At 39.0% G+C, this 144,179-nt stretch overlaps 1 protein-coding gene across 2 annotated transcripts; it reads left to right on the forward strand.

Moving 5' to 3' along the window:
• The first annotated feature begins 1,904 nt into the window (after window positions 1–1,904).
• On the forward strand, window positions 1,905–117,544 carry polrmt (polymerase (RNA) mitochondrial (DNA directed)). Of its 2 annotated transcripts, none has more exons than XM_072594187.1 (21): window positions 1,905–2,071; window positions 8,589–8,687; window positions 15,358–16,142; window positions 18,305–18,438; window positions 48,616–48,802; window positions 50,683–50,850; window positions 51,735–51,902; window positions 54,808–54,978; window positions 56,765–57,004; window positions 64,933–65,721; window positions 66,916–67,038; window positions 75,357–75,479; window positions 76,109–76,288; window positions 83,129–83,215; window positions 85,561–85,674; window positions 102,519–102,571; window positions 107,827–107,925; window positions 111,092–111,164; window positions 114,096–114,187; window positions 114,339–114,412; window positions 116,274–117,544. In XM_072594187.1, exons 1-21 carry the CDS (start codon window positions 1,948–1,950, stop codon window positions 116,321–116,323), a joined length of 3,933 nt encoding a protein of 1,310 aa, XP_072450288.1. In that variant the 5' UTR covers window positions 1,905–1,947; the 3' UTR covers window positions 116,324–117,544. The 2 variants fall into 2 exon arrangements, with proteins under 2 accessions (XP_072450288.1, XP_072450289.1); XM_072594188.1 differs by having other exon boundaries at window positions 50,683–50,832.
• The last annotated feature ends 26,635 nt before the right edge of the window (window positions 117,545–144,179 follow it).

The following is a 144,179-nucleotide window of genomic DNA, read 5'->3' on the forward strand; positions in this document are numbered from 1 at the left end:
TTAGGTGAGTTATTTTTCTCTCAGAGGGTCATGAATCTTTGGAATTCTCTTCCTGAGAAACCAGTGCAAGAAGAGTCCTTTAATATTTTTAAAGTTAAAACTCAAACGACACCAGGCTATAGTCCAACAGATTTATTTGAAAGTATAAGCTGCTCCAAAATTTGTACTTTCAAATAAACCTGTTGGGACTGTAACCTGGTATTGTGTGATTTTACACCTTGTTCACCCCAGTCCAACACCGGCACCGCCACATCATGAATATTTTTAAGACAGAGTTAGGTAGATCATTGCTCAGCAAGGGTGAAAAGGTTATGGGAGGTGGCCAGAAATGTGGATTTGACTTTCATGAATTATACGGCTATCCAACAATCATTGCCGGCTGATGAGAAAATTAAGTTTGAGGTTGTCATTTCTAAAAATCACTGCCTTCAGTGTCAGCTGTCATTCAGTTTGTAGCTCTCTTACTTGAATCAGAAGGTTATAAAATCAAATTCCATTCCAGAGTTTTAAACACAAAACTTGGGCTGACATACCCATTGCAGTGCTGTACTAGTAGAGGTGTTGCTTTTGATTTGAGATGTTAAACTGAAGACCTGTCTGACCTGTGCATACAAAAGATCTCGTAAAACATTTTCTCAGCCATTATAGCTTGACAAGTAAAACTGAAAATGAGCTGTTCATTATCTCATTGCTTATTGTATTGTGCAAATTGGTTGTTGTATTTCCTGCATTGTAACAGTCACTATCCAAGGTTCTTTCAGTTCTATGATTGTAATTTATCCCAGCACAGTATCCTTGGCTGATATTCATCCTTAAGCATCACATAAATTAGATTCAAAACCATGAAATTATGATGCTGGAATGAAAACCGAAAAATGTTGAAAACACTTAGCAGGTAAGCCAGCATTTCTAGAGACAGAAGCAGAGTTATAACTTTTTAGATCGATGACTTTTCAGCACATCTTCCTAACTCAGAATCCTTATTATTGTTTCTTAGTCCTGAAACATTAATTCTGTTTCTTTCTGCGCTGATGCTGCTAAACCTGCTGAGCATTACCAACATCTTCTGCTTGATCTGAAAATAAATGATCAGCTCATTATCTTATTGGTGAGATTGTTAGTGTAAGTTAATTAACTGTCTTGGTTCCCTACATTACAACAGACACTACAACTGACTGTTGCACGCTTTAAAATCATCCTGGAAGGTGCTGTATAAAATGCAAGTACTTCTTCCTTTTCAGGAGGGAAGAGGCTGAAAACAAAATGTAATCTGATAGCGGTATTTCAGTTGTAGTATTTTATTCAAGAAATATATTCATAGCCCAAAGGCCAAAGTTGAGTGTAATTTATATGTAAAATTCATTAATGAATGAACCAAATTAAAAATATGGAAACATTATAATCAGGTACTGACAAAATTAGATATTGTGCAGTTAACAGGAATGTTAATATTAATAGGCAGAATGTTTCAGGAAAGAATGTTAAATGAAAATTAGATTAAATGCACTATTTGTCTGATTTATATCATATTGAATATAATGCATTATCTTTGTCCCTCTTTCCACAGATGCTGCCAGACGCATCACTTTCTGTTTTTGTTTCAAATGTCCGGCATCTACAGTAATTTGCTTATGGTTTAGTTGACTCTGGGCACTAAAATACATGCATGGTTCATTGTTCAATACACCATTTATCTTTATTACAAACATATTAAACAAATACAGGTCTTTATCTGCAAATGGATTTGGGATCTTCAATGCAACTGCTCACACACGCGATTCCTGATATCACGTGGTTTGTCCGGAGCCAGGCCTTCTGGGAGTTGTAGTTCGCTCCGCAGACCGGCCTCAGTTCCCGTGGGGCTATGCGAGAGTCGCGCGTCTGCGCACTGGCTCCGGCGGGCCGCCTGACCTGAACAACCAAGATGGCGCCGTAGGCGAGAGGGCGATGTCGTTTCTGAGGCTCTGTTCTTCTCGGAGTTCCCGTCCCGAGACTTTACGGGAATTGCTGCTCCTCCCCTCCGGTTGTCACCGTTGTCTGCAGCTCAGGAGACATTCCGTTAGGAGCTCAGGTCAGTAAAAGTGTAGCAGCTGGACTGAGCCCTTCCTGGAGACTGAGGCTCCATGTGCCCCAGGCGCTTCCCTTCACTGAGTCTGAGACATTACAGTCGTTATAAGCTCCCCCCAAAAAACACTCATAAAGTAATCTTATGGAGAAGAATCGTTCTGGACTCGAAATATTAACTATGTTTATCTCTCCACGGATGCTGTCAGTTTCTCCAGCATTTTCTGTTTGGTTCAGGTTTGCAGCATCCACGTTATTATACTTTTACACGTTATGATCCCACCTTGTTTGTCAAACCTCGTCTGCACTTGAAGGCAAAAGCATTTTCTTTTATACTCTGCTGCTGACAACATGGAAATGTCACAACCCTTTGTAAACAGGGTAAATTGTCAGACACATATGGTACTGGATGACCAAAAATGACCTCTAGTGGGAATGACTTGGAGGTGGACAAAGTTAAAAATCACACAACACCAAGTTATAGTCCAACAGGTTATACCAACAAATAAACCTGTAGGACTATAACTTGGTGTTGTGTGATTTTTAACTTTCTCCTGTGAAAACTGGCCCAGATGTTGCAGAGAAATTATATTTTAAAAATGTACGTTTACCATTCTCTGTTTTCTGTGCTGGAATTTCCTGGACAAGAGCCCCCTGTTGTGAACTTGATCCATGACTTCAGCAGCAAGGATTTTTAATGAAACAACACTCCTTTTTTGCAACAGTCACTGCATTGTTGTGTAATTTAAATGCACAGCTGGCACTTGACAGCTGCTGTGATAGGATAAGAGTTAGGTATGGTTCGGGTGCCAAGTAAATGATCAAGTACATAGGTGGTTGTCAGGACTGACAGGTAGGGGGTGGGGTGCGATTCTGGGAGATACCGGATCCAATATGCTTCAGGCTTGCTGGAATGGGTGTCAGGCTTGTAAGTGTTCGTTCAGTGGTGCGTTTGATCCAACAGGTAAGAGGAGTTATTGGGGCAGATGCTGTCAGATGAGCAGGGATGTGTGTGGGGTGTGGGGGGAAGAATCAGGCCAGCAGTGTTTTAGTATGCAGTCTGTCTAGAAGATGGAAGGAATTGTCGCGGGGGGTGGGGGAGGGGGTGTTTGGGTTCTAGCTGGAGGGTAAGTTCAGGGTTTCAGGTGGTCTGTTTGATTTCAGTCTGGGAATGGGGTCTCTGGTCTAGCAGGGTCAGGTCAGGGGTAATGGAGACTGATTCTGGTGGAAGTGGGAGGTAGGAGGTGTCGGTGTGTTTTGAGAGAAAGTGAAGTCTGCAGATGCTGGAGATCAGAGTTGAAAAGTGTGGTGCTGGAAAACAGGTGAAGCAGCATCTGAGGAGTAGGCAAATTGCTGTTTCGGGCATAAGTCCTTCAGGCATGTTGGGGGAAGGTAGGATGTAAATGGGTGAGTGTTGCATCTTTGAGGATTGCAGGGGAAGATATTTGTGTGTGTGTGGAAGTGGGGTGTGAAGAGGAACCAGCTGAAGCCTGCAAACTAGAAATTCCATAACTGGCATAAAGCGTCAGAGGAATTGAAGATGTAAGTGGCCACGGACTGGACCAGTGGAGAAAAGACCAGGTCAAGTTAGGATGAGATGAGTTCTGTTGGGCAGGAGCAGGCAGAAATAATGCCTGGGCAGTCCTGCTTGTGGATTTTCAGAAGGAGGTAGAAGCAAGCTGTACAGGGTTGGGATGCGATCAGCTTGGAAGCGATTGGGGGAGGGGGGCAATCACCAGTTGAAATTAGGTTCATGACTGGAGTTGATATAGTCGCCTGATATTCCATGGTGGGGTCATGGTATGGGGGAGATAAGAGGAGATTTCTGTGCATCTGCAATGTATAGAGGTAAGTATGCCAGACTACAACAGTACAATCCTTATTGGCAGGCTTAATAACAAAGTCAGGGTTGGATCTGAGTGCAGTGGAAATTGAAATTTGGGGTGAGATAGGTTGAATTGGGTAAGGGGAGGGGGAGCAGTGAAATTGAGGATACCAGTGGTGTCATGTTGGCAGTTCTTAATGAACAGATCAAGTGCAGTTAGAAGGTCTGAGGGAGGGGTCCAAGTGGAGGGAGAGTATTGGGAGGTGGGTGAAGGGATCTGAGAGACAGGTAGAAGACTCTTGTCGAACGAAATAGATATGGAGGCAAAGACAACGGAACAAGAGTTTGACATTCTGATCTCTGCTGCTCCAGCAACTCTTTGGCCACCAGAAACCTGGGCCATTGTCTTTAGTCCCTGACTTCAAACTTTACCTTGCACAATCACTCTCCCAAGCCATTATCTTTGGCTGTATCAAGTCTCACACTTCTTTGATTATTTACTTATGATACTGCTAAGACAGCCTATTTCACCACTGGAAAGATCAGCCTGCACTGCTCACAGCTAAGCTCGTTTGCTGGTTAAAGCCTTGTCCTTACCTTTGTTAGTTTACTTCTTCAGAACTCTTGATTATTCCAAAACCCTGATGGTCATTTTTGCATTCTTCCATGATCCACAGTTTGAGTTCAACAAAAGCTCTGCTGAGTGTGTTCTACTAGTGTACTATACAACCAGTCCCACTTATCAGCTCTGTTCACAGACAGGCATTTCCTGATTTAACAATGCCTCAATTTTGAAATTCTCTTTCACATTTTTGAACCATTCTGTGGCCTCACTTCCTCTATTTTTGATATTCCAGCCCAATAAACTGCGACCTTTGTGCTCCTTCAGTTTTGACACCTCAAACATCTCTGGCTTCAATTACTCCTAGACTGATGGCTGTGTTTATAGTTTAAACTTAGGCAGCTCTAGGAAATCGTCTTTAAGCATTTCTACCCTCCTGTCCTCTTTATTATACTCTTGAAACCCAGCTGTGTTAATCATCTGTTAATATTCTATCAAGTAGTTCAGTGTTAAATTTTGATTAGATTAGATTAGATTGGATTCCCTACAGTGTGGAAATAGGCCCTTCGGCGCAACAAGTCCACACCGACCTTTCGAAGAGCAACCCAACCAGACCCATTCCCCTACATTCACCCCTGACTAATGCATCTAACGCTATGGGTAATTTAGCATGGCCAATTCACCTGATCTGCACATCTTTGGACTGTGGGAGGAAACCGGAGCACGCAAAGGAAACCCTTGCCGACACAGGGAGAATGTGCAAACTCCATGTAGACAGTTGCCCGAAGGGGAAATTGAACCCAGGTCTCTGGCACTGTGAGGCAGCAGTGCTAACCACTAATCTTCCAGCAAAGTGCCTTGGAGTGCATTTTTGGTTCTTGTCTCAATTGGAATACAATTTGGTGTAAGAGGATCAGTTTTTATTCTAACCGAAGTGGTGTTGACGGAAATTTTTTTGTATTTAGTTAATAGTCTGTTTTACTCTATTCAATAGGTTTCTTTAAATTCATGATTTTCTGTGGACTGGCTTGACTGATTCTGTAGATTTTATTGCAAGGTTTTTGTGGCTCAATTTATTGGGTTAGTTTTGAAATTCATAGAATGCTAGATATTAAAAACACAGAAGACCATTTGTCATCTGCTCTCACTCAGTTATTCATATTCTCTACTTTCCCTGTTTATTTTCCAAACTTTTATCAGTCATTTGAAGAAGTCTTAAGGCTTCAATTTAAAAAAAAAATTTGCAACGGTGTTGTCAGCAAAGTATTGGCTGTTTTTGAGAAAATGTTTGATTTCCTTGTTGGAGGTCATGTGATTGTGTTTTTGGGAGCTATCAAATTTGCAGTCATTCTTTGATAATTCTGATCTCCACTGTACAATTTGTTCTGACTTATTCAATCACTCTCTAGTGGATATATTTCATGCTTTTATTTGTAAATCCTTTAAAGTACTAATGTTTCCACTTTCCTAAAATGTAAAAGCAAAATCACTCTCCATTAATATTGTCCACACTGGGAGAAATAAAAAAAAGTGCATTGATCTCAGAGTAGAGGTTTCAGTGCATGTGTGGGACTTTGACACCAGACTTCCCATTTTTGATTCATTCACAGGACTTTGCTGGTTAGGCCAGCAAAGTAATTGCGCAAAAGTAATTACCCTTGTGAAGGTGGTGATGATCCATCCTACCTTGCAGCCAATAAAATTCTTGTGGTGCAGATGCACCCACCGTACTATTAATACCAAGTTCCAGAAATTTGGCTCAAAAACGGTAAGGAAACACAATGTGGTTCCCAGTCAGCACATCCTGCAGGTGATGGTGTTCGTATCCAACTAATCCATTAGATGTCATATTATGCTTTCAGTTTTCTTTCCCAGATGTTAGAAAGGAGGACTTTGTAGGGTTTGGTGCTAGGGTTGCAGTAGTCACTTTCTGGATCCTCAGCCCGAGGTTGACTAGTGGGCCATCTGATTTCAGTCCTTCTTTGGATCTCATAGCAGTTTAATACAGCTGTGGCTGTTTAGGATGTTTAGGAAATAACCACATTGCTGTGGGTCTTGAGTCATCTGTGGACCAAACTAAGTAAGGACAATGGATTTCTCTCCCTAAGTATACCAGTGAACCAGATGGGGTTTTACGACAATCAACAGTGGTTTTGCAGGCTATTTTTTTTAATTCTGCATTTATTTATTTAGTTGAATTTAAATTTCACCATCTACCTTGATGGAATTTAAAGCCATGACCCTGGGCTTTTGAATTACTGGTCCCGTGGTATTACCATTAATCACCACCATTCCTGGGATGTGATCATTCAGCTTTATTGATGAGATTATTTAGTATAAAATGGCACTTTCTATTCATAAATTAAATTAAAAATATTGATGTTGTGGTCCCAGGTGATCCAATTTCATGGTAGAGTAGAAATAATTTTTATTTAATTGTTTGCTGGTAAATGTATCAGCTAATCTGATAAATTGTTCATAACTGCATACTACATGTTCAACCCATTGAAATAATGGCAGCCAGGTATTATTTCCAAATACGTCCACAGCTTGTGTGTCTCAATTTTTAACTGGTCTCATCAGTGCATCTTCCACAGAATGTCATGTAACCAAAAATGGCAGATGTCAAGTTGCAGCTTTTTTCTTAGAATTACATTATTTATTTTAATATCATTCTGAGGTTTTGGCATTTGTGTATTATCCAGTTATGCTGGCCTTTTTAATTCATTCATTGAATGTGGACATTGCTGATGAGGCGAGCATTTATTGCTCACCTCTAATTGACTATGAGAAGATGATAAGCTGCCTCTTGAACTGCTGCAGTCCGAGGGATGTCAGTACATCCATTGTTAGGAAGGGAATTTAAGGACCCAGTGACGGGAAGAGATTGACAATAAAGTTCAGAGTCAGGATTTAGTATGGCCTGGAGGGGAGCATGTAACAGGTGACATCTGCTAACCTTGTTCTCCCGGTAGTAGGGATCATGAGTTCAGAAGGTGGTGTTGAAGTATCAATCATAGCCAGTTCCCAAAATCAGAAAAGCCATGTTTGCACACATGATTCAGTTTGTTTTCAATCATTTGTGCTCATGAGGTTAGAGCCCTTGTCTCTGGATCAGAAGTTGTAGCTTCAACTCTCATTTGAGGACCTTAAGCACAAATACCTAAGGCTGACATTAAATTGCAATGTTGAAGGATAGCTACACCCTTCAACTGCCATCTTTTGGATAAGATGTTAATTTGAGCTCCTCTCTGTTGCTCTTCAAATTAAATGTACAAGATTTTGTAGGATGATTATGAAGAAAAGGGAGTTATCTCTGGTGTTTTGATCAATATTTATCCCTTACCAAGATAAAAAAAATCCAGTCATTAATACATTGTTGTTTATGGGAGTTTGTACTTAAACCAGCTGCCGCATTTCCTGTATTGCAACAGTAACTACACTTGGAAAGAACCTCACTGACTGTGTGCTACTTTGTGGTGCTCTATTGTCATGAAAGGCACATGAATATGTGTCGTTTTCTCCCTGTGTCTGCGTGGGTTTCCTCCGGGTGGTCCGGTTTCCTCCCACAGTCCAAAGATGTGCAGGTCAGGTGAATTGACCATGCTAAATTGCCCGTAGTGTTAGGTAAAGGGTAAATGTAGGGGAATGGGTGGGTTGCGCTTTGGCAGGTCGGTGTGGACTTGTTGGGTCGAAGGGCCTGTTTCCACACTGTAAGTAATCTAATCTAATTTAATCGAGACTTGTAGATATGAACTCCTTTTTTTATTGAGGAAGCGCAGACAGTATTTATCTGAAAAGCAAAATGCTGTGGATGTTGAAAATCTGAAACAAGCACAATGTTGAGAAGCTCACCATCTGTGGTGAGAGAAAAATTTAGTCTGGTAACGCTTTTCAGAACTATTATTTCTATCAAATGGGTGGCTAATTGGGTTTGTGAATACCAAGCACTTGTCTACCAGCCCAGTGGCAATATCAGTTACATAAGAAAACTGAAACAATGTCACGAATGAGAGCTTCATATTAGGTTTGTACATGTTCCAGAAAATTCTAACCAACAGAAAAATATGATTATTGGTTAACTATTCTTGTTGGATGGACAACATAACTAAAAATACTTGCAATTTTTTCTATCAGAGCTGCCTTGGGGTTTCTTCAGAAGAAATTACTCTTCTATTATTCCTAAGAAGGATGTTGGAAAGGATCAACCCTGTGAGAAAACTCGTTTGTTACAGGGTATGTAACAATATAAGAAAATTTAAGTGACAAAGAAATGAATATTTTTCAGTTTATTTTGATTTTGAGGAACTAGTTTGCATGCATCAATGCCAAAGTCAAAATTTTTACTTGCAAAACACTTCAACTGTTTGACTGGATCTATTGTATGTTTTTTTTTAAATATCCATAGTAGTTAGCAAGATTTTGTAACTAGACATTTTATTACAAACAGAATAAAGCTTTGTGAATTCTCAGGCTTTTGTGCTTCTGTTTGTGAAATAAACAGAAAGAGCTGCTTATGGTAGGACCATATATAAGAACGTAGGAATTAGAAGCAGGAGTAGGCAATTCAGCCCTTTAAGCCTGCTTCACCATTTACAGAGGAACCTCGATTATCTGAATATCAATTATCCAAAGGGGATCTCAAGGTCCCAATAGAAACATTACGTCAAAGAGCTGTTTCAACCCTGATCATGTCTTTTGTTTACGAGTACAGCGATTAAAAACAAACTGAAATGCTCCCGAGAGCAGTCCTGGACAGTCCAGGCACGTCTCCAAATGACTGACTTCCCGCCCTCCCTCTCTGCCCCCACACTTTCCCTGGAATTCTACACAGGGCTGTACCCTAAACCCCCCCTTCCCCAGATAATCTCTCCAGCATTGTCCTGTACAGGACAGAGGTGGAACCTGTCAAAGAGTTGTGTCCGTGCGCTTTGGAGACTTAGCCCCCAAAGACAAGAGCAGTCTTACTGTTGATGTACAGTCTGGCTGCCTGGGGTGGGGGGGAAGATGGGGAATGGATGGGGGTGCAGAGCTGGAGCTGTGGTGTTGGGGGCAGACGGGGTTAGGGTGGGAGCAGATAGGGTTGGGGATGGGGGCAGGCGGTGGGGGGACAGGGTGGGAGCAGATGGGGCAGGGGCAGCCAGGTTGGGGTGGGAGCGGATGGGGTCTTGCGCGCAGTGTGCTGCTGCCGAGTCTCCTGAACAGGGAGCAGACTTCACAGAAAACTCCGAGCCCCAGAGGAAACCAAATAATCAATTATCTGAATGAAATAGTGCCTGCCCATCTCATTCAGATAATCAAGGTTCCTCTGGAACATGATCATGGCTGATCATATCCTGATTTCAACTTCACTTTCCTGCCTGCTCCCCATAGCCCTTTATGTTGCTTTTTTAGATTAGATGAGATTCCTTACAGTAAGGAAAAAAGGCCCTTTGGCCCAACTAGTTCACACCGACACTCTGAAGAGTAACCCACCCAGAACCATTCCCCTAGCCCATATTTACCCCAACTAACACACCTATCACTATGGGCAATTTAGCATGGCCAATTCACCTGACCTGCACATCTTTAGTGTGTGAGAGGAAACCCATGCAGACACAGGGAGAATGTGCAAGCTCCACACAGGCAGTCGCCCAAGGTGGGAATTGAACCCGGGTCCCTGGCGCTGTGAGGCAGCAGTGCTAACCACTGAGCCACCATGCCTCCCCGTCAGAACCACATCTGTTTTTTTTCTTGAATCTGTTGATTGATTCTGCCTACACTGAACTTTGGGGCAGTGAGTTCCACAGATTCACAACCCTCTGAAAGAAGTAGTTTCTGCTTATCTCAGTTTTGAATCTCCCTCCTCTCATTCTATACCTATGACCTCTTGTTTGAGACTGTCCTGCAAGGGGGAACAAATATTCAAAGTCCACCTCATGAATTGTGTTTAATATTTTATATACCTCAGTCACATTCCCCTCGTTCTTCCGAACTCCAGCGAGTACAAATCCAAGCTTTTCAACCACTCCTTACATGACAGCCCTTTTCATCCCTGGAATCAACCTTGTGAACATCCTCTGAACTATCTCCAGTGCTACCACATCCTTCCTCAAATAAGGAGACCAAAACTGAACACTATTCCAGTTGCCATCTCACCAATACCTTTATATAATTGTGTCAACACTTCTTTACTTTTCATAATCCAGTCCTTTTGCAATCAATATGAGGATTCCATTCAATTTTATTATTATGTGCTGCACCTACACACCGTTTCCTGCGATTCATGTATAAAGATGCCCAGATCCTTCTGGATTCATTGAAACAATAATTTGCCCTTTTATTTTTCCAGCCTAACTGAACAACCTCGCACTTATCTTCGTGAAACTAGATCTTCCAGATTCTGGCTCATTGTCCTCACCTATCAATATCTATCTGTAAGCTCTTTATCACCTCATCACAGCCTGCTTTCCCACCTATTTTAGCATCATCTGCAAACTTTGCTATGTTACACTCTGTCCCTGTTTACATAGGTTGTAAATAGTTGAGGCCCAAGAACTGCAACACCCCACTAGTTACAGTTCGCATCCAGAGAACGAGCCATTTATCCCAATTCTCTTCTTTCTATCAGTCAGCCAATCCTCTACCCTTAGCCCCCTGTAATTTAACCTTCTGGATCAATCTTTTATGCAGCAGTTTATCAAATGCCACCTGGAAGTCTATATATGCCACATCTATTGGATCCCAATTGTCCACCACCTTGCTGGTTACATCCTCAAAGACGTTTGTCAATCACAACTTGTACATCATGAAATTGTGCTAACACTGATATTTTTCTTTAAACGCAGATGTGAGGTAAAACTTATCTCTGTCAATAGTTTATATAAGAGTAGGTGTTTAAGAAGTAACTGGGGCACCTACTGCTTAGAAGGGAAGGGGGAAGAGGAGCAGAGCAGTAGTCATTGGGGACTCAATAGTTAGGGGGACAGATAGGATGTTCTGTGTGGATGAGAGAGAGTCACCGTTGGTGTGTTGCCACCCAGGTGCCAGGGTCCGTAATGTCTCTGATCGTGTATTTGGGATATTTCGGGGGGAGAGAGAGCAGCCCCAAGTTGTTGGCACCAACAACATAGGTCGGAAGAGAGATGGGGACTTGAGGCGGAAATTCAGGGAGCTAGGATGGAAGCTTAGAACTAGGACAAACAGAGTTGTTTTCTCTGCTTTGGTGCCCGTGTCACGTGCTAGTGAGGTAAGGAATAGGGAGAGAAAGGAGTTGAACACGTGGCTACAGGGATGGTGCAGGAGGGAGGGTTTTGGGTTTTTGGATAATTGGAGCTCTTTCTGGGGTAGGTGGGACCTCTACAAGCAGGATGGTTTTCATCTAAACCAGAGGGGTACCAATATCCTGGGTGGGAAATTCGCTAAAGCTATTAAGGTGGATTTAAAATAATACAGCAGGGGGATGGGAGCCAAAATTGTAGGACAGGTACAGAAGAGGATGAGAGTAGGGAGTTTCCAAATCAAATATCTGATACTGGCAAGCGAGAACCTGGTTTGAAGTGCTTCAATGCGAGGAGCATCCGAAATAAAGTGAGTGAACTGGCAGCGTGGGTTGGTACTTGGGACTTCGATGTTGTGGCCATTACGGAGACATGGATAGAGCAGGGGCAGGAATGGCTGTTGCAGCTTCCGGGATTCAGATGTTTCAGTAAGAACAGAGAAAATGGTAAAAGAGGGGGAGGTGTGGCATTGTTGATCAGGGACAATATTACAGTTGTAGAAAGGATGTTTGGTGATTCGTGGGCTGAGGTTCGAAACAGGAAGGGAGAAGTCACCATGCTGGGAGTTTTCTATAGGCCTCCGAATAGTCCCAGAGATGTAGAGGAAAGGATAGCAAAGATGATTCTCGATAGGAGTGAGACATGCAGGGTAGTTGTCATGGGGGACTTCAACTATCCAAATATTGACTGGGATCACTACAGTACGAGTACTATAGATGGGTCAGTTTTTGTCCAGTGTATGCAGGAGGGCTTCCTGACACAGTATGTAGACAGGGCCTACAAGGGGCGAAGCCACTTTAGATTTAGTACTGGGTAACGAGCCTGGCCAGGTGTTAGATTTGGAAGTAGATGAGCACTTTGGAGACAGCGATCACAATTCTGTCAGGTTTACTTTAGGGATGGAAAGGTGTACGTGTACTCCACTGAGCAAGAGTTACAGCTGGGGGAAGGGAAATTATGGTGCAATTAGGAAAGATTTAGGAAGCGTAGAATAGGGAAGGAAACTGCAAGGGATGAGCACATTAAAAATGTGGAGCTTATTCAAGGAAAAGCTACTGTGTGTCCTAGATAAGTATGTACCTATCAGGCAGGGAGGAAGATATAGAACGCGTGAGCCGTGGTTTACTAAGGAAGTGGAATCCCTGGTCAAGAAGAAGAAGAAGAAGGCTTATGTTAGGACAAAATGTGAAAACTCAGGGCGCTTGAGGGTTATAAGGAAGTCAGGAAAGACCTAAAAAGAGAGCTCAGAAGAGCCAGGAGGAGACATGAGAAGTTGTTGGCGGATAGGATCAGGATTAACCCTAAGTCTTTCCATAGGTATGTCAGGAATAAAAGAATGACGAGAGTTAAATTAGGGCCAATCAAGGATAATAGTGGGAAGTTGTGTGTGGAGTCAGAGGAGATAGGGGAAGCACTAAATAAATATTTTTTGTCAGTGTTCACTATAGAAAATGTAAATGTTGGCGAAGAAGGTACAGAGATACTTGCATCTAGACTAGAAGAGATTGAGGTTCACAAGGAAGAGGTATTAGAAATACTGCTGAGTGTGAAAATAGACAAGTCCCTTGGGCCGGATGGGATCTCTCCTAGGATCCTCTGGGAAGCAAGGGAAGAGATTGCCGAGCCTTTGGCATTGATCTTCAAATCATCATTGTCTGCAGGAATAGTGCCTGAGGACTGGAGGATAGCAAATGTGGTTCCCTTGTTCAAAAAGGGTAGTAGAGACAACTCTGGTAATTACAGACCAGTGAGTCTCACTTCAGTTGTTGGTAAAGTGTTGGAAAAGGTTATAAGAGATAGGATTTATAACCATCTAGAAAAGAATAATCTGATCAGGGACAGTCAGCACAGCTTTGTGAAGGGTAGGTTGTGCCTAACGAATCTTATTGAGTTTTTTGACAAAGTGACTAAACACATAGATGAGAGTAAACCGGTTGATGTGGTGTATATGGATTTCAGCAAGGCGTTCGATAAGGTTCCCCACAGTAGGCTATTATACAAAATGCGGAGGAATGGAATTGTGGGAGGCATAACAGTGTGGATGAGTAATTGGCTTGCTGAAAGAAAACAGAGGGTTGTAGTTGATGGAACATGTTCATCTTGGTGTCCAGTTACTAGCGGCGTACCGCAAGGGTCGGTGTTGGATCCACTGCTGTTCGTCATTTTTATAAATGACCTGGATGAGGGCTTAGAAGGGTGGGTTAGTAAATTTGCAGACGACACTAAGGTCGGTGGAGTTGTGGATAGTGACGAAGGATGTAGTAAGTTGCAAAGAGATGTAGATAGGATGCAGAGCTGGGCTGAGAGGTGGCAAATGGAGTTTAATGTGGACAAGTGTGAGGTGATACACTTTGGACTGAGTAATCAGAATGCAAAGTACTGGGCTAATGGTAAGATTCTTGGGAGTGCAGGTGAGCAGAGAGATCTCGGTGTTCATGTACACAGATCCCTGAAAGGTGCCACCCAGATTGACAGGGTTGTTAAGAAGGCATACAGTGTTTTGGCCTTTATTAATAGAGGGAACCAAGAAGTTATGCTGCAGCTGTACAAAGCTCTGCTACGGCCACACTTGGAGTATTGTGTACAGTTCTGGTCACCACATTATAAGAAGGATGTGGAAGCTTTGGAAAGGGTGCAGAGGAGATTTACTGGGATGTTGCCTAGTTTGGAAGGAATGTCTTACGAGGAAAGGCTGAGGGCCTTGAAGCTGTTCTCGTTAGAGAGAAGAAGGTTGAGAGGTGACTTAATAGAGACATACAAGATAATCAGAGGGATAGATAGGATGGACAGGGAAAGCCTTTTTCCAAGTATGGGGACGGCAAACATGAGGGGACACAACTTTAAATTGAGGGGAGATAGGTATAAGACAGATGTCAGAGGTAGTTTCTTTACTCAGAGTAGTAAGGGTATGGAATGCTTTGCCTGCAACAGTAGTAGATTTGCCAAGTTTAAGTGCATTTAAGTCATCATTGGATAGGCATATGGACATACATGGAATAGTGTAGGTGGAATGGGCTTCAGATTAGTATGACAGGGTGACGTAACATCGAGGGCCAAAGGACCTGTACTGTGCTGTTATGTTCTATGATTTTGTGAAGGTTTTTTGTAAGTTTTCAGTTGCGCTGTATTTAACTGTAACTCTGAAAAGACACCCACCTCCCTGGATAGTCTTTCTTACCTAATTCTTTTGGGCTCCCCTGCATAAGTTGATCCTCTGACTACCAGTCCCTTACTCTTTCTCCTGATCCTCTGCTTTCTTCTACTCCTGCTACCTTTCATCTTCTCCCTTTTCTCCTGAAGCAGGTCTCCTCCTCCCATCTTAGGTTCCAGTCTCTTGTCCCCCCTTCTCATATTACAAGTTTCTTTGTCCTTGTACAGAATAGTGTGCCAGAATAGTTTGTGTTGGAAATACAATTCCTCCTTGCAAGCTGAGCTATTGATTAGGACATTCTGCTTATGGATCAAGGTGATGTTTGGTTGGCAAGTCTAGGAATTGTCACCATTTTGAATGTGTTATGTAGTTTTTCTGTTCAATCATGCAAACTGTTTATTTGCTTGCTTTCTCTTCTTGTTACTATTTCTATATTGTTTGATTAAAGTTTGTAGTTAGATGTTTAAACTTTTAATTTCTTTGCTTCGCATGGCAGTTCTCGAAGCCCGAATGCAACAACTTCAGGCAGATAACATCACTGAAGTGAAATGTACAGAGGTGCAGTTTGTCAACCGAATAAATGTAACTCATGATGAAAATCAAAGCAGTACAAATAATCTTACTTTTCTGCCAGATCAAGAATTTAAAAAATCTCTTAACCTGAGCACGGAAGCATTTGTAGAAGAAAAGATAGCTAAAGAACAGATGGGAAAGAAATGTCACACAGAACCAGTAATTCCAAAAACTGCCTCAGCTCCAAGGAAATGGATAGAAAAATTAGACAAAGAGAAACGTAACAAGACCAGGAGACAACTTAATATTGTGAAAAAAATTAAAGAATCAAAAGAATCTCTACAATTGTCAAGCACAAAAAGTGTTACTGGTGCTAAGACCACTGAGATGGGCAGTAAAAGTACATCAAAAGGCAATGTTGCAAAGGCACCAGTTACACACAGAGCCAGACCTTCAGTAATGAGTAATCGGGAAGCAAAGTCCGATGCATTACATGATTTTTCTGTGGAAGCTATACTTGCTGAAGTGGAAAACCTTGACCAACAGCTCATTAATTGGGAGCCTTCTGCTAAACTACTTGAAGATGAAGAAGGCAACAAATATGGTGATGCCCAGCGGAATATTTTATCCTATGTTGAGGCTTGTGCATTCATTAATGATCTGGACAGAGCTCATCAATGTGTCATGTTCCATCATCGGATTCTTACTCGCCGGAAGCAGTTGAATATAAAGATTTATAGTGTTTTAATGCAGCTGTGGGCTAAAAAGGTTAGTAAATTTATAAGTACAGCTTTAAAAAAAAAAGTTGTGTTATTTACAACATTTGTTCTGAAGTGCTCTTCCTGTGCTTTTTAAATGAAGTTAAATTTTATTAACAACATTGCTTCTTGCGCAAAAGCATGCTTGATTCCTCTGAAAGGAAGTAGCTAAAGAGATAGTGGGTGCATTGGTAGTAACCTTCAGGAAATCCTAGATTCTGGAAAAGCCCCAGAGGGTTGGAAAACTGCTAACATCTTGATTTTAAAAGGGATGGAGTCAATAAACATACTAATACAGGCCAGTTAGCTTAAAATCTGTTATTTTAAAAATGTTATCAATGATGTAATAGCAGAGCATTAAAAATCACCTAATATGATCAATCATAATCAGTATGCTTTCATGAAGGGAACTAATGCATGACAAATGTTATTGTTCTTTGAGGAGGTGACGAGCAGAATAGATAAGGGGGAAGCAGTGAATGTAATATATTTGGATTTTCAGAAGGTGTTTGAGTAGGCGCACAATAGGTTACTTAATAAGATAAAAGCCCATGTATTGGAATTAGTATATTAGCATGTTTAGAGGGTTGGCTAACTAGTAGAAGACAGAGTTGGGATAAAGGGGGCACTTTCAGGATGGCAACCTGTGACTGGTGGAGTTATGCACTTTGCAGGAAGAATAAGCCAAATATTATTTAAATGGAAATAGATTGTAGAAAACTATGGAAGAGAGAGATTTGGGAGTCCCCATCCATGAATCAGATAAAGTTAGCTTCCAAGTTCAGCAGCTAATAGGGAAGGCTAATTGATTGTTGTCCCTTATTTCGAAGGGAATGGAGTATAAAAGTAGAGCGATATTGCTAAAACTAGATAAGGCACTATTTAGGCCACAGCTGGAATGCTTATCTAAGGAGAGATATTCTGACATTGAAGGCAGTCCAGGAAATGTTCACTTGACTGCTAGCAGGTATGGAGGGACTGTCGTACAAAGTGAGGTTGAGTAGGTTGGGCTTGTATTTGTTGGTTATTAGAAAAATATGAGGTAATCTGATTGAAACATACACGATTCTTTGGGTGTTTAACAGGGTAGACATGGAATGGTTATTTTCTCTTGTAGCAGAGTCTCGAGCAGAGGGATTAATCCCTGAATAAGGAGTCGCACATTTAAGACAGTTGGAATGGTAATGAATCTGCAGCTGTATACATTGCAGACACCTGCTTAGGCTCTGTCATTAAGTATGGTCAGAGCTGAGATAGAGATGTCTAATCAGTAAGGGAATCAAGGGTTATGGGGAAAAGGAAAGACAGTGGAGTTAATGGTTACCAGATCAGCAATGATCTCATTGAATGGTTGAGCAGACTCAATGAGTTGAATGGCCCACTTCTGCTCCTACATCTTATGGTCATATAAAGTGTTTTCCAGACTGCTCCAGTTTTTAATGGGCATTTCAGTTTGTTAACTAAAATCTAGGTCCTTGTACCCAAGATTTCACATAGTGCCCTTATTTTTCCATTAATCAATTATTTTACCAACAGGCCACAGTATGACTGATATTGAAAATGGAACTGCCCTGCAGAAAGATTTTGGGACACCTTGTCAGAGCAGAGTACAGTACAATTGTGCTGAATTTTGCCATAACTGACCTTTGGGTTCATTGTACTGACACCAGACGTTGTAAGGAAAAATTGTCCCATTTTTGCAACACCAACATTCCTTGATTTCATTTGTGCAACATTTCATGACGAGGAGAGGATAATCAGGATCTTTTTGTCAGGGTAATCAATTGTGCTTTCTATAATGCATCAAGTATTTGGCAAGTTTAGGGTTAGAGGTTAAGAGCTCTAGCATCACTGAGGGAAAACTGCAATTTGCTCCATCGACAGCTCAACAACCCACATTCCAAGTCTATTTTTAGCAGTTGGAAGCTCCTCCGAATTAATACTTTGTTCTGTTAATTTGAAGGAAACTGCTATTTTTTTCTTGGAAATTGCATCTGCTTATTTTTTGCCCTTTTTGTTATACTTCATTATTTTCTTTCTAATTTTGTCTTTTGGCATTTTGCTTCTCTTCCTCTATTTCCCAACTAGTTAACCTACATTGGCGATATTCCTGCTGTTTTTCTCCCCCTGAAGATTAGCAGTTAAAAAAATAACCTCATGCTTTATTTGCAGGGTTCATTAAGTCAAATTGGCAACCTTTTCAGTCTGGTGGAAGAGGCTGGGTTGAAGCCAAATTTGGGATGTTATATGGCAGCATTGGAATGTATGGGGCGCATGGAAAACTGCTCCCCCCATGTGATTGAGAGGTAAGCAGTGATGGTAAAAATTGGAGAAAAATGTCACAAAGACACAGATTCAATTGTTCAAACTCTATCTATTAGCACATTTGGAGCAAATTATAACTATATGAAAAATGCACATTGACTGCAGCAGAATTGATGACATTAGTGTCATTCATCTGTTCCTCTGAAAATATTGAGGCCTTTAATAACCTGGTTGATTTTCTCTCAGTACTTGAACATAGCAAAACAACATTGATGAGATTCACTCAATAGATTATTGGGTTTACAAGCTCATTTGGGTATATTTTTGTTACTTTTTCACTTTGTCATAAGAATCTTAAACACCTGTGCAAGAGCGGAGTGCGTGGATAGACAATTTCCTTCTAGAAATTGTGTTGAAAATGCAGTGTGGTGTATCTTGAAGAATGCAATTAGAATGGAATTTAAGCATAGCTGTTGCTATCTTGATGTTTCATCTTTTTCCCAGCTAAAACATTTTTGGTTTGGTAATATTATATTGAATATCTCACATTCAACAGAGATTTTAGCTGCTGCTTAATATAGGAAACATTAATTTAAGCATATGAATCATTTGTTTGATAACATTAAAAAGAAAAAGAAAAGTTTTATATTAAAATAATTAGGCATGTTTATTTATCAACTTTGAGAGCAAGTTGAGTGTAAATATGTCAAGGTAGTTAGTTTATGTTGGCATCTGCATATGACAACCTGAAACCAGCCTTGAAATCTATTTATGTAAATTCTGTGCATACTATGTATCACTGAGTACTGGCAGGAAAGTTTAATGCATTTCTTGGAGCTGTGTATTTTTCCGTCAATTGTGTAACCGGCCAGGATTTTCAGTGTGAGTGATGCATGTTCACTTTTTTGTTCACAGATTGACTTCCTGGCATACGCCATACTCTAAAGTTGGCTCCTTCATGTGCATAATTACATTGTCTCGCTTGACATCTATCTTGGTAGAAAATATAATGTTTCTGGATCTTTAAAATTCCTTCACAGAAAGTGTGCATCTTTGGCAAAACCAACATTTGATGCTACCCCTAATTCTGTTTGAGGTGATGACCAGCCTTCTTGAATCACTCACACTTTGTTGTTTTGATACATTCATAGTGCTATAAGGAATGCCATTACAGGGTTTTGACTCAGCAGCAGAAAAAAAAAATGAGAATTTGGTTCCAAGTCAGGATGGTGTATTGCTTGAAGGGGAATATGCATGTAGTGGTGTTCCTTTGTATCTAGTGCCCTTATTCTAGCTGGTGGAAGTCTTAGGTTTGCCAGGTACTATAAAAGGAATCTTGATGAGTTGCTGCAGTGCAGGTGTACAAAGCTGTCATTCTGTACTAGTGTTGGGGGATAGTGTGAATATTTAAAGTGTGCTGATCAAGGTGGACTGTGGTGTCCTCGATACTGTTGAGCTTTCAAGTGTTGTTGGAGTTGCATCCCTCTTGGTCGTTGGAGCGTATTCCTTTACACTGCTGACTGAAAGATGGTGGACAGGCTCTGGGGAGTAGAGAGGAGCGTTATTCACTGCAGGATTCCCACTGTCTGACCTGCTCTTGTAGCCACAGTATTTATGTGACTGCTGCAGTTATGTTTCTTCTCAGTGGTAACAGCAGGATGGTGATAGCAGGGAATTTAGTGATGGTAATGCTGTACAATGTCTAAGGGACATGCTTAAGTTACTGTTTGTTGCAGGTAGTCATTGCCAGTCACTTGTGCAGCTTGAATTACAAGCCACTTACCAGTCCAAGTTTGAATGTTGACTGTGCCCTTCTTCATAAGGGTATGGACTATTTCAGTAGCTGAGAAGTTGCAAATTGTACAGAACAGAGTAGAAATCATGCCAGTAACACCTTGTGTTTCTTTATTCTCCATTAATTCAAAGGCTGGTGCACTCTGTGATTGCTTTATTGACATGCGGGTGGAGAAGCTAAATTTTATCATAACAGACCTTCTGGGCTCCTGCAGCATCTTGACTTTAGCAACCTCCCCAACTGCCATCTGAGATGAAATGGAAGATATGGAATTTCATTGTACTCCTTGCATGCTGAGCTGGGGTCTTGCATCCACTCCATTAATAAGATTATTTCCTTTAACCTTTGCAATGTTATAATTTATCCTGTTTTTCTGTCGACGATTATAGAAGCTTGAATCTATTGCTTCTCTATTATTCTTCTCAATCTACCATCAGCTCAGCAGCTCACCAATTAAAGCTTATTTCTCTTTGTATTTATGTTCTTATCTGCAGCAAAGTCTGGTATGCTGATCACCCTTCCACTCTCCCAAATCTCACTGACTTCACACTGCAGTGAGTTAACTTCAGAGTTCTTGCCTTAATTTAAAATTCCTACACAGCCTCCACTAACCTTTGTTGAGGACCTGGTCCAGTCTTCTATGTCTGCACAGTCCCAGTTCCTTAGCTGCTTCATCTGCTCATTGAGGCAGTTTACTTCCTGCCACTGGCTCTCACTGGATAATGCTGCTTGTCACACTCTTTATATGGTTTCAGAAAATGTTGAGGAAAAAATGTTGTTTTGCTTTGATTTTTTACAATGTAAATACAACAAGCTGCTGAATCTCCGGCAGAAAAACAAATTGCTGGAAAGGCTCACGTCTGGCTGTGTCTCTCAAGTTATAACAAAGAGAGACTCGTACTTTCAAGATAATTTTACTAAAAATGATGTAAATTGTTAAACTGATTTACAACACTTTTAATAAAATTATCCCTAATCCACCAAGCTGTGAAACATTGTATATTTAAATGTGGAACAGTTTGAATCTATGTAAGAGTTGCAGTAGCAATGCAAAGTGATGCTAAAATTGTAATAGTAATCTGGGTTCAGAAAACGACCTGCTCCAGAATGGTAATTCTTGATAATGCTGTAAGAATCTCTCCTTGCTGCAACTTGAGTGAGGCTCTGTTTCCATATTTACACTATAATGCCATTGGCCTCACTCAACTGTGGCTGCTGATTGCAGCTGATGTAGAAATAGATACAAAGTTAAAAATCATACAACATCAGGTTATAGTCCAACAGGTTTATTTGGAAGCACTAGCTTTCAGAGCGCTTCTCCTTCAGGTGGTTGTGGAGTATAAGATCGTAAGACGCAGAATTTATATCAAAAGTGTACGGTGTGCTGTAACTAAGATTATATCTTGAAAATGACCTGAATTGTTTAAGTGTCTTGTAAGGTACAAAATACTTATTTCATCCACTAGATGGCTCCTGTGGTCTTTACACAGATGAACAATGAGTAAGTGTTGTAGTATCAGGTGTAATAATTGTCCTGTTTTTAACTAATGCTTATAGACGATCGCTCTAAAGCAAAGTTTCATCAACCATGGGTCGCAACTCGCAGTAGAGATGCAAGATGAAATTTTGTGGTCACAAGCTCTCAGCCAACAATGGTTACATGGAGCTCCAGCTGATTTCTGACACTGGGCGACACTTTAAATTCTCACTTTTTTGTTGGTGAGCAGAACCTAATGGTCTGCTCTCTCAGACCTCATAATTGCTGCGAAAGAATTGAGGTTTAATGTATAAGATGTACTTCTTCAATAAAGAGGATTGTCTTGTGTGAATAATCAGGATCAAAATGCATTAATAATTTTAATCCTGTTGCATCAATGATAAAGATCCTTTTACATCAATGCTGAGTCATATTACGCTAATATCTTGTTTCCATTACATTCATATCAGAACCCCATTAATTTTAATTGTTACAATAGTACTATAACATCCCAGTCTGACTTTAGGTTGAAAGGGCCATTGAACAGCTGACGATCAACAAGGCTGCTGGCCCAGGAAGGTTGTCTGCCAAGATACTAAATTATGATGGAGGGTCACTCTTGCCTCATATGCACAAGCTCATCTCCCCTATCTGGAGGGAGGACAGCATGCCACTGATCTTTGAGATTAGATAATCATGAATATCTTTAAAAAAGAGGATGAGATTAATAATGTTAACTGCAGAGGGGTGTCTACGCTGTCTGCCAGAGGTAAGATCATTGCAAACATTTTCCTCAGTTGCTTCCCTTAACTGGCTGAAGAGTTTCTCCCTGAGTCGTAGAGCAGATTCCATCCATCGACAGACATAATCTTCAAAGATAATAGCTACAGGAAAAGCGCAGATAGCAGCAACAACATGTCTCAGAGACATTTGATTCTCTCAGGACAGACTGGCGCATGCTTCTCAAATTTAGTTTCCAGAAGAAATTCATTACCATACTCCACCTGCATAATGCGGTCTTGCAAGCTGTGATCCTCACCAATAGCTTCACCGAAGAACCATTGTGTGTGCAAGCTAGGGTTGAGCAAGACTGCCTCATCATACCAAGATTCGTTTTCATCATCTCTGTTGCAACACTCCACTTCCTTATCTAGTGTGGAGCTACCAACTCCACGATAAGCAGGGAACTTGCATTGTCCTCAGTCTGGAAGCAAGTCCACCCCAACCTCTATCATTAGGCTGTAGTTTTGAGGTCTATGATAAGCCACTAGACAATGTGGATCACTTCCCACCTCTTGGGACCCTCCATAGTGAGAACATAAGTGAAGAAAATCAGTGTTTCTTCCAGTGTGCTGGTGCAGTCTTTAGCCATCTGAGGAACAGTGTTTGCAGAGGCAATAGTGTTATCAGTCCTCCTGTATGTGTCTGACATGGACAATGTGCAGTCTTGAGAAATATCATTAGTGATGATTCTGCAAAATCCTACAAATCCAGTAGCAGTGCAGATGCTCCGATATCAGCATCCTTGCTTAGGCCAACACCCTCAGTATCAAGACAACTGGTACTGGGGCAAAGGAAATGCTTCAAGGATGTCTATAATTTCTCCCTGATAAATGCAATATTTCTATATTGTACTCTTATCAACTCATGGGAGCCTCAATCCTAAGATTGCCCAATTTGACAAGAAAGTACTTGCAAAGGACCCAACTTGACAGACTCAAATGGAGAACAAGTACAGCAGTGAATGGGGGGTGCAATACCATCCACCTATCTCAGCAAAGACCATCTGCTCTACTTATGGCAGGTTTTGTTGATCCAGCATTAGAATATTTAATTCCCTCAGGTTCCACCACATTAGATTGGGAGAAAGGAACTCTCCATCCCAGGGATTGCCTCGGAAGAAAGAGAAGTGAGATGAAAGTGACTGCCCTTGACATGAAAGCTGCATTTGACCAAGTGTATCAACAAGGAGCACCCTGTATTAGCAAAAATAGAGTAAGAGGGAGTATTGCTGGTTGGAGTCAAACCTGGCACAAAAGAAGCTGATCGTGGTTGTTGGAGGTCAGTGTTCTGCATTATTCATAACCCTTCAGGTATGAAACATTCCATGTCCAAATGGAGCCAGAACTAGTTAATACCCACGCTTTGGCTGACAAGTAGCAAGTAACATTCATGCCACACAAATGCCAAGTGGTAACCATCGCCCCTTGGCATTCAATGGCATTACCATTCCTGAATCACTCACTATTACTATCCTGGACATTGCTGTTGCCCACAAATTGAACTGGACTAGCCATCAGGAAAGTAGCACAGCACCACTTTCTCAAGGATGACGAGGAACTGGTAATAAATGCTGACCCAGCTAATATCATATTAGTGAATTTTTAAGAATGATGTTAAGTTTCTTAGTGCATAAATGTTCAGTATATTTGACATTAATAATCGGGACCTGATAACAACAATTGAGTTGTTCCTTGGCATTTTAAAACAGCTGCTCATTGCTTTAACAATCAGGAAAATGTTGCATCAATAATTGGAATTCTGTTAATGTCACTTGCCTATTGTGCCAATAATTGATTCTGTAAGATTAATGTGGTCTGGCCTAGTCCATAACAGATCCCAGTCTGAAATTTGACTTGATAGTTCAGATTTTAAAAAATTTAACAAGGTGGTCTTTTACTGAAACACAAGCATACAATGTTGCAGATTGGTTTGAACAATAAAAATAAGAGTATATTGCATAATGTGTTTCACAAATTGTATTATACCAGATGACTTACTCTAGTTAGTTTGTAGTTAGTTGTAATGTTGAAAGCCAACTGGGTGTTGTCCTTTTGAACATCTTGCAAGAACCGCACAGATTGATAATTTGCAGATGACTCAACAGACTTCCTATCTTAGACCACTGAAGTATAATTTTTCAGCCCAGCACTGAAATAGTGGGGTTAGCATGCACCAAACTTTGTTCACTGTCAGTTTATTTTGTTGGTATAGGAAGTTCTCAATCCATGATCTTAGTGTAAGCTTACTGTCTATTGATAATTGTGGTTTAAAAGCTAGGGGTGGAACATTGACTGACTTGTTAACTATGCAGAATCATAAAAAGATTGATTTTAAGACATTTGGCATCTCTGTTTCAGTCGCCTTGGACATGTAGCTATAAGAAATTCTGGCAAAAAGGATGACCTGTTTAGCACACCAGCAGATCCTGTTAGCAGGAGAATTGTACACAATTTAAAAGGAGCATATGGTTAGATTTTAGACCGCATAAAGTTTACATCTTTGCCATGTGACAGTAAGGGCCCACAAGACATTAGTCACATCTGTAATTCACTAACAGAATATTTATGTTAATTATACTTTTGTTCAATTGTTCCAAAATACATTCATAGTAAAGGTGGTATTAGCTAATATAAATACTGGAATTCATAGATGAATATATATATATTGCTAAAGGTCTATTTTACTGCATTATGCACAAAAAGGCCCCTTACAAACATTGTCAAACAAAATCTGACTGCACCATGTAGTGAGATATTAGGACAGGTAATCAAATGCTTGGTCAAGGCCCAGGCTTTAAGAAATTCTAATAAAGAAGAGAGAATGAGAGAAGTAGAACGCAAGCAATAAACTTGAGAAGGAGAGATGCCATGAAACAGAGTGAGACAAAGATGCTGATTATTTGGACTAGTTGCTACATCTTCATGCCAATTATGGCTCAACCAGTCAGCACCTTCCTCATTCTGTTCAGTAGGGTATCTCTTTTTCAAGTCTGTTTCTCGTGTCCTGGTTCTGATAAGTGCAAGATAATAAGCTTCTATTTCTAGTCTCCTTTTAGCAATGTTCAAATTCTGTATCACTGGACGTTTATTGTTCTCTACAATGGAGGCATTTTTCAGATTGAGTGATGTCTTAACATTTTTTAACAAACTATATACTTGTAAATGTGCACGTAGTTCTCCTAACGCCATAGTTGTATTCCAGTGTAACCTCACTTAGTAGAAAATCGCTTAATAGAAATAACGGGGTTTATAGGAAAAATGGGGTTAGGGGCCGACAAGTTAACAAAAAAATCACACTGAATCAGTGAAAAATCACCCAAAAGTCTAATGCAATGAAAGTTGAAATCATATTTATTAACAATAGTAAGTTTAACACAGTATATTAAAAAAAATTAAGATAGCTGCTCCCTGTACAGTACCTCTTTCTGAAAGCTGCTGTATCAGCAGCCGACATTGGCACATGCACAGGATGGTACAGAGGAATCAGTGCTGATATCACGTGCACATAGACTTCACATGCACAGATTGGCACGAAGACCGACACTTAACATCGTCCTTATGCAGATTCCGGGGTGTGTGGAGATTTCAGCGTACACATTGGCACATGCACAGAATGCAGTGCACGAACCAATCCTCCCTGGAATCACGCTATTGCCAACTGAGATAAGTGCTCTCCAGCATACTGTTCCCTAATTCTTCAGCGTTATAGCCGAATCGCACTGCCTATACATACATTACCCCAGAACTACCTGTGCTATCATTCTTTCTCCTGGACAGTGTCCCTGCACACCTTTAAAGTTGTCTTTTGATTGATGCAGCTGTCATAATAATTTGTTTTATCTTTCCAAAAGCTGAAATCTTCTTTCGTCATGTTACACTCCATATAACATTTCAGTTGGAAAACTCAAAACTCAAGTACCACTGGTGCTGGATGCGGCTGCAAGACAGGCATCTTCTAAGATTTCATTTTTGTCTTTATATGTTTGAGGCAGAGTTATTTTGTCTTCACTTCACCAGGTTTCAGATACTTTCGGTCAAAGTTCACTTTTCGAAAAGGAATCGAGAAGCAGGACTACAAGATCTTGAACTGTGGCATTCAATTTATTGATGGCTGAAATGTATTGTATGAACAGGGAAATAGTGGTAGGAGAATTCATGAGATTTAAGGCTGATAAATCCCTAGACCCCAATAATATGCATTCCAGAGTACATCAGGAAGCGGCCCTGGAAATAGTGGATGCATTAATGGTCATCTTCCAAGATTCTATAGACTCTGGAGCAACTCCCTACAGACCGGAGGGTAGCTAATGTAACCCTTTGATTTAAAAAGGGAAGCAGAGAGAAAACCGGGAATTATAGATCAGTCAGCCTGACATCAGTCATGGAGAAATGCTAGAGTCCATTATAAAAGATTTAATAGTTAAGTACTTAGAAAAGATGGGTAAACTGGACAGAGTCAGCATGGATTTATGAAAGGGCAATTATACTTGACATATAAGCTGAAATTCTTCACAAGTTGATGAGGGGGATCCAATGCATGTGATTTATTTGGACTTTGAGAAGGTTTTTGATTAAGATAAGAAATACACGTGTAACATTAAAGCACATAGGATTGGAAATAATGTATTGAAATGGACAGAAAACTGGTTGGCAAACAGGATACAAAGAATAGGAATAAAACTGTCTTTTTAGGAAAGGCAGGTGATAACTAATGATGTTAGGACACCAGCAATTCACAATATGTGTTTATGATTTGTGTCACAACGCTAGTCCCTTTCTTTTCTAAAAGCTGTTCCTTGACTCAAGGATACTCTGTCCTTGATTTTTCTTAGAGGGGTAATAGGCCAGGCTCCGATCAGTCTGGTCTGATACAGAGATGAAAAGGATTTTGAGAGGCTTTTTGTTTATATATAAACAGATGAAACTTCAGGCCAAAGTGATCATGTTTTAGAAGTGACCTGTATAATGAAAGCAGAGTGGTCAGCTCTCTAGCTGAGTAGTTTAATTCAGTCTTGAACTGGTAGGCAGTTTAACAGTGAGCTGTATGGAAACCTTCTCTCTTTCTGCCCTTCAACTTCAACCTGAAAGCACATGTACCATTTGTACTAGTTTTTAAAGGGAGTTTGTTTATTGGGACTGTTGTATATATTTGGAACAGCATAATTTAATCTGAGTTCCATAGGGGTTCTTTGTGTTTCATTGTGTACTTTTGTGAATAAATTTTCATCTGTTTTAACAACTAAATTACTCTGGGTAATTTTCACTCTACACTTACTGAAGCAAATTACAAAGTTATGGTCTAGGCTGCCTGCTTAAGAATGTTTTGAGTGGTCTGGCCTAGTCCATAATACTTGGATAAGCTATTTAATTGCAATATTTCCAAATTTGCAAATGACATAAAGCTGGATAGAATTGTGAGCTGTGAGGAGGATGCAAAGATGCTTCAGTGTGATCGGGCAAGCTGAGTACGTGGGTAAAAGCATGGCATTTGCAGTGTAATGTGGATATATTTGAGTTTATTCATTTTAGGAGTAAAAACAGGAAGATGGATTATTATCTGATTGCCCATAAATTGAGAAAGAATATGCAAGGAGACTTGCATACCTGTACACCAGTAACTGACAGTAAGCATGCATGTGCAGCAAAAGGTAAAGAAGGCAAATGATGTTTACTTTTATAATGAGAAGATTTGAGTACAGGAACAAGGATGTCTTGTTCCAATGTACAAGGTGTTGGTGAGCCCACACCCAGAATATTGTATGCAGTTTTGCTTTCTTGCTGCATAGGGAGTGTAGGTAACGAATATCAGACTGATTCAGTGAGGTGATGGCCTATGGTATTGCTAGTCTATTAATCCTGAAGTTCAGCAAATGTTCTGGGGTCTAGGATTTGAATCCCACCATGACAGATGTTGGAATTGAATTCAATTAAAAATATCTGGAATTAAGAATCTACTGGTAATCATGAAAAACATAGTCAACTGTCAGAAAAAAACCCCATCTGTTTCACTAATATCCTTCAGGGAAGGAAATCTGTCATCCTCACCTGGGCTGGCCTACATGTAGATGCAGACCCACGGCAATATGGTTGACTCTCATTTACCCTCAGAAATGATCAAGAATGCCATCATTTGTATCATTTGCTGTGAAGTCTCAAAGAAATAAAACTGGACAAACCACCTGGCATTAATCTACGCACTGCAAAAGACGATGGCAGAAACAGCCCTGTTTCTTCCTCACTAACATCTGGGGACTAGTGGCAAAATTGGGAGAGCTGACTCACAGGCTAGTCAAGCAACAGCCTGACATAGTCATTCTCACGGAATTAAGCCTTGCAGACAATGACATCGCCATCACATCCCTGGACGTGTCCTGTCCCATCAGCAATACAGGCCAAGCAGAGGTGGCAGTGCAGTAGTATACAGTTGAGAGGGAGTTGCCCTGGGAGTCCTCAACATTGGCTCTGGACTCCATGGAATCTTATGGCTTCAGGTTAAACATGGGAAAGAAAATATCTTGCTGGTTACCACATACGACCCTCTCTCTGCTGATGAATCCGTACTCTTCCGCGTTGAACAGCATTTGGAGGAAACACCAAGAGGCTAGGGCACAAAATGTATTAGGAATGGGGGGGGGGATTAATGTCCATCACCAAGAATGGCTCAACTGCAGCACTACTGATCAAGCTGGCTGGATCCGAAAGGACATAACTGCCAGACTTGTCCAGACTTCCTTACCAGTCTATTTTCATCTTGGTACCTTTCACCTACTTCAATGCTGAAAGCCAATGATAGCTTTTATCCAAAACTGTGCTTCATAATTGACCCATTACATATTAATTTTCACTTCATACATCATGAAGGAGATGTCAATATAGATACCTATTGTTTGCTGCATAATTAGAATTCTTATAAATCGATAATGATAGGTTAGATTAAAATGAAATTTAAAGCCAATCAAAGAAGAAATCATTCTTTATCCGGTTTAATTTCTTGGAATGGTGAGTAAATCAGTATCTTTTTGAATTTTTTGTTCACGGTCATACAGCAGATTATGTGCCTTATTGATCATGAATTTATGTAGTGAGCAGTGAACATTGTAATATTTTATTTTCAGATACTAGAAAGTTGTTATTCACATTCAAGATTAAGTACATAGTGATACAGTGGGGAGTCAGTGATCAATGTTAGTAAACTTGTATGCATAGTTAACACTAAAGATCATTGTGTCATCAGTTTTGATGGTTAAATAAAGAATGATTGCTGATTGGAATGCCCATGATTAAAGTATTGTCTTTCTAAAAGAGCCATTTTAAGAGCTGAAAGCATTCTGAATGATTCCAGTGTGTGTCAACAAAGCAACCTGTTCCATATGGGTTGATTATTATGTTTTACTTGCAGGATGTTTGAGTGACATTGTATGTCATAGTTTCAACAGATTATTTAAATAGATTGGGTTTAGGTACTCCTGGAATATAGCTGAATCAGAGGTGTTTTTATTGATGCATAGAAAATTCTGAAATGGTTTGACAGAGTTGATAATGAGAAGCTGCTTCCTATAGCTGGGTGGTCGAGAACGCGAGGGTAATAGCCTTTAGGATGTTGCCTAAGATGAGTAGGTTTTTCACTCAGAGGGTTGAAAATCTTTATGATCTTCCACCTCAGAAGATTGTGGATGCTTAGTTGATCTGTAATCATGGCTGGTCTTTTGGATAATAAGGGAATTGAAGGATATAATGATCAGGAATGCAGGCGCAAGTTGCGGGTAGACGATCAGCCTTATCATCTTGAATGACAGAGCAGGCTGGAGGGGTTGTATGATCTATACCTGTCCTTATTTCATGTGTTCTTACAACTTGACACTTAGCATTGTCATGTAGTCAGGCTTAAGTAAAATCTTTTGATCGAGCAGGTATAGATATTAAAAAGAAAGGGTTATGTCGGGATTGTGCTGCGGGAACTTAGGAGAGGAACATACTGATGGAGCAACAGCATGGAACTTGCAGGAGGTAGAGAAAGATTCTGAGTTGGAACAGGAGGGTGGAGCATAGTTGTACATTTGAATAGAGAAAGGAATTGCTGGGTTAATGTGCAAAGTGAGCTGATTGGGGAAAGAAGGGATGAAATGGAATGCAGAAATTGAGAGAGATTTGTAAGTGAAAGAGAAATGGGTGAAGGGCATTGTTTAACATTTAACTGAAGATACAACTTTGAATGTATTCTCATTTCATGTCTATCAAGGAGTGAAGTTTGAAGAAAGCAATACAAATAATTAATGAAAGCTTATGGTGGTGATTAGATAATGTTATAAGGTCTGGAACTATATAATTTAGAAGCACTAAAATGGTTAACATAATGAAATAACTGCAGTACCAAATTTGGAACTAGAATTAATAAAGGGCAGCTGCGGTTTTGCCAGGGCTACCCAGCTCCTGACCTCATTACAGCCTTGACTCAAACATGGACAAAAGAACTGAATTCCAGAGGTGAGGTGAGAGTGACTGTTCATTAATGTGAAGGCCACATTTGATCAAGTGTAGCATCAATATGTTCTAACAAAACTGGAGTCAATAGAAATCAAAGGAAAAGCGCTTTGCTGGCACATGGCAACATGGTTGTCGTGTTGGAGATCAATCATCTCAGCTCAGGACATCACTGCAGGAGTTCTTCAGGGTAATGACCTAGACCTAACCATCTTCAGCTGCTTCATTAATGACATTACCTTCATCATTAAGTCAGAGGTGGGGATGTTCCACAACATTTGTGACCTTTCAGATACTGAAGCTGTCCATGTCCTAATGCAGCAAGACTTAGAAAATATCCAGTCTTGGGCTGACAATGACAAGTAATATTTACACCAGCCAAATGCCTGACGATGGTGGCATCAGCATCACTGAATGCCCCATGATCAGTAGTAATCCTGGGTGTTAGTTTTGACCAGAAACAGAACTGAATCAGCTATCTAAATACAGTCTTTACAAGAGCGGGTTAAAAGCTAGGAAAACTGCAGTCAGTAACCCATGTCCTGACTCCTCAAAGTATGTTCACATCTACAAAGCATAAGTCAAGAATGTGCAGAAATACTTCCCATTTGCCTGGATGGGTAAAGCTCTATCAACAGTTAAGTTTGACATCATCCAATACAAACCATTCTGTACAATCTACAAGATGCACTGCAGCAATTCACAAGATCCTGAGACAGCACCTTTTCAAATGACCACAACCATCTCAAGAGGCAAGGACAGCAGATACATGGAAACATCGGCACCTACGAGTTTCCCACCAAGTCACTCACCATCTTGACTTGGAAATATATAACCATTCCTGCAAAATCCTGGAACTCCCTCCCAGTGGCATTGTGAGTCTGCCTACAGCACATAGATTACAGTGATCAAGGGAGTGGCTCACCACCACCTTTTCAAGGACAGCAACAGTTGGACAATAAATGCTGGCCCAGCCAGTGACACTCATGTTCCATGAGTGAATGAAATAAAACTGGTGCTTAGGAATGCTGACCCAACGCACAAGATTGCCTTCAAGGAAATGAAAAGTGGAGAATTTTTTTAAAAATGAGTGATCCACCTTAAATTTGGTTTGTTAAATGCATTACTTAGAACTTGAAGGAAGATGTTCATTTTCAATATGATGTAAACCACTGCTACATTTTATATTTTTCAAGACACTTTGCTGGATGTGCAGATGTAGCTGTGAAGTAGAATGGCTTCTTGATGTTGGGTGTTTGATTAAGTTAAGCAAATGTCCTACCAGGTGAACTTTGTTGTGCGAATCTTGTTATGTTTCTCTTAATCACATTGGGGTGCAAGACCGCAAACCCTGGTTGACATCTAATTATTAACCAAAACGACCATTAAATGATTAGCAGCCAATTTGATTATAAATGACATCAAATTTAGCCACATCCTAACCACCCACATATACCTTCCCAGTATGAGTAGCTGCATAATAATTGAGAGCTCTTCGGGTATTGTGCACAGTTTTGGGCCCCATATCTTAGGCAGGGTGTACTGGCCCTGGAGTGGGTTCAGAAGAGGTTCACAAGAATGGTCCCAGGAATGAAAAGCTTAACATATTAGAAACATTTGAGGATTCTTGGTCTATACTTGATAGAGTTCAGAAAGATGAGGGGGGAATCTAACTGCAACTTACAGAATACTGTATGGCATGGACAGAATGGATGTTAGGGAGATGTTCCCATTGGTAGGAGAGACTAGGACTCAAGTGCACAACCTTCAAGTAAAGGGAAGACCTTTTGGAACGGAGATAAGGAGAGAGTGATGGGTCTATGAAATTCACTACCTCAGAACACTGTGGAGGCCAGGTCATTGAGTATATTTAAGATGGATATAGATAGGTTCTTGATTGACACAGGGATCAAGGGTTACGGAGAGAAAGCGGGAGAATAGGGTTGAGAAATGTATGGCAGAACGGACTTAATGGGCTGAATGGCCTAATTTCTGCTCCTGTGTCTTATGATCTGTTGCACTCCAGCCAAGGAGTTCGAAACTCAGCTGAAGTTCCTATACTGACTTGCAAGTCCAACGAACACTAGGAATTGAATTTGGAATTTGTGATATTATACCCATTGAAGACTCACACCCAGAGTATATTTCACACCTTCAATACATGATAAAAAAACAATATTATGTGATTATAAAATGTCAACATCAATTGTTACCTTTATTTCCTCCTTTTAGCAGACCTTCGCAGCTCAAGAGCTTCAACTGTCGAATCCTTCTCCATTACAGATTGGATCCTGTCTGAATGATGCCATCACTGGATCCATTCTTCAGTACAGCATTGAATAATTCATCAATTAAAAGCATTTATTAGACTTGAAGACAGTGCAGCATGGCTTTACTAGAAAGTTACCTGAAATCAAAGGGTTAAATTGCAAGAAGAACTTTCTCAAACCAGGGATGTATTCCATAGAATTTAGAAGATGAAGGAATAATTTGCTCATCATTTTCCTTAATAATTTGAAAACTGATAGGATAAGTAGAATGTTTTTACTCCTAGTTGAGGACTCGAGACTGGGTATACAGACTAAGTGTTAGAGTCAGACTGTTCAGGTGTGAAATAAAGAAACAATTCTATGTTTGAAGAGTGGTAGAAGTCTGAAATTCTGTTTCGCAATCAGCAAATGATACTAGCACGATTGGAAATTTTAGATTTGAGGTAGGTACACTTGGAACTTTCAAGCAAGGTGTATTGAATTATGTCTCAGATCAGCTGTGATCTCTGAATAACTACATAGATCCAAAGGCAAATGGCCTGCTTCTGTTAATTAGATTCATACTATGTCATTAATGTGACAATGTCCCATGATGCTATGGGTAGCCCATGAGATATTGATCCTACTTAGTTTTCTAGAGATGTTTCAAATCTGACAGTTAAAATATTGGGTACCATAATTTCTTTGTGGGTTGATTTGCAGCATAAGCAATTGTGAATGTATTAACTGAGTTGAAGAGTGCAGAACAGATGAAGGTTTGCACTCTTGATGCTTGGATCTTTTTAAATAATACAGATATCTAATCTGTAGCTGAGCACAACATTTTTTCCAACACTTTATGATGGACTGTTGCTGTTGGATTTCAACACGCCACCAACAATTAAAACTCATGCACAGTATATCCTGAAGAGTTAATTCCTTTATCATTCTATTTCCTTATTTTTAGTTCAAGGATAACTCACGATTATAACTTGCCGATCAGATGGATAGAAATTTATATTTTTGAAATGTTATTATTTAAAGTAGATTGATTTTATGATAGGCTTTAATTGCATAAAATGTCATCATTATTAGCCCCTGAGCCACAATTTTAAAATGATAGCTTTAAAGCTAAATTCATCTTGAGCTTGATTCAAAGGCTTCATCACAACTGTCATCAGTTTACTGTACCCCCTAGAGCCTTGACACCTTTGTGCTCTGACTCATTGGCACAGCATATTGGTATACCAGCTGGATGGCAAACATTGTTCAACTCTCTCAAAAGGCTAATTTCAACTTTGACAACCTGCATTTATGTTCCCCCTTTAATGGAGTAAAATATTTCAAGGAGTGTTATTCATCAAAACTTGACAATGGAATTGATTGCACATGAAGGTGAATCAAGCTTAATAGAATGGATGCTGTGGTTTTTGTTCTGATAAGGTAACAGATTAGAATTTAGATCTGTTACTAATTTTGAACACATCCATAGCCTTTTATATAATTGTGAAATGTTCAGCCAAATTATTTTAGATTTAACCATCTGTGGCTGCTCCTGCACAACAAATAGAGTGCATACATAGCAACAACAATTGGATGTTTGTGAGGAACATGCTGGTCAGTGAGTCAGAAAATTAATTGATTGTTTAAATTTCTTTGATAATGGGTATTATGTAAATTGTGAAACAGAAATTGTTTTAATTTCCTAATAATTACTCATGAGTGCAAAATTGAGTATGTTGTGCAATTCAAAGATTATGTTGATACTTAAAAGTTTAAATCCATACATCTTGCTGCAGAATTAATTTCATTAAACTTACTTTGTGCATTAGTGCTAAAGTGTGGGGGACAATGTTTTCAATCTTTCCTTAGATGATTTTTACCAGAGTGATAACAAGCACAGTAAAGTGGTGCTTGGCATATTTTGACTAAGGCAGTGGAAGTGTGGTTCAGAAGTTCCTTCACTGACTGGAATACAAGGTACCTGCTAAAAAGGATGTGTAGGACAAGATAGCATTCCGTTTGGATTAGTTGAGAAACTTCATGGCTTCAGATAAAGAATGAAAAGAAAACCTGCTGGTGAGCAAGTATCATATTTTCTCTACTGTTATACCATTTGACAAAACATTTCTGTTTGTGAAGGTTTGAAATGTACTCTGGGTATGAGTCTGCAGTGTCTACTTTCAAGCATGTCTTACACCAGTGTTGACTGAGCCAGTCAATGCTGATACAACTGGGCTTGTGGCAGGTGGTGAGAGAACCTGAAGTTAATCACAGAACTGTCCACTAGTAAGTCCTAGCATCTTCACCAGAAAGTTGCAAGATAGTGTCAAGAAAATAAATCGAAATAAGTAATTTCCTAATAAACAGAGCAGAGTAGAATATGTGGAATTAAAGTATTTGTGTCTCGTATCATGATTGCACTGTAACTTGTATTTAGGAATTTACTTGGGAACAGTTGCAATATGTTTCCTATTGGGTGAACAAACAACCTGGCAGAAGGGAAATATTTTTTAAGTCAGTCAATTAAAACAGAATTCTATCTGTTTCCCAACAAATTTGTTATGTTTCTACTTTCAAGAAAAGGCAATAGACCATAACTATTGCATCTATTTTAATGGGTTTAGTCAGTACTGAAGTGAGGGAGTAGCTACTGTGTCCACTGAAATGTTTTGTTCCATTATGGACAATAGACAATAGGTGCAGGAGTAGGCCATTCTGTCCTTTGAGCCAGCACCACCATTCATTATGATCATGGCTGATCATCCTCAATCAGTATCCTGTTCCTGCCTTATCCCCATAACCCTTGATTCCACTATCCTTAAGAGCTCTATCCAACTCTTTCTTGAAAGTATCCAGAGACTTGGCCTCCACAGCCTTCTGGGGCAGAACATTCCACACACTCCCCACTCTCTGCATGAAGAAGTTTCTCCTCAACTCTGTTCTAAATGGCCTACCCCTTATTTTTAAACTGTGTCCTCTGGTTCGGGACTCCTCCATCAGCAGAAACATGCTTCCTGCCTCCAGAGTGTCCAATCCTTTAATAATGTTATATGTTTCAATCAGATCCCCTCTCATCCTTCTAAACTCAAGGGTATACAAGCCCAGTCGCTCCAATCTTTCAACGTAAGATAGTCCCACCATTCCTGGAATTGACCTCGTGAACCTACGCTACACTCCCTCAATATCCAGAATGTCTTTCCTCAAATTTGGAGACCAAAACTGCACCCAATATTCCAGGTGCGGTCTCACCAGGGCTCTGTACAGCTGCAGAAGAACCTCTTTGCTTCTATACTCAATTCAATACTATATTACTCTAAAAATGAGCATAGGAATGCTACTGGTTGAGGATATCTTAACTGGTGAGAGCAACATAAAATATATGTTGCGGCACGGTGGCACAGTGGTTAGCACTGCTGCCTCACAGCGCCAGAGACCCGGGTTCAATTCCCGTCTCAGGCGACTGACTGTGTGGAGTTTGCACGTTCTCCCCGTGTCTGCGTGGGTTTCCTCCGGGTGCTCCGGTTTCCTCCCACAGTCAAAAAGATGTGCAGGTCAGGTGAATTGGTCATGCTAAATTGCCCATAGTGTTAGGTAAGGGGTAAATGTAGGGGTATGGGTGGGTTGCGCTTCGGCGGGTCGGTGTGGACTTGTTGGGCCGAAGGGCCTGTTTCCTCACTGTAAGTAATCTAATCTAATCTAATCTAATCTAATATTTCTTAATGTAGATAGTGCCTTTTATATTTACTTTGTGTAAAATTGATGGCTTTTGAAGAGATAGCATGGTAGCTCAGTGGTTATTACTGCTGCCTCTGGGTTTGATTCCAGACTTGGGCAACTGTCCCGTGTGGAGTTAGGCACTCTCCCCATGTCTGTGTGGATTTCCTCCAGGTGCACTGGTTTCCTCCCAGATTAGGCGGCTTGGCCATGCTAAATTGCCCATAGTGTCTAGGGATCTTCTGGCTAGGTTGATTAGCCATGAGAAATGCAGGGTTACAAGAATAGGGTAGGGGGTAGGTTTGGGTGGGATGCTGTTGGGTGGGTCAGTGTGGACTCGGGCCAAATGGCTTGCTTCCACACTGGGGATTCTGTGATTCTATGAACAATGACGCTAATGTAGCAGAACTGTGGTAACTGGTATACAACAACTAAATGAACCAGAGGGACAGTGAGCACTACAGATGCTGGAGATCAGAGTCAAAAAGTGTGGTGCTGGAAAAGCGCAGCAGGTCAGGCAACATCCAAGGAGTCGGAGAGTCAAAGTTTTGGGCATAAACCCTTCATCAGGAATGTGGAGGCTGGGAATGGGGCTAAGAGACAAATAGGAGGGTAGGGGAAGGTAGCTTGGAAGGTGATAGATAGATGCAAGTGGGAATTGATAGTGATAGGTCAGAGGGGAGGGTGGAGCAGATAGGTGGGAAGGAAGATGGAGAGGTAGGACCATTCAGGAGGGTGGTGCCACCTATCCTTCCCACCTTCTCCAAACTATCAGTATCACCCCCCTCCCCCCCCGATTCTACCTGTCACCTCCCCTCCACCCCACCCCATTCCTGATGAAGGGCTTATGCCTGAAATGTCGACTCTCCCACTCCTCAGATGCTGCCTGACCTGCTGTGCTTTTCCAGTGCCACACTTTTCAACTAAATAAATCATGCAATACCTGAGTTTCCTGTCCAGTGTCAAAGAGTTTATTGATGTTTGTAATGATGCCATGACTTTAAGGGGTGTGTTTTGGGGATCCAAGATGGCGGCGATCTAACAAATCTGCCTTGTTGAGCTCTGCACCACAACTAAGGCAAAGTGGTGATTTCCCACCCCCCTGTTAGATATTCTCCTGCAGCATCAGACATACCTGCAACCTCCGCTGCGGCCTCCTCTGAAACCCTGATTGACTCACCTAGTCAACAAGGCTTGGCTACAGAGTTCCTGAAGCTCTGGGAGAAGATTGAAGTGTTGATCGAAGAAAATCGCACAAGGCTAGAACCAAACTTGGCCATGCTACAGAAGCACAAGCAGGACCTGGAAGGACTTGGGAAGCAAGTGGAGGAGGTCAAGAAACAGACAGCAATGTTGGAGACTGTAGTGGAGTCCTCAGTGGGGCGGGTCCAGGCCCTTAAGAAGGAGGTATGGGCCTTAGTGGAGCAAATTGACAACCTCTGAAATAGAGGATGAAGAAAGAACATCCATGTTATCAGGCTGCTGGAGGGAGAGGAAGGCGAGCAACCAGCCAGTTTCTTTTGAAGACTTGCTGCCACAGTTTCTTGGTTGGTAGGCTGAGGCAGGCCAGGTGCAGATTGATAGATCTCACTGGACTGCAGTGCACAGGCCTGGTTCGGACCAGCACCCCTACCCAGTCCTAGTGTGATTCCAGTGTTTTGGAGACAAACAGAAGGTAATAGAAGCTTCCAGATCACTAAGGAAGGATCCACTGGCTCTGATCTACAAAGGATCCAAGATTGTTTTTTCCAGGACTTTTCTGTGGTTGTGATCCACAATAGGAAATTCTTTGAGGTGTGAAAGAGATTGAGGGATCTTGATATTCAGTACACTGTAAAGTACCCGGCGGTGCTCCGTTTAAACAATGAGGGCCTGTGCATTTGTTTGATTTATCGGAAAAAGCGAGAAATGTTCTGGATGCTTGAAAATAGACCAGATGGTCTATATATCATAAACAATAGTGTTTTTAAAATTTTCTTTCCCTTTATTTACATGTCTACTTCTCTTTTATTAGAGAAAGTGTTGTTGAATTTTTTTCCAGTGTGAATTGAGGTCAGTGCATGGTTGGGGATGGGTGGAATGCCCACTTTCAACTTAATTGTTCATAATACTTTTTTTTATCCTTTGCCAGAGTTTGGGGTGTGACTCAAGCTAGAAGAAGCTATGGAGGTGTATTTGGCTGAAATAAGAAACAGGAAAGGAGAGGTCACCCTGATGGGAGTTTTCTACAGGCCTCCAAATAGTTCCAGAGATGGAGGAGAAAGGATAGTAAAGATGATTCTGGATAACAGCAAAAGTAACAGGGTAGTTGTTATGGGGGACTTAAAGTTGTGCCTCACAAACCTTATTGAGTTCGTTGAGGTGGTGACTAAACAGATGGATGAGGGTAAAGCAGTTGATGTGTATATGGATTTCAGTAAGGCGTTTGATAAGGTTCTGCACGGTAGACTATTGCACAAAATATGGAGGCATGGGATTGAGGGTGATTTTATCCAGCTTCTATCCAGAATCATCTTTGCTATCCTTTCCTCTACATCTCTAGAACTATTCGGAGGCCTAGAGAAAACTCCCAACAGGGTGACTTCTCCTTTCCTGTTTCTTACATCAGCCAAGTACACCTCCATAGCTCCTTCTAGCTTGGATCAGAAATTGGCTAGCTGAAAGAAGACAGAGGGTGGTGGTTGATGTTCATCGTGAAGTTCAGTTACTAGTGGTGTACCGCAAGGATGTGTTTTGGGGCCACTGCTGTAGGTCATTTTATAAATGACCTGGATGAGGGCGTAGAAGGCTGGATTAGTAAATTTGTGGATAACACTAATGTCGGTGGAGTTGTGGATAGTGCGGAAGGATGTTGCAGGTTACAGAGGAACATAGGCTGTAGAGCTGGGCTGAGAAGTGGCAGAAAAGTGAGGTGAATCCCTTTGGAAGGTGCAACAGGAATAAAGAGTACTAGGCAAATGGTAAGATGCTTAAAAATAACACAACACCCCAGTCCAACACTGGCATCTCCAAATCAGGTAAGATGCTTGGTAGTGTGGATGAGCAGAGATATCTCTGTGTCCATGTACATAGACCCCTGAAAGATGCCACCTCAGATGATAGGGTTGTTAAGAAGGCATATGGTGTGTTAGCTTTTATTGGTAGAGGGATTGAGTTTTTGGACCAGAAGGTCATGCTCCATCTGTACAGAACTCTGGTGTGGCCGCACTTGGAATATTGCATACAGTTCTGTTCACCGCATTATAGGAAGGATGTGGAAGCATTGGAAAGGTTTAGAGGATATTTACTAAGATGTTACCTGGTATGGAGGAAAGGTCTTATGAGGAAAGGTTGAGGGACCTGAGGCAGTATTCATTAGAAGAAGGTTGAGAGGTGACTTAATTGAGACATATAAGATAATTAGAGGGTTAAATAGGGTGGATAGTGAGAGCCTTGGTAATGGCTAGCAGGAGGGGACATAGCTATAATTTGAGGGGTAATAGATATAGGACAGATGTCAGAGGTAGTTTCTTTACTCAGAGTAGTCGGGGCATGGAATGCACTGCCTGCGACAGTAGTAGACTCACCAACTTTAATGGCATTTAACTTGTCCTTGGATAAACATATGGATGAAAATGGAATAGCGTAGGATAGATAGGCTTCAGATTGGTTCCACAGATCAGCATAACATTGAGGGCCGAAGGACCTGTACTACACTGTTATGTTCTTTGTGGACGGGGATAGACTCCTCCATCAGGTTTTTTTTTCTATTTTGTATTCTGTTTAGTTTGTTGGTTTTTAGTAGATGTAGTTTTTGATTTTAGTTAATGGAGTTTTAGTATGTGTACTTTCTAGGCTGTATGAGTCTATTTATTTAGTGCATTGTATGTAGGGTCTTCCTCTCTGGGATTCAAGGTTGTTTCGGGGGATATGACTAATTGTCTTTTTGAATGGAATGCACCATGGAATTAAGGGGAGTCACTCGCTGGTCCAGAGGAAAAAAAGTATTCTCAAGTTTCAGGAGAGAGAGGGTTGATGTTGTCCTATAGCAGGAAACACACCTTGACGATAAGGAACATCTAAAGTTACAGCCGGGTGAGTTTGATCGGGTGTTCTTTTCGTCCTTTAACACTAAGAGCAGGGGAGTGGCTGTGCTTGTTTGGAAGAATCTCTCATTTAAGTTATTAGGTCACATTAAAGATGAGTATGGGCAGTTCGTAATTCTTAAAGCCTTAATACATGGTGAAGAGTATGGCATTCTAAATGTCTACTGTCACCCGGGCACATGCCCTTAAATTCCTGACCGATGCATTCTCCAATTTTATTGCCCTTGGAACGCGGAATTCTGTCATGGGGGAGATTTTAACTACCTCATGGACCCCAAAGTGGATAGAATGCTCAAAGGCCTCCCAAACATCCCTCCACAATCTAAACAACTGGTTGACCTATGCGTGGAATTGGGACTGATGGATGTTTGGAGCTGTCTCTATCGCACAGGTACAGAATTTACTTTTTTTTTTCTAATCCGCACAAATGTATACTGGGGTTGACCTTTGTTTTTAGCCCCCTCGGTTTTTCTGGATTCAGTGATGTCCTGTATAGTTGGAGATATTGTGATTTCCGATCATGCAGCAGTATATTTGGAGGTCAAGATTACGGGCAGAGGGACAGGTTCACAGCATTGACAAATGGATCCTTTTATTCTCAAGGACAGTAAGTTTATTCAGTACTTGGCCATTAATTGGGTACAGTTAGCAACCCGTCTGTACTCTGGGAGACTGCTAAGGCCAATGCTAGGGGGATAATTATCTCTTATTCGAGAGAGCAACGGGGTGTGCTCGAGACACGGTTGAAGGCAGCTGAGATGACATATTTTGGTAGGCCATCGGTGACTAAACTACAGCGAGTCAAAGTTCTCGGGGTTGCTTTGAATTCTATGCTCACACAGATAGCGAAGAGAAAACTCTCTTTTGAGCAGAGTGATAGGCCGGGCAAATAACTAGCATATCTGGCCAGGATAAAGAACAGTCCCCAATCTTCTACTGTAATCAGAGAAGGCTCTGGAATTCCTACTTGTGACTCTAAAAAGATCAATGCTGCATTTTGGAGATTTTACACTGAACTATACCAGTTGGAACGCTGTGAGAATAGGTTGGCTAAGATGAAATCATCTTTTTTTAAGAACCTAGACCTTCCAGGTTTGACTTCGGAACAGGCGTCTCTTCTTAATGTCCCCTTAATAGGGCAAGAGATACAGGAGGCAGTAAAACAACTCCAGAGTGGGATGGCGCCCAGCCCTGATGGTCTCCCTAGTGAATTCTACAAAGAATTTATAAATATATTCTCCGGGCCTACGCTGGCCATGTAAAGCAATTCGTACGGTTATGACTGTCTCCTGCCATCCCTGAGAGAGGCTAATATCTGTCTCATCCTCAAGAAAGGAAGATCCTGGAGGACTGCACTTTGTATAGGCTTAGCTCGCTACTAAATTCGGACTTCAAAATTTGAACAAGACTTTTGTGTTAAGATTAGAGATAGTGTTGCCCTCTGTTGTTAAGGAGGACCAGACGGGTTTTATAAAAGGCTGCAGATCCTCCAACAATATTAGAAGATGGCTGAATATGGTCCAAGTGTGTCAACATTGATCAGTTCAGGGATTAGTGATCTCTTTTGATCGGGTGGAGTGGCCGTATCTTTGAAAGGTTTGGTCTAGGTGAGGTCTTTGTCAGATGGGTGGAGGTCCTGTTTAGTGATCCTAATGGCTGTGCTCTCACCAATGGTGTAAGATCCAGTAATTTCAGTATCAGTAGAGGCAATCTGCAAGGTTGTCGCCTCTCACCTCTACTCTTTACATTGTGATTGTGCTTCTGCCAGCGACTCAGTCTGTAAGGACCCTAACATAGCTGCCCCAGATGTGGGATCAAGGACATATAAGATCACATTATATGCAGATGATGTTCTTTTCTTATCAAACCCGGCAGTTTCTGTACCCTGTTTAATAAAATGTATAAATTTATTTGATTCTTTTTCGGAATATAAGATAAATTTTGCAAAGTCAGAGACTATGCCCATGGGAGGGTCTTAGGGGAATACCTGACATTGAAGGTAAATCACAATTTCCTTTTAAATGGTTGCAGGGGTTTTCTTTACTTCATTATTTTTGTTACTCCCAACTTTGATCAGTTATTTAGGCTAATTTTGTTCACTTGCTTGACAAGAGTAAACAAGATCTTCAAAGATGGGAGGTCACCCAATATCCTGGCTAGGTTGAGTAGCCCTTATTAAATTTAATATCCTTTCTCATTTGCTATATTCCATGCGAATGCTCCCTCTGATGTTTCACAGGCAAACATTGTGGAGACCTACTGGCTGGTTTAGTTCTTTTATTTGGCATCACAGGGGCCCTTATTAAACTCGCCAAATTGCAATTACCCCAAGAGCTGGGGGGGGGGAGTAGACTTCCTGGATATTAAGAGATACCAACAAAGCTCCCTTCTGTCTTTTGTAAGTGACTGGGCTTGTGAGCATCCGATGCCAATATGGTTTGATATCGAGGCCTCCCAGGCAAAGTGCCCTCTTAGTAGTCTGCTGTTTATGGATAAGATGAGGACAGTTACAGAATACTGTCGGCATCCAATTATTAATACCATCAAAGCATGGAGGGCAATGTGGCAGAGTGAGGGCAATTTACCTAAAACCTCTTTTCTCACCCCAGTAGTTGAATGCTGGGATTCCGGCCAGGGATAATGGACCCTGGATTTAAACTTTGGGCAACTAGGGGAGTCTCTTGTCTGGCTGACTTATTTGAGGGTGAGATCATGATGTACTTCGACTGAATGAGCCGCAAGTATGGATTGTCTAGCAGAGGCATTTTTCATTTTTCCAGGTTAGGGACTTTATTCAAAAAAGAACTATGCTGTTGACCAACCCCTGCAGATCCAATACAGAGAAGAGGGTGCTTCTTGCCTAGAGCACTCTCTTGGTTAGTTCTGCCTACTGCCTCCTGTGGGTAGTTCCTCAGATAGTATTGAATGACTATGTGAGGTCTGGGAGAAAGAGTTGGGAGTTGAGAATTCCTCCGAGACATGGGAGGACATTTGTGAGAACATGAGAAAGGTCTCGATCTGTAACAGGACGCATGCCATGCAGTTGAATGGGGTTCATTTAGCGAAAGATCATCTTGCAAAATTTAAAAAGGGAGCATCTCCAATGTACCCGAAGTGTAAATTAAGCATAGATACCCTCACTCTTTGTTAGTGGTCATGCCACAAACTTTGTAGGTATTGGAATGCTGTGACATGAGTGATAGAGGGTGTCTTGGGGATTGAGGTTAAGGTAGACCCGATCTCCCTTCTCCTCTGGTTGCTGAACTTTGCTTCCTTAGGTGTACATGGGAAAAAGCTTATTAACATCCTAACTTTTGTGCAAGGAAGAGCATTCTGATGTGCTGGGCGTCTGATCTCCCGCGCCAGGCTGGTCGAAGTGACGCAAGTTAATTATTGAACACAACCCTTTTGATTGTCTTGCAAATATGGTGTACCAAAAGATGGAATATTTTATATAAGACCTGACAGCCCTTGTTGAATTACCTGGAAGCAGATATGTCTGCCGTTTTAATTCGGGCCTTTGGTTAGCCATGATGATTAGGTTTAGTAAACCTGATGTCCTGAGAGGAGGACTTTCAAATAAATGTGGGTGTAATAATTAATACTGTCGATATTTGGGAGCTTCGGTTTTGTTGCTCCGAGTGGCACTATTTATTTATTGATCTGTAGTGAGTATAGTTTTCATTTGTTGTGTTGTGTAGAGTAGGGTAGTAGTTAGTTTATTATAATTTTATATGATATTTTTGTAATGTTATAATTTTGTAAAGAAACGTTTATCGATAAAAATACTTTTTTAAAAAAAAGGGTGTGTTTTGCCCTGCTTTTGAAAAGAAATTTCGGGGGGTGGGGGGCAGGTGTTCTGACAATCTGAGAAGATAAACAATTTATAAAGCCTAAGATTTTTTTAAAATATTGGAACAATAGAAGCAGCCTGAATGGCTGTGGTCAAGCTCCCAACCACAGAACCAGGGATTTTAGTTTAGCTTTCTGCAACTGCTGTTAGGGTCTCGAAGAAGTGAAAGCTCTTCTTTCCCCTCTCGGTTACAGCCATAAGCTGGAGATTCTCTGCCTGCTACTGGAGAACTGCATGAGAGACAACCTGTTTTCTGAATTTGCCTTTTTCCAAGGCTGTGTTTATGGGATGTTGCAATATTGGAACTGTTAATTAGCAATAATTACTGTATTTATTTATTCTGTTAACCTTTCCAATAGAGTTGTTATTCCAATTCCTTCCTTCCTTTTTTGTTGTATTTTAGCTATAATGTTTGAATAAATTGTTTTGCTTAACATTGAATAGTTTGACCAATCAAATTGAATCTGCAACACAGTATCTCACATTTACCTTTAATATAAGAAAAAGTTGGGGTCCAGGCTACCTTCTTAATATATTTTAAGGGGGTCTGGTCTGGTCCAAAACATGTTACGCCAGTGGGAAGAAAACTTCTGGGGGTTCAGAAGCTTCTTCACTGAACAAAGGAAAGATGCAAACTTTTATACATTTGTTTTCAGCACACTTCTGATTACTACAAACCAATTGTATTATTAATTGATTACATACACATCCAATCAGGGTAATTATGTGATTGCATGGTCAATAATAGACAACTCCAGGTCTTCCAGTGATCCCACGATGTTTCCCAAAAATTCTTATGATGTATCCTTGGGCTTTCACAATATCTTATTCAACCATGCTCCAGTACTGCTGATTTCTGCCTCTGTTATTCAGTTCCCCCTGCTAGCAGATGGAGGCTTTCTCCCTACTGTCTCAGGCTGTCTGCCCATAGGAATTCCACTAAATTCTTTCATGCTAGTTGCATTTAGAACTTGTGTGCCTATATAGGTACATATATAATATGTAGTGGCAATTTCCTAAAGAGTCTTAATTATTGTGGGATTAGGCTTTTTCTTGTAATCTTTACTAAATAACAATCTTTGAATTAGCTGGTTAAAGGGGTCACTGTTCCTTGTTAAACAGTCTCTGTCTCAAAGCAGACTCCACAGGAATATAGTTAATTCCTTAAAGTCAGATGTATTAAAACTACCCTTTTTTATCATATGTGTGTGAATACATATAAGTGATTACAATCCCTGAAAGAGTCTGAACTTCTGTAAATCAAGCTTTTCTCCTTCTATTCCATATTCAATACCAAACTTTAAATTAGCTTGCAAGAAGGGCTTCTTTCAGTGCTTCCCTTATCAAAGCTATCTCTGTAAACAGTGGTTACATTTTTGCTGCTTCTTAATAAGATCCTATTCTGTGATTTCTATGAGACACTTTATCTGGTTGTTATGAGTATGAAGACTACAATTCTGACTGTTAAAATTACTGTTTCAGCTGGCAATTATGGCCATTTTTGTCAACTGAAAGCCACAGCCAACCATTTAATGTTAGCTAAGAACCATGGGCAGCTCTAACACTTAGAAAGGGAAGAGAAGAATAAGAGTGTCAGTATGAAGGAAATGTTTACGTCTGGGGAGGAATGTAACTTGGCTATTATAAACTTTCAGCTTGACAGAAGTCTCCTTATTTAAATTTATTCCTCTGTTTTTATTTGGTCTTTGCTTCAACGCTACAAATAACTATAAAATGATTATTTATTTGATTGTACTAGCAATGGGAGGACTCTTGCCAGGGCAACAAGCAAATGTCTTCCTGTTTATATTGGACAACATTTTGTGGTCACCAGCAAAGTGATTGCCACTCATCACAGAAAGAAAGTTCTGGCGTGGGCTTCATTATTTCAATGATGATTTGATTATTTTCCTGCCAACAATTGGTATTTGTACAATCATCAAGCAGATTAAGCAGCCAATCACATTAAAATGTTCTAAAAGCTAGCAAACAAGCAAACACTGATTATCCTTCACATTTTAATTTCATAGGGAGTGAAATAAAGCTTTGGACCTACACACAGGCTTAAGGCAGATGTCAAAATAATCAAACTATTTTTTAAATGATGACATCTGTGGATAAGAGGAACTGTCATCAACTTGCACTCTGTTTCTCAATTCTGTTTAAATTTCAGGTTTCTAGGATCTGCAGCAGTTAAGTATTTTTAAAAGTGATTCTATTGCATTAAAAGGAAAGATTTTTTTTCAAAATGCCAAAAGTTTCCATTCCCTAATTACTAAATTTGCTACTTTTAGCCAGAAAGGCTGTCAAAAGTAATTAGGGCTTAATGCATCATTTAAAAAAAATGTTTTCTGAACAGACCACAACCTTTTCTGAGGGTTTTTACCCCTGAGGTTAGAGCATAATATTAAAAAATGGAAGTGCATGTCAATTCAAGTGACTTTAGTGTCTTTCATCTGCAGTGAGTTTGACAGCACACCATGTAGATGAGCATTGAATCACTGACAATAGCTTAGATTTTATGTTTAACTGCATATTTGTGAATACTTAGCAGGTCAGTTGTAGCAGTGGTAAATGCTGGTGATTTATGCAAAATATGAACCTTAAACTTTGTCATTCCCAAAGGAGAGGAACTGTAACGATGCAGCATTCCATCAGTATTGCAATGTATTGGCAGTCCACATTATGAATAAAACCCTTTGCATTTCAATTCACAAGCTATCAATCTAGATGCAACAGTGTTAAGAAGCGAAACAAGATAGCAAGATTAGATTACTTACAAGTCTACACCGACCCTCCGAAGAGTAACCCACCCAGACCCATTCCCCTACATTTACCCCTTCACCTAACACTACGGGCAATTTAGCATGGCCAATTCGTTTAACCTGCACATTTTTGGACTTGAGAGGAAACCCATGCAGAAATTGGGGGAAAGTGCAAACTCCACACAGACAGTTGCCTGAAACGGGAATTGAACCCGGGTCTCTGGCACTGTGAGGCAGCAGTGCTAACCACTGTGCCACCGTGCCGCCCATAAAGTATATAATTTAAAGTTGCATTTACATGTGGGTGACTTTCCTAGATTTGTATGGCACCACAGATTGTTGCTTTGGTCAGTGCAAAGTCATGGCTCTGAATTATTTCAATTGAATGTGTTCAATTCAGTGACTTTAGAGCATAATAGAGTCAATGATTTTGACCATTCCCAAAAAAACAGGGATCTTTTATAGAATCCCTACAGTGTGGAAGCAGACCATTCGGCCCATCAAGCCCACACCGACACTCCAAAGAGCATCCTCCCCAGCCCCACCTGCATTTCCCATGGCTAACCCACCTAACCTGCACATCCTTGGAAAGTATGGACAATTCAGTCTGTCCAGTTCACCTAATCTGTATATTTTTGGATTGTGAGGGGAAACAGAGGCACCTAGTGGAAACCCACACAGACACAAGGAGAATGTGCAAACTCCATGCAGGTAGTCACCCAAGGCTGGAATCGAACCTGGATCTCTTAGTGCTGTGAGGCACCAGTGCAAACCACTGTGCCACCATGCCACCCTTGTTTGAATAGAAATGATTAAGTGTTTATGTTTTCTGAATTATTTTTCTCCCTACAGGGAAGGAGGTTTTTTGTAAATTATGAAGAGAGAGTAATTACTATATTATCTCCAGGGTATGATGCGTTGGACAGCATTGTACATGCAAGGAAAATCTCCTATTGTTTGAGAAGATTAAACATTTGTGCAACATATTTTAACATTTCCAATGTATTTTCCTAGATGCTTTCAACAGTTAAAAGAAGATGGCTTCACAATACAAGACTTGTTTAAGAATTGTGTGTTCCATAAAGATGAAAGAGAGATGATAATGAAAGCCATTTGGGCTGTAGATCCTGAATTCCAGCTCCAACCTGAACCTGAAGTGGAGATTTGCCAATCTCCATTAGTGAAGCACTTTTATTCAAAGGTATGAGGGACAGCATTGCATTTATGTACAGTACTTCATGGAAGATAATTTACAAGAATCAAGACAAACCTGTCCCTTGAATAGATTTATTATTTCATGAGTACTTGAATGTTTTGTTCACATTTACTGATGAACAGAGCAAATTGAAGCGAGCAATTGGTGACTCCTCTGCATTCTCAGATTTGAAATTTGTTCTATGAAGTCAGTCTTTTGTTAACTTTTTTCAGTTCAAGTCAGGGGCATCAGTCACCTCAGCAACAACGTTTTATAGACAGTGAAGCTTCCAAGCTAGGAGAAGTTGGGTACAAGTCTTCAAATTATTAAAAATGAGAAAGTTTAAAGCCCTTTGAATTGTGAAATGTCCAGAGATTCAAAAAGGAATCAAAAAATTGTCTCTCTTTCCATGGAAAAGAAACTGGACCATGTCATTTAAGTAGAAATTTGTAGTTGAGACAGGAGTGTAATTTAATTGGATTTGGGTCTCTATTGTGGAAAATATTAAGAAACAAGATGTAATTTTGCCATTTGAGATCTTCCTGAACTCTTCTTTATCCACATCATTTGGTTTATTTAATATATTTTGTGTGTAAACATATGTTCTGTTGTAAAGGAAGCATCTGCAGTCTTGTGTGAATATGTTTGTGGCTAATCACCACATTGACAACTTAAAATAAGAATTAAACACGTGATCTATCAAGTCGAATTTCATTCTGAGATCTGACTTTTGACATACAAAGATGTCAGTTTACAGTACTGGACTGTATAATATAATAGTAGGTTCAATTGTTGTATAAGTTATTTGCAAGGCTGTTGCAAGGTGTGAACTATATCTACAATTTATAATTATAGAGATAGTATTGGTCGCATTAAAAAATATCATTGCCAAAATATAGTAATGTAGAGGTGCTGGTGTTGGACTGGGGTGGACAAAGTTAAAAATCACACGACACTGGGTTATAGTCCCAACAGGTTTATTTGGAAGTACTAGCTTTCATAGCGCCACTGCTGCTTCAAGTAACTAGTACGGCAGGATCATAAGACACAGAATTTATAACAAATGATCACAGTGTCATGCAATTAAAATGATATATTGAACAACCTGGTGTTAAATGATTTTTAACTTTAGCCAGAGTAGAAGATAGCTGATTAACTTTACAAATTTAGAGCTCCCAATACTTAAACAGTGGTGATGGTGATGTTTAGACTCTGAGAATGGTATTCCAGTTAAATAATAATCAAATCAGCAATCCAGAGGAATGCTAATCTTCTATCATAGTTGCACAGGAATGTTGTTGACTTTTGTCTAGAGTGCCCTCATTTCTGTGGATGAGACAGTAGCCTCACAGCCTCAGAGCCTCAGTGAAAAAGTTGGAGATTGTCTATTAGTTTTTAGAAGAGGAAGAGGACAAGACTATTCTTTTGAAGAACTTGGGTAATTATGAAAGGCTTGAAAGAGGACACAGTGCTCAAGTGGGCGGTTCAGTATGTTGATTAGCATTAAGTCATCAAATACTTGTATGTGTATTTAAGCCCAGGAGTTTTGGACGTGCTCAAAGTCTGGTGAGACTGTATTTATTCTCCAACTGCACATGGCTTGAGAATACTGAGAGTCACTCACCTAGTATGGAACCATATGTAGCTCAGATTTCATTCCTCAAGTGCATTATAGCACTAGTTGGGTTTTTACAATTCTGCTACTTTGATGGTAAGTTTCTGTTCCACCCTATAGGTTGTCAGGTTTTTTGAATTCCGATTAACAAATTAACCTTGAGGGATTTGAACTTAACTACCTCTGAGTAAGTACTGCAATAATCACTAGGCTATCACTATCTGACAAATTACTAGTAGTTATGTACATGAAGCATCTTGTTTCATTTCAGATTGAGCCTATTAAATATCCCAAATTGCATCTGTGTTTGGAACAACTAAAGGAGAGATTTGATCGACAACTGAGCAGGGAGCAAGAGGATACCATTTCTATTAGCTCTGTTGAAGCAACAAAACCCATTACAGAGAAAATGAAAAGGATGGTACTTATCTTCTACTATGTATGCACATATTATAAAGCAATAAAATTGAAGTTATTTTGTGTATCTTTTTAACTCTGATCATGGTCTCTTCTGCTAAGGTCAAGAGAAGATGTCTGAAGTGCCTTTGCTGGTTGTTATTAATGATAGTCATAAATATTTATTCTGTCTGGTACTGTTAGCTGCGATTGACAAAGATGCTGTACCTGGTTTTCCAGTTCTGATTTCTTTTGGTACTTGTGTTAAGGATGGCATGGGGTCACAAAATATTAAGTGAAGAAATCTCAGATATCCGTTAATGTTTCCCACATTTTAAAAAGCCATGTTTGTATTATGTGTGATCTAATCTTCTATATTACCTTGTACAGTCTATCATAGTGACTTGTAATTCTTTCTTCATTAGATAATTATTTTAATTATTCTAATTAATAGTTTATAGTCTTAGATAATCTTTTAAATTGTATTTTATAGGCTTTTAAATAGTATTCTGTCTACTTTGTGACTTGGGAAAGAATAGTGAAATTTTCCTAAAGGCTTTAAATCTGTGTGGTATCTAATGCAATTGTGTCAGAAGGATACTGCTTTAAATAAAGTGACAATTGAAATAAACCATTATTTATTATCGGGAAGAAAGTGAGCACTGCAGATGCTGCAGGCCAGAGTTGAAGAATGTGGTGCTGGAAAAGCATAGCCAGTCAGGCAGCATCCAAGGAGCAGGAGAATTGACATTTCAAACATTAAACTCTTCATCAGGAATCCCTAATGAAGAACTTGTGCTCGAAACGTCGATTCTCCTGCTTCACGGATGCTGCCTGACCGGCTGAGCTTTATCAGCACCACACTCTCCAAATCATTATTTATTATATTTGATTATCACTAACAGAATGTATTTTGTTTCGATTCAGCGTAACCGTGTGGCAGATTTACGTGCCAAGTGGCATAAGTCTCTACTGCAGGCATTTCGTGAGTTCAAGTTTCACTTGGCTGGTGACCGAAGTTGTTCCTGGAAAATGAATCTCTATCCTTATCTCTGCCTGCTGGATGATAAGGAATATGTAGATATAATGATACAGGTATGGATGACAGAGCTGTGACCACTTTCATAAACCATTAATGCATTGAATTCATTTTAGCACTTTGAAGGTTAGTTAATAGCTTTGACGTATCTATGTTCCAAATCAGAATTAATTTTAAATATTGAGTGTCAAGTGTTTCCTGGCTTTTTCTTTATCCTTGTTTTTAAAAAGATAGAAGTTAGTTTGAAATACGTTAGTTGGAATTGAAAGTAAGTTTTGGTATAGATCTGGCTGTGAAGCCAAAGATTCACATTGATGTTTAAATTGACTATTTAAGTTGAGTGAACATTTCCAGGCATTTAAAGCTCCTGCATGAATTGATTTGAGACAAAGGTGAGGACTGCAGATGCTGGAAATCAGAGCCTAGTTTAGAGTGGTACTGGAAAAGCACAACAGGTCAGGCAACATCCGAGGAGCAGGAAAATCGACATGCCTGACGAAGGGCTTTTTCCCGAAATGTTGATTTTCCTGCTCCTCGGATGTTGCCTGACCTACTGTGCTTTTCCAGTACCACTCTAAACTAGGCTCTGATTTCCAGCTGCCCTGCCCTGACCTGCTGTGCTTTTCCAGTACCACTCTGACCTGAATTGATTTGAGATCTAACGTAACTGAGCAAACTGTATTGTTAGACAACAAAACAGGTGGTCAGGAAGGGAGAAGTTGGTAGAACGATGGAACTATGTATCACCACTGAAAGGCGAGTCAACATTTATTGATTATCACCAAGTGGGAGCAAGGAATTAGCGGATGCCTTGGGTAGATGAGTTGCTCTGAAAGTAACCAAATGGAAACAGAAGGTATTAATTAAGGACAGGTAAGAAATCTATCAAGAGAAAGTGGTACTGTGGAGAAAATACGATGCACTCGAGAAAATGCGATTCACCTTCATGCAGAATGTCATTGGCTACTTGAACACCTATCAGCAGTTCAGAAACTAGAATCATATATTCAAAGTTGGGGGACCAACTACATGTTTACAAATCTTGTAACACAGAAGTTCAAGCTTGACAAAGGGTTAGATGGAATCCAAAGTTAAAACAGGTGAATAAGTTGGAGCTATACACATTGGCATTCAGAAGAATGAGAGCGCTATAAAATGGATATTGGGAGGATGTTCCTTTTTGAGTTGGAGACTTGAACTAAGGGACACATTTTAAGAATAAGTGCTGTCCCTTCTCAGACAGAGCTGATAAGTTGGGGCATTAGTATGTGGTTAGTTTGCTCCTAGATATTAGTGGAAACTGGGTCACCAAATTTATTCAAGACTGAGTTACATATATTTTTGATAGACAAGGAAGCTAAAGGTTATCAGGTTGATAGGAATATGGAATTGAGACCACAGCCAGATTAGTCATGGTCTTTTCAAATGGTAGAGCAAGCACAAAAGGACAAATGGCAAACTCCTGCTCCTAAGACCTGTGTTCCCACAACCCATTTCTTTTGTTCCAATGTGCTACTTTTAGGATAATAAGTTGTGATCTGAATGTTCACAGTACAAATGTTTCTGTGTCGAGCAGCAAAAATGGTTTGTAGACAATCATTTTAAATTTGGCGTTAAACTTTTCCCTTGATATGGGTTCAAGTAACCAATGACATTCTGCATGAAACTGAATCACATTTTCTCGAGTGCATCTTGAGCTCTCAGCAATCCAATGTGGATGGTAAATATATCTTCCTACATACACCATCTCCACAGTACAACCTTCTCTTGATAGATGTCTTATCTGTCTTAATTAGATCTGTCTTCCACATGGTCACTTTCAGAGCAACTCAATCTACCCAAGGTCTCCTCCAATTCCTTGCTCCCTCTTGGTGACATAATCAGTAAATATAAACTTACCTTCCAGTGGTGACACATAGTTCCATCTTTCTTCCAGCATTCGTACCCTTCCTATCAACTTCTCCATTCTTGATCCCTCTATTGCAGACCATCTGTTTTGTCACTAAACAGGGCTACACTGCTTCCAGAAGGTGGTTTTTATTTGTTCATGAGCCATTTTATGACACCACCTTGTGGCCATCGCATCCTGAGGTGGAATTGGAGTCTAGACCTTCTGACTCGGGCATAGGGATGCTGCGATTGCACCACAAGATCTTTCCTTTTTGATGAACTTGTGAATTCAACAGACTGATCTGACTCCTGAGTTCACCAGTTTCTCATTAACGCACATCCAAAACTGCTTCACATTGATGCAAAAGAGCTGTTTGTTTTACAGTCGGTTCTGCTATAACATGCTAGCTCCATTCTCATGCAATCCCATTGTATAAGAAAATCGCATAATAGCAGCACCATTTAAACTGATAGGGCCTGAATCACATTATAACCAGTTCGTACTTTAGAAACAGTATCCCCAACTCGTCAATTGTATTATAGTGGATTTGCGTTATCGAAATATGCGTTATAACAGAACAATCTGTATTGTTACGTTGCTTTCCTCCACGTAATTTCTATGTTATGTTCTGGAAATGTATCAGGTAGTCCCTTAAGCTAACCTCTCACCATGTTAACTGTACAGGCATGGCTAAAATATGATGGAACTGTGTAGGCACAGGTGATGAGGAATCTCCTAAGGGTTACAGATTTTTCTATTATTTACAAATGTTATGAATAAAATGTTTGCAATATTATGAATGAATGCAACACAAATAGCATTGTTTAAGGCAGTCATTTTGCCCTTTAAGCAAAATGCAGCAGATGCTGGTATAAATCTGACATAAAAACAAAGTGCTGGGTTCTGATGACCTGAAACAGTAATTCTTCCTTTACGTGCAGATGCTGCCACACCTGGAGAGTATTCCCATCATTTGCTGTTTATATTTTGGACTTTACTGTATGAAATAATGATTCTTGATCAATGTGTAATATTAAAACTGATTTAATATTTTACGTTCCACCTCTCAGTCTATTGCAAATATCCCGCCAAATGGTGAAGCATTACTGACAATTGCTAAGGAATTGGGTAACAGAATCTACAACAAGTATTCCATACGGAAGAAGATCAAAAATGAAATGGTAGATAAGATTAAGCAAATTTACTATGCCTACATCGAACTGTTGGCAAAGGATACGGAGGTAATGCCAAATTAATGTTTTGTTTCTAGTTTAATTATTTTAAATAAGAATAAATAAAAGTCTTACTTTTCTAATTTTGTTAACAACTTTTAAGTTGGCGTCAAGCTGGTTTATTTATGATTATACATTAGTAACATTCATCCATATGACATTGGCTTTGGTTTGCAGATCCGAATGCAAAAGATGTTTTGAAATACTTGTGTCGATGCTGTCACTTCAAGAAGGTTATTTTTGCCCTTGGTTATTTTGAAGCAAGGTTGTAAAGGCAGAGATGCCGAAGTGTCTAGTTAGCAATGGAAAGGGAATGGCCAGTTCTCCCAGTTCAAGTTTTGTTTAGTCTGTTTTAGCTGTAGCATTCACAAGATGTGAGAGTCAAGGGGAGTTGCAAGCTTCAGTAAAGAACTGTTCCGACTATTCTGAAATCTCTCTGGAAGTTGTTCCCTCCTGCCTGTAAGAATCTGTGTTTGAATTTACCTTTTTACCAAGGGGTGTTTATGGGATGTTACGATATTGGAACAGTTAATTAGTTAAATTGCTGTATCGAGTTGAAGTTTTCCAATAATTAAGTTATTCCAAATTCTGCTTTTTCTTGTTTGTGTTTCAACTGTAGTGTTCAAATAAATTCTGTTTTGCTTAAAGCTGATTGGTTTGACCAGTTGCATCATATTTGGAACACGCAGTTCACATTTGCCTTTAAAATAAGAAAATGTTAGTGCCTAAACAATGTTCTTAAAATATTTTCAGGGAGTCTGGCCTGATCTCTAGCATACTGTCTGGATATTTTCCACAATTATGAAATTGAAAGCACAGCTTAAAAATGTCACCCGAGTTTATAACTCATTACATTGAGATTTTGTCCAGCACTTCTGCTCGTAGATTTCTCAATAATCCTAATTAAGAATGGATTTAATATTTGCATCAGTATGATCTATAACGATTTAGATTTCTTATCATCTTTTAGTAACATTCAAGCATTTATCAGTTTTGAGTCTTGCTGTTGCATATGGTGACAATCTGAATATTTTAAAAGATTTTTAAAAGATTTTGAAAAGCTAAGTGGGAACAACAGAACTTACAAACTGGCCCATAACAGCAATGGAAAAATAATCCACTCTGGGGTAATGAAAACAATACTGGTTTTATTTGTGTGAGTAAACCTAAAGTGTAAATAGTCCTATCATATTACAAAGGTTTAGAAACATAAGAGAAAATGCATGACTAGTAAGTTGGTTGATAAACGTGAGACAAATGATCAAGGCTAATGAATGTTCCTTGAATTAGAAAAGGTTTGCTCTGCACTTCGGGGCCAGTGGTAGGACCATTTTTTCCCTTGAGGTATTTCAACAATATCAGTGCTGGATCAAACAGACTTTTTTTCTTTCTGGTAACAAAAGTAGTGATATGGAAAAGTGTAAGGCAGACTGTAAAAGACTTCAAACGAACACAGATTGGTGGCAGACGTAATTTAATGCAGAAGTGTATGAAATGTTGTTCTTTGGGAAGGAAAACAAAGAATAGAGAATCTGATCTCAAATCAAGATGCTAAACTACAGTGGAGGAACGGAGAGAGTAACATATAAGTTAATAATTTCTTGAAATTTCAAGGATGTATAAACAGTTAATTGTGAAGGCATTAGAGTGGCACATTCAACGTTCTTTTGATCTTGATTTAATATGATTTCACAGCATGGATAGAACACTTAGAAAAGCTATAATTTTTTTTGCAAGCCTCTGATTATTTATATTTGGTAAAAGCATTTAATTATAAACTGTGTTTTGATTCTAGCTGAACAACTTCCTGCCTCGTGAGCACATGGTGAAAGTAGAAAAAGAGATGAATTTAGGTCTTTCGCTATTAAGTGAAGATTCTCCCTGGCCACATTTTCTGATTATAGATTTGGGAACTCATCTAGTAGATCTAATGGTTCATGAAATTAAAATCCCCATGAACACTCAAAGCCCAAGTCACGAGAGGAAATTTATCCCAGTCTTGTATCACATGTACAGCTTTCGCAGTAACAAGCAGGTGAGGCACAAAGTCATGATTTTGTTTTAGTATTTGGGTAAATTTTGTATTGTTATTTTGAACAATGTGCACTCAACCAGGCAGGTGTTGGCTGTAACCAAATTATCTTGAATTTGTATTTTTTCATAAAGTGGCTGTGTAAATGCTTATGGAGAAGAAAGAAAGGTTTGCAGTTATGTTGGCAGTTGGGACTAGATTGAGTTGGGGTATCTGGTCGGTATGGATGAATTGGACCGAAGGGTCTGTTTCCATGCTGTACATCTCTATGATTCTATGACTCAATATATGATCACAGGATTTCCTGAAGTAATTTGCAGTCATTTAAATATTTTTGGAGCTGTGGGTTAGGAAATGTCAGAATTATAGTAGAAAATTTGCATACTGCAAGACATTACAGAAATCAATTCAACAGTAAGATAACTTGTTTTTTTCAGTGATCTTGACTGAGCAATGAATATTTACTAGGATGCCAGGGATTAATTTGTTCCTCCTCTTTGAAATAGTATTGTGGGATCTCTTAGGTACACCAGAAAGAGTAGGCAGATTTAGATTTAACATCCCGTTTAAAAGATAGCACCTTTGGCACTGCAAGTATTGCAATGGAGTGTCAGCCTAAATTTTGGTTTAAGTCCCTGAAGTCTCAATTAAATCCACAACTTCTTGAACATGAGTGTGCCATCACCTGAACTATAGGTGATAGAGGTACTGAATCATACATTAACAGAACTAAGCAGCTATAGCTATGTAGTTGTTTTTGTTCAGATGTACTGTTTGTTTGGATGTCAGTAAGACATCACTTGCTCTCCACAGCAGGACAGAACAAAAAAAAGTTATGGAAGAATCTAGATATGCAGTTGTTTTCTATGTCAAATTTTATCTTGTTTTAGTAATCTACCAGGTAAGTGGAAAGAAGTATTTCATCTAATGGTATTAGCTGTTATTCTTTTTGTAAAAAGTGCTGTTTTGCTCGTGAAGATTTGTAAGGGAAGTTTTAATGATACCAGTATGGTTAGAAGATAATAAATACAGAGAGTTTTGGAAGAGTATTAAGACTATAATATTGTATCTCTAAAAGGTTTTTGAATGACAGGGATTGACATTGGGTAGAGATTGCTCCAATTTACTAATTTGTGATTTATTGCTGCATATTATGGTTCCTAATTATAGATTTATGACCTGTGTTTTGTTCCATTTAAATTTTATGAAAGGGGAATAAGTCTTGCAACCTAAAGGAATGTGCATTGGTACTTTCATATTTCTTCAGTTTTTTAAATGTCTACTTAATTGAGCTTTAACAAATAACATCCTGTGTGCAGTCTTGTAAAACGAATATGAACTACTGCAATCCCATAGAATTGTTACAGGACTGGAGGAGGCTATTTGGCCCATTGTATCTAAAGTGGCATTTTCACTTGGTGACAAACTCCTTGCCTTTTTCCCCATAACCCTACATGTTTCTCATTTAAATATAATGCTCACTTGAATCCCTCAATTGAGTGTTCCCCTACCTCACTTCCAGATAGTGCATTCCATATCCTAATGACTTGTGGTGGAATACTTTATTTCTCGCTCTGCATTTGCTTTCTTAGGAAAATACTTATAAACCCCTGGCTTTTGATCAGTTTCCCAGTGGGAATGCTTTCTCACTATCTACAGTGGTGCAAATCCCTCATGAGTTTGAAAGCTTCTTTCACGTATCTTCTTAGATGTCTCCTGTCCAAGGAAATATTATCTTTTTTCAATATTGCAATGCTCTCCTTAACCAAAACTTCCGTCCCTCCATTTTCCTTCTTTTCTATCGTTATTGAATGACTTGTGACCAGGAATATTTAACATCCAGATGAGCCCTTTACTACATGCCACTTATAAAGGTCACTTAAGAAAATTTGAAAGAATGAAACACAACTTGATCATCAATAAGTTTGCCCATTTTTAACCTAATTTGTGATTAATTATTACTGAAGAGAATTAGCACAATATCAGACCGCTAAGATGGTTAAAAATTTAAGTATACTACATATTGTAATGGCTGATGGAGAGTTGCATTTTTCCTGCAAAGTGAAAGAATAAAACAAGAATGCTGGAAATGTAAAACACAAGAAGAGAATATTCTAGAAATGTACACCCCTTTCAGCATCTGAAAGCAAAAAATATAGTATTTGGTCATTCATTAGATTTCTGTTTGGTCATGCATCTGCTATACTTTCAAAACTAGAATCCCATTTGTGTTAGTCCATTGTTACAATTTGTTCATATATGTTACTTGTTATTTACTGTGATGTGAGGTTGCAGTGGGGTGGACAAAGTCTGGAGTCACGGCACCAGGTTATAGTCCAATCAGTTTATTTGAAATCACAAGCTTTTGGAGCGCTGCGCTTTTGTTAGAAGTGATTCATCTGACAAAGAAGCATTGCTCCAAAAGCTTCTAAATTCAAATAAACCTACTGGACTATAACCTGGTGTCGTGTGACTTCTGACTGTATTAATTTATAATTGTATGTGGGTGGTGGGTTTAATTTTATGCAGGTGGTGGGCCCTAACAAAAGATTCGGTTGAGCCCATGTAATTTAGTGCAGACAAAAAACTAGTTGTTTGGTGACGATTTCTAAACTTGAAAAGTAACTCTGTACATAAAGAAAAGTGGATAAAGACTGGTTTTAGTTCCATTTTTCTTCAACTGAATTTGTAGAGTAAGTCCACTGTACTTTTTATTTCACTCAATCATACAACTACCTAAACAGATTTAGAATTCCTTTGTTAAGGAATTATAATTGCATACAATTATAAATTAATACAGTCAGAAGTCACACGACACCAGGTTATAGTCCAGTAGGTTTATTTGAATTTAGAAGCTTTTGGAGCAATGCTTCTTTGTCAGATGAATCACTTCTAACAAAGACGCAGCATTCCAAAAGCTTGTGATTTCAAATAAACTGATTGGACTATAACCTGGTGTCGTGACTCCAGACTTTGTCCACCCCAATGCAACCTCACATCACAGTAAATAACAAGTAACATATATGAACATTAGATGCGTGTTTTTGCCACAGAACCAACATTTGTGTCCCATCTTGGGTGGTGATCTCTTTCGCGAAGTGCTGAAATCTGTGTGATGAAGATGTACCTCTGTGCTATTATGTTGAGAATTCTAGGATTTTGAGCCATCATTGATGAAGCTAAAAATCACACAACACCAGGTTATAGTCCAACAGGTTTATTTGGAAGCACTAGCTTTTGGACCACTGCTCCTTCTTCAGTTGGTTGTGGAGTATAAGATCGTAAGACAGAGAATTTATAGCAAAAGTCTACAGTGTGATGTAACTGAAATTATATATTGAAAAAGACCGGGATTGTTTGTTAAATCTCTCATCTTTTAGAATGACCAAGTTGATTTCAGTTTTTTCATATGTAATCCCAGAACATTTTTAAAGTTACATTCTCAAGTGAACTTTAACAATAGGTGCCATTTTGGCCCAGATAATGTATTGAAGGTGTGATTTGCCCTGTGTGAGGCTGTCAGTGCCTCAATGTTCAGACGGATTCTATTTCTAAAAAAGGAATTTACAGAATCTTACATGGATTCATGCAGCTTTTGAGCAAAATAAAATGTAATTCTGCAAGTACAAATTCACCCCACAAACTTGTATATGTGGGTGGGTGTGCGCGGGGTAGGGTATGAGTGTGTGTACATGTGTGTGAGTGAAAGTGGAAAGGGATATAAGTCTGTAAGAGGTGCATGTGTGTATGTGTATGAGAGAGAGCTTGTGTATGAAGTGTTGGGGTGTGTGTGTATGTGTATGTATGTGTGGGGTCACCTGTAGTGTAACATGAAGCCAAGGCCCTGGTTGAGGCCATCCCCATGGGTAATGAACGTGGCTATCAGTCTCTGCTCGGCCTCTTTGTGTTGTTGCCTGTCCCAAAGTCCTGCTTGGAGGATGGTCACTCACAGGTCTGAGGTCAAATGTCCCAGACCGCTGAAGTGTTCTCTGACTGGGAGGGAACACTCCTATCTGTTGAACGGACACCGCACAACGATCATCCATTGCCATAGCCTCTGCTTGGTCACGCCTGTGTACCATGCCTCAGGGCATCCTGGCCTGCAGCATATGAGATTGGCAACATTGGCCGAGTCATATGCTGCATCCCCTACAACGATGGCATCGCGGCAACAGCCTCAATACTCAAAGCCAACAACAGCCAATCTCCGAACACCTCATCCACTTTATCTTGACCACAACGTTTTCACCTTTAACAACCAGTTCTTCATCCAGACACACGGAACAGCCATGGGGACAAAGTTTGCACCCCAATATACCAATATTTTCATGCACAGGTTCGAACAAGACTTCTTCTCTTCGCAGGACCTCCAACCAACGCTATACACCAGGTATATTGACGACATTTTTTTCCTCTGGACCCATGGAGAGGAGTCACTGAAAAAACTACACAGTGATGTCAACAAGTTTCATCCCACCATCAAACTCACCATGGACTATTCTTTAGCATCTTTCTCATTCTTCTACCCATGCATCTCCATCAAGAATGGGCACCTCAGCATCTCACTCTACCGCAAACCCACGGATAACCTCGCAATGCTACCCTTCTCTAGCTTCCACCCAAAACATATTAAAACAACCACTCCCTACTGTCAAGCCCTATGAATACACAGGATGTGTTCAGATGAGAAGGAATGTGACTGGCACTTGGAAGTACTCAAGGATGCCCTCATAAGAACGGGGTACAATGCTTAGCCCATCGACTGCCAGTTCTGACGTGCCACAGCGCGAAACCGTAATGACCTCCTCAGGAAACAGACACAAGCTTCAACCAACAGGGCACCCTTTGTTGTCCAGTACTTTTCAGTAGCCAAAAAACTTCGCCATATTCTTCGCAGCCTGCAGCACATTATCAATGACGATGAGCACCTCGCCAAGACCTTTTCCTAGCCTCCACTTCTCACCTTTAAATAACCACCAAACCTCAAAGCAATCATTGTTCGCAGCAAACTACCTTGCTTTCAGGATGATGCCATCCAATCTTGACACAGATACCACTATTACATGTCGGGGAATCTCCCACCATGTATGTGGCAGGTACTCATGCGACTTGGCCAATGTTGCCTGTCTCATACACTCCAGGCAAGGATACCCTGAGGCATGGTAAACTGGTGAGACTGAACAGAGGCTATGACAATGGATGAACGGGCACCACACAAAAATCAACAGACAGGAGTGTTCCCTCCCAGTCGGAGAACACTACAGCATCCGGGACCTTTAACCTCGTCGGACTTTCGGGTGACCATCCGTCAAGGCGGACCTCAGGACAGGCAATAACGCAGAGTGGCCGAGCAGAGGCTGATAGCCAAGTTGGGTACCCATGGGGATGGCCTCAACTGGGACCTGGCTTCATGTCACACTACAGGTGACCCCACTGCACTACACACCAACACAGACACGGACACGCACAGACACAGACACTCCATGCTGTCACACAGACCCTCTCTCATACACAAGCTCTTTCTCAGATGCTCAAACATAAACACACATACACCTGCACACACACACAGACACTCCTATTTCTCCACCCCGTGCACATGCGCACGCACACAAACACACACACACAAGTTTGTGGAGTGAATTTGTACTTGCAGAATTACATTTTATTTTGCTCAAAAACTGCATAGATCCATGTGAGATTCTGCAAATCCCTTTTTGAGATTAGAATCAGTCTGAACATTGGAGCACAGACACCCTCACACCTTCAGTGCGTTATCTGGGCCAACGTGGCACCTATTGTTAAAGTTCACTTGAGAATGTATCTTTAAACATGTTCTGGGATTACATATGAAAGAACTGAAACCAACATGTTCATTCTAAAAGATGAGAGATGTAACAAGCAGTCCAGGTCTTTTTCAATATATAATTTCAGCTGCATCACACTGTAAACTTTTGCTATAAATTCTGTGTCTTACGATCTTATACTCTACAACCAACTGTTGAAGGAGCAGCATTCTGAAAGCTAGTGCCTGATATGTGATTTTTAACTTTGTACACCCCAGTTCCACACTGGCACCTCCAAATCATCATTGATGAAGGAATAGTGATTTACAGTTGACAAGATGCCCAGCCAATATTTATATCTTTTCGGCCTTTCATTGGTTGGAAGTGGAAATCCATGGGTGAAACCTTTTGTTATCTTGTATCTATCATAATGGAAAGCAATCATGATGTCCTGTCCAGCTAAGCTAATTTTGAATGATTGGTGCTTGGATGCCCGGCAGCTTGATTTGTGAGTCAAAAAGTTAGCACTGGAAAAGCGCAGCTGGTCAGGCAGCATCCAAGGAGCAGGAGAATCTACGTTTCAAGCATCGACTCTCCTGCTTCTCAGATGTTGCCTGACCCGTTTTGCTTTTCCAGTGCCGCACTTTTTGATTCTGATCTCCAGCATCTGCAGTCCTCACTTTCTGAGAGGACAGTGCTAATGGACTGTTTTTATTACTATCAAATTTGGAGGATCTTGCAAAGGCATCACTAATAATACTTCTGTGAGGTTTGAAGTGCCTGCTGTAGCTTGTCCAAGTCTCTGAATTATACGGGGTCATGAGTTGCCTGAAACCCGAATCCCAAAACAACTGTTCTACTTGAAATTTGTTCATAGTAGTATACTCCAAGGAAATCTATTAATGACCTTAAAGAATCCCTGAAGAAGTGAAATATACTCATCGATTCATAGTTTGTCTTGTGGCTAACCAAAATGGAGAAGGCTCATACAGGAAGGCAGCAAACATATCAAGAAGCTTTGGGCATTTATAGAGTTGAAGTTAAGGTATTGGAGGGAAAGTGTGAACCTCAAAACAACCCATTTATCCAAACTTTCAAAGTCAACCCATCCTACATGTGAAAGAGTCTGCAAATCCCAATAAAACCTGAGTGAAAGCAAGCCACCCTCAATCCCAAAGACAGTGCAAAATTTTACATTATTGTACAACTCTGTTTTGTATGTAGTTCCTCCCTTTCCCATCATACAGTTTGTGCTGATGATGAAACTTTTATGGTCATCCCTTACTGACCATAGATATTTGGGATATTAGAGATAAGCAGTGTTGTGGTTTCCCACAGGTGGCAGTTGCTGTTGCATTAGATGAATATCTATATGCAGAGCAGGAATGTTTCAAGTTTTGTTATATTTATTAAACAACGTTAGTTTCTAGAACAGGGTCTTAGTTCATATTCATTTGAAGGTTACCTTTCATGAGTTGAGCATATAATGTGAAGTGTTGACTGTTGTGGATTAATGCATAGTTATACTCCAAACTATCTCCATAATTTGTTTATAATTCAGAATATTTAGGATTTCTTTTAATTGAATCTAAAACTCTGTTCTGGTGCTTTCATGGTGGTAAATATAAAATTAGAGGACATGAATTTGAACTACCCAGAGTGATAAGCAGATAATATTAAAATCCGAATCTTAATGTTGATGATACAGGATCCTTATCCACCTCCTCCATTTCTGCCATCAATATTTGTCACCTGTGGGTGTAGTGATGTCCTTCAGTGTTCAGTTTGGAGTGGGAGGTAAAAAAATACTCACTGTCCATATATCTTTACAAAAGGCACTTTGTTATCATAGTGCAATAAAATGTCAGTATAACACACAGCAATGAAAGGAAAAGAAGGATCGTCAAGATGTTTAAAATTAATTGGCTCAGGAGAGGGAAATTTGCATGGAAATCAAATACATAAATGATTTTCAATATATATGTCAGATACAGTGTCTTTTTTAAAGGGTTTTGCATGGTAGAAATCTGAAATCAAATCAGTGTTGGGAAATGCACTCAAACTCATTAAATTTGGTTTGGGGGATGGGAAGCAAGCTGGTTTACTATTTTCATTATGAACTATTTGTTGTAATGTCTTGTTTTGCAGATCGGTTTCATCAAACCGCATCCTATTCTAACTGAGCTCCTTTCACAAGCTGCTGAGACAACTTTAATCTTTGACTCCTGTGTCATGCCAATGGTCTGTGCTCCCATCCCATGGACTTCACCTCGGTTTGGAGCCTATATTCTGGCACCCACCAAATTAATGCGGTGCGTGGAAGGGGCTCTACAGCATCAGTTACTCCTGGAGAAATGCAAGAGTAGTGACTTGCATCCAGTGCTAGATTCTTTAACTCAGCTTGGTAACTGTGCTTGGAAGGTTAACAAACCAATCCTTGATTTGATTATTTCTATTTTTAATGATAAAGGAAGCGAGAAGCTGGAGATTCCACCTCCACTTTCAGAAGCACCACACATGCCCAAGTATGACCCAAAAGCTGACATTAGTCCAGCAGCAAAGTCTGTATTGAAAAAAAAGATAGCTTGGGTCAGAAAAAGGGCAGCTGAAATGCACAGTCTTCGAATGGATGCCCTTTACAAGCTTTCCATCGCCAACCATGTCAGAGATGACATATTCTGGTTTCCGCACAACATGGATTTTCGAGGAAGGACGTATCCCTGCCCACCATATTTTAACCACCTGGGCAGTGATGTCACTCGTGCAGTTTTATTATTTGCAGAAGGAAAACCCTTGGGAGAACATGGGTTAAATTGGTTGAAAGTTCATCTTGTTAACTTAACTGGCTTTAAGAAAAAGTGTTCCCTTAAAGATAGAATTGATTATGCTGATAAAGTAATGGATGACATTTTGGATTCAGCAGATAACCCTTTAACAGTAAGTGAATATTATTTCAAATGCACCAGTCTATCAATTAAATGTTAGTATCTACACTTTCAAGTATTTGTAACAAAAACAGAAGTTGCTGACGAAACTCAGCAAGTCTGGCAGTCTTTATGCAGAGAAAGCAGAGTCCAAGTTTCTGGTCCAGTGACCCTTCAACAGAAGGATCAGAGTTCTGATGAAAAGTCATTGGACCTGAAACACTGATTTCTGTCAGACCTGCTGGGTTTCTCCAGCAATTTGTTTTTGTTTCAGATTTCCAGTGTCTGCAGTTTCTTGTTTTATTCGTGTTGTTGCATTCTGTTTTTAAATTGCTGCTAAAATTGACAGTGAAATATGCATCTTGATATTCTGTGGATATGAAGCAATGTAATAATTAAAAAGGGATTGCTATTTTTATATTGACTGTATTCCAAGAGAAGTTGTATAGAATCCCTAGTTTTGCTGTTACTTTTATTCACTGCTGCTTGTGAAAAGTATTCATGATGATCAAACTTTCGGTAACATGAATTATTTTATAATCCCAGCATCAGCCAAATGTATATAGAATGAATGGGCGATAACATTATTCAGCTTTGGCACTGTAAGATAATTCAAATAGCAGCCACGAAACCTCCTCCACCAGTTGGAGAAAGAAAAGGAATTTGAAAGATGATAAAAGCAAACATGTAGATGAAATAAGGAAGAAAGAGTAATTGAATGCAACTAATTTATTAAGTACAGATTAAAAATATGCATGTTCACTTATTTCTGTGAAATAATGTTCCTGTTCAAAATACTGCTGTCCTTTATGTACTCTCTAACAAAACTCTGCTACCGAAAGTATAAAAGATCTTCTACTTTGTTAATAACTGCCAAGTGATCTAAAGCATTCAATTACAATTATGTGGAAAGCTCATTCATGCAGGTTGCATTGGCATGTAAGCCACTCATTTATATTTCTGGCATTTCAAAACTTTTATTCATATATATTATACTGAAATGCTTGTGACTTTAAATGAAAAGTAAAATCCATGTTTCAGTGGAACACAGTTTGTTGTAGAAACTGGTTTTGTCTTGAACATTTGAAAGCATCTGAGTGCTCAAAAGATGAAGGAAGGAGAGTGAGTGCACATCATTTGCCCTTGATTAATGATGTTTACATAAAATAATGTGTCTGTGTGTCTAAGATGCTTTTGCTTTTCCCAGGGGAGGAAGTGGTGGATGAATGCAGATGAGCCTTGGCAAACATTGGCTTGTTGCAAAGAGATAGCACATGCTATTAGATCACCTGATCCAAGCAAATACATCTCTTATTTCCCAGTCCACCAGGTACGTTCTGAAATATTTAGAAAACATAGACTTATTTTTTTCTAACTGTACATGCGTATAAAGTTAATTTGAACGACAGCATGGCCTGCTTTAAAAGAATATAACAACAAATTTCATTTATATACCATTTTTACTGTAATGAAATTTCCCACAGAACATGATAGATGTGTTGTGCAATAAAATTTGGCACCAAACCATATAAAAAGGTATTAGGCAAGATGATCAAAAGCTGCATTAGTTAGTTAGATTTTAATGGGTGTTTTAAAGAAGGATAGACGAGAATTTTCACCTATCAAAGGAGGGAGCTTCACAGCTATGATCTTTGGCAAACACCAACAGCAGAAATGCTGAAGGTACCAGAATTAGTGAAACGAAGGTGTGGGAGTGTAGTTGGGCTGAAGAAGCTTATGGTGTTGAAGACATGAAATAAATTGGCCTCATACTGCTTTAATATTTACAACAGTGAAAACTTTTAGGAAATACTTGCATTTAATTGAAGGTTAGGGCTACAGCAGCATTTGTCAGTACATACGCTGATTTCCTTTCAGCTTCCTAAATTGATACTGTAGGTAATGGCATGTATAAGTTGACTGCGCATATCAGGCAACACCATTTTCTGGCCCCAAAAGGTTGTATTGTTTTCATCAACTTGGCATATAAGTTGACTGTCCCCACCTTTCACCTACTCAAACATTAATAATCAGCCTCGAATTCTTCATCACACCGATGTTTTATTTATTGTTACCTTTATAATTTTATGTAAGGGTCAGGCAAATGCTGTGGGCTGTGTTGTGAAAACACATGGGAGATTAAGAATAGAATAGAATTTCTACAGTGTGGAAGCAGGCCATTGACCCAACAGGGCCACACTGACTCTTCAAAGAGCATCCCACCGAGACTCAACTCCCTACCCTATCTCTGTAACCCTGCATTTCCCATGGGTAATCCACTTAACCTGCACATCTTTGGACTGTGGGAGGAAACCGGAGCACCCAGAGGAAACCCACGCAGACACTGGGAGAATGTGCAAACTCCTTCACGCTGTCACCTGAGGCTGGAATTGAACCTGAATACCTGGCGCTATGAAGCAGTAGTGCTAACCACTGAGCCACCACATTTAGCGTTAAGATGTAAATACAGAGCAGACTCAGTGTGGCAGATGACGGTGATCACCCAGCAATTGACTTTTATTTTCCATGTAAAAGTTAAGTCCTGTTTTGGAGTGATTATTCAAAGCTTCATGGGTCAACTTATGCATTAGCATCTACACTAACATTGAAAGATTAAAAGTTCTGTAAGTGCTTCCAAGATATTTCTGTTTGATTACTGAGAGATGTTGTGACATTTCTAAACTTATGCAGAAAGATCAATGCTGTCTTACTGTAAACTAAAATTTTGTACAATATTACAGTACTATCCTTGAGTCTTGATTGTCAACACTACTATTGTATTACCTTCATTTCATTGTGGGCTTATGATCGAAGAGAAAAAAAATTGCCATAAGCTAATTCTGAATAATGCTTCATGGAAAAGTATTTAATGTGTATGTTCAAACTACAGGATCTGCCTTCAGTTTACCTAGTCACTGTCAACTTATGAAGTTGTTATAGAGTTCTGAAAAATCTTTGGCTCTTCCAACAAAAACTTGTATGGAAATACTGGAATACACAGAATTCAGTGAATAATATTCATGTTGTTTCAAAATATATGCTTTTTATGTTGCTTATAATCTAACTTTAGAAATTGGAATTCTGGTTATTGAGGCGAAAAAATGGCCAACAAACCACCATGCAATGAAATAATTGCTTCATAACAGTAAAATGATCACCGTCTATTACCAAATTATGAATGTTAGTATATTTAAATAAGGTTTTCTCAAAATATCTAGGTATAGTGTCGGAATCTTTGAATATCGATATTGGTGTTTAGAACAATGGAGTCGTTAAGTGTAAGAATGACATCTAGTTTCTGAAGTCAAGCTAAATGGTGCAGCATGTGCTGAACAATGTTTTTGCTATCAATAATCAGTAAAGTGATACTTCATGCCATTTGATCTCAGAACGGTATCAGTGGATGCAATCATGATGAAGAGAGCTCCTAGGATTGTAGTACTGTTGGAAAGATTGATTGTTTGTTACACTGTAGGAAGAGTAAAAGAAATAAGATATGCCTTAAATATGTTACTACTTTTGATAGCATTGTATTCATCTTAATAATAAAGAATTAAATATTGTTTAGCTTGTTTTTACATAGTTACTCATTGAGATAACGCTTTCATACATTTTGCATTTAAAACATGAATTGTACCTAAATTTATTGAGTGGCTGCAGTATTGGAAGACAGTAGAAGCTGTGATAATTGGTGAATTATTCTGTCATGAATTTAAATCCACATGAACTTCAATATCGATTAGGAAGTTTTTTCTCTTTTTCCAGATTGATGGTATATTAGAGTTTCATTGGAAAACATACATTTGCTGAACTTACAGGAATCCTCAGAGTTGCAAGTTACTTGCTTCATGTTTCCTGAAATTTCCTCCTTTGATTTTTCGTTTTCGTTTTGGATTGTGTGATTCCAACGCTAAAGATGCTCCTGTGATAACAGTCAGTCACATCAGAACCTGTATTGACATTTGTATTTGTGTGCATGCAGGTGACATCACAATATTGGTGCATGATGGAGTTACATTCCAAACATGCACGCAACTGTAAAATGTATTGTTTAATTAAACATATCAGATTGCAACAGGTGTCTGTTGCTCAGTTGCTTCTAACACTGGTCCTTAGGTTCCAGCATTATGATCTGAACTACATATGGTAACTCACTATATGGAGTCATTATGTTCAGGAGTTCACAGGAAAGTATCAACATAGCATAGTGGTGGCACTCTTACCTAAGTAAGCCACCTTTATCTGCACAAGCAAAGCTCTCTTTTTGATCATGCTCGCTCCCGCAATTGCCCAGTCACTGGGGGTCTCCAAAATTTGAAATAATAATAGCCTTCAGCACATATGTGGCAGATTTCCATCATTCTGCCTAGATACTAAACTGACATTGAAGATCAGCCCCACACTGTCAAAAATGCAAAACTTTGCTTTCATTCATGGAAATTGAATGCTTTCTATAGCCTGTGGTTGGCCAATTCAGAAAACCAATTTCACCATCAGATTATATATTAAAATTAATCCTGTGGTTTTGAGAGTGTTGTAAACAAATAAATTAATTTTGATATTCTGCTGAGAGGATTCAGTCAATAGAAAGTAGAAATTTCTTTTCAATTTTGTAATATTTTGGGCAGCTGCCACTCTGCTGGCCACTTTTTGGCACATGCTCGCTTAACACACTATTTTTCCTTTTTTTTGGTTGGTGTGTGTTGTGTTGTTCACTGCACAACCTTAATGCATTGTTTAATATCATCAACCATGTAAAAATATTAATAGCGAGTCTCTCAGTACTGGAGTAAGAATACATTACTCTGATCAATGGACTTTGTGTAGAAAACTGAAGTACTTTTCTTGTAAAGAAAAGCATGGTTTTCTGAATAGTTGGAATTGACTGGTGGACAGTAAAATTCTATTGCATGTTGTTTAACATTTTGGAGAATGAGATTTCTCTTCAACCTTCCGCTGCATTTTTGTCTCTTTTTCTAATTTATTTTCAGATTTCTAGTAATTACAAGGTTTTTTACTTTTTCTGTTTGTAATGTTAGTTGTTGGAAGTTGTGTTTCAAATGAGCAGCATAGTTGACGAATCATTCGAGGTACAGGACATCATCATGTGGTTAAAAATTGAAACTCGCAGTTTGGTGAATTCAAGATTAAATTCTAAAAGGCTATGGAATAGCAATTTATTGTCACATGTATTTTTTCAAAAAAGGTACAGTGAAATATTTTATAAGTTGCCATACTACTATAGATAGGAGGGGGGTGAGATGCTCTTAGGGAGGTAAAGAACTCTACCAATTTGAGGTTTTTGAAAAAAAAAGGAAAATAACACAACATGCTTTTCTGTCTTCGATAATTTTCTTCTAGTTATATGCAATTAAGTATGTGGTCTAATTTTATGATTCAGAATAAATTTAACACCTGATGTTAGAACAGAAGCACTATGATCAGAACCATCTCCTTTCACTGGAGGGTTTATGTTGATGTCCGAGTTATCCAATTTCATTTTTCCATTCAGTTAGTGACAGATGACATATAATGAGTTCAAATGTTTTGTTTTAAATCTAATTTGATTTGTACAGTGTTACTGAAAGGGCAATCATATTTAATTGATTGATAGCAGTATTTAAATGGTGAGTGTGCTATCTCTGATTGTAAATGGTCTGTTAGAAATATGAAGTTTCCTTTACAACAGTGATCACTTGGAAATATACCATTTGTTTAAAAATTAAGGTGATGATTTTTATTTAAAATTCAATTATAAATCTTCAGGAATTATTCAACACTAAGTTGGAAATTGTGGCTGTTTTAAATCTAGAGCGAGTCTTCACATGGAATGACATATCTGCTATCTCCACAAATAAGACATTATTTATAAGATATAAGTATTATTAATTATGTATGAGACAACAGCAAGAGCAGCCTAATGACCTTGTGAAACATACAACGGAAATCCACTGAAGAAAGTTCTGATCTTTTTATAGATAATTGGGCATGTGGTCTATTGATGATCATGATTAAATTTTCAAAATTTGTATCAGATGTTAAATAACCTCAACAAAAATATTTTATTCTGTATAAATAGGAATGCCAGGAGTGATCGTATGCAGACATGTAACTAGTGGGTGGCACAGTGGCTCAGTGGTTAGTACTGCTGCCTCACAGCACCAGGGTCCTAGATTCTTTTCCAGCCTTGGGTGACTGTCTGTGCACCAGTTTGCGCATTTTCCCCGTGTCTGCATGGCTTTCCTCCGGGTGCTCCGGTTTCCTCCCACACTCCAAAGATGTGCAGGTCAGGTGAATTGGCCATGCTAAATTGCCCATAGTGTTAGGTGTATTAGTCAGAAGGAAATGGGTCTGAGTAGGTTACTCTTCGGAGGGTCGGTGTGGACTGGTTGGGTCGAAGGGCCTGTATCCACACTGTAGCTAATCTCATCTAATAATTATCATTTTGATGATTTCATGGGAAAATGTAGGATGACTTTTATCTGTTTGATCTTTTTGTAATTTTGAAAATCCTCATAACTCAACCAAGCATAATGCTTAATCTGCAGCACACTTTCTGATATGCAATTTTTGAGGCATCTGTTTCTTTACTTTGCATGATGTTACATGGAAAAGCTAGAAAATTGAATTGCACCAGTTCTCAATTCTGATTTGCATTGTAGGAATCAGTGCTGGAGGTCCAGCTAATGCTCAAAATATTGATTTTTAGAGTCCCAAACAAGAAAAGAAGCTGGACAGCTATAAGAATAGGGGCAGTAAATTTACATTGGATTACTTGCTTACATGAAGGAGACTTTTGACATAAACTGAGAAATTAGTTAAATTGACTGTTTCCGTATTTTATCCTTACTATGAGTGTTTAATACATGGTTCAGTATCAAAAACAGTCATTGTTTATTAATTGTGAGTTCCAATGATAATGAATACCAAATCATGTGCAGGTTTGTAGATAAGCTGTCTCTATTTAAAGCACATCACTTTCTATCTTGTTCTGTTACTCAGGACTGTTTAGTATTTCTTTACAACTTTCTTGGTCTCTGAGCCTCTCCCCAGAAATCTAAAAAGGATTGAAGACATGCGCTTTTGAATAACCAAACCCAATTGCTAAAATGCAATTAACAAATATTTAAGCCAACATTTGATATATTTCTTTCCAATAAAAAAGAAAGGACTAGTAATCCATATTGCGTGCAGTGATGTATTTAAGTAATTACGACTACTTTATTCGTCCACCTGCATGGTTAAGGAAAGATTTATTGAGATTCATCCAACCAGCCAGATTTTTAACTACTGTACCTGTGTCTGGATAAATGGTTGCATTCGCAATCTAATTAAAAGCTATGGCCACTAGATGGTATTGGAGTATCCTACAAATGGTTTGCTGGGCTTTGTGAAAAAAGTCAATTTACATTTGTGTCTTTCTAACTGAAGATACTAATCTTCAAAGTAAGAACTTTAGCCTAACAAATTAAACAAACATGCATTCCATGGTTAGTCCATCATGCTGTCTTCTATTTTTTTAAAATACCTTAATTGAAGTTTATCTTGACAGGTTCAAACTCCCAAGAAACCCCAGAGAGAATTTAATATTATTTCCAGAATAATGACACTGATGGGTGATCTCAGATTTTGTAGTCTGAAGAATCTGCATGCATTGTGTATAATATTCCAGTTGCACCATTGCTATTAAGTATCTGAATTGCTGGAATATTTGCTTTAGATTCTAGCAGTGTCTGCAAAGTGTTCGTCAAAATTACTTGAAGAAATGAGAAAAGACAGACTTCAAGGAATAATCAATTGAAATATATTTAGTATTTATTGTGAAAGAGATAGCATGGAGTAATAGCATGGAGTTTAAGTAGAAATGACTGTAAGGTATCAGGGCTCTCTGTTATTAAATAATAAAAGGGACTGCAGGTTTTGGTGTCTGCATAGATGTAGCTAAACACAAATCAGGAAGCTACTATGTGAGATGCCCAAAGTCTTTATTCTAAAAGTATCATGCGCATAAACTTAACATGCAATAGGATTTGAATTTGATGGACTTACTGGATATCCACGAAATACAACAAAAAATGTTAACAATTGTTTGTTCAAGTGTAAATTTTAGTGAAGTGATATGTCTAAATTACTGCTACACAATCCCTCTGAGAATGTAGTTTTATAACTCGTTGGAAATAGTGTTTCAAAATCTTTTTTGTAATGACTGTTTTACCTCTATCTTAATCTCACCTTTCTTTCTCATTCTTATTAACTTCCTATGCATGACTTAGCATTAAATCAAATAATTCTTGCACTTCCTGGTACAATTTCTAAGAGGAATGCCTCTGTACTAATTCAACCTGGCTGGCTGAGGAGAGATGCCATTGCTTGCACACAGATCCAAAATCAGAAGCTAGGTGAAGATACTGGATTGTTTTGACTGCCTACTTACTGTAAGCCCATTGACAAAGCAAGTAAATGTAAATAATGGCCAATGCCAATTGTCCACTGCTATGAAATCTGGGCGTATGTGTTTGTAAGATAAGAAGAAAAAGACACTTCAGATTACATTTGAAAACTAAGGACTGTCCCCGTATGTTTACAAATTTAAACATTTTCCCACAAATATCAAAGTGCAGGACAACCTTCACATGAAACTCTCATTCTTTTCCTAGTACCTTAGAATATCTGGTCTCTATTCCAGTTAATGCATCTTGCATGTAATTTTGTTTCTTTGTCATTTTTAAAATGGCAGGGAGGCAGATTAAAGATAAACAACCCCATTTGTACTTTTCACCATATCGTTTATGAGGCTATGGAATTTAATTCCCAAACCACCAGTAAAATCACGTTTAATTAAAAAAAATACAATTTGTCTTGTTGGTCACTTTGATGCATGCCATCCATGACAATAAAACACCCTGTTTCCCCATTGTTATAAAACACCAAATTGTCTGATTTACTATGAGTGATGTGGTTAATTTAATTTAATTAAAACAATATCTAATTTATATCTCCAATAAATTAAATTTCTCAGTTAAATTTTGTGTTGAATTAAATTTTCTGTATCATTCTTTAGATTAAGTACGAAACAAAAATACATCATTAATTGATCTTTTTTATTTACTTTGAAATTTACCAAATATGCATAATAGTACAGATATGTCTCCACTCATTCTTCAGGCAAATTTACAAAATTATAGGAAGAAAGCATTTTCGTGAGGGAAAGTGTGATAATGATAAAGTAGCAATATTGCAGTGAACCCAACAATGAACAGAATAATTCAGATAAATCTTGATTAGACAGTCAGTTGGATGTTAGTAGGGATTAAGCCAGGTATAATATTTTCATATTTTTTCACATCGTTCTAGAGATTGGAAATAAATCAAACCATTATGCATGTTTACTCAGAAATTCTCTATTTTCAAATATTGGACTAAAATTTCTGGCTGGCTAAGTAGGGGAGTCAAATTAGCATTTGTGAAATGTTTCACTTTTTATCTCTCCCTTGTATAAAAGTACATAAATTGATGTTAAAAGAACAATATGTAGAGCCACTGAGTTCATTACAAGTGCAATAGCAAACTGGTTTTTAAAAACTCAGTTGTTTTGTGCAGATTCAGCACTGATTAATCCCTTAAAGTATTTTGCCTTTTTTTAAACAGGATGGCTCTTGTAATGGTTTGCAACACTATGCTGCTCTAGGACGTGATGTGATTGGTGCAGCCTCTGTGAACCTAATGCCTGATGAGGTACCACAGGATGTTTACAGTGCAGTAGCACAACAGGCAAGTGAACTGAGTAAAATGAACTAAAAATAATCTAAGTGGTATAAGTATCCTAGAGACAGCAATATACAACCTAACGAGTGACAGTAATAAACTGCAATAAACAATAATGTCAACTGTCACGATTGTAGTCATTTTCTGTCAATGTACAAGTAATGGTTATTAGCAAGGTTATGTAGTTTCTAGAATGCTTGGTTCTTGCACTAACTAAATCTTTGTTTAATGATGGTCTGAGAGGACCTTGAAAAGTTGCACTACAACCAAACGCTGGAATTGCTTTCTCTATCAATGAAGAAGAATAAACAATTATACAGAGTTAAGGAAACATTGTACTGAAACCATTAGAATCACAAGATGTGTCTTGTAAATAGTAATTGGCAAAAGTAAATACATTTGAAAATTAAGAAAAAAATCCAAATTTATCTTATTTGATTTCAGTAACTTTGCTATAGTAAAATTTGTAATAAGTAATGTCACTATCAAAGACACTACTAGTGTAAATCAAGTTAATTCTTTGCGCCTTACAGCAGGAGATGTTGGTAACAAATATTGTATATTTTGGCATCTACTTTTTAGCTGAATGCATGATCTGGGTTCATTATTGCAATTGCCTTGTGTTTTCCTTTCAGGTTGAAGAGTTCAGAAAAAGAGATGCTGAAAAAGGTGTAAAAATTGCTCAAATCTTGGAAGGCTTCATTAATCGCAAGGTTGTGAAACAGACAGTGATGACTGTGGTGTATGGTGTGACACGATTTGGTGGGCGTCTCCAGATTGAAAAAAGATTGAAAGAAGTTGAGGATTTTCCAAAGGTATTAAGAATTGCAGTAATATTTGCACTCATAAGCAAAGGCTCAGCAATTATTCCATACTTTTCTTGGCCATTCTAGTTTAGTCCAACTAACAGAGAAATTCCAGACAGCCATTTTGATATTGGAATAATCTGCTCATCAGTCATTATTATTTTTGTTTTAATGCCAATTTAAACTTGAATATGCACCAAATTGGAAGTAGTCCAATTCACACATAAGAGTACTCATAAATAAGATACTTCTCTTGCTTTATTTCTTCACTCTGATTTCAAGAAGCTAATATTTGGCACAGCAGTAAGTAGGAAAAGCAAAAATGCTGTAAATTTTGATACTGTAACTGAAAATTTGAATAATGCCAACCAAACTAATAAACATCAAAAAGTGAAATAGAAGTTAAAATTTCAAAACTTGTCATAAAAGCATGTGTTGAACCAAAATTTATTAAGCAATTTTGGGCGTGCTAACAGTTTTTGCCTTTGAGTAAGCATTTTACTTCAATTTCAAGGTCAATCTTTTATAAAGTTGTTGTTTGCTTGTTGGACAGCACTGTGGCTCAATGATTAACATTGCTTTCTCACAGCACCAGGGACCTGCGTTCAATTCCAGTCTTGGGTGTCCGTCTTTGTGGAGTTTGCACCAGGTGTTCCGATTTCTTCCCACAGTCCAACAAGGTGGACTGGCCATACTACTTTGTCCATAGTGACCAGGGATATACAGGCTAAGTGGATTAGCCATGGCAAATGTGACCATACATTTAAGGTGGCATGCTCGGGCTGGGTCTGGGTGGGGTGCTCTTTGGAGGGTAAGTGCAGACTCGATGGACCAAATGGCTCCTTTCTGCACTGCAAGGATTCTATTCTATGATTCAAATCACTGAGAAAGTAATCAGATGCTTTGAATTGATAACTGCAGCAAGACACAGTAAACATAAGTGGATTAACTGCAAATTCCAAACAGAAAAGTAACCATTCAGCAAAATTTCACGGCTAATATTTTTTAATTAATTGAACGCGATAGGCATAGACCTTATGATTTTTCAATTTCCAATTGTTTTGAAATATACTAAAATTTACCAAATGCTTTGAACTTATACAAAATATACTGTTCTGAAAATAATTTGAACCTGTGCAGCCTTACCAGTGCTTTTTTTATAGTGAAATCAATATTTTTCAAGTGGCCAATGCAGGAATTTTTGTTTGGTAGCAAGGTTTCCTCTAATGCACATGCCATTCCCAGCCATTGACTTTTGAAAGCTGCTGCTGGTATGGACCTTAGAGATCTGCACAGAACAAAACAAAATTAGTGGAAATGCAGTTAATTTACCTTATTCACTATAACTTGGCTAAGTTTGGTCAACACCTTTTCCTTTGCTATATTGATGGCTGTATCAGTGCCACCTTGTGCTCCCATGAGGAGGTTGAACAGTTCATCAACTTCACTAACATGTTCCACCCTGACCTTAAGTTCACCTGGACTATCTCTGACACCTCCCTCCCCTTCCTGGACCTCTTTATCTCCATCAACGGTGACTGACTCAACACAAACATCTTCTACAAATCACTCCCACAGCTACCTGGGCTACATCCTCTCCCACCCTGTTCCTGTAAAAACGATATCACTTATTGCCAATTCCTCTGCCTCTGCCGCATCTACTCCCAGGAGGACCAATTCCACCACAGAACACACCAGATAGCTTCCTCCTTTAAAGACTGCAATTTCCCCTCCCACATAGTTGATGATGCCATCCAGCACATCTCCTCCACTTCCTGCGTCTCCGCCCTTGAACCCCACCCCTTCAACCGCAACAAGGACAGAACCCCTCAGTCCTCACCAACCTCCAGATACATCACATCATCCTCATCCATTTCTGCCACCTACGAACAGACCCCACCACCAGTGATATATTTCCCTCCCCACCACTATCTACATTCCGTGCAATCCATTCTCTCCACGACTCTCTTTTCAGGGCCACGCACCCCACCAACCCACTCTCCCCTCCCGACACCTTCCCCTGCTATCGCAAGAAGTACAAAACCTGTGCCCACATCTGCACCCCCCCCCCAAAATCTTTTTTCAAGGCCCCAAAGGAGCCTTCCACATCCATCTGAGATTTACCTGCACTTCCACACACGTCATTTAGTGTATCCATTGCTCCTAATGCGGTCTCCTCCACTTTGGGGAGGTAGGACACTTCCTTGCGGAATGTTTCAGAGAACATCTCGAGGACACGCATGAAGCAACCTCACCATCCCATGGCCGAACACTTTAACTCCACCTCCACTCCCCCAAGGACATGCAGGTCCTGGGCCACCTCCGTCGCCAAACCCTTATCACTCGCCATCTGGAGGAAGAATGCTTCATCTTCCACTTTGCGACCCTCCAACCACATGGGATCAATGTGGATTTCACCAGTTCCCTCACTTCCCCTCCCCCCCACCTTATTCCAGATCCAATCTTAAAACTTGGCACTCTCCCTGTTAGATTAGATTAGATTACTTACAGTGTGGAAACAGGCCCTTCGGCCCAACAAGTCTACACCGCACCCGCTGAAGCGCAACCCACCCATACCCCTACATCCACCCCTTACCTAACACTACGGGCAATTTAGCATGGCCAATTCACCTGACCTGCACATCTTTGGAGTGTGGGAGGAAACCGGGGCACCCGGAGGAAACCCACGCAGACACGGGGAGAATGTACAAACTCCACACAGAGAGTCGCCTGAGGCGGGAATTGAACCCGGATCTCTGACGCTGTGAGGCAGCAGTGCTAACCACTGTGCCACCCACAAATTGCCCCTATTGATCTGTCTTCCTGTCCATCTTCGTTCCCACATATCCGCCCCACCCCCACCTTCAGCTACCTATCACAATCTCAGCTATAATCCCCCACCCCCTTCCCATTTATCTCTCAGCCCCCTCGACACACAAGCCTCATTCCTGATGAAAGGGTTATGCCCAAAATGTTGATATTCTGATGCTGTCTGACCAGCTGTGCTTTTCCAGCACCAGACTCTCTACTCTGAGTTTGGTCAACAGCAGAGTTGAGCAGCCTAACTAAAATGACTTGAATTTGACAGTTTGCAACAAACCAAACATCTTGTCACAACATATAATCGTAAACCTCAAGATAATAGGTTTGAAAGCAGTGCTTACATTTCTGCAGATGCTTTAATCTAAATCAACTATGAACTTATCAATACCAGTAAAAGTGTACTAAATTACATTGCTCAATGATGTTTTCATACTCTGTTGTGAAGGCTGTGGGAGTATTGCAGCCCTTGAAGTGTAGCTATGTTTTTCGTAGAACACTTTTCTATTGCATCAAAGTTTCAGGTTTAACATAGTTTTGAAGCAACAAAAAAAATGTAATAATGGCAAAGAAGTATTGCGTTTCCAAAATCGCCTTGGATGACATTGGAGCAGACAAAGCACCTTGCAGCCAAAGGAGTACTGTTTTCAAGTGTAATTGTTTCTGTAAGTGTTTCAAGAAAACTTGATCCACCTTTGACCCAGAAACAATGCAGTAAGGAACGTTTGTATTTCTTTATGGAAACCTCTGAAATCCCATTGTTTTCAATAACATTTTGAAAAGGACTTCTAAAAACTTGCATCGATTGTAAAAGAACCATTGATTAATGAGAAATACAGGTACAGTTGACATTTCACAATTGAGGTAGTACTGCAGAAAGGAAGTTGAGATAAGGACTCCCATGTGGCCAGACATACTGGAGAACTACAAGGAGAGGATCTGGCAGCCAAGTCACAGATGAAGCAACAACAATAGAGCAGATGGAGACAGAAAGAGGGCACGTGGAATTCTTGAGAAAAAGGAAGCAAATTTCTCTCACGAAGAAGTTACTTTTTTTTCTGCTAAACATAAAAAAAACTAAGAGCTATTTGAGGATCTGTGCAAGCAAAGGAGGCCTAAAATCTGAAACATTTGGAGCAACCAAAGACGTAGGCATTTTCTTAAAAGTGGCTAAACTACGTTAGCTGTTAGTCAGCTGATAAAGGAACTCTGGAAAGCTTTTACATCTGGACTGTCTTGACTTGAGTGGGAAAGGACTAATAGAATTGTGCTTTGCGGTAGATAACCATACTGTGAAATGTGAGGGAGAAAGTTGTTATCCAGTAAGACTCCTGACCTACCATGTATGAATAAAGAACAGCATGTTGTGGAACTGTACACTTACTCAATGCTATTCATGCTGAAGAGGAGTCATATAAAAATATATCTTGGATTGACAAAGGATTGATTTTTACATGGTATGAAGTTAAATATAATGGATGTCCAAAGAGATTTGGAGGTTCAGGTGCATACATCTTTAAAAATCTACAAGCATGCAGAAAATAATCAAGGCGGCTAACGGAATTCTAGACCTTGTACTTAGTGGACTGGAATATAATGATGCAGTAGTTATGCTGCAGCTTTACAAAACCTTAGTGAGACCCAACATGAGCAGTTCTGAGTATCACACATTAAAAGGATATATTGGCCTTGGAGAGAGTACAATGTAGGTTACAAGTATGATAACTTAAGCCCTAAAGTCCAGATATGAGGAAAGCTTATACAAATGAGGCCTGTTTTCTCTAGAATTTAGAAAGTTAAGGGATGAAATCAAGGTAGATAAAGATAAATTATTTCCATTGGTTGGGAATTTTGGAGCTAGGGTGCATAGTCTCAAAATTAGGGCCAGGCTGTTCAGGAGAGATGTTAGGAAGGGCTTCTACATATGAAGAGTGTAGGGGTTTGGAACTCTCTCACACACAGCAGTTTATTTAAGATATGTTGTTAATTTCAAACCTGATATAGAAAAGTTTGGGTTTAGCAAGTATTAAAGGATATGAACCAAAGGAAGGCATATGGGGTTAAGCCACAGAGATGCTGTGATCTTATTGAATAATGGAACAGGCTCAAGGGGCTCAATGGCCTGCTCCTGTTCCTATGTGCCTCTATGTATCAATATTTAAAGTTAACTTTGCCCTTTTATTTGATGTGTACTTTGCCTGTTAATTCTTTTTTTTTGCATGGGTTCTGATTTGTGTCAAAGTTACAAAGGATGAGATTGTGTTGATAATGACTTTTTATGGGAGTCATTCAGTAATTTTGTTTTCGTTGTTTATGGTTTCCCTATGGCGGCACAACAGAAGAAACATTTGTGCCACAAAAGTGTCAGGCAATGATCATTCTAATAAGAAGATATCTAACGTATCTCCTCAAAGTTTGATGGCATTACTAGCAACAAATTTGCCAGCCTCACTGGGAGTTACCACTGACCAGAAATTGAACTGGACCAACTGTATAAGCACTGTGCCTACAAGAGCACATCAGAGGTTAGGAATTCAGAGGTCAACAACTCACCACCTAATTCTATAAAAACACAAGTCAGGAGTACGATGGAATATTCTTCACTTGACTGGATAAGTCCAGCTCCAACAACACCCGAGAAGTTTCCAACATTAAGGACAAAGGCTCCCATTTGATTGGCACCTCGTCCATAATATCGCGCTTCACCCCCCCCCGCCACCTCCCCCCAAAAAAAAACCTGATGTGACACAACAACTCAGCAAGGCTGTTACGGCATAGCTTCCAAACTACAGCCTGCACCAACTAGAAGAAGAGCATTAGCAGTATGGGAATGCCACTACCTACAACTTCCCCTCCAAGCCATATCCTCTTCAACAGTATTGTCATCTCTTCATTCTCATGGGATCCAATTCTTTTCAGCTGCTGTTCAAGGTGCATTTTTCAGCATACAATTACTTGATAACTGGTTTTTGCTTTCAATCTGGTAGTATTGAAGCCATAGCTATAGGAGTCATAATCTCCTATCTGAAATCACTAGGCATAATTTGAACAGAGAATAATTAAGTACACTCAGTTCTACTATAACACATGTTTCTTTAACATGATTGAGGAATTAAGACTGTTATTTGTAGAACATGAACTTTCCTTACCTGTATTGGCTATAACGCAATTCCATCCCCATTAGTTTAAATGGCATTGCTATTGCACAATTTCCTTAACGTGAAGTTGCACAAGAACAGAACTATTGCATTATATCAGAACCAACTGTAAATGGTAAGGATTTAAGGGCTGCAGAATAGGATGAAAATAAATAACTAGAAAAGAATGCATAGTCTTTAAAATGTCTACACACACTTAAGCTACCTATTTTGATGTCCTACAGAGTCACCATATGTTTGTGCTATTTAATTTTTACCTTTCCAGTATATTGCAATAGTTGTGATTCAATATACCATACAACTGAAGGTTGACCAGCTTTGAGCATCTCTTGGATGTTTCTCAATATACCATTTTTCTTGGCAAGGTCAACTGGAGGAAATTGATGCATCTGCCCCTCATTTTCTTTTACCTGCAAGAAACAATCTAATAACACAAGTTTAAACAGAATAAAACAGTAAACATTGAGAAATTACATGGCAAAACTGCCCTAGTTTGCTTGGATACTAATTTTGCATGTTGCAGAACATAGCTCCTTTGTTTCTGCAGTTAACTTTCGCTGTACCAAGATAGATAATAAAAAAAAGCATTTTATATTTGCCTGTAACAACTACCATGAGTAAATGAATAAAACATAATTACGTTTTTATTAACCCTTAAAACAAGGCAAGATGTTGGTGATTTGTTACAGCAACTTCATACAAGGGCAGAAGTAAAAATGATTAAGTCTTGCAGCTATCCATTCTATGTGGACTGAGGTGGTGTAGATGTGTAAGAACATATGTAATAGAAAATTATAGGTTACCTGTTGTGCGCTAAACTTAGTGGAAATCAAAAATTAAATATAACTGGTTAATTTTATTTAATTTCTAGGACCATGTGTGGGATGCTTCTCATTACGTGGTGCAGGCTGTCTTCAGCAGTTTGACAGAAATGTTTACCGGAACCAGGGAAATTCAGGTAATTACACTATCTGCAGTAATGTAACTGGATAATAGATGTCTGAATAGTCGAATGATCCAAACTTAAGTAGCCGTTCAGTATTTTTTTGTTGCAATACAAGGAGAGAGGAGAGTTGAAGCAATACAGATTTCTATAGATTTAAGATATCCAAAGCTTGTACCTAATAATCTGAATTATCCGCTGTAAGTGTTTTTTTGCATGTATGCATTAGAAATGTCCCCGTCTGCCAGCTGCAGTCTTTAGTGTGAATAATGTTGGCGATCATCTTAATTATTTTCAATAACAGATTCAAGAAAGCTAGTTAAGGTGAGTCTGATAATTGAAGATGAATGTTTTGCAGTAACATTATCCTGCATATAATGGGCAACATCCTGCATCTAGAAATGTGCGCATACAAATTTTCTGTAACTGTGATTGATCCAGACCAGTTCATGGAATTGTTGCTTGGAAATGCTAAAATTGGGTAGCAGTCTGCTTGCCAATGCTATTTTGAGATAAGGCTGCATTGTCTGATTCTTGCTTCGGGTGTTTTTATGATTTGTGGATCAGCACGCAGATTGTTGGTGCACAATCATGTCCAGTTCAACATCATCTTACATTTTCATTTCAACACCCTATGCTTCCTTTGATTGTTCTTCCTAATCTATAGTTTTTTTTCCCCCTGAAGTGTCCTTGTGATCAAAGATAAGGTTTGCCAAACAAATCAGTTTTGATTTGCCATAATTGCAATGTAAGCTAACCTGCATTAAAATCATATTTTAAAAAAGGTTCGCAAACAATTCAACGTTCAAGGTGCTAGCAGCATGATTTACCCAGATATGTCTGTCTGTCTATAAATGATTGTGGTATGACAAGGTATATATGTAAATTGCAGGGATATGAAGGCTAGTGACTTTATGTCACACAGACACAGGCTCCCATGAAAATTTTAGATAAATCCTTTTGGTTTGCGTGGTCCGTTTTTTTTAGTGGATCATTTCAGGTCAGTGTTGACTCGTTTCCTTCCACAAATATTGCCTATCAACTGAATATTTACAACATCAACAGTATTTATTTGAATTAGTTATGTTCCATTTAACAACTCTTTAAAGTATTGCAGAGTCCCTTTTTGTTCCATTAATTTACACCTAAAACCAATTCCACCAAGATTAAAATGAAAAAGATACTCTGTGTGTCTGTCTCTCTCTCTATCTCACACACACTGGATATACCATTCTCTAATTCTTCTACAAATTGCAATAAAGTAAGCGATGTTGCTATTTCTGTCAGATAAGCCACAACTGCCATTCAAGTTGAATACCTGACATTCATTTTCTGCCAACTTTAGTCTCTTCCAAGCTGTGTAAAGCACTGGACCAGAACTAGCTCATCTGCACACTAAACAGTACACATTTCACCTAACCCATTTGGAACAAAAGCATTTTAACTATTTTATGGTGTAACGTAAAGTTGATCTCAAGGAAATTATTGTTAAGCTTAGAGTTGAAGGCTGCTGGAGGTGTGGATTGGCATGGGACCAAAACATTACTTACTTGTGATGGAAATGTTACAAAAGTCAGCAAGCTGGTCCAAAATTACTTTTATTAAAATGAGAGTGAATATGAAACTTGGAAATAATGCTGAATTTTCAGATGTATAAGACCAAAATTGCAGTTTTAATGTAAGCTTTTTCATTACGCTTAAATTTCTCAGCTTCTGTGTGTAAAAGTGAAGTTGTCCCTATTATATGAATAGAAATCCAGTTTTTCTTCTTCTTCTATGTATACTTTAAATGTCCCAAATAATTTTTACATATAAAAATATTGTGAATGTTTCACACATTCAAAGCTGTAATTAAAATCATAACTATTTTAAAAAATTAATTTCAGACTCTACATGCAGTATCTGAAAAAGTATAATTGCTTACAAGTCCTGTTCATTAAATCCAGTATACTACCTTTCAGTCTTTCTGAAAACTGTCATTTATGTATCGGGAATCCAGACAGATAACCTTTTGCATCACAAAATAATTTTCGCAATATATTTTGTATGTAAGAAAATTATGATTTATAAATTGTTGTAAATAGTTTTTGCAGCTTTAAGATACAGATGGTAAAGATTTCAATTTGAATGTAGTCTTGAGCTTCATGCATGGTTCCACAATCTCAGTAATGAGCAAAAATACATACTGAACCTCATAAGGATAAACATCTGATATTATCTCAGAAGTATTACAATTGATTTCCATCACAAATAATCCATATTTGGTCAACTAAGTTTTTGTTGTTCAGTTTTATTCCTAATCGTGGGCTACAAATGAATTGTTGTATTAATCATGTCACTTGACACATTGTTATCTTTAGGACTGGCTGACACAAAGTGCACGACTGATTTCCAAATCAGGAAGTTCAGTGGAGTGGGTGACGCCACTTGGGCTACCAATTGTACAACCTTACCATAGGACCAGGACTACATTAGTAAGTGCTAAGCAAGCATATGACTACTGTTTATTAAGTTACTTGTATGTCTGATAAACTGGTCTACCATTCACATGAATCATAGTTGCTGTGTGTCCCAACTCCATTTACCTATGTTGGTTCTGTATTCCTTATTTAACAAAAATCTCTCTCAGTTGTGAATATTTCAATTGGCCCGCCATTATGGCTTTGTTTGGAAAAGAGAGCATTACAGATCTCCCTTCCTCTTTATGTGAAGAGCTACTTCCTGATATCAACCTGAATTTTAGTTGTTGCCCTAACTTCAAGATTGTGATTTATTTTTCTGAACTTCACAAAGCCTATGAAGATAGCCCCTCTCTCTACCTAGCCAATCAAATTCTTTAGTAATCTTGAGAACCTCAATTTGATCAACCCTTGATTTCTTTAAATCCAGTGGAATAAAGAATTATTATATCAAACCTCTCCTGACAGTTTTAACTCTTGGATAAAGTTATTGATATAAAACAATCCAATATTATTGAATGAAATTGTCATCTTTTAGCCGTGCTTATTACGATTCAATTCCAGCCCTTTTTCACTTTTAGGGAAGGGAACCTGCTGTCTTTATCTGTACTGGCCTACTTTTTTGACTCCAGGCCCTAGAAATGTGATTGATCCTTAACTATCCTCCAAAACAGGATCAAGAAGCAGAAGTAAGCCATTTTCAGCTCCTTGAGGTTGCCCTGTTTATTCATAAGATTATGGCAGATCTAATTGTAATCTCAAATCTGCATTTCAATCTACCCCTGCTAACCTTTCACCACCTTGACTGACTTAAGAATCTATCTCCCTTTGCCTTAAAGTATTCAAGTTTCTGCTTCTACCATCTTTCAGAAAATGATATAGTCAGTCACTTGTATCAAGGGAAGTTAGGGTGGGCAACAAATGCTCGCTTTCCCATTGACACCCATATGCCCTGAAAATATTAAGGTACGTCTCCAAGTCAGTTTAGTAAATGTCCTGATTTTCACAATTGTAGCCATGGTGTTTTTTTTAAATAAGGAATGACAATTGTGTAAATCTGGGAAATTGACTGACAGGTCAGTAGCTGTCATTCTTCAAATTGGTCTATTCTTGTCCAGTCCTCAAAATATTCTATTCTTACTATACAGTCGGTGGTTCAGTGGTTAGTACTGCTGCCTCACAGCATCAGGGTCCCAGGTTCGATTCCAGCCTTGGGCGACTGTCTGTGTGGAGTTTGCACATTCTCCCCGTGTCTGCATGGGTTTCCTCTGGGTACTCCGGTTTCCATCCACAGTCCAAAGATGTGCAGGTCAGGTGAATTGGCCATGCTAAATTGCCCATAGTGCTAGGACCATTAGTCAGAGGGGAAATGGGTCTGGGTGGATTACCTTTAAGTGGGCGGCACGGTGGCACAGTGGTTAGCACTGCTGTCTCACAGCGCCAGAGACCCGGGTTCAATTCCCGCCTCAGGCGACTCTCTGTGTGGAGTTCTCCCCGTGTCTGCGTGGGTTTCCTCCCACAGTCCAAAAATGTGTAGGTTAGGTGAATTGGCCAAGTTAAATTGCCCATAGTGTTAGGTGAAGGGGTAAATGTAGGGGAATGGGTCTGGGTGGGTTGCGCTTCGGGGGTCGTTGTGGACTTGTTGGGCCGAAGGGCCTGTTTCCACCCTGTAAGTAATCTAATCTAATCTAATCAAGTTATGCTGCTGTTTCAACAACTGTTTTTTTTGATGCTGTAGAATTTTCCACAACATTTTGTCTAGTTTCAAACCATAACGGACAACTCTACAATTGCTACGCTGTAAGAAATAAGAACAGAAATTGGCAGCTTTGCTTTACCAGCCTGCAACAGTAGTGTCAATGTGATCTTCTGCCGCAACATGCCCTTTCCTGCACTAATTCTATATCCCTTATTTCTCTCAATGCCCAAAAAAGACTGACCACTTTGTTTAGTACACTCAACTAAAGATCCATGGCTCACTGAGATAGAGAACCCTTTACATCAAGAAATTTCACCTTATCTGATTTCTAAATGGTCAACCCCTTATTCTGAGATTGTAATCCTATGTTTTAGATTTCCCAGACAAGGGAAGTGTTTTCTCAGCAGGTATTCTGTCAAGCTACTTTAGAATCTTGTATGCTCCAATTAGATCATCTCATCCTTCTAATCTTCAGGAAACATAGACCTAGTCAATTTGATTTGATTTATTGTAGTCGCATGTACCTAAGTACAGTGAAAGGTTTTGTTTTGTGAGGAGTACAGGCATATCATATCATAACAAACAAGGATGTGCAGATTATACAGGCATATAAGGTTACAGTTGCACAGGAGATGCACAAAGCAAGATCAACATTATTTGAAGTTAGAGAGATCCATTCAACAGTCTAATAACAGCAGAGAAGCTGTTCTTGAACCAGTTGATGTATGTGTTCAAGCTCCTGTATCGTCTGCTTGACAGAAGAGGTTGGGAAAGAGCATTACCAGGGGCTGGGAGGGATCTTTGATGTTGACAGTCTTGCCACAGCAATGGAAAGTGTCGATGGAATCCACGGATGGGTGGTTGGCTTCTGTGGTGGTCTGTGCTGTGCACACAACTTTCTGGAGTTTTATACGGTCCAGACCAGAACAGTTGCATCTGTAAAGGTTGGTGAGGGCTCTTGTAGACGTGCCCTATTTCCTAAGCTGTCTGAGGAAGAAGAGGCATTGTTGTGCCTTCTTGGCTATTCCATCCACATGGGAGATCCACAACAGGTGGTCAATTATCGTCACTCCGAGGAAGTTGATAACTGTCGGCCCACTTCACCTCAGCACCGTTGGTGTAGATAGGGGCATGCCCTTCTCCCTTCTTCTGAAGTCAGTGATCAGCACTTTTGTTTTGCTGACATTGGGAGAGAGGTTGTTATCATTGCAACACAATGCCACCTTCTTCCTGTATTCTCACTCGTTGTTTGATATCTGGCCTACCATGGTAGTGTTGTCAGTACACTTGTGGATGTTATTCGTACGGAATTTGGCTACACCGTCATAAGTGTACAGGGAGTGTGGTAAGGGGCTGAGAACGCATCATTGCAGGGTGCCAGTTTTGAGTATTATTGTGGAGGAGGTGCTATTGTCTGTTTTCACTGAGTACACTTAGTCTGTCCTACAAAGGACACTCCCCATACGCTCCAATGTTGCATGATCTTAACAGCAATCAAGATCTGACAAAAGACTAGAAATAAACTTGTTTTCAGACTGATCAAAGCATGTCTGCTTATTTATTGAAAATATTAAATACAATTGTAATTTGTTTGGTGTTAGACTCAAATAGTTGGTAATCTCTGATGTACTTTGTTTTAAGTGCGCTTGCTTCTGAAGCTATTACTTTCCGATCACCACAATGTAGAATGTTTCTTGAGCAACGTTGTCATTGTGTGAACTGCAGTTAATGAAAAGAAAATTTCTTTTGCGCATACTGTTTGTCTCCAATGGCTTCTGTATAATCTAAGGATTACAACATAATCATTAATAGTTTAACTTGAGAACTACAGATAGTCTCCGTCAGACATGACTTTAATATGCTCCATTTATATACCGATGTTTTTCTAGTGTATCTTAGCAGAACTATCAGCAATTCTCAAGAGTTACTCACAATTGTCTGGAATCATCAGCTCTGAAAACCTGATCATTTTATTCAGTTATAAATTTGCAAACATTAATTGTGGACTGGAATATAATAACTGTAATCTTTCTCCCCTGTGTATGGTGCATAATAGAGAAAGAAAGCAGTTTAAGACAGTAGGCTTCAATTCCATTGCAACACTATATACAAAAATAAGTCTGTATTTTACTGAGCATTCAATTATATTTACAATTTTCAGTATAAAATGTGTGGGTTGACACTCTGCAATTTTTAGTCTTTGTAACACACTTGCACTGTCACTGGAAGAGCGGAAACTTTAGTTACTTTATCCATGTCATCTGAAAAATCACACATTAAAAATGAATCTAATGGAATCATGAGAGATTAAGCTTGCTAAAAGATAAGCCATAGCTTTTTATCCTGGATGAATTTACACTAGGACGCAAGAAGCACACTTGAAAAATGGGACACAAATTTCTGCAGCATGAAAAGTACATGCTATTTGGGTGCACCACTCTTAGTATGGAGATGCTGCACTTGTAGTTAACTAGCAATCTTGTGGTGCAGTGGTAGTGTCCTTAGCTGTGTGCCAGGAAGCCTGGGTTCAAATCACACCTACTGTAGAGATGTGTAATAACATCTCTGAACAGGTTGATTAGAAAAAAATCTTAACTGTGAATATTGGTCCTCTGACCAGGCATATTGACTATAATTGGTCAGTGTTCAGCAGAGATTAGCAGTTTCCATGAGCCTTTTTCTCCCCAGTGCCAAAAGTGAAATCTATATTCGTACATATTCCTTTTACTAGCATAAAAAGAAAGGTCTTCCGTGTCCATGGAAGTAGCTGCTAGTATACGCAAATCCACTGAATATTCAACTTGGCTTCAAGTACATTTCTTGGCACAGTCTGGCTTATTTAATAAATGATGTCCAATAGTAGAATCCCGTCTGATGGTAGGCACGCTGTTTTGAGGCCTGATTCTTGTTGAGCATGATTGGCATGTTGCTCACTATGAGTGATTAATAGAATGTATTGATATGGTCTGTATTTATTGGGTCATGTAGCCTCCACACTTCACTTCAGAACTAAAACTCCTATCATGTTACTCATTTCTCTGGTAGTTAAAACTCTGGCTTGACAGTAGTATCCTGTAAATGAAGAAAACCACTTGAGTTGACTGCATTGTAACAGCATGAGACAGCTAGCTTCATCTGTGCTCAACGTTTTGAACACCAGAGGGTAAATAATGGCCAAAGTCCAGGCATATGTTTTTCTTGTCAGTGTAATTTTAATTGGCACATCACCAAACTAACACACCGATTACTTTATACCAATATTTTTATCAACCTTTTCAGACATGTGGTGATAGCTCTAAGCTGATGGGACATGGTGGGGGGAGGGGAAATGAGGAAGCTGGAGAAATCTGCATTCATCCCTTGTGGTTGCAGGGTTCCTAGGCGGGAGATGAGGTGCTCTTCCTCCAGGCGTCGTATTGTGTTACGACGCCTGGCGATGGAGGACCTGCATGTCCTTGGCGGAGTGGGAGGGGAGTTAAAGTGTTCAGCCACGGGGCGGTTGGGTTGGTTGGTGCGGGTGTCCCAGAGGTGTTCTCTGAAACGTTCAGCAAGTAGGCGGCCTGTCTCCCCAATGTAGAGGAGGTCACATCGGGTGCAACGAATGCAGTATATGGTGTTTGTGTGGAGGTGCAGGTGAATTTGTGACGGATATGGAAGGATCCCTTGGGGCCTTGGAGGAAGTGAGGGGGAAGGTGTGGGCGCAAGTTTTGCATTTCTTGCGGTTGCAGGGGAAGGTTCCGGAAGTGGAATTTGGGTTGGTGGGGGGTGTGGACCTGACGAGGGAGTCGCGAAGGGGGTGGTCTTTCCGGAACGCTGACAGGGGAGGCGAGGGAAATATATCCTTGGTGGTGAGGTCTGTTTGGAGGTGGTGGAAATGACGAAGGATGATCTGATGTATCTGGAGGTTGGTGGGTGGTAGGTGAGGACTAGTGGGGTTCTGTCCTGGTGGCGATTGGAGGGGCGGGGTTCAAGGGCGGAGGAGCAGGAAGTGGAGGAGATGCGGTGGAGAGCATTGTCAACCATGTCTGAGGGGGAATTGCAGTCTTTGAAGAAGGAGGCCATCTGGGTTGTTAGGTATTGGAATTGGTCCTCCTGAGAGCAGATGCGGCAGAGGTGAAGGAATTGGGAATATGGGATGGCGTTTTTACAGAGGGCAGGGTGGGAGGAGGTGTAATCTAGGTAGCTGTGGGAGTCGGTTGGTTTATAGTAAACGTCCGTGTTGAGTCGGTTGTCCGAGATAGAAATGGAGAGGTCTCGGAAGGGGAGGGTGGAGTCTTAGATGGTCCAGGTAAATTTGAGGTCGGGGTGGAAGGTGTTAGTAAAGTGGATGAACTGTTCAACCTCCTCGTGGGAGCACAAGGTAGCGCCAATACAGTCATCGATGTAGCGGAGGAAAAGGTGGGGGGTGGTGCCAATGTAGCTGGACTGTTCCACATATCCGACTAAGCGGCAGGCAATATTGTCCTTTATTGTGTGTTCTGTCCTGTTTCTCTTGCAGAGGGGTTTTGTCACAGTAGTGTTGAGGTGTCTCCTCCAGGGCAGGCAGTTTGTAAATAGCTTTGGGTTTCTCCCAGGGTGTTTTTTTATGACAAAAGAATTATGTGGATGGAGTCAGACTCTCACAGACCCAGAGGACTTTGCTTTTGCTTTCAGTTTTTTTTTGTTAGCTAGCTGCTAGAGCAGACGGCTAGAGTTCTCTGTGCTGCTACATTGAAGACATAAACGAGAATTTTCCTCTTAGGAATCAGAAGGGACAGATTGTTCCTTTCTACTAGTCCGGAGAGAGACAGCGTGTGAGAATAATAACTGTTTTGCTGCATTGTATTTTGACAAAGGGCATGTTTATGAGATGCTGCCTATATTATAACAGTTGATGGTTAGTGCTTAAATAATACATTGTCTTGTTAAGTACTTCAAAGGAGTAAAGTTATAAATTCTTCATTTTGTTGCATTTTAGTTGCAATGTAAGAATAAAGTGTGTCTTGACTAAAAGATTATTGGGGAACACAGTGCCTTTCTCAACTTTAAAATGAAATAAAAGTTAGGTTTTAAGCTATCTCTATAATATATCTTGGGGAAGGCTAGTCTGATCTCTAACACATGATGAGCAGATGGCTAGGGTTTAGGTTGCCAGTCACATTCACCTTATAGTGCGTAGAACTGACGGAGTCCCAGCACATATATGGACTAGTGAATGTAGGCTCTCAAAACATAGTAGTTCAGAGCCTTTGGCAGATTTTTCAATTAATATGTCAAACGTCTGTAAATTTGATCATCGGATTTAAACCAACCTTTAATCCTTATTCTCCAAGAATCTTATGTAAGTTTGATTTTTTTTTATTCATGCAAGGGATGAGAGTGTAACTACCTAGGCCACGTTTATTGCCCATCCCTAATTTCCTAGAGGGCAGGTAAGAGTCATCACAATGCTATGTATCTGGAGTCACATGTAGGATGGACATTAGTGAATCAGATGGATTGTTTTGATAATTGACAATGAATTCATGGTCAATAGACTCTTAATTCCAGAATTTTTATTAAATTCACATTCCACCATCTACCATGGCAGAATTCAAACCCAGTTTCCAAAATGTTACCTGGATCTCTGGATGAGCAGTCCAGCCATAATACCACTGGACCATTGCCTTCCCCTGACTTCAAAAGCCTGGACTCTTTAAATTAATATTAAGTATTAGTCGAGATTTTACCAAATTAATGAGATTTGCTACTCTGACTTCTTTTTGAATTTAAAGAAATCTGTCCAAGTAGCAAGTTGCATTTGACAATGTAAATATGAACATATGATACTTGAATAATTTCAAAATTGTAACCAATGTTAAATTACCTTTCTCTGTGATGTTGCAGTCATTCCTGATGATTCAACATGCTGTATTGTTTTATCTAGTACAGTAAGCTGCAGTATTTCAAGCTGGACTCATTAAGTCTGCTGTGGACTTCCCTCATACTCTTCAATTATGCTTGTACCTTTAGGGAGTCAGGAAGTGAGTTACTCACTTCAGAATACCTAACCTCTGAACTGCTTTTATGGCTACAGCACTTATGTGACTGGTCTATTTAAGGTTTCGATCAATGGTGACCCGCAGGGCAGAAATGCAAATTGCATTGGATATCAAATAAAGATTACTTCTTGGTGAAAATGACATTGCCTTGCACTTGTGTGGTATGGATGTTAGTGCTCACTTATCTACCCAAGCAATGGTATTGCATGCAGGTAACATTGTTTCTGTGTCTAATCTACAAATGGTACTAAACATTGTAGTAATCAGCATGCATACTCACTTTTGGCATTATGATGGAGGGAAAGTCATTGATAAAACAGTTGAAGATGTTAGGTTGTGACTACCCTGATGGACATTGTGATTTCTTGGAGCTGAGATGATTAGTCTCCAACAACCACAACCAATGTTTAAAAAAAAAACTGAGCTTATCTACTCCAAATGTGTTTCATTTTATAATGTCAGGATGTTCATCCACGCTGATTAGACAAGCCCAGGTTCATTTCTTGATCTATGAAGAATTAAATGATCTCATCCAGTGTAAGATCAGAACAATTGGCTTGGTTTAGGAAGAATATTAGCAAATGTTTCTACTCCTGAATATATATTTTTGATGTTTATCTAAACTGAAGACAGCTCCTGATTTGGCAGTAATTCTCCCTACAGTGGAGTAGCTTACCTGCCATTAATAAGTAGGCTTACGCAAATAGGAAGTAAGCCTATCTATGAAATTATAAAAATTTAAGAAAGACTAGAGATTCATCCCATCTTCACTTGACTCAGAACAGAAAACCAGTTCTTCACTGAGTAATGTGCACACATACGTACACGTGGAGGTGGGTGCGCAGACAGACACATACCTACCCCATATCCTTACGGACTCTTGAACTGCCTAAGATTTTGGTCTACACTATTCATGCTGGCAGTTTGCTCAGTGCTAATTAGTCCATGTCTTTTCAATTTGATTGGAACAAAAGATGCTCTAAAGGCTAACATTTTATATAGTAATGGCTAAATATTTTTAATAACCCTATTTTCATGTTTATAAAATGTTAAAGTGATATTTGGTTAGCTTTTTCTTGCTTGTCTTGGTTAAGTGCTATAAACATCTTATGATTTGGAGATGCCGGTGTTGGACTACAGTGTACAAAGTTAACAGTGACACAACACCAGGTTATAGTCTAACAGGTTTAATTGGAAGCACTAGCTTTCGGACGCCACTCCTTCATCAGGTGGTTGTGGAGGACACAATTGTAAGACACACAATATGAACTTGCACTCCAAGGTCTCTTTGTTCAGCAACACTCCCTAGGACCTTGCCATTAAGTGTATAAGTCCTGCTAAGATTTGCTTTCCCAAAATGCAGCACCTCGCATTTATCTGAATTAAACTCCATCCGCCACTTCTCAGCCCATTGGCCCATCTGGTCCAGATCCTGTTGTAATCTGAGGTAATCTTCTTCACTGTCCACCGCACCTCCAATTTTGGTGTCATCTGCAAACTTACTAACTGTACCTCTGCTCACATCCAAATCATTTATGTAAATGACAAAAAGTTGTGGACCCAGCACTGATCCTTGTGGCACTCCACTGGTCACAGGCCTCCGGTCTGAAAAACAAGCCACCACCATCCTCTGTGTTTTGTCTTACAATTGAGTCCTCCACAACCAGCTGATGAAGCGGCGCTCTGAAAGCGAATGTTTCCAATTAAACCTGTTGGACTATAACCTGGAATTGTGTGATTTTTAAGCATAAACATCTTAGATTGCATGAGGTCTCGTTCTATCTCGTCTGCATCCTTTTATCTAGACAATTTAATAACACTGACTAGATTTCAAGGACATATAAATGTGAAGGGTAGCGATGTCGTCCGTTCACAAGGGTAAGAATAATTTGAATGGGAAAGCAGCCATCAGTCTAGCTTTTCATAATGCTGAAAATGACGTGACCAATCGATATATGTATACTATCTGAGAGTAGGTGTAAGTGCATGTTTTCATCCTGCTAGATCAACGAAGTAGTTATTTAATGCTTATATAACAAAGCCATATTCAGGAAGGCCACAATATTAAATAGCAAAATAAAGCAGAAAAATTAAAACGTTGAAACATCGTCTAATTTATTAAACTGTTTTAACTCTGCTTTATATTGCAAGTTCTCAGTGTGTTCCTTTTAAATTTTTCCCTGACTGTATTTTTTTTTGTCTCCTGTATTGTCACATGACCCAGATTTTTCTCCCAGCAATGAAGGAGCCCTGTTCACCTCATTAATCGCTGCCTGTACATTTTCTTTGCAAATATCAGTGTAGATTGCTTCTATTTTAACATCTGAACCAGTACATGTCTTCTATAAAGGAATCTTTGACATCTCAGCATTATCAATGTTATCACAATCAGATGGAAAATTCCTTCAGCACCAGACTCAAAGCAGCTAAATTCATAAATCCCGATTGGATTTAAATCACATGCAGAATGCAACTTAAAGATCTGAAAAGATGGGATTGAGAAGGGGAGATAAAGAGCCAAACAAAAGTATTTTTTAAATACTTCCAGAACTTGTAAAGTTAAGCTGTTATGTCAGAGACTGTTTGTTTGTCTCTTGGGGTAGAGCGGTAGAATGCAACTGACTGGATTGCACAGGAGAGCGCTAGCTTAGAATAGGCAAAAGTGAGGGCTAGAGATACTGGAAACCAGAGTCGAGATTAGAGTGGTGCTGGAAAAGCACAGCAGGTCAGGCAGCATCTGAGGAGCAGGAAGATCGAAGTTTCAGGCAAAAGCCCTTCATCAGGAATAGAGGCAGGAAGCCTCCAGGGTGGAGAGATAAATGGGGGTGGGTGGGGCTGGGGAGAAGGTAACAAACAGTACAGTAGGTGAATGAGGGTGGGGATGGAGGTGATAGGTCAGAGGGGAGGATGGAGCGGTTAGGTGGGAAGGGAGATTGACAGGTGGGACAGGTCATGAGGACGGTGCTGAGCTGTAAGTTAGGAACTGGGGTAAGGTGGGAGGAGGGGAAATGAGGAAACTGGTGAAGTCCATATTGATGCCGTGAGGGGGGGAGGTGTTGAGGCGGAAGATGAGGCATTCTTCCTCAAGGTGTCAGGTGGTGAGGGAGCGGCAGTGGAGGAGGCCCAGGACCTGCATTTCCTAATATGCAAACTCCACACAGACAGTCACCCTGGGCTGGAATCGAACCTGGGTCCCTGGCACTGTGAGGTAGCATTGCTAACCACTGAGCCACCGTATTTTCCTGCTCTACGGATGCTGCCTGACTGCTAGCTTAGAATGGATAGGCTAAATTGCCACCTTTTCTATTACTTACTATTCCATTAAAAATTCATTTACTCCTGAATAGACCAGGCTTAACATTTTTCTGACCAGCTTCATAGGGAACTAGTTGGTGAGTACTCAATGTTAACACCATTACAGCAATTTATTTGCTGAGTCCATTGGCAGAAGCAGTTTCAGTGCAGCTCTTAAAGTGGAACAGGTTATCGAGCATTTAACTACATATGTGCTCAATCCAGATGTTCCCCCTTATAATGGTAAGTGCTATTCGTCTTGCATTATTCCTTTTGAAAAATTTGAGCCAATATTGTAAACTATTTCCTCCCTATCAAGAAGCAATGTTTCAGCTTTGTTCAGCTGTGATATTCCACTGTGCTAAATGCAAATCTGGGTAAGTGCCCAGATTTTTATCAAGCCAAAGTGGTATGAACAAACTAACAAAACAGACTCCATGAATTTCATGTTGACTTCACACAAATATCTTGTGGCTGATTTTGTAAATCAAATCTGTGATCTTTGTATATGTGAGATAAATGATTGCTAACATTTAACTTTATGCTTGTCACAGTTTTATTTGTGGGCCACTACAGTGATATTTATAATTGCTAAATATGAAGAGAATGCATACACAATGGTTTCAGTCCTCATCATTTAGTTGCTTAAGAGGAACATCTGGACAGGAAGCTCAGCAGAGCACAGTTCATAAGTATGAGTTGAGACTGACATCTTTGTTGTTTGATCAGTTTAGGTAATGTTATGAGCACTGGAAGGTGCGATCTGTCCAGAGAAATCTGTAAATTGCAGATTCCTTAGGAACTGACAATAACTATGCTTTTTTGCTGGTATCTTTATTTCCAGAAGGGTCATTATGTGTACTCTAAATATTTTTATTAGCAATCTAAAAGCCAGCTGTAATTTTGATCAGCACCTATTCAACTGCAGCAAAAGTATGAGTACACCTATTACACAACAATGTTCACTTCAGTTCTGTAGTCTAAATTTGTTTCATTTCAAACTCTTCTAGCTTGGATGGGACTGCACCTTAGTAAAGAACACGCTTTCCCTTCTGCTTGCCAGCTTATGGCAGAATAATAAAAGGGAGGGATGATATATTGAAGTTTACAAAGACAAGTCTCAAACTAGGCTGAGAGCATTTAGGAAGAAGAGCACAAGTTGGGCAAGTTATGTGCAACAGTGAAATTGAAGTTTTCTGGTTATGCAGTGGGGCTGTTGGAAAATTGATTAATAGTTGGGAGAAACGTGGAGAACCCAGGACAGCAGTCTTACTTTCACATTGTAAATCCAAAGCTCCTCAAAGAACCTGATCCCTTATCAGAAGTCAAGGAAAAGGAATCCTTGATAGGATCAAGGAGGAAACGATTGTGTGGATTTTGCTTGCCACAAAAGGCTATTCAGTTCATGCTTGCAGGTTAGTGCACAGCGGAAGCCAGGTCTGCAAAATAAACCGTTCTTATCAAAGGAGGGAACTCTTTAACCAGCATCCAAAGCAGCATTCGATTTCAGAGCCAGAGAGTTTCTTTGCCACTAAGGATTCTAGTTAAAGAGCTTCCCTGGATGCAAAAACCATTGCTTAAACAAAATGCACTAAACAATATGCACCTACATATATTCACTGTACCAAAGTGAAAGAAAATGTAGGGGCAGAAATGGATTAAGCTGTAACAGGAAGTTGTGGTTATCCTGAATCCATGAAAAATGCATAAGCATCTGTTTTACGACAGTGTGTCTTATGTTTTAAAACATAAAATGTTTTGGTGTACTGAAGGCTGTCCATAGAAATTTGAGTGTCTCATAGCTTCATGCTGTGCATGTTTTACCGTGCAACTTATTGGAATATCTCAAGTGTTTTTTACAGGTGTGATTTCATAGGTTTCATATTTTTGAAATTCCATTTTGGCTGAATAAATGAACCCAGGACCCAGGCAGTGATGCTGGGATATTGTATTGGCTGATTCTATGTTGCTGACATTAGTGTGTCACTGTGTTGTATAATTATTCAAGCTTTTGTTGGCACAAAGTTAGCAGTCAATTCACTTGGGTCTGTGTAATTTGCGCTGATATTTTCTGGAGGTCCTAATCCTGTAAGGAGTTTAAACCAAACATTTAAGATGCTGTTGTGCAATGTGTTCAAGAATATTCATGAGCAGTTAGCGTATTGAAATGATACAATCGTCAAAATCCCTTTTTTAAAAAGCCTACTAATTACAGAAAATTTTTGCCAGCAGAAGGTGCATGAACAAGAATTTCTATCACACCAACGGCATTTTAAGAGGATACGAAGTAGTACTTTGCCCTTTATTAAGTACTGTATGTGTTTACGCAAAAGTCAATTTTCTAAGACTAGATTTTTTGGGATTTGGCTTTTAATGAGAAACATTTTTGGAGAGGTTGAAGTCCACTCTGTCACATAATCTCACTATTGCAGCTGCCACATCGGAGACTTGCTGCCAATCCCATAGCACTAATGGAGCCAAAAGTGTTATTATTTATGAATAATTGATCACTTCTCTGCCAACAGACATTAACTCTGCATTCTGAATTAGACCATCAAAAGCAAAAGTCGTATATTGAGACTCACTACGGAAAATAATACTTAGCAATGCAGCAGCGTTGAACCTGTATTAATATCCATAAAATCACCATCCTCCTTGTCTGCAGAACCAAATAACTCATACCATTCTGCTGCTTGAATGATATCATCACATGGATCATCAGTATTATCTTCATTAGCATTCACAACATCATCTTCTGTGCCATCGCGTATATTGGAAAGCCACGTTTCTTGAATGATTTGATAACAATCTCCATTCTGATTGCATGCCTTTCCTGAAAACCCACTCACCTGAGTTTGTTAATGTTGGAGCCCATATATTGCCTGTTGTATATTTTACCATACAAGTTATTGGGATATCTCAAGTATCTTCTCTTCAATATCTGTTTTGTTTTGGAGAGATCTGTGACGTTGAACTTTTGAGCTCTGTGAATTGTACAGCATGGTTTTAATTTAAGAATTATATGAAAAAAGAGTAAATGGTTATATCACTGTCTACGGTTGCCATAACACAATTAAAAAGTGTTTCTTCTTTTAGAATTTTAAAACATAGCAATGAAGTAGCATTATGAATTGTAATATTTTCTGTTTAATTGAGCATTTCATTTTTTATGACTATCAGTCACATAGGGGAAGAAAAATGCTTTACAGTGTATGAAATCTGTGTTACAAGCATGAAGACCTATGGCCAAATGGAGAGGGTAAAGCAATGATTAATTACTGCTTGAACCGTTACCCTTAGTCATGAAAGAGAGCAATAAAACACTTCAAGACTGTGCTGTTTTGACATTGCCATCGGTATTTGATACAAAATCAACTGATGACCTATTTTAAAAGAAAATCTTTATTTATGTTTGTAATTTAAGAGCACCTATTTTAAGAATATGACTGATTATAAATGCACCTCTTGAAGGTGACTTCTTTTAAGTGGAATAGATTAGAAAAGTTAAAACTTGCAATAATACTGAAATGATTACACCAATTCCAATTCTAGTGATTGCACCAATATCCTTGTTGCTACTATAGTTCATGAACAAGTAATGTGAAGTGATAAAGTATTTTGACAATTATATTGTTATCAATAAATGATAATGTATTTTGTGAAATCAGAGCAACAAACATTTCTTGTCTGCTGCAGTTTGGATACCAAAAAAGTATTGTTAACGTTTGTGTTACCATATATAAACCATTTGTTTTTCAGCTATTCAGCCCCTCCACTCAAACCCACTTCCTTTCTTGTCAAGCCATTGATTTATTTGGGTATAGTTTCTCCCCAGTACTTTACTCGTATTGCCATTTTTGCGACCACTAAATCATTGCAGGATTGAGAAATGTTCATTGTTTCCAACTTTTAAATAATGAAATTCTACCTTTTTGATTTATTTTCTGACCTCTCACTCCTCATCCCTTTCTGCCTCCAACTTGACTAAAGTCTGGATGAGAGAGCATCTCAGCCTGAGACATCCTGTCAGGAACAAGGCTAGGACGGAACCGTAAGTCAGTCTTGTGCCAGCCCAGAGTCACTCATCCCACTAGAGAGGTACACTCTCCTAGCCATTCAGTGGAATAAAGGAGGCATGTAGACAATGTGGGAGGTATGCAGACCCCCAACTTTCTGAAGGCCTGATGGGGAGGTTGGGAACATGGAGAATGTGGAGCAATGAAGCCTGATTATCCAAGAGGTTAGGCAGGAAAAGAGGTAGGGTCTGCTGTCTAAGAAAGGGGGATTTTGGGAAGAAGGGTTGCTCAGTTGTGAGAGGAGTGGATTGGGAAGAGTGGCTGCTGTTCTGACTGAAAGAGGCGAAGGAATATTGAGCAGAGGGGCTTAATTGAATCTTCTCCCATTAGGGAATATGGAGAGCATGACTGAAACTTCTATATGAAGCAATAATGTTTTTGTGAAATATTTTAAAACAAAGATTTGTGTATTTATATTTTACTTATGTTAGAAAATGTTACTGTAGTAATTTTTCTTTGGTTTTTGGTGTCTGGGTTATGTTCATTTTCAAGAGTGTTTTTTAATATTAATTCGTGGAATGTGACATGACTGGACATGTCAGCATTTATTGCCTATCTCTAATTGGCCTTGAAAATGTGACAGTGGATTAAAATGTGGTTGGACAGCACTGCTGTTTTCCTTTGCTATGCTTTATATGTACATAATCTAGCAAGGTCATGTTCTTTTATTAGCAGGGACTTCATCCTGTATAACTTGCACAAATGCTGAAATACTTGAGATCACTTTGGTGATTTGATACAAAGGCATTGGTCTAAATCTTTATGGTAATAGAAGGTAAACAAAGGGAAAACTAATGTTTCAAACAACTTTAAAGCCCAACAATTCCAGCTACTCGCCTAATGGCCAAGAAACATTTGCTTTCACGCAGATTATGAAAAGTATTATACAGCAAACTCCCCATTATCTGACACACATGGGGAATGGTAGGTGTGTCAGTTCTGTGAAGTTACTGATAGCACAAGAAATACTATGAACATGTGTGCATCAGAAGTTCGTGCACCAAGTTCAGATTGTTTTTGAAGAAACAGTATAAAAATGGTATATTTCCTTTGAAATTTTTGCCAGTTGCCTAAGAATTCTGGGTGCTTCTATACTGGATATTGGGAGGTTTTCTATAATTACATAATACCTTGTCACAAAATAAATCTCAGATCTTTTTAACTTTAGCTGCTCCATCCTTGACACTGGATGTAACAGGGGAAAGTGAAGACTGCAGATGCTGGAGATCAGAGTCGAGAGTGTAGTGCTGGAAAAGCACAGCATCCGAGGAGCAGGTAAATCTGCTCCTCAGATGCTACCTGACCTGCTGTGCTTTTCCAGAACCCCACACTCAACACTGGATCTAACAGTTGGGAACTGGGAGTACAATAACTTTCTTTATCACCAACAATGTATGACTGTTGTAATAGATGATGTCAATCTATTAGAACGCACCAGAAATCAAATTTAAATTCTTATGTTCTGTATTGTTTTGTGACGCAACAGGCTAATATAGAATTGAATACATGCAGAATGCAGACCAATTTCTCACATGCAGGTTAAATTCTGAGTTGACATAATAAATAGAAATTTGTAATGTTGCTTTAATGAAGTTTAGCGATTCACAGTTTAATATATGTATTAAACGCAATAGTCTTTTGGCAATATTCAAAATTCAAACAAATGGCATATGTAAAGCATTGAAATTTGAGTTAATAGAATATAATTGTCACAATCAAGAATTTTTTTTATTTTAAAATGGGTGAAATTATTAAATTATTCTTTTACAGCTCAGAAGCAACCTTCAAAATTTGAATTTGCAAATAAGTCATGATGCAACTCAGTAAGTATTTCACCAATTTTGTCACTAACTTTTGTCTATGAGAGTAACTTCATTGTTGTTAAAAATTAAGAGATCTTGTGTTTGGCTCAGATTAAGTGGGAAATTGAGGTTGATGTTGTAGTATACTAAATTATATTGCAACCTTTGCAAGCATTACACAAGTTAGTACTTTTAGTCAAAGATAAGCAGAATTATGTTTTTTATCTCAGTTTTAGAAATAGGATTTAAAGTGTTTAATATAGAAGAAAGGTGAATTATCATTAACTAATGACCAACAAGGTACATAAAATTTTCAGTTTACCCTTTTGCTTATGTAATAGATATCACAATACTTGCCTAATATTTGGCTTTCATGCCAAGGACCTTTACCTTTATGTACACAGTACTGTTAGCGTATAGACTTAACTTAATTTAAGCAAATACTGAATGGTTCCACCAGTTCAGTGTTTTAGTTGGCATATATTTTTAATGTAATCCACAAAGGTACTCTGTGATTTGATAAAACAACAAATAGTTGTTGAAGCCCTTGAATAAAAGGAATAACTTATCGTGCCTTTAATGTCTCTTATGAAACTTTCTATGGGGACTTCTTGGGATCATTATTAAACTATGTATGTTATGGAATCATATAGGTCATATGGCCAAAGAGTGTGCAATGAATTAGTATTTTTTAAAGGAGTGAATACATTAGATAATTTTAATATTTTGTCTAATTCCCTCTAATGTTAATCTGAGTAAAATGTTGATTTCTCTTCCACAAATTTGTTTTGTCATTATCTCTCAAATTTCAAGAAAATCTATACTTCCAGAACCAGCTGAAAGAAGTTAATAAAGCTTTGATCGCTACTTGTTTGTGTATGATAGAACACCGCAGTACATAAATGACATTGGAATGAATGAATGATTGGAGTTGTTCTTTGCTTCATGTTAAGTGTAATTCAAGTCAGGTGTCAAGATAATTTGGCTAAAAGAGAGTTATTGCCAGAATAATGATTATACTCAGCAAAAGCAACCTCTTCTTTTAGATTTTGCAAGCACATAATTCTGCTGTTAAGGCTCCAGAGCAGTATAGTTAGTGAAAGAAAGGGATGCTTGCAGAATCTCTTCATTCAGATTCTGCAAGCATCTCCTTTCACTAACCATACTGTCCCGGAGCCTTAACAGCAGAATTATATCATTTTCACAGTGTTGCATCTCTGTTCAATGACAGTAGTTTAATGTTCTCATACAGATTGAATTTTAAAGTCATCTTTAAAAATGACATTATATGGTAGCATAAGGTTATAGTTGAAGACTTGGTCTTTCTTTTTACTAGCGTTATTTCTCATGTCAGGTTTCCTCCCACAATCCAAAAATGTGCAGGTTAGGTGAATTGGCCATGCTAAGTTATCCATAATTAAGAGTAAACGTAGGGTTTGGGTGGGTTACTCTTCGGACGGTCGGTGTGGACATGTTGGGCCGAAGGGTCTGTTTCCATGCTGTAGGGAATCTTAAAACAGGTGAGGATAAAGAAACTCAAGGCATTTTCTATTTCCACATGTCTTTCTGTAGTCAGTGTGTCTGCTTTGCTGCCCCCTCGATATTCAGTTAAACAAATGAAGCAGTGATTTTACCTTAAATCTGACCAACATTCTCTCACTGGTGGGGGAAAAAAATCATCTTCCAGCAGAAAAGACTGAAAACAGTCCTTAATTGTCTATCAATCACCAGTCACAATGCATGCTATTGGAGAACTGGAAAATGCATTGTATTTTGTTTTTTTTAAATCAAACTTTCCAGTGAAGCTCATAGAGCTTCCCAGTTCTCACCAGTTCCTATCATATTGATTTTTGCCAGATTTGTTGTCCACAGTACATTGTACAGTGTATTATTGGTGCGAAATAATTTTCTGTTGTGATCTGAACTGATCCTCATGTGAAGCAAAGTAAGATTATTTTGGCTCCAGGCAATGTCATGTCCATCCAGTGTTAGTTGTGGTGCAATAACTGAGCTTAAGCTACATTTGTTACATAAATGCTAAATTGATACAAAACCACTTCAGACTAATATTAGTACCTTATTGATGTTACAGTGCCAATTATATATTCTGCTCCCCGTCCAAGGATATCAGTGAGGCATCATCTTGTTATCTCCAGTTCAAGACAGTATGACATGAAACTTCATTGTAGTATCAAACTGAGTCTAGAAAATGTTCATAAATACTCCCGGGCTTCAGGAAGAACATCTTTGACAATCTGTGTAAGAAAGAAATGCAACTTGGAACTTACACTTTGACATTCCCAGAACCTCTGACATTAGATTGGATTGGGTTTGAACCTTAAGTGGGGTTGCAGGTCAGGACAGGGAAGCAGTGAGAGTCAGTGAATGGGAGGTTCAGCTAGGGAATGTATTAGGCATAGAGAGTGGCTGTAAATTAGAGTTCAGAGTCCCTGCAGTGCAGAGGATCAGGGATGGGGAGAAGTAGCAAGTTGGAGAGCTCAGAGAGGCTACACCAAAGTGACATGAATTAGGTCTCACAGGAAACAATGTTAAAATGAACCTCGCAAAATTCATTGAGGTTACATCTTTTTAGATGTACTGATCACATGTCAAAGTTTAAACAAAATATTCAAATTATATTGACCCTGATGATTCAGAGAGCATGACATTTTGCAACAATATAGCAGTTTTTTTACATGTAATGCATGTTCTGGACTGGATCGGACCCCCCTCAAAAATAGATTAAGGAAGTAGCTTGTTCTTATTTTGAAGATAAATGTTAGTTGATATGTTCCAGATGCAATTCGGTTGGTCAAACTACTCAACATTAAACAAAACATAATTTATTCAAACACTATAGTTAAAATACAGTGCAAGAAAGAATAATTTAGAATAACAACTTTATTAGCGGCACAGTGGCTCAGTGGTTAGCACTGCTGCCTCACAGCGCCAGGGTCCCAGGTTCGGTTCCAGCCTTGGCCGACTGTCTGGGTGGAGTTTACACATTCTCCCTGTGTCTGTGCGGGTTTCCTCCAGGTGCTCTGGATTCCTCCCACATTCCAAAGATGTGCAGGTCAGGTGAATTGGCCGTGCTAAATTATCCATGGTGTTAGGTGCATTAGTCGGGGGGGTTACTCTTAGAAGAGTTGATGTGGACTTGTTGGGCGAAGGGCCTGTTTCCACACTGTAGGGAATCTAATCTAATCTAGATTTAAAAATGCAGTAATTATTACTAATTAACTGTTCCAATATAGTAACATCCCATAAACACACCCTTGGTAAAAGGCAACTTCAGAAAATAAATCTGTGTTAAAATCTGTGCATGTCCTTGGTGGAGTGGGAGGGGGAGTTGAAGTGTTGAGCCACGGGGTGGTTGGGTTGGTTGGTCCGGGTGTCCCAGAGGTGTTCTCTGAAACGTTCCGCAAGTCGGTGGCCTGTCTCCCCAATATAGAGGAGGCCACATCGGGTGCAGCGGAGGATGCAATAAATGATGTGTGTGGAGGTGCACAAATTCACCTGCACCTCCACACACATCATTTATTGCATCCTCCGCTGCACCCGATGTGACCTCCTCTATATTGGGGAGACAGGCCGCCTACTTGCGGAACGTTTCAGAGAACACCTCTGGGACACCCGGACCAACCATCCCCAACCACCCCGTGGCTCAACACTTCAACTTCCCCTCCCACTCCACCAAGGACATGCAGGTCATTGGACTCCTCCATCGTCAGACCATAGCAACATGACGGTTGGAGGAAGAGCGCCTCATCTTCCGCCTAGGAACCCTCCAGCCACAAGGGATGAACTCAGATTTCTCCAGTTTCCTCATTTCCCCTCCCCCCACCTTGTCTCAGTCAAATCCCTCAAACTCAGCACCGCCTTCCTAACCTGCAATCTTCTTCCTGACCTCTCCTCCCCCACCCCCACTCCGGCCTATCACCCTCACCTTGACCTCCTTCCACCTATCGCATTTCCAACACCCCTCCCCCAAGTCCCTCCTCCCTACCTTTTATCTTAGCCTGCTGGGCACACTTTCCTCATTCCTGAAGAAGGGCTTATGCCCGAAACGTCAATTCTCCTGCTCCTTGGATGCTGCCTGACCTGCTGTGCTTTTCCAGCAACACATTTTCAACTTAAAAAACCCAAAACCTTACAAGTTGTTTATCTTCTCATAGACTGCTCAGTGCCTGTCCCACAATCTCTCTCAAAGAAAGCAGGATAAAACATGCCTTTTAAAGCCACGTGCACTATACTTTATTGAGCTGGATTTACATCGACTTAGCAAGTTTTTATTCATTTGTATCCTTTTGAGTATCAGTGATTTTGCCACTATTAGTGGCAGGGACTACTTGCCAAGCCCCTAACTTCTGGAAAACTCTCCCCACACTTTCTTCCTCTCTAACTCACTTTCTTGCTTCAAGTTTTTTTTAATACCTACTTCTAACCTAATATATCCATAGGGTTCTTGATATGGTATTTTTCTTTATAATGGCCTGTAAAGTGCCTCATGGTGTTTTACTATATTAATGGTGTTCTATAAATAGAAGTAGTTAATATTAATAATATTTTAAAATATTAAGCAGAGTTTCAGAGATTAAAAGATATTATGTCATTTTATGTTTGGCATATACTGAAGTGTTCATTTAATCTATAGTCCTTACAGTTTTTAAAACTGAAAGTGAACATCAAGGTTGTATCCAAAGTACACCAGTGGATGCACCTAAATGACAGTATTGGGACGAACATGTATTTGAGTGGAATTAGTCTTGGGTTTTGGCAGTTAGGTGATAATCCTGGAGTTTGGCTGTATTTTGCTGTATTGCTAATTGTAACCACATCAAGATGACCTTTTGGTTTCATCCATGAATGCCAAGCCACTTTAGGCTGGTTTCTTGGGGTTTGCTAAGCTTGAGGGTAAAATAAGGTTGTTTGACTCACTGGTGAATTGTGACATTGAAATGTTGACATTAGCTTGCCATTGTCAAATGTTGAAGTACAATTATTCTGTTTAAAAATATTGGCATCATTGATGTGCACCGCCTGAAAAACCTTGAAAAAAAAAGGATTTGGAAAGGTAAACTTATTATGGACAGGAAGGTCATACGCATGCCTTGTTAACATTGGATAGATGTAAGATTATCATTGAAATTATTCCAATGTTTGTTACTTTGTAATGCAAACCACTGATGTGCTGATTATCAATTCACCTGCAAGTTCCAAAACAAAAGCAATGGTGCTGCAGAAAAAAATGACCTTTGTTTCCTTGTTCACTGCAGACGACCTGACACAGTCAAGCAGAAGAATGCTTTTCCTCCAAATTTCATTCATTCTCTTGATTCAACGCACATGATGCTAACAGCACTGTACTGTTATAGGTAAGCTATTGATTCAGTAATCAGACTGCAACAAGAGCATCATCACAACTGAAAAGTTTATACCTATTGTCTTTCGGTTTAAGGCTGTAACTTCATTACTTAGGATATCGTATTCTATTTGCACATACATTCTTTAAAGTGTAAGCAAAATATTAAAATCGATATATTTGATACAGTTACATAATTGCTTCCCCCATTCTATGGTGCCTACAAAAACTTCTGTTTAAAGTATTTAGTTGGGAATGGTGACTGCAATGGCTACATACGGAAATAATTTACAGGACAGCCTTATTAAATATTTGAGGCCACTTTCTTGTTCCACATTTTAATCAATATGGTCCATTTAGAGTTTGTATAAAATTTGACCTGAAGATATTGTACAAAGTAGTTTGGAACTTGTTTACCCTGAGAAGAAATTTGTACATGCAGGAGGTGTTAGCTTACATAGATTAATACAAAAATATCTCATAAACAAATTACTATAAAATCTTGTTGAGGCTGAAATGACCATTTACTGGGCCAACAGCGAGGGGACATAAATCAGGTGAAAGAGAGTGACTACATTTTTCCCCTTTATGGCCCTTTCTGTTTTCATTTCTAGTGGATTTAAGCATATGCAATAAACTAGATGTATTTCACAATTGGTCAGAGTGTGCTGTTGCTTGTGGATGTTCAAACTTGTATTCTGGAAGACACTATTGAGATTAAATGAGCACAAACAGTGAACTGAAAATAACTTTCAGACATCAATTTTTTCCAACTAACCTGTTCCCAGAGCACTTTCATAAAATAACCTGTGACACCTGTTCATGATATAATTTCTTAATGGAAGCTAATGGCTGAAAAACAATTTTGAGATGTATTCAAATCTGTACTAATGAGTTTTTTTGCCATCAGGCCATCTCAATTAGCATCAACTGTTTATATGCAACCTTGTTTGATATTTTAGAAAGTACTTTTTTCAGTTAATTGTCTGTCACCATGTTGAAATATTTAGGCTGTAAGTGTGGTTTCTAAGCTTTCTAAATAATAGCTCAGTGTTTTAGTTGAAAAAAGCAATTTCTGAGATTTTGAAAGGCGCGTGCTTTATCCTTCAAATGTAAAGTCACAATGTTTGGGGCTACATTTCTGAGCAGATAACATTGAATTATGTTTGCTTTTTTGTTCCATTGCATTAGTTGCTAATGTGATGCAAGTTAAATGTGTTTTCAGGCAATTGGAATTTACTTAATTACAATATTTCATTGCTTTATTGAAGTGGAGGTTGGTTCGTATGACTATTATCAGACTCATCAAGCCTGCTTTGTCTATTTGATTGTGTAATCACACAGATGATCTAGCCACTCCGACTAACAATGTTTATTGGGAAAGGGAAAATAAAAATAGAGGAAAAAAAGCCTTCGAGCAACTCAAAAAATGTTTCAATATATTAAGCAATTGAGCAAATTCTTGGAGTCACTGGTTATCCAAGATAGAAATGATCAGTTTCAGAATCGTGCTATAGTATTAAAGGATTGTGTAGAGTCCATAATTAAACATACTTCACAATGTTTTTTAACATCTTCAAGCCAAAATTGCATTCTAATGTCAGACCTAACTCTTTGTCCATGTATTTGACAGGTTTGGTCTTCTACAACCCATCTCTCTTTGAAAGAAAAACTTTATAATCTCCTTTTGAGCTTGCATTTCTACAAAATAATGGACCAAATTCTTGGAGCATTGTTCATAACTGAGAGTTGTAAAACTTGCTATAATCCCGGAATCTTCTATGCACACTTTAGGATTTCAATCGCTTTCATGGTGCTACAGTGGTTAGCACTGCAGTCTCTCAGCACCAGGGTCTCTCAGCACCACTGAGCAACTGTCTCAGTGGAGTTTACGCATTCTCCATGTGTCAATGTGCATTTCCTCCCACAGTCCAAGGTTGTTCAGGTTAGGTGGATTGGCCATGGGAAATGCAGGATTACAGGGATAGTATAGGCTCTTCAGAGGTTCGGTGTGTACTTGATAGGGCTAATGGCCTGTTTCTATATTGTAGGGATTCTATGATTCACAAATCTAGAAACCAATCTAGAAAATATGTCACGTGCTGGCACAACAGAGCCTTATATAGTTTAAACTATATTAGGCCAAGTCCAATCCATGTCTTTGAATGTCATGTCATTTCATGTGATTACCATATCACATTGTGTCATGTCAAAATAGTATAAGGTTTGAAAAATGTTCTATTTACAGAAGAAGGGAAATGAGATGTGATTTGTATATCTCGTTGAGTACTGTTGGTAGTGGTTCAGTCCATGAAAGGACAGTTATTTCTGATGGACTAGTTTTTAATGTTTCCATAAAATCTACTTCAGTATTTTGATTGCTATTCAACTAATAGATAAATGGAAATGGTAGCTATATTGTATCACCTGGTCACCCCTCATATCCACCAGCTGTTCAAAAGGAAAGGTCACTTGATTAAATGCTTTATGTAAATTGCAGCTTCATTCTCCTGGCTCCACTGTCAAAGCTGTTTATGTTCATTATATGGCTAAGATAAACAAGTTGGCTTTATATAACACTCCTTACACAGAAGTGCAAGGAAACAGTAAAGATTCGAACATCTAACAGTAAAATAAAAAGGCAATGCTAAAGGAATAGTGAAAAAGATTGGCTTCAGAAACCTTTTAAAGTCCTATGTTGAAGGTAGTAAGACTCAGACACATTTTGCAAAGAATTACAGGGCAGTAGCGTAGTGACTGACAATGGAATGGTCATTCAACAATAATCCAGAGCAAGTAAATGATCATTTCAGGAACGGATAATTGTTTCAGTGAGGTGAATAGAGTGGCCTGAAGATAATGATCTTGAAGTTAGTTCACTGGGGTCAAAAGGAGAAAGAACAGAATTGTTGGTAAAACTGTACTATGACAGAGAAAGGGTGGGTGTGGGGTTTAGACTATCTAATGTTTTTAATGTGTAGAGGAGATAAGACTGTTGAGAGAATTCATAAGGTATTGATTTAAGCTGAAGTTGTGGAAGATGTACAATTTTTTTAAAGTCTGCATTCTTGGTCACAAATTAAGTACACTGACAAAAGCTGATGGACTTCAACACTAGAATCCTCCTATCTCTCTGCATTGAATGAAAATGTAATTGTCATAACTTCGTGTCTTTGCAGTGCTGGGGTAACATTTGTTTCTGTCCATGACTGCTTCTGGACGCACGCATTCACAGTAGATGTCATGAACAAGGTAACTATAGTCCTTTATTATTGGTGCTGTTCAAAAATGATCAGAAATATGATATTATGTAAGAAAAATAATTTTGCAGCAATTGCTCCACCGAATTATTTATTATATATGCTTTGTGAAAATGAATGCCTCGAGTATCTTAATTTTCTGTAGTGGTTTTTTAATGTCATAAGTTTTCCCTCTTGGTCTTTCTGCAAATATCTGAACTTTAATTTGCAGTATAATTGTAAAACAGAATTTAAAAAGATCCCATTTGCAAAATGGCTTGTTATAATATCACTTTCCCTTTCCCAAAGAGTGCATTGGCTTAGATTTTTTTTCTGGAAACCGTGACATGGGTAATAGAGTCAAAACACCCCAGGGTTTGAAAACTCACATCACGTACATGGTGTCATTGTCACAAAGCTGGTAACCGTAATTGTTAGAAAATAGTATGTGGAGTAGAATGGATTGAAAATTGTATACCAAAATGTAACCTTTCTGTGTATAGAGTCATAGAGTTGTACAGCATGGAAACAGACCCTTTGGTCCAACTCGTCCATGCCGACCAGATATCCCAATCCAATCTAGTCCCACCTGCCAGCACCCGGCCCATATCCCTCCAAACCCTTCCTATTCATATACCCATCCAAATGCCTCTTAAGTGTTGCATTTGTACCACTCTCCACCACTTCCTCTGGCAACTCATTCCATACACGTACCACCCTCTGTATGAAAAAGTTGCCCCTTAGGTCTTTTTTATATCTTTCCCCTCTCACCCTAAACCTATGTCCTCTAGTTCTGGACTCCCCAACCCCAGGGAAATGACTTTTGTCTATTTATCCTATCCATGCCCCTCGTGATTTTGTAAACCTCTATAAGGTCACCCCTCAACCTCCAACACTCCTGGGAAAACAGTCCCAGCCTGTTCAGCCTCTCCCTGTAGCTCAAATCCTCCAACCCTGGCAACATCCTTGTAAATCTTTTCTGAACCCTTTCAAGTTTCACAACATCTTTCCAATAGGAAGGAGACCAGAATTGCACGCAATATTCCAACAGTGGCCTAACCAATGGCCTGTACAGCCACAACATTACCTCCCAACTCCTGTATTCAATACTCTGACCAATAAAATAAAGCATATCAAACGCCTTCTTCACTATCCTATCTATCTGTGACTCCACTTTCAAGGAGTTATGTGTCCACTGATGAAAGTCAACAAGCAGATGAATATAAATAGTAGCAGAAATAGGCCATTCAGCTCTCAAGTGTACCCTGACATCCAACACGATCATGACTAATGTTCTCCAGGCCTCAATCCTTTTGTGCCATTTCATTATAGCCCTTAACTCCTTGATATTTCACAAATCTATCTACTACTTCTCTAATTACTTTCAACGATCTAGCCACCACAACCCTGAGGTTGAGAAAAAATGCGTATAATTTTTTTGTGGATAAATGGATCAACAATTGCAAGAAAAACTCATGAGAAAATGTGCAAGAATTTATTTCTGGCCTTCCCACCAAACAAAATAGTTTTGCACCATCAGCTGAATGGAAAATAAATTCTAAAATAGTAAAAGAGAAATAATTAATTTACAAAACTTTCAAAATTCCACTTATGGGTGTTTTTGAATGTTGTAAAATAGTCTGCTTTTAAAATTAATGTTAGGGCTTCTAGATCCTAATGAGCATTTGCATCACCTGAAAGTTAGCTAGCCGACAACAGTAATAAACACTGACCGAAGCCCCACCAATAATGTGTTCAAATTTCTAGACTGTACTCTTCAAAACTCTGTCCAAACCCTATACTTTTCCACATTTGAAACCCACCATAAAGTAATCTTTCCATCATTTTTTCAGTCTCCTCTCCTCCTCTTACTGTATAGCTCATTGGTTTTCTATTACTCCCTTTATCCATCGATTTTTCCCTCATTTTATAACAGCTGCTATATTGATGCAAATTGATGTTACCTGTTAGATCAATGACCTGCTGGCCTTGTTACACAAGTGCTTCTATGTTGAAAAACATCCAAACTGCTGCTAATAGATGCAAAGTTTGTTAATATTACAGCACTACTGTAGTCTAATGCTTTTAATAAACTTTTAATTTGTAAAATTTAAAGAATACAGGATATTTTGTATGATTGCAGTAAACTGAGTAGAACTTATCAACCGAGCTCGGAGACTTGAAAATATCTATAAAACATTTGCCAGAAGCTAGGAAAGTTTTCTCTAAGTGACGTGATTAGTGGAAGGCATATACTGAATAGATGACTTAAGAGTAACCTTGTACTGCAATTCAACTTAATTTTGACATTTTCCATAGCTCCAATTTTGTGAAATTTGATAAAACAATTATTCTCCTCTCTATTAGTATTTCAGCATAAAGTTGAGTCAGTAAAATATTTGAATGACAATTTTGGCTGTGCTGCAAATGTCTTTATAATGATTAGATTAGATTCCATACAGTGTGGAAACAGGCCCTTCGGCCCAACCAGTCCACACCGACCCTCCAAAGAGTAACCCACCCAAAACAATGGGCAATTTAGCATGGCCAGTTCACCTGACCTGCACATCTTTGGACTGTGGGAGGAAACCCACGCAGACACAGGGAGAACGTCCAAATTCCAAATAGATAGTCGCCCAAGGCTGGAATCGAACCTGGGACCCTGGTGCTGTGAGGCAGCAGTGCTAACCACTGAGCTACCGTGCCACCCTTAATTAATTGAAACATATGAGTTCTTTCTCCTCTTTAACCTTTGATAAAACAGGATTTCAGAAATGTATTTCAACAAAACTGCAGCTCTATTGCAGTGAGGCTACAGTAATTGTTCCTAAAGCCTTTTGGTCCTAATTGGACAACACGGATACCTTCCAAACTAATCTCATTTAACCAATAAGGCAATGGAGTAATCTATATTGTTAGTAAGCAGTGTGCACTTGTGTTGTAGGTTTGCCGTGAGCAATTCGTTGCCCTGCATAGCCAACCTATTCTTCAAGATCTTTCCAAATTCCTGGTAAACAAATACCGCTATAACATTCCGTGAGTATTGAGCTAGTTTCACTCCATATAATATCGTTATCTGTTCAAACATAGACTTGTAACAATCAGAGGCAAGAAATAGTAATGCTTTGATATCTCTGAGCTCTTTAATATAGACAATGGTTTCAGTCAAATATTTCTGTCTTTTCAGTGCTGATCGAAAAAGCAAGAAGCTTCAGGACTACCAAAGAATGATGGAGTTACTTTCTAAAGAGCTGAAGATAGGTACTGAACAAACTGGTTTAGAAAAAAGCAAATTAAGTCTGGCATTAGATTAGTAGGACATGCCTAGTCTAAGTCAAATTAGTTAATTTACCTGTGTGCTCTTTAAATAAAATATTATGGCTTTTAGAGTACTTTCTCAGAAGGGACAGTATGCTCTGAAGGGGAGAACAATAATGATGAACTTTAAGGCAGCTGGATGAAGGAAATTAGATTAAATACCTTAAAGGAAAAAAAATAGTTGTATAACAACTGCAGTAGTCTCTTGATGAGAATTGACACTATTTTGCTTCACTTTGTTTAACCAGTGAAGCAATTCCTGAATGTGATTTATTTGTTTTAAGTATTTTTGCCAGTTACTTCACTACTCCAACTCCCTTTTCTGCAGCCATTGATACCACTCTTCGATGCATTATTAAGGAGTTTGTTATTTTTCTTAAGAATTCTGAACATTTTGGCTGTATGCAATTTTTCATGGAAATTAATGCATCTCAATCCAAAATTGCACTCATTTAGTACATGTGCGTTATCTTCCAGTGAGGGTCACTGTAGCTCTAGCCACTTTGTCTGCTTTTGGAACCATGGCAACTGACCCAGGGTGTGGCACTTACCATTATCTATGATAAGATCTGTTGGCTTAATAACATATGTAGATCTTGCTGTATCTACTGTATCAAAGGACAGTACAATACAATAGGGATGTGGTGGTATAGTGGTAAAATCTCTGGGTTAGCAATCTAGAGGCCCAGGCTAATGATCTGAGGCCATGAGTTCAAGTACCATCACAGCAACTGACAGAATTTAGTTTTAATTAATAAATCTGGAACTGAAAGTTACTGTCATTAACGGTGCCACAAAGCAATTGCGATTATCAAAAAGACACTTCTGAGAAGACCTACAAGTGACTCCATACCCACAGCAATGTAATTGGTGCTGTCACCTTTGAAATGGTGGAGCAAGTCACTTGATTCAAGAACAGCAACTTTCAATGTCATTTCTAAATTTATGGCTTCATGTGAACAAAGTGTGAGTAATTTGTATTAATAAGTTGAAAGTGTAGCTGGCTTAACAATTTTTGGGAAGTGGAAAGGATAGGAAGAGGAAAAATATCTTGTGTGACCTGGGCTTAGTCTGCAGTATGTTAATTGTGAATTTAATTCCTTCCTTTTGATATGTGAAATAATATTGAACTCATGATATGGTGCATGTTCTTCACTCACCTCCTGTAACTGCCATATTACAACAGATTATCTCGCCTATTTAAGATTCTGAAATTCCAGAAAAAGAAATGTACGTTGGCTTGGAAAGTCAAAATTTGTGAAATAATTCTCAAGATCTCAACAGTGACAGACTATACCACATTTGCAACAATTGTTTTCCATGTAATCTGAAAGTTGAGGCCTTTTAATGATTTTGGATTTAATTATGCTTCTGAAACAATACAACTTTTCCTTGAAGAAATGACTGCGCTCATTGCAGAATTCCAGAAATTAAGGAAGAGTCTTTGTTGGGAGGTGACCACTTCAAGTATTAATTAGTTCATTAAAGTGATCTTTAATGCCTCAGTGAATCCATTCATTCATCACTCACTCTTCAATCATCACTATTTATTCAATACAAAAGCATAGTTAAACTGTTAAAAAGTTTGGAATGCCTTTTCAAACATTTTGGTTATGTTTGAAAACATTTCAACTTTTTCAAATGTTTTATTTTTGCTTAAAAATATGGATTAATTAAGATTTAATTAACAATACGAAAAACCTAAATGTCCCCTTCCACCGTGAACTTGACTTGATTTCAATCAGTTCTTCCTTTCTGATTCGCTTGTTTATGCAAGACTGATTGTGTTTTTATATCCTTTCAGGTGAATTTGATCTAGAGAAGGTTAAAGAATCTACTTATTTCTTCAGCTGAAGATATCAGAATGAAGGGAAGATATCTACAAGCATCTGCCCTTTGAACTCCAGAAAAGTCCTCTAATTAAAAGCAAAGTATTGTAAATACTGGAGATCTGGAATAAGAACAAAGTGCTGCAGAAAATCAGCAAGTCTGGAAACATCTGGAGAGACATAGCAAGTGCTAAATTGCTAGTCTAGCATGACTCCTCTTCAGATATCTTCCCGTTGTTTATTGGATACATGAAAGGCTTAAGCTGGGAAAGAAATTTATTGTTTCAGTGAAATAGCTGAAGAGTTTGTTTTGTACTGTTGACCTGTGTAAATCTTTCCTATTTATGATAGGTTCCATGAAAACTTGATAAAACTACCAAACAATAATTCATCTCTTTTTTGATCTGAAGATTAAATTGACCACCATTGACAAAATAATACCATCTGGAGGAATTAAGTAAAATCTTATGTCTTGCTAAGTATATGGTGGACAAAGTCAGAAATAATGTTTTTGTACTATTTCTGTTTCAGCTATTTGTCATCCTTACATAGGGGTTTACAGAACCCAAGTTCTGCAAATGTTTGTTCTTAAAGTGACAGGAGAATGCTAGGTGAGAAAGGAGATGCTAGCATCATGAATTCATGAATTGCACATCCCTTACATCCTCGTATCAAAGTTGTTGCTTCCCCACCAAATGTAATCCTATTTCAGTTTTTAAATTTGAGAAATTTCAGTGTAAATGTTTCCAAGAAGTAAAATGTTTCAAATTAATTTTCAATCTAATTTTTGCATCTGTTCTTAACACATCATGGCAGTTACTATGAACTCCTGTAAATTTGTATTTCATTAACCTAATGAATGAAAAGTGATAAAATCTGTAAGGGGAAGGATTACTGTACAAACACAAAAATGGGACTTGTATTCCACTTTCTAGCTTTCTGTATCTCCTTATTTAAGGAAAACAGTCCTTCGTTTTAAAACCTCTTTCCACTGGGCTCTTATGATATGGTTGTGAAAAACCCAGGATTTATCTTGGTTAAAGAATATGACTACTGCAGCTTTCATTGCTTTGCAAATTTGGTGATAAGGAATTGTGACCTCCATGTCTGTCTCTGAGGGAAATCATTGAATTTCCTATCCCTTGTTAGTGAATGATTCACATTGTTAAACTGCATCAGATTTCTAATTACAGAAAGTTTGACATGATTGTATTTTTTTATAATAAATTATTGGATCTGAAAAATGGCTGCTAATTACCCTGTGCTATTTTGTTTAACTTTCTACAGAAGTTTACACTTGTAGAAGTGTTCATATCCACATATGTTGTTGGTTGTTGATGAAAGTTTTTTTTATCATGGCATGGAAACAGACCCTTCAGTCCATGCTGAACATAATCCCAAACTAAACTAGTCCCATCTGCCTGCTCCTAGCCCATATCTCTCCAAAGCTTTCTTATTCATATAATTATTCAAATGTCTTTTAAACATTGTAATTGTACCCACATTCCCCACTTAGTTAGGAAGTTCATTCCACGTGCAAACCACCCTTTGTGAAAAATTTGCCTCTAATGTCTTTTTTTAAATCTCTCTCCTCTCACCTTAAAAATGTGCCCCCTAGTCTCAAAATCCCCAATTCTAAGAAAAAGGCAACTACCATTAACTTTATCTATACCTCATTATTTTATAAACTTCTATCAGGTCACCTCTCAACCTCCTATGCTCCAGTGAAAAAGTCCCAGTCTATCCTTTATAACTCAAACCTTTCATAGCCAGCAACATCCTGATACATCTCTTCTGAACCCTCTCCAGCTTGATAATATCCTTCCTATAACTGGATGACCAGAGCTGGACACTGTATTCTGGAAGTGGCCTCACCAATATCCTGTACAGCCTCAACATGACTATACTCAAAGGACTGAGCAATGAAGGCAAGCATGACAAACGCCTTTTTAACCACCCTGTCTCTATATGCTGCAACCTTCAAAGAATTGTATACTGTACGTCCACGTCCCTCTGTACTACATCACTACTAGTTCTTCATTTAAGAAATTATTCAGCCTTAAACTTTTCAAAAAAATCATTGTCCTTGCTTGATGACTTTTACAGTAAGTAGTTTAAGTGGAGACTTAGGTTGAGATTGAAAAGATCAGGTTGTGACTTCAGCAATTGTATCAGACATCCATTATGTTGTCCATTACTTTGAATGATAGAAAACATTTCATCATTTTAAGTCTTAGTGCAGGTTAAAATACTGTCCTGTCTGTCTTTGCAAATAAATGGTGTATGGAATCAGAATCACTTGCAAAATCCTAAATAGCTCAACAATTTAAGGGAATTAGTATATAAGAAGGTTAGTGAGCAGTTTTCAGAAAGCTGACTTTTTTTTTTGCTGTCTCTTACCAAGGCATAAGCCCTTTGAATAAACCAACTGTCTTTTTCCATGACACAATGTAGGCAGGTTTGAAATGTACTTGGAGTCATAGAGTTGCGTAGCACGGAAGCAGACCTTTGGTCCAACTCGTCTATGCCAACCAGATATCCTAAGTTAATCTAGTCCCATTTGCCAGCATTTGGCCCACAGCCATCTAAACCCTTCGTATTCATGTACCAATCCAGATGGCGTTTAAATGTTGTAATTGTAGAAGCTTCCACCACTTCCTCCAGTAGGTCATTCTTTACACATAACATCCTCTGTGTGAAAAAGTTGCCGGTTTGGTCTCTTAAATTGTCTTGAAATAAGATGAACTGTGCAGAATGTAAGAGCTTTGCTAACAGCATTTTTAAGCATATTAATTCATGGGATGTGGGCATTGCTAGTTGAGTCAGCATTTATTGCCCAATCCTCATCGACCTTGAGGAAATTCGGTGTTGTTTGGTGTTGATTCTGATTATTTAGATTTAGATTTTATTGTCACATTTACTCAAGTATAGGAATACAATGAAAAGTATACAAAGTCACCATTCTCTGGCTCCATCTTAGTGTAAAAATGACAGGATTAAAAACAAAAGCAGAAATAAAAGAAACAACCAAAAGATAAGGAAATGTCTAGAGGCTGGAATAATGAACAATGTATGTAAGGGGGTAACACGATGGCACATTTAATGATTGCCCAAAGTTTGTTGGTAAAATAATAGCCGTTTTCTTTTCAAAAAACATTATTAGTATGTAAGCAATCCAGCAACTTATAGCGAGGAAAAGCAGTCCGAAGAATTGTAATTGCCGGGATTGAAGCTACACGTAAAAATGGGATTACAGTATCATATCCCCGTGAGCCTATTTTTTAAAAATTTTAGATTTGCATAGCAAAAACAAATTAAACTTACTGGAGAGAATTGGACTCATACTTACTGACTCTGGTATCCTTTTGCAACTTAATTTGTATTCTTCAATGCTATTCCAGCTTTCTGGCCAAAAAGGAAAGAATTGAAACTCCACTCTAATTCCTGGAAGTAGCAAATTGCTTTTTGAAGTGAGAAAAACCTTTTACGCTTTGACTTTTCTTGATCTTTTCTCTCTTTGATCCACCTTAATCCAATCAGTCTTAAAAAAAAAAGCTTCCTTACCCAGTCAAAATTTCTCTCCATCATTAGTAGGACATGAGAAAATTAATAATTAATTTATACGATGCATGACCAATTTCCAACAGAGATGGCAGTTAGTGCAGACCTGTTGGATGATTTTAGCGGAGTGTCTCAAGTCAGTGGTTTGGCAATTAATTGGAAATGTGTGTTTTCTGAGCCTTTGTTTTCGCAAGCTTTTGATTAACCTTGCAATTAAATCTTCAATTGCCAGTGACTCTCTGGAGCTCCTTTTAACCTTACCTGATGTAGGCAATGTGAAGCAGCACATTCACAACTCAGGACTGCTATCCAGTTGTAAATTTACATATTCTTTGAAGTTTGAAACATTTGTGTAGTATTTGCAATATTATAAAAGACTCCTCAACAGGCCAACACTAAAGTTTATATTCCTGTCACCCATTTCACCCATCAATATATTTTTATGAGCCTTTCTCTGTACAGTGCATGTTTATCGAGCTTCCTGTTGAATACATGTGGTGAAATGGGAAAAAGCAGCCAGAGTGGTAAGGGAGAGGAATCCTGTTTGGGATAATAAGGCCTATTGTTGTTTGAAAATTTTCTCCTCCTCTTCACTGTAGCCCCATCCAACTCAGGAAGGATAACTGAGGGGAATTTTCCTGTCCATCTTTCTAAGCAAAACTAGTACTTAATGCATGATGTAACAACTTTTTTTCTCTTATCACAGGAGCAAACCATTCTCATCTCCGTCATTTGCACATAACATTCAAGAGAATAAATATTGAATATTTATTTGATGCCAGCTGAACCACCAGAATCCCTCTAAACTGTGTGATCATTAAGGAAGCGAGAAAACTGCCTCCAAAGCTGTGTTAGGCTCCTCAGTTCTTTCCTAAAGTTGAATCAACCAGGTTACAGTGTACAGTTTGTAGTGGTGTAAAGCTGAAACTACATTGACCAGAGAGAATAACTTTCCAAGAATTTTTCTTTATGCTGAATCAGGAGACTCAAGTATGCAGAGCACCTTCAATTCACCTTCCTACCTTCAATGTTGTGATTCAGCACAAGCTGTGGGACCTTCATTGCTGAAGTACGGTATATCACAGAAAAGGAGTTTGATATGGGAGCAATCTGTCCTGCCAGGAAACTGCCCACAGTCAATTTATTTGATTTTCCGTGTTCATCTAGGGTTTGCTTACAAAAAAAAGGGCTTCCAGAGTTCTGACATTAAATGGGAGATCGGTTGTCTAATTGTTATTGGTTGTTATTCCCAGTAACAGTTCAGAGCAGTTTCTGTCTAGTGTTCACACCCTGGTGTTCAGTAATGACTGAATTGCTTTTGAAGATATGCCATTGGATGGTATTTGAATCCCACTGCTCTAGCATTTTTACCAGTAAATTGATCTGAAATTTTGGTTTTAATTTAACCAAAAAGAACATTATAGCTCCCAATAGGTCAGATGTGCCACTAAGTGAGCAGTCTCCTCCAGAAACACATTGCAGGGATGGAATATTAGAGGCCATGATCAAAAATTAAGCGTCCAAATGTGAAACTTACATGCCAAATCAAATGTAGACCATAATTCTGAATATTCCTAAATAACTGCATAAACTCTTTACATTTCAACAGTGGGTGATGCTTTGAGGTCACCTTTATCAAAACTGTCAGCTAACTTTGTTTTAAGTGGACTAATCATTCAAAGAACTCAAGATGCAGTATATGACTTTTGGGGTTTTTGATAAATAAATACAGTTGCACTATTTAGCTTTTCCAGTTAAATCCCAAAATTTATAAGTGGTTTATTTTGCTGTGTGGTGGTGTAGTCTGTGCGTCTTGCAATGTTACATTAATGAATGTTTATTTCCTTTTAGTAAAAACATCTGATCTGAACTGTTCCCCTGCAATAATTAATTCTTGCTTGTTTTCAATATGTTCTTGACTTCAATTTCTCTTTGATTGCCTGTGTAGAAATTGTAACACAGATGCAACTTTTTAATCTGGAAAATATTGAATGTTGTTAACATATGAGTTGTTAGCATATCATCCCTATCTCCCTCCATCCACTTCCCTCGCCACACCCTGAAAGCTGCGAAACTTGAAAGGGTTCAGAAAACATTCACAAGGATGTTGCCAGGGCTGGAGGATTTGAGCTGTGGGGAGATGCTGAAACAGGCTGGGCTGTTTCCCTGGAGCTGAGGGGTGACCTTATAGAGGTTTGCAAAATTATCAGGGGCATGAATAGGATAAATAGACAAAGTCTTTTCCCTAGGGTGGGGGAATCCAGAACTAGAGAGCATAGGTTTAGGGTGAGAGGGAAAAGATATAAAAGGGACATAAGGGGCAACTTTTTCACGCAGAGGGTGGTACGTGTATGGAATGAGCTGCCGGAGGAAGTGGTGGAGGCTGATACAATTGCAACATTTAAGAGGCATTTGGATGGTTATATGAATAGGAAGGGTTTGGAGGGATATGGGCTGGCTGCTGGCAGGTGGCACTAGATTGGGTTGGGATATCTGGTCAGCATGGATGAGTTGGACTGAAGGGTCTGTTTCCATGCTGTACATCTCTATGACGCTATGACCATGATGTGTTGAAATTTGTAGTCTGTTTCATTTAAATGACCCACTCCATATGGGTTATTTTCTCAGAAAGGTCATTCAAGAAACATTACCAGGAACAATTATTATTCCAGTTGATAAAGGAGCGGTACTCTGAAAGCTAGTGCTACCAAATAAACCTGTTGGACTATAACGTTCTGTTGTGTGATTTTTAGCTTCGTTCACCCCAGTCCAACACTGACACCTTCAAGTCATTCCAGTTACAGTTTCCTTTGTACTGAAGTCAATACTTTGTCAGCCAATACCTGTTATACTCATTAATAATCAACCTCAATTATTCACTCAACAAACATGTTTTACTTACCAGTACCTTATAACTGAGCACAAGGGATCAAGCAGGCAATGCAATCCCTTGTTTGCAATGGATGCTGATGACATTTTATAATCAACAACCATCATATTGGGGGTTTCCTTTCATGCATAGCTTTAAAATCAGCCCTTTTTGAAACGATTTCTCAACAATTCAATGGCCGACATATACCATTATCATATATGTGACCGAAACAGAGTATTCAGAGCTTTTGAAGTGAAAGGGGTTAGGAACACTGATGACAGATGGTAAATGCCAAAGGAATTTAACTTGGCCAAAATATCCATCTTCTATTTGCCTGCAACAAATTGTAGGGGCTATGAAAGCAAGAACACATTGAAAAAGAGCAAGAATTAATGTATGTACAGAAATTGGAAGCAAGATTAAGGCTAGGCATGAGTTGAAAATAATAATAGGCTGATGGTGTTCTCATCGTATTTTAAAAAGGGTGAAATAAAACAATTAAATAACATTTATAAAATAAACAGGCCGCAGCCACCACAATGCATGAAGGTATTTATAAAATTTGAGATTTTTGTACAAAAAAGTCCAAAAGTATTAGTTGTTTCCTATGATAAAACTGCTGACAAATTATTTCAGCCATGCAATGTATTCTCATCAGTTTCTTGAAGGGCATGTGTAATTAGAACAAAGTTAGCAGAGAGTCTTAATGAAAGCGTCATCCCCTGCTGCAATTTTGACAGTATGTAGTTACAGTATTTAAAAAATCTCTTGAATAAAATTAGATAATTTATTACATTTGCCTGAAAACATGTTTGCACATAAAAGCATTCAGGGCTAGAAGGGGGTGGTAGTAGTAATGTCATTGATCTGGAAATTCAGAGGACCAGATATGAAAATCTGAAATAAAAAGCAAATTTAGCAGTGACCATAAAATGATTGTTGTAAAAACTAATCTGGTTCACTAACGTCATTTAGAAAAGGGGGTGTGCCATCCGTACCTGGCCTGACCTACATCTGATTCCAAAACAACAGCAATAATACTGAAATTCTTTTTGAAATGGTCTAGCAAGGCCCTGGTCTACCACGTTGAAGAGAAGGAATGAAACCAGACAGGTCAATGGCAAATAATCTATGCTCTGGAAGCAACAACAACAAATCAAGTCCTGCTTACCTTGCAAAGTTTCCCGCAATGTCTTGTGGCTGATGGTGTCAAAATTGGAAAAGATGTCCCAGAAACTAGTCCTGTGACAATTATACAATTAATGGTAGGACCCTGGGTAGGTTGTAGAACAGAGAGACCTAGATGTTCAGGTACATTTTAAAAAAGTATTTCTATCACTGGTGGGCAGGATGGTTAAGAAGGTTTTTAGCATGCTTGCCTTCATTCTTCAGGCCTTTGAGTGTAGGAGTTGGGATGTCATGTTGAGGTCTCTTCTGGAGTACTGTGTCCAGCTCTGGTTGCCTGTTTTGGAAGGATATTACTGAACTGGAGAGGGTGCAGAAAAGATTTATCAGGATATTGCTGGGAATGGAGGATTTGAAATATAAAAATAGACTGGAAAGATTGGGACTTTTTTCACTGGAACGCAGGAGGTTGAGAGATGACCTTTTTGAGGTTTACAAAATCATGAGGGACCTAGGTAAGGTGAATAGTAAGGGCCTTTTCTCTACAGTGGGGAATTCAAAACTAGAGGGCATATTTTTAAGATGAGAGGACAAAGATTTAAAAAGAACATGAGGGGCTACCTTTTTGATTCAGAGAGTGGTTTGTTTGTGGAATGAACTGCCAGAGAAAGTAATGGGTGCAGGTACAGTTACAGCATTTAAAAGCCATTTGGATAAGTTCATGAATAAGAAAGGTTTGGAGGGATATGAGCCAAGCATAGGCAGGTGGGACTAGTTTAGTTTGGGAACATGATTGGCGTGGACTGGTTGGATCAAAACGACTGATTCCATACTATATAATTCCTTAACAGCCTAACACAGACATACAGAATCATACCTTACAATCTCACAGACACCACCATCACTATTCTTGGGTATGACTTGTCCCACTTGCAAAAGAGACCCAGCAGAGTTGACAGCACTGTGGTACACAGTCAGGAGGGAGTTCCAGGGTGTAGACCACACGAAGTCTCATGGAATTAGGTCAAAAAGGACAAGCAAACCTTCTGCTGATTGCCATCCACTGTGCAATCACCACTGAATCAGTATTCCTTCATGTTCAACATTGCTTTTAAGAAGCATCAACGGTGGCAGGAGCACAAATCTAGAAAGGACAGGGGATTTCAATGTCCAGACTAAGGGTAGCTGAGTGGCACCAGAACTGACCAAGCTGTCTGAGTCCTAAAGGAGGTAGCTGCTAGACTTGTTCTGCAGTGTTACCTATTTGTAGCAACTTACGTCATCCTCAAGAATCAATCAGTAGCATCCGATTATAGTAATTCTGGAAGACTGGCCACCAAAAAGACCTTGTGGAGATAAAGACCTGCCTTCACACTGAGGATTCCCGCCATCTTGTGTGGCACTAACACTTTGCTAAATGAGTTAGATTTCAAACAGATCTGGCAATTCAAAGCTGAGCACCCATGACATGCTGTAGGCTATTAGCAGGAGTAGAATTGTATTTAACTAAAATCTAGAGCCGAATGACTACCATTATCATCATGAAGGAGACCATTGTTTCAGTGAAACCCTGCTTCAATGAAAAGTGCAGAAGGACATGGCAGGAAAGAAACCTAAGGCCTGCCTTAAAAAGGAAGTGTCAAACTGGTGATGTCCACAATTGGCTGAAGACGCTGGATATTACAAAGGCTATAGACTCTGAAAACATTTCAACTATGGAAGATATGTTTCAGAACAGTCCACGACCCCTTATCAAGTTGTTCCAAAATACCTGTGACGTGGTCAGCAATGTGGAATATTGTCCAGGTTATGTCTTGTTCACTAAAAGCAGGACAAATCCACTCAAGTCCGATCTGCTCCAGAGGTGTGTGTCACGACATGGGGTAAACCATTAACTCTGTTAATTTTAAACCAGCAAAACCAGAAAAGATTTATTCTGTGTAGTAATCTATGAAAGTTCGTGAGGCCAAGAACTAGTTAAAGCAAAAAATAACAACTTTTTTTCTTAAAGTATAACAGAATAATTAACTAGTAACTATTTACAACTCCTATCTTTACTTTCCCTTCTATAATACTCGCCCAATAAAACCCTTGATTAAGATTTACCAAAATTCAGATTTTAAAATCAGGCAGCTGTCAAATTTTCCCTTTGTATCTTCCTCTGGAGATTTTCTTCTTTTCAAGATTTCTCTTTCATGGATAGTTGATAAATAAATGTACCTTTAAGCGACCTATTCTGCGGGAGGTTTGCATTTGTTGGTGGCTTGGCAGTTCTCTCTCAATTGATCACGTTTTCCCAGTCTTATACCCCAAAGCATCGGATTGTGTCATTTAATATTATCAATATACTAAATTCACACTTGATTGGAGTTTGGTTATTTTTTGGGATATTATTTAAACTGATTGGCCTCATTCCAATTTGTTTTTGTCTCCAGGCAACCATCTACACTAGCTGCTGGACTAAAAGGTTACATTATATCTTGCTCAGAGCACTTTGTGCTTTTAGCAGGTAGTTCTGCTAGATTTTCACTTTCTTAAAGGTACAGTACACTTCTACACCTCATAGCACCTCCCCACTTAAGAAAAAATTAATCATCATAATGAAAAGACAACTTCATTTTTTTTTCTATTCTTTAAACACATTACCCTACCATACTGATAACTTTAATCTTTCACCTTAACTTCTTTCCATATACCTGTGTTATATGTATATATAAACATTAAATAAATACAAATCTCATCTAAACTTTATCACTCAAATACACGATAACGCATCTGCCATTACATTCTTATGACCCACAACATGTACGATTTTTAAATTAAAAGTCTGTAACATAAGACTCCAACAAAATAGTGTCATATTATTGTCTTTGAAGCATTCTAAGAATGTTAAGAGGATTGCGATCCGTGTACACCACCTTTACTTCTTGCTTTGTACTTTGACTTATGATAGTGGGATCTGGTTACCACACAGTTTGGAAAATACCAGGATATTTATGTTTTAGCTCCTCAGTTTCTTGGTCTTCCTTGGGCTTCTCCACAATAAAGGGTGTCATTCACACCTTGGATCCTGCCAAATCATTCCCAAAAGCAAACTGAATTCCTGGAACTGACACTCTGTCAATCACTCCCACTGCAAATTCCCCAGTCTTAAGTTGGCACTCCAATCTGATTTTACACAGGGGAACACGAAGTTTCTGTCTTTCTATTCCACAAATTACCACACTCTCGGGTAACAGATAAGGAAGAGTGCATATTCGCTCATCTCTCACTATCAGCAACTGGTTAGATCCTGTATCTCTCAAAATTACAACTTCTTGTCCTTAGCCCCTGTTCTTTCTGAGTAAACTTTACACACAGAAGCAAATTCTTTACAGCGATCAGGTGGTAACTCCGTACTGAACCCCTGCCTAGGCTGTGCACTCTCCAGCAGCTCCTCGGCTCTTCTTGGGGTCTCCTTTACTACCTTCATGAATGTCACTGGCTTAGTTTATTTTACCACATCTTTTCCCACAACACCTTTCTTTAACAACCCAGCACTGTGACTTTCCATGTCCCACTTTCCATCCACAAGATGCATTTGCCCTTCAAAACAATCCTTGCTGCCATCTGATGTAGGCTCTACGAGGCACAGCTACAGAAGCTAAAGTAATGGCCAGAAAATTAACTTATGCAGAGGGTGTAGTATTGGGCAAAGATATGAGGACAGAGGCTGTCAGAAAAAGATAGTTTGAAGGACTCAAAGCTTGCGATAGACTGGAACATTCTTCATTTAAACCACAGTTTAAGCAGGAAGATGTCTTAAGGTTGCAGCAACAAAGGTTTATTTAAAAATTTATACAAGGGTGTGTGCATTGTTTTAAACTCTGGAAGATGAGAAAATGTAAATTTTGTCCAAAAAGGAAACAAATTCAAAGTTTGGGAGAAGATTTGTAGCTCGGGTGCTCGTTGTTGTGGTTCTGTTCGCCGAGCTGGGAATTTGTCTTGCAAACGTTTCGTCCCCTGTCTAGGTGACATCCTCAGTGCTTGGGAGCCTCCTGTGAAGCGCTTCTGTGCTGTTTCCTCCGGCATTTATAGTGGCCTGTCTCTGCCGCTTCCAGTTGTCAGTTCCAGCTGTCCGCTGTAGTGGCCGGTATATTGGGTCCAGGTCGATGTGTTTGTTGATAGAGTCTGTGATAAAGCAAAACCAATGTAGTGTACAAAATCCCATGCAAGGACTGCACAAAACACTACATAGGACAAACAGGAAGACAGTTAACGATCCGTATCCATGAACACCAACTAGCCACGAAACAACACGACCAGCTATCCTTAGTAGCCACACACACAGATGACAAGCAACATGAATTCGACTGGGACAACACTACCATTATCGGGCAAGCCAAACAGAGAACAGCCAGGGAATTCCTAGAGGCATGGCACTCATCCACAGACTCTATCAACAAACACATCGACCTGGACCCAATATACCGGCCACTACAGCGGACAGCTGGAACTGACAACCGGAAGCGGCAGAGACAGGCCACTATAAATGCCGGAGGAAATAGCACAGAAGCGCTTCACAGGAGGCTCCCAAGCACTGAGGATGTCACCTAGACAGGGGACGAAACGTTTGCAAGACAAATTCCCAGCTCGGCGAACAGAACCACAACAGGAAACAAATCCTCAGCACAACTGAAAAAGGGGTAAAACCTCCAGAAGGGGGGGAACCACCATTTTGAGAGAGGATAGGGTGGAAAAATCCCCAGTTAACTGTACAGAGATACGCTATTTCTATTTCATGGAATCCCTACAATATGGAACCAGGCCATTTGGCCCATTGAGTCCAAACCGCCCTTCCAAAGAGCATCCCACCCAGACCCACCTCCCCCCCTACCCCTGCAACCCAGCATTTACCCTGGGTAATCCACCTAGCCTGCAAATCCCTGGCATGGCCAATCCATGTAACCTTCACATCTTTGACTGTGGGAGGATACTGGAGCACCCAGTGGAATCCCATTTGGAAACCGAGAGATTGTGTAGATTCCACACAGTCACCCGAGGCTGGAATCAAACCCAGGATCCTTTAGCAGGATTTAAAGCTTTAAAGAAGCAAAACCATGCAACATTGTCATAATACAAAATTTAAAGCTTTATTGAAAGAATACAGTACAGCATCATTATAATAGTTCCAAAGATTTACAAAGAAAACAGCAAAAGAAAATTGCTGTTATGCAGGGTTTAATAGTTTTAGAAGACTTTAAGGCAAGATGCTTTAAACAGCATTACTTCACTGCAAGATTACAGACTTTAACTTTTCATATAATGCTAAATAATTAATTTTGATATATATAGAACAAATAGCAGGTTACAGATTTAAACCAATATTAAATTAAAAAGAAACTGCCACCTCTCCACAGATGCCGCTAGACCCGCTGAGTTAACCTTTCAAGTCCAGTGACCTTTCTTCAGAACTAGTTGTGATGTTGAAGCTGCAACACTTTCCAGCCAATCTGACGATGACACAAAGTCTTCAGATGTCCAACACAAGGTACTTATTAATACAGATGTGTCATCACTGACTCCTGATACTATTTGCAAACGTGACTAACTAGTTAATATAGTGACTCTACTACTATCATGCAACAAACTACATCTTGTTATGGTACTTATTAATACAGATGTGTCATCTCTGACTCCTGATACTATTTACAATCATGACTAACTAGTTAATATAGTGACTATGTTGCTATCATGCAACAAACTACATCTTGTTATGAAGACAAATACCGTTGCTTGTTATGACTCAGTAGTGATTTATCCTCAATCACTAACACAGTTAATTAGATAGATCCATAAGCTCAGCATAGAACAATTGGCTGGGTTCTTGTCCCTACTTCTGGACCAAGAGGCCTAGGTTCAAATTCCACCTACCTTGGATATGTGTGGTTCCATGTTTGAACAGGTTGTGTTTTGTCAATATTGATAAGTTTCCATTACAGTTCTATAAGTTTTCTGTGACCATTTGATTTACTTTTATAACAATGCCTCATTCAGGCTGTTTTGACTGATTGAAGTTTTGTTAAAAAGAATTGAAGGGAGAATTGGTGGTAGTACTGTACCCCAACCACAAGTCAACAATGGTTGGTAATGTAATATACAAGGGTGATCTTTGCTGGAATTGTTGTCATGATTGTGTTGTTTGATAATCCTGCAGAAATCTATGACCAGTTGGAAGTTGATCCTAAATCACACAAAGGCAAGATATCACAACCTTTGGTAAAGCAGAGGAGAAATTTGGAAAGGGAAAACAAAACAATATAAATTCCTACTCTTTTTCCCTCAGACCCCATGAAAAATAATTTAATTCAACTTTAGGCAGCTTCTTTGGCTACGGAACCAGTTCCACCGTAAAATAGCAATCAAAATGTTACTTATATTGAAGGTTTCTGATTTCCATTTATTCTTATATAAGAAGCAAGCGTAACTGGAGAAAGGATTGGTCCACTAAAGGATAATGAAGGAAGGCATATGCCGAACGTGAGAGAATGGGTGAGATTCTGAATGATTACTTTGCATCAGTGTTCAGTGAGGAGAGGGACATGATGAACATTGAGATTAGAGATAGAAGTTTGATTAGTCTGGATCATGTTGACATAAACTGGGAAGGTGTGTTGGGTAGGCTAGAGGTTATTAAGTTGGACAAATCCCCAGGGCCGGATGGGATCTATCCCAGGTTGCTGAGAGAGGGAAGAGAAGAAATAGTCGGAGCCTTGACAGATATCTTTGTGGCATCCTTAAACACAGGTGAGGTGCCGGAGGACTGGGGAGTTGCTCATGTTGTCCCCCTGTACAAGAAGAATAGTAGGGATAGTATGATAGGGGAGATTGTGTCTTACCAACTTAATAGAGTTCTTTGAGGAAGTGACTAAGTTGATAGCTGAAGGAAGGGCTGTTGATGTCATATACATGGACTTTATTAAGGCGTTTGATAAGGTTCCCCATGGTAAACTAACAGAGAAAGTGAAGTCACATGGTGTGCAGGGTGTTCTAGCTAGGTGGATAAAGAACTAGTTGAGCAATAGGAGACAGAGAGTAGTAGCTGAAGGGAATTTCTTGAAATGGAGAAAGATGACCAGTGGTGTTCCACAGGGACCCAGTGCTGGGGCCACTGTTGTTTGTGATATACATAAATGATTTAGAAGAGGGCATTGTTGGTATTATCAGCAAGTTTGCAGATGACACGAAGGTGTCATGACACGAAGAAAGCATAAGGGATTGTCAAAGAATACAGGAGAATATGGATAGACTGGAGAGTTGGGCGGAGAGGTGGTAGATGGAGTTCAATCTAGGCAAGTGTGAGGTGATGCATTTTGGCAAGTCTAATTCTAGAGCGAATTATACAGTGAATGGAAGAGCCTTGGGAAAAGTTGATGAGCAGAGAGATCTGGGAGTGCAGGTCCATTGTACCCTGAAGGTTGCTACACAGATGGATAGAGTGGCCAAGAAGACATATGGTATGCTTGCCTTCATCGGATGGGGTGTTGAATATAAGAGCTGGCAGGTCATGTTAAAATTGTACACAATGTTGGTTCAGCTGTATTTAGAATACTATGTACAGTTCTGGTCGCCATATTACCAAAAGGATGTGGACGCTTTGGAGAGGGTGCAGAGAAGGTTTAAGAGGATGTTTCCTGGTATGGAAGGTGCTAGCTATGAAGAGAGGTTGAGTAGGTTAGATTTGTTTTCATTAGAAAAAAGGAGATTGAGGAGAGACCTGACTGAGGTCTACAAAATCATGAAGGGTATCGACAGGGTAGATAGAGGTAACCTTTTTCCCAGGGTGAAGGATTCAATAATGAGAGGTCACACTTTCAAAGTGAGAGGTGAAAAGTTTAAGGGGGATACACGCAGCAAGTACTTTACACAGAGGTGCCTGGACTGCGTTGCCAGCAGAGGTGGTAGAAGCAGGCACGGTAGATTCATTTAAGATGCATCTGGACAGATACATGAGTAGATGGGGAGCAGAGGGATACAGATGCTTAGGAACTGGGTGACAGGTTTAGACAGTAGATTTGGATCAGCTCAGGCGTGGAGGGCCGAAGGTCCTGTTCCTGGGCATTAAATTTCCTTTGTTTTTTGTTCTTTCTTTGTTACTTATTAAGATGATCACTTGAAATGACAGGAGGTATTAACACCCTTAGATTGACCTTTTCAAAATGGAGCTGATTCCACATTGCCAATATAATCAAGTCAAAGCTTGTTTTGATGTCCTGTTAACACTTGTTGAAGTGAGTCAAAATTAACCTCCTTTCCCTTGTACGTTTAAATTAAACAAGCTCTGTCTATCCACACAAGAAGGGAGGATTAATGAGGAAGTGAAATTGCTGAGACCTTAAATTGTTCATTTTTAACCCCGTAAAGTGTTCCAGACAATAACATTCAGTATAATGTAGATTGACAAATTAATATTGAATGTTGGCCAGGACATTGGGACAGCTCTGGTGATTTGCTTTGAATACTACCATGGAATCTGTCACATTCACTTAAACCGACAGGAGCAGCTTCGACCACGTTTATCTGAAACTGGTTGTTTTCTGATGATACATTTTCTCAGAAATTTTGCAGCCATGTTATTGATGACTGAAAGATCCATTGGAGTAACAATAAAAGAGGATTGTCATGGGAAGTAAAGGAAAGAACATCATTTTGGGCTCACCAAATAAAATGAACACACTGAGAAAAGAGAAATTTTGTACAGGCCTAATTAAATTAAAAATATAAGGGAAGCAATTGTTTATTTCATTTTTTTCCCATTTGATGACATTTAAACTTATTAAAATAATTAAAGGCTAACCCTTGTAAAATCAGATTAATGAGGGATTATAACAATAAAATTAAGCTACTAAAGTATCTGGTGGCCATCAAGGTGCTTCAATGCAAAATTTGGGCTTCAGAACTGAAAGAACATGACGGCTGGACGCACCTGAGAGTTATATGGACAGTTTATGCAGAAAATTGGTTGGACAAGAGGAGTGATTAATGAGGAGGTCCATGGGGTAACACAAAAAAAGATAGAAGGGAGCAAGATTAATTGCATCACGGATGATGGCAAATGGGAATTATTAGGGAATTGTAAAGAAAGTTGAGATTGTTCCGGTCAGTAAATATTAATGATACTAATAAAGAGATAGGCAAAGAGGATTGTGGCGAATGTCATAATGGAATGGACAGGATCAATCCATTTATACACGTATTAGAGTGCACTGGTTTCCAGTCTTCAAATTGCATTTTGAGTCTGTGTGGCTGATGGAAATTGTGGGCACTGAATGCTTGATATGCATTACCAGAGAGTCAGAGGAACCCCCTCGCTAGCAACTATAAAGAATAATAATAATACCAAGAACTTATTTTGGCCATCTACATATGTGAAATTAAAATAGTTTTTGTCAAAGTTATATCTACTCAGTTCCACATCTTCCAATCATTGATAGGCACTGAAGGTTGAAGTTTCTCAAATGAACATTCATTCAAATAGGCTTGCACACTAATTTGACCTTATTTCCATTATATGTTAGTTAATTGGTTGAGGAAAGACCATTCAATCGTGTTGCGTGAATGTCAACATGTAGAATTCCTATGTCTGCTATTTCACTGAAGCAACATAACCTTTTTCGTTTGCAACATTAAAAAACATTTTATTGAAAGAACAGACGAGAGAACGTTATATCAATGTGTCAAATTTTAGGAAATGCAGCCATAATATCAATAATACTATATTTATTGAAATATATGTATTTCTGTTTCCATGCTCTTTCTGTGAGCCTGCTCCCTTTTCCTATGTCTCTGTTTTTAAGACAATCACTTCATGTACACTTCACACTCCTTATATTTCAACACTATCCTTTAACATTAAGTACTGGTTTTCAAACTCAAAACAACTCACAAACATTGAAGGGGACATTAACAGCCGAATCTTATATATCCATCAATGCTTATTGCATGCATTGTATTGTATATGCTTCCCGTCCTTCATTGACCTTGCAGTGCAGGCAAACATTTGCTGCCTGTGACAGCTATCTCATCACACATGCGGCTGGAGTTGTGTCTGCAGAGGAACTGTTGAAGCTGGAAATCACTGCACAATACAAACCTGCGTTTCACAAATGTCATATTAAATTGCTATTAGCAAGAGGTAATGAAGAAAGAAATCATTCCGTGGGTAGGTAATTCCAAGTGAAATGAAGAATTACTTCATGCTGCATATTCCCTTCCTTTGTGGCAGTTTTATTTTCTGAGTAGTAACTTGCAATTTACGTGAATACTAACAGAAATCACATAGGTGAAATGGTGCAATCATCCAATCAAAACATTGAGACATCTTCTGAGACCTGAAATTGGCATTAATTATTACTGAGCAGGGTTCAGAAATCTGTGGTGTTAAAACTCAGGACAAGAGGGTATCCCCTAGCTGATATTGATGGTCATTCATTGTTCTAATGTAAGGTTTTCATGTTTCAATATAAGGTTAGGCCAGTTTTCTTAGTAGTTAAACCAAGTCTATTATTATACTGTACATGATGATAAGGCTACAGAGCAACATATTCTAAACTATACAGAGTCCAATGTCTTTGACGAATACTAATACATGATTACTGACGTCACAGTGACAACACAGCTTACCTCAAAAATTCAACTACATATTCATTGAACTCTATCTTGACATCACTTCAGAGAATGCTGTCACGTGGTAGTTGCTGTCCTAAAATAAAATTGTGTCATATTGTAAACTAGTTAATGTATTTTATGTACAGAGTAATAGAAAGAGTTAAAAGTTAGAGATACAATTAAATATCATCAACAAATGAGTCAAGTTACTGTAAGCTGATATTCTGTTATTGTGTTTGGCAGATTTCAGTGTGTGATGAAAATCGAAACATATGCCTATTGCTGGGTTGACCTTGCAAAAAGCAACTTCAGCTAATCTTGTTTCCATATTCCAGAATGTCTAAACGGTGTAAACAATGAGAAGTTGTATTAAATAACTAGTTGGAGTCCAAAAAAAGCTCAATACTTGCTCCACATTCCTTTCCTAAAATTAAAGTTCAAAGTCATTAAGCCATCAGCATATTCAAAACAATTCAGCTATAGAAGAATTTCAAAAGCTCAATAATTATTGACTCTCATTCTTCCCGTATCTGACCTTTTTGGTTTAAATCTACAACTGCTGCAATCAAGTATAAATTCAAAATGTATGTTTTTTCCTGGATGGGACAGGCTGGGGGAGTGCCACTGTTTTAATAGATTCAGGAAATTCAGATGCTGGGCAAAGAATAGCATAAGTCACTAAACAAAAACTTGGCCTTTACTTAATCCACTGTTCTACCACAAGTTTCCAGGAATATGAGAGTTAAGATGAGTTTTTTGTGGAAATATTAAATAACAGTTCATTTTTTTCCCACAGCTTCTGTATTCATTGATTGAAGCATTTTGAGAAATGTTACTATAACATAAAGGGGGAGCTGTTTGTCTGTCATCTTTTCCCAATTCTGGCTTTAACTGCAACAAGATATCTGAGAAGGGTATTCTTGACAATTCAGTGAGTGGTTAACTGTTTATTTGTTGTGACTTTGAAGGACAGAATCAGACAGGTTTTCTTGAGTACAGTATTAAAAAATATTAGAGAATAGATTTTAGTGTACTTAACCTAATCAAAGTAAAATAATAAAGTACACTATGACCTTTCCACATTGATACATGATACATTTCTGTATTAAAATTATGCACATCTAACATTACAGTGCAAGGAATGACATATTAAGCAACTTAATGTCCAGTACATTTAACAAGGTATTTAGTTTCTGGAGATTGGTGGCTCTAGGCTGAATTCAGTCGTCCTGCAATTTTCATTCCTTTATCCTGATTCTTCCGTTGAGATAATTCAAAGATGCAAGTGGGGACAATAAGTGCTCTCCTGAAGACAGGACAGGAAAGTATTCTAGTCTCAATGAACAGACATTTCAAAACTTTGGAATTTGAGTATAGGTTGGGAGGAAGGACTCTATTTCAGCTTCTATTCCTACAGTATCTTAGCTGCATGTCCTGTTGTACAGAGAAAGTAGATACTGGAAAGTGCCACAGAATACTGGGTTATCACATGACCTTTCCCAGGATCTAGAAACCCAATGAGGTTATGGCCAGTGCATTCTGAATGTATGTTGACTACATCATATCTGGGAATCTCTCCAAAGCCAGAGACGAATTGCCCTTGGGTATACAATGTATTGGTTTATATCCACTAGGCTAGGTCCCCAGTACCTGACTGGTGTACCAACAAAATTGCAGGTGCAGTTCATTCACATTCACAGAGTCATACAGCACGGAAACAGATCCTTTGGTCCAACAGTATATGCCGACCATAATCCCAAACTAAACTAGTCCCACCTGCCTACACTTGGCTCATATCCCTCTAAACATTTCTTATTCATGAATTTATTTAAATATCATTTAAACATTGTAACTGTACCAGCATTGACCACTTCCTCTAGAAGGTCATTCCACACATGAACCACTCTCTGCAGAAAAACAAATTGCCCCTCATGTCTTTTTAAAATTTTTATCCTCTCATCTTAAAAATATGCCCACTGGTCTTGAAATCCCCCACCCTAGGGAAAAGATACCCGCCATTCACTTTATCTATACACTTTGTCATTCTATAAACCTCATTATTGGTCACCTCTCAACCTCCAGTGAAAGACATCACAGCCTTTCCAGCCTCTCCTTATGACCGTAAACCCCCCGTTCCTTTCAATATCCCGGTCAATCTCTTATGAACACTCCCCAGCTTAATAATATTTTTCCTATAACAGGGAAACCAGAACTGGACACAGTACTGCAGAAGAGGGTTCATCAACATCCTGTACAAACTCAACATAACATCCCAATTCCTATTCTCACATGAGGTCATTGTCTTTGGTGGTTTTTGCAGACAGGTAGACTCAACCTCAATGGCATAGGCATATAACAGGGTAGAGGGATGCATCATCATCTTTGGCTGCAAACTAAAATCATTGAAATATGGGTTCAGTCTCTCTTCTTAAAGTAATTCATTTGGGGTTTTCAGTCGACAGATTCAAGAGCATTTTTTGATATAAAGAAGGTTTTCATGTATTGCTGTAAAAAGGAGTATATTGTTATAACTGTTATTGTTAGCTTCAGAACTGCTTTGTTTTGGTGGGCATATGTCATAGGTAAAAGCATGAAGAAATGCTCTAGTATGCTGCTTGATTAATCATGATCTCATTTGATTCAATCGATATATCTCAAGTATTAGGGGAAAGGGCAGGACATCATCTGAGAAGAAATGGGAGCATTGGAATAGGAGGAAACCATTAGCACCTCAAGCCTGTATTGCCATTCAATGAGATCATGCCTGATTATGACCTAACTTCATATATTCACATTTTTCTCACATTCCTTGATGCATTTAATGAGTAAAAAATCTATTCATCAGAGTTTGAAATAACATTTGATCATACAATAATCATAGTTTGGGGACCTTCTTCAGTACACAGACTAACAACAAGCAAAACTAATGTCATTTACAAAATACCATGCAAGGACTGTAAGAAACATTACATTAGACAAACAGGCAGAAAACTAGCCACCAGGATAGATGACCACCAACTAACCACAAAAAGACATGACCGTCTCTCACGAGTATCCTTACATACTGTTGAGGAAGGACGACTTCAACTGGAACAGCACATCCATCCTAGGACAAGCTGAACAAAGACACGCACAAGAATTCCTAGAAGCATGGCATTCCAACTGGAACTCTATCAACAAACGCATCGAGTAAGACCCCATCTACCACCCCCTGAGAAAAAGAACAGAAAGTGACTTCACCACAGGAAATAGCATCACCACCGGAAATGACATCACCAACCCAAATAAATCCAAACATATAAATAGAAAACAGGAATTATCATCAGTGCTTCGCCTGAGGCCCACTGAAGATGCTACCTAGTAGGGTGACAAAACGTCTGGAAATGAACCTTCCAGCTCAGCGAGCTAACCTACATCCAGAACCTCAACCTGAGCTACAAATCTTCTCAAAACTCATTAATACAGACTAATTCTACACACATCTGGCAACAGATAAAGAGCAAGTAAATTCCAATCTTCCCATACTCCATAACTGGGCGGCATGGTGGCACAGTGGTTAGCACTGCTGCCTCACAGCGCCGGAGACCCGGGTTCAATTCCCGCCTCAGGCGACTGACTGTGTGGAGTTTGCACGTTCTCCCTGTGTCTGCGTGGGTTTCCTCCGGGTGCTCCGGTTTCCTCCCACAGTCCAAAAATGTGCAGGTCAGGTGAATTGGCTATGCTAAATTGCCCGTAGTGTTAGGTAAGGGGTAGATCTAGATGTAGATGTAGGGGTATGGGTGGGTTACGCTTCGGCGGGGCGGTGTGGACTTGTTGGGCCGAAGGGCCTGTTTCCACACTGTAAGTAATCTAATCTAAACTGTTTTATTCTCAGTACTACATTTTTATAAACACCAAGACCTACAGCTTCTACCTCAAATTTCTCCAGTTTTCTGAGATTAGTAAAATATACCTGTGCTTCCTGTGTGCAATTTGCAATTAAAAAAAATACAAGGCTTATTTTACAGAAACTGATGTCTTTAACAATAAGTATTAATAGAGAATGTCTTTTGTTCTCTATTAAATTTATCATGTAGAATACTGGAGTTAGATATTTGTCTTGGGTTGTGGGACAAAATGGGCAGCATTGCATCACCTGACCAAATTAGTATCTGGCCTTGATGTTTAAAAATTTCATTTACAGGATGAATCCTGATAGCACGAGAATGATTTTCAGAAATAACCTTTCCTGAAACATTCCCAGTTCATGCTCATTGCCAGTGATCAACTTCAAGTATTACCGCCATCTCTTTTTGGGATTCCTGCGTTTACTGAGAACATAAAGAAGAAAAGAAACCAAAACATTGTTCTCCTCCAAAGACTATTGCTCACATGAGATTAAATTTAATATCCTCCCTTGAGGTGACTTTGGGGGCAGGGGAGAGGGAACCTAATCAAACATGAAGCAATGGGTGTAGATCAGCCACTATTTAATGTCAGCTTGTAACCTACTTAAAGGCTTCATGTTGCCATCATTGACATTCAACCAATGGTGGCAGGGGCTCTGGCCACAAATTAAGCCTGAAAAAGCAAACCTCTGTGTGTGTGGCTGCTCTTAGGCATGTAACCTCCACTCCCAAGGTCCTGGATTCTTGGAAAGGCTTGATACTGGTCACTTAATACGAGAGGCTCTTTGCAAAGCAGGTAATTCACCCCCTAATCCACCAACGGGAACAACTCCCACCATCTGCATTGAGTATCCCCTCTTGGCTCATAAAATGACACCCATGACCCATTTGATTAAGTTGGCAAATACTGTCGAATGTCAGTGCCAATGTAAGAAGAAATGTGCCAAACATTCTGGGATTATAGGAAGCATGCAGATTGCCTTCTAAAAAGCCATCTTGCAATTCTGAGCTTTCACCTTTAAATAATGAGAAATGCGTGTTCTGAACTCCGAACTGAGAAAGTAAATCTACTGGCGCAAACTGCTAAATGTATCATCTTTAATTGTTCTTCAAAAAAGATTAACCATTTAATTTGTTGCTAGGTCAATATCATAGCCCAACCTGGATGGCTTTGTTAATTTTCAGTCAATAAAGCTGCATATGTGAACTTACAAACATATGAAGTAGTCGGCCACTCAGCACCCCAAACCATGATCAATAAGATCATGGCTGATCTGATTACTACATATCCCTTTGATAACCTTTCATCTTATCCAGAATCTACCTTTCTCTGCCTTAAAAGTATTCAAAGACTGTCTTCCACTGCTTTTTGAGGAAGCGTGTTTAAAAGATTCACAGTAATCACAAAACCATGTTTAACTCTGCCTGATTACATTGAACTTTTCAAAGTGCTTTGCTACCGTGCTTTAATAATAACTTCGAACAACTGCCCTACGTCAGTGGCTAACCTGTAGTTTACTACTTTCAGTCTCCCACCCTTAAAAAAGAGTTACATTTGCTATTTACCAATTAACAAAACCTTCCTTACTTCAAGGAATTTTGGAAAATGTAAACCAACATATCATCTATCTCACTAGACATCTCTTTTAAGATGGAGATAGTGAGGACTGCAGATGCTGGAGATCAGAGCTGAAAATGAGTTGCTGGAAAAGCGCAGCAGGTCAGGCAGCATCCAAGGAGCAGGAGAATCGACGTTTCGGGCATAAGCCCTTCTTCGGGCATAAGCCATTCCTGAAGAAGGGCTAATGCCCGAAACGTCGATTCTCCTGCTCCTTGGATGCTGCCTGACCTGCTGCGCTTTTCCAGCAACACGTTTTCATTTCTTTTCAGATGCTGGGATGAAGTTCCATCAGGGTTTAAGGGCTTATCAGCCAAAGCTCCAACTATTTATTCAGTACTACTTCCCTGATTGCAATTTTTCTGAGGTCCTCCATTTCCTCCACTTTCTGACTTGCTGCTCTTTCTGAAATGCTACTTGCATCCTCCATACTGAAGACCAATGCAAAATACCTGTTTAATATATTTGGTACATCTCCTTATTTTCCATAATTAATTTCCCAGACTTACTTTCTCTAAAACTGATTTTCACCATATTAACTGTTTTTAAAAAGCTATTTGTTTTATTTACTGTTGAAATCTCACTGTTTTTATCTCGATGACTCTATAACTTTCATATTCCATTTCTTCATCCTTGTTAATATTTTTGTCAATTATTTATATAACTATTTTTCATAGAATCCCTGCAGTGTGGAAACAGACCATTTGGTCCATTGAGTCCACACTAATTCTCTGGGGAACATCCCAACCTGACTGATTTTTGTAACCCTGCTTTTCTCAATACCAATCCATCTACAGGCCATTTTACCATGGCCAGTCCATATAACCTGCACATCTTTGCACTGTAGGAGGAAACCGGAGTACCTGGAGGAAACCCATGCAAGCACAGAGGAGAATATGCAAACTCCACACAGACAGTCACTTAGGGTGGAATCAAACCCAGATCCCTGACACTGTGAGGTAGCAGTGCTAACCACTGAGCCACCACGTTGACCTGTACAGTTTTATGTGTAAGCTTCTTAGATGTCAACCAGCTTTGAGTAGTTATGTTTTTTTAATATCTGATACTACTGTTAATTTTTTCAGTTAACCAGAGAATGTGGGGTCCTCCACATGGAGTTTGCCTTCTTTGTTAGAAAGTATCTCTTCTATGTAATCTAAAATATCCCCTGAGATTCCTGCACTGCATGTCTATTGACATGTCCCTTAACCTAATTTGCAAGTTTACTTTCACCAAATTTGTTTTTGTTCCCTTGTAATTGCCTTTACATAATTTTAAAACATTAATGTTGCACCCACTCCATTCTCCCTCAAACTGAATATAAAATTGAATCATCTAATATCAAGAGATATCAACTGACCCAATTCTTTTCACAATACCAGTTCTAGTATCAGTGCAAGGGTTTTCTGGTCAGCCCCAGACAATACTGTTCTAAAACTATATCTCAAAAATATTCTATGAACTCCTCATCTAGGATAACTTTGCACATCTGACTTTTCTAGTCAATATGTAGATAACATCTCATATGATTGACATTGTAGTTTTTTGACAAGCTCTGATTATTTCTTCCTTTAATTTTTAGATTAGATTAGATTCCCTACAGTGTGGAATCAGGTTAGCTGTGCTAACTACTGAGTCACCGTGTGTCCCCACCCCAATCCCATTTTATATCCCATTTTACTGTGTTTCACTGTGACGGGACCTGTACTCTACTCTCACAAGTGACTTATAGAGTCATAGACTCATAGAGATATATAGCATGGAAACAAACCCTTCGGTCTCCCCATCCAGATGCCTTTTAAATGTTGTAATCATACCAGCCTCCACCAGTACCTCTGGCAGATCATTCCATACATGCATCACCCTCTGCTTGAAAACGTTGCGCCTTAGATCCCTTTTATATCTTTCCTTCTAGTTTTAGACACCCCCACCCCGGGGAAAAGACCTTGCATATTTACCCTATCCATGCCTCTCATGATATTATAAACCTCCATAAGGTCACTCCTCAGCCTCCGACATTCCAGGGAAAATAGCCCTAGCCTATTCAGCCTCTCCTATAGCTCAAACCCCCCAACCCTGGCAGTATCCTTGTAAATCTTTTTTGAACACTTTCAAGTTTCACAACATCATTCCTTTAGGAGGGAGACCAGAATTTCATGCAATACTCCAAAACTGGCCTAACCAATGTCCTATAGAGTTGCAACATGACCTCTAAACTCCTATATACAATGTTCTGACCAATAAAAGCAATCATACTAAATGCCGCCTTCACAATCTGCGACTCCACTTTCAAGGAACTGTGAACCTGCACTCCAAGGTCTCTTTGTTCAGCAAAACTCCCCAGGACCTTACCATTAGTGTATAAGTCCTGCTAAGATTTGCTTTCCCAAATGCAGCACCTCGCATTTGTCTAAATTAAACTCCATCTGCCGCTCCTCGATGCCTTGGCCCAACTGATCAAAATCCCATTGCACTCTGAGGTAACTTTCTTTGCTGTCCACTACATGTGCAATTTTGGTGTCATCTGCAAACTTGCTAACCATACCTCCTATGTTCACATTCAATTTATTTATATAAATGATGAAAAGAGACTTCTTCCCTTTATCATTTAAGATCATAGAGTTGTCAGCACAGAAACAGAACTTTAGGTCCAACTTGTCCATGCCAACCAGATATCCTAAATTAATCTAGTCCCATTTGCCAACATGTGGCGCATATTCCTCTAAACCCTTCCTATTCCTATACCCATCTCCCAAACCATTTTGACATCCTGGTTTTCTGAACTTGGGTCATTCTTTTTTCTTGAGGTGATACCATCATTAATTAACAGACACACCTCTCCATGTTTTTCTTGCCTTCCACAGTTGTAATATTTCAACATAAGTAACTTAGATTATAGACTTATTTTTATTGCAGGAATATTAATGGACCTTCTGTGACATTGCTGAAGATTGTTAGATGTTTATGTGTTAACCTAGCCTGTCCCTTTGGAGTATCTTGCACAAGAGCTCTTCTGACAAAATGCAAATTTATTTAATTTTAACTGTTGCAAATTCCTCATGCCACTCAGCAGGCAACTAAAACAGCATGCAAAATTTGGCTTCAGGCCAGAATTTCAGAACCACAGAACTGTTACAGTGTAGAAGGAGGATATACAGCCCATTGTGTTTGCATCAGCTCCCTGAGCATTTTGACTTTTTGCCATCTCCTGCCTTTTCCCTGTAAGGTAAACATCCTCAAATTCAACTAAGTGTGATTTATGTCATCAATTAATCTGCTGCACTTTCTTTACTTAACTATGTCTATTCACTTTGCCCTGACCATTAGATACTTATACTTTGTTAAAAGCTTTTAGTATATGCAATTCTCAATATATGTCTTTTTTTTTAACATTTATATGTTTTCGTTGCCCTTGCATCAGTAGTCTTCTGGCATGTTCCATATGCTTGAATCCACTGTGTGAATTTTTTCAAAATTTGGATGTATCTTTAATAAGCTTAAATTGAATAATAATGTTCTCATTTGGTGCACTCTGGTGTAAAAAGGATGATTCATTTTCTGTCCACATTTCCAATTCCCTTCATTATTTTTAACATTTCAACCATAAGAAGCTGTAGCATCATGTCCTGGCAATACAGTTGGTGTTTCTCACATCAGTCCATTCATGCCATGTTCTATCCTGATGAATCATCAGCTGGACTTTCTTCAAGGCTAATACATGCTTTAATTCTTGTATTGTGTCTGTACTACAGGAAAATGTCTTAAAGTTCTTAACAAAGATGCCATCAAGAGAAAATAGACATAGAGCCAAAGGAGGAGATTTTGGTCAAGAAATTCAGCAAAGGCCTTTTTTTTATGGAGATGGAGAAGTTTCAGTATCCCCTTTGCCCCATTAGTGGTGATTTCAAACTGCCTTCTCTAAACCCCTTTGTCTTTCACTTCTGTCAACTCCTTAAAACCCAGTTCTTTAACCAACCTTGCAGATGCCTTCATTGCATTTCTTACTTTAATATGGTTCCAATTTTAATACCATGTGCTATTCATGAATGTATAAAACTGCTTTCAAAGCTTAAGATGCTTTACTTAGGAATTAAGCATCTTTGAGGAAGATATAGATTGTTGGAAAAAGTTCATACCAAACTAAATTTACATGGACTAATTTAGTTATGTA

The sequence above is a fragment of the Chiloscyllium punctatum genome, chromosome 24, assembly GCF_047496795.1.
Source record: "Chiloscyllium punctatum isolate Juve2018m chromosome 24, sChiPun1.3, whole genome shotgun sequence".
NCBI lineage: Eukaryota > Metazoa > Chordata > Chondrichthyes > Orectolobiformes > Hemiscylliidae > Chiloscyllium > Chiloscyllium punctatum.

What these genes read in the sequence shown, in the direction of transcription:
- polrmt (XM_072594187.1), top strand. Translation starts at nt 1,948, where the DNA reads ATGTCGTTTCTGAGGCTCTGTTCTTCTCGGAGTTCCCGTCCCGAGACT. An exon ending in ACAGTGCAGTAGCACAACAG is followed by an intron (nt 75,480 to 76,108) that starts GCAAGTGAACTG and finishes TTTTCCTTTCAG; the next exon opens with GTTGAAGAGTTCAGAAAAAG. An exon ending in CCGGAACCAGGGAAATTCAG is followed by an intron (nt 83,216 to 85,560) that starts GTAATTACACTA and finishes TGTTATCTTTAG; the next exon opens with GACTGGCTGACACAAAGTGC.